Source organism: Dipodomys merriami, unplaced genomic scaffold (genome assembly GCF_024711535.1).
Source record: "Dipodomys merriami isolate MVZ:Mamm:240054 unplaced genomic scaffold, mDipMer1.0.p SCAF_1, whole genome shotgun sequence".
NCBI lineage: Eukaryota > Metazoa > Chordata > Mammalia > Rodentia > Heteromyidae > Dipodomys > Dipodomys merriami.
The window spans coordinates 5,003,818-5,128,796 of record NW_027202270.1 but is presented as its reverse complement, the minus strand read 5'-3'; the positions used below and the strand labels follow the sequence as shown (position 1 = coordinate 5,128,796).

Below are 124,979 nucleotides of genomic sequence, written 5' to 3'. Positions count from 1 at the left end.
TATGCGGTCTATAAAGAATAGGTTAACAGTAACAAATTGGGTCTAGGTCTAGATAAGCTTGATGACTGAAGTGAAGTTTGATGGTAAGTGCGGGAGATGGTGACCCCCTCCGGCAAACTCTGTCACCAGTGTCACCCCTAAGCCAGCGATGGCTGGAGGCAGCCGTGAGAAAGATTACCTGTGAGTTCTGCCATTCCTTCCTAGGGTCAGCGCTGGTTTCTTCCCAGGACTACTGCTAAATTGAATAGAGGGTCCTCTGTGATGTTCACGTGTACACCTTAATGCAGTTTCCTAGTTGTGTGACCATTCCTGCTACCACACTTCAAGAGAAACTCAGGCGTGACTCTGCAGAACGTTGAAGTAGATGTAAGTTAAAAGGCGGTAGAAGGCAGGTCTCAAAAATGCCCCTGGGACGCCTTCCTTGCCCTTGTGTTCTGTGTCCTCGCTTCCTTCTCCTGGGCTGGGCCTAGTGATTTACGTCTGGTGCTTAGCTGACACAAGAGGGCCACCCTGTCTGGCTGGAACACTGTTGCCTTGCCAGCTGTTTGTGTTGCTAGGCAAATGGCCACATTGGAGAAGCCTGCACAGATGTGGTGGCCATGTTGGAGAGGGCCACAGGATAGAAACCTCAGGCCACAGCTGATGAGGGACTGAATTCTCTTCCCAACAACCCTAAAAGAGCCAAATCCCACTGACAATACTGTCTTTATAACGTGTGTGTTCTTCTCCTCACTCACGTGGTGCTCCCGCTCCCAGGCCCCCTTCCTGTCTCTCACTGCGTCTTTCCGTGGTCCACACTCCATCCCCTCTGATGCAATCTACTTAGGTTCTCTCAAGAAATATCTGTTAACACATCACGACTGTGAAGGGTGAGGATGGCCGGGAGCAGCCAGCAACAAAAGCAAGGACTCTGCAGTCGACAAACTGGCTGAAAATGTGCTCCCCGCCGACCAGCAGCCACCACCACCTGTCTGTTTCCCTCACCTCTGAAACTCTCCCCACCCCAGAGTGGGGGAATTGAGGAGCAGCAGATGGGCACTGGGCATGAATAACATACGTGTTAAGGCATTATTATTTCTGCTACACTAGTGTGTAGCTTTGTTCCATGAGGGCCCTAGCGGTTGAGTCGATAAAACACAAAGTTGTCCTAGTAGGGGAGGGGGGTGGGGAAGAGAGAGAACTTGTGTGTTCTTTGTTCTTTATTTTTCCCGTGACTACATCTTTCCTTCCTTCCTCCCTCCTTCCCCCTCCCCCTTTCTTTCTTTCTTTCTTTCTTTCTTTCTTTCTTTCTTTCTTTCTTTCTTTCTTTCTTTCTTTCTTGCTTGCTTGCTTGCTTGCTTGCTTGCTTGCTTGCTTGCTTGCTTGCTTGCTTGCTTGCTTTGTCGTGGGGCTTAAACTCTGGGGCTGGGCGCTGCCCCTCAGTTCTTTAGCTTGAGGCAAGCCCTCTACCACTAGAGTCACAGCACCACTTCCGGTTTTCTGGTAGTTTATGGAGATAAGAGCCTCATGGACTTTCCTGCCCGGGTTGGCTTTGAACCATGATTCTCAGATCTCAGCTTCCTGAGTAGCTAGGATTACAGGCGTGAGCCACCGACGCCCAGATTTCATTTTTCTTTGGATACTTTAGTTGCTATTCTTAGGAAAGTCCTAACACTCATGTAGCAGAAATAATAATGTCCTAACACGTATGTTATTCATGCCCAGTGCCCATCTGCTGCTCCTCAATTCCCCCACTCTGGGGTGGGGAGAGTTTCAGAGGTGAGGGAGACAGACAGGTGGCGGTGGCTGCTGGTTGGTGGGGAGCACATTTTCAGCCAGTTTGTTGACTCCAGAGTCCTTGCTTTTGTTGCTGGCTGCTCCCGGCCATCCTCACCCTTCACAGTCGGGATGTGTTAACAGATATTTCTGGGTGTGCTTGCTTGGAGTCCTCTTCACCTTGTGCCTTTCATGTGAAGGAAGAATTCATCTCCCATTTCTCCATGAGCTTTTCAACCTCCAGCCTGTGGATGGCGCTAGCGCCTTCCTGACTCCCTCCCCAGCCCCACTCATGACCACCACTATCCTTTGGAAGCAGAGTGACATAACTGAGTGAAGCTCTTGAGTCGTGTGGAGTCGTCCTTGTCAAATGCCATCATTCAGCTTTTGGGGCCCTTGAACCCTTTCACGGGTGGGGTCCAATTTGGGGAGGTCACGTCAGTGGGTGAGTCCACCCAAGGCAGTGCCACTTCCTTGTCTCCTAATTCTACTGCTATTCACATTCCCATGACTCGGATGGGGCTAAAGACAAAGCAAGAAGGGGGACAGAGACTGGCAGCCTGTGCTTCTAAGTGTACTCCAATCTTTCCAGATGGCCAGAATGTCAGGGTCTCGTTTTACAAGAAAGCCAGATGCCACAAAGTCTGATTTCATGGAAAGAAACCACCTCCACCAGGCAATTTTGGGTGAAGTTGTCAAGGTTTGAGAATGATACAACTTGGTTATGTCCTGTTGTTTTGTTCCACCGTGTTACAGTTTTGGATTGTTTCTGGGTTCTGTTTTCCAAGTTCTGTGTGCAGCTCTAACTGCTAATTCGCAAGGTGGTCATGAGGAAGACCATCAGGTTGTTTTCTGAAGCACTATCCTGGCAAACCACTTGTCGTCAACTTGTTTTTCTTAGGTAAGGGGTAGCTCCCTTCTCCACGTCAGGATCTTACAGCTGTCAACATCTCTCTGGGGCTGTCAGGACAGTTAGCACCAGAGCAAATGTGCAGGATAGAGCCAGGGTTGGGACCAGATGTTTCTGACTGCTTCCTTCTTCAGAAGGAACATTCTAGAACCAGGGGTACATCACCTGATGAAGGTAACACTGCTCCTGTTGTGTGTGTGTGTGTGTGTGTGTGTGTGTGTGTGTGTGTGTGTGTGTGTGTGTGTGTGTGTGTGTGTGTGTGAATCCCTAAGCCCCCTGAAACACGGTGGTCTTGGAAGACCTATTCTCCCTGGCTGTTGAATGAGGCCCTGAGAAGCCATGCAGTTTTGATGTCCAGCCTCTACTCTCTCGGTCAGGCTCGTGACTCTTCTGGGGTAGGAGTTGGATGGCCCAGAGGATGCTCAGAGGGGAAAAGAGTCCACATCAGGAAAGGTTTTCAGGAATAGTTATGGGGAAGAGATCCACTTTTCTTCAGTACTTAGCTGTGTCCCGGTTGGCCATCTTTTTCTTTTTCTCCATGTTGTCATTTAGAGCTGACAGCTTCGTCCTTTCAGTTCATTCACCCACCCCATAAACTCCGTCTCCTTCCTGCTCTGTTATCACTGTAATGGTTATAATTTTTCCCTGAACTCTGCTGCCTTTTGTTCCCAAGATGCAAATACCACACTCCTCTCTAGAGCAAACGGGTCGGTCACAACCTTTTTCTTCCCTTTGGCTCTGCTTGCACTTCATGGGTCCCGGGAGCAAAGATCTGCTGGTCTCCTTCGCTCTCTCACCTCCTTCTGGTAGAGAGGAACACTCCTACAGTCACTTTGTGTCTTCAGCCTACCCAGTCTCAAGGTACTTTTCTGGGTTAGTAAAAAAAGTTGCTTTCCAGATGACATACAGTAGGTTTAATTGGAGAAAATACAAAATGTAAAGGAGTAAAAATTAGCTGGTGCTAGTGGCCTTGTGCTTGTAATCCTAGCTTCTCAGGAAGCTGGGATCTGAGGCTCATGGTTTGAAGTCAGCACAGGCAGACACATCTGTGAAACTCTTATCTCCAATTAACCAGAAAAAAAACAGAAGTGGAGGTGTGGCTCAAGTGATACAGCACCAGCCTTGAGCAATAAAACCAAGTCAGAGTGTAAAGCCTTTGGTTCTAGCTTCAGTACTGGCATGCACACGTATACACATGTACACACACACACACACACACACACACACACACACACACACTCCACAGCACTCACAATCCCACTCCCCACAGAGCAATCATGGTCAACATGATGATGTGTCTGCCCTGTGTGTCTCGAGTTATTGCTGTCATGTGTTTGCACTCACTCCAGTGACAGATGACAGATTGTTCATGTGACTGGGATTGTGCTACCAACCGTGGCTGTGCCACCTGCATCGGGAAGCTGAGTCAGGAATCTCACAGTCAAGACTACAGGGTTCATAGGAGACCCCAAGCTCTAAAGTCAGGGCTCTGCCTTTCCCACATCATTATAACCTACCTGCTTCGTGACTCCCTCGCTTCTTCCCTTCCTGTTGATGGAGACCTACAGCACTCCCAGCTTTCCCTCTGATCAGTAATTCAACAGTGAACAGCTTCTAAGTGTCACTTTTCATGTTTCTAACTCCTTAATTTAGATTCTCCAAAGCCAATTTCTCCACTCAGTAACTTGTCTGCTTGCTCCTTCCTCCCTCCCTTCCTCCCTGCCTCCTTCCCTCCCTCCCTTCCTTCCTTCCTTCCTTTCTTCCTTCCTTCCTTCCTTCCTTCCTTCTTCCCTCCCTCCCTCCCTCCCTCCCTCCCTCCCTCCCTCCCTCCCTCCCTCCGTCCCTTCCTTCCCTCCTTCCTTCCTTCCTTCCTTCCTTCCTTCCTTCCTTCCTTCCTTCCTTCCTTCCTTCCTTCCTTCCTTCCTTCCTTTTCTTCCTTCCTTCTTTCTCCTTCATCATGGGGCTCAAACTCAGGGCCTGGGTGATGTCCCTGAGCTTTTTTACTCAAGGCTAGTGCTCTATCACTTTGAGTTGGAGATAAGAGTCTCACAGACTTTCCTGCCCAGGCTGGCTTCAAACCAGGATCTTCAGATCAGCCTCCTGTAGCTAGGATTATTCACGTGAGTCACTAGAGCCTAGCTTGCTTGCTACTTGGTTGCCAAACGGTTTTGCATAACTAAAGAATTGTTGCCCCCATCCCACAACTTCCTTGGATGTGCCGCCAGCCTCTTCCAGATGTCCAGTTCTCTCACTGGAATCCTCTCTTTTGGTCATTCCCTGTGGAACTCTTGCCATTTTGATTACAAGTGAGGTTAGTGCTTTTAATGTTCAGATTTGCACTTCTCTGTCTGCTGGGTTTGGATTCTAAGCCAAGAACTCTTCCATTTTCCACGAGGGTTAGGGACCACACACTGGGAGGCATGCTGCTTTTCTTTCCATGACACTGAGCGTGTGCTCTGACTGTTTCTCCTTTTTCTAGCCAGGGTTTTCCGTTCCCCTCTCCCTTGAGGGTACCCGCCCTTTCCCGAGGCTTCCCTCAGGATCTTCTCTTCTCACTCTGCAGTGAGAATATTTTCCCTTGGGTCTTCGATTTCTTCTTCCAAAAGTCCGGCTTCTTTTTTACACCAGAATCTTGAATGTTGAAAGAATGTGTCTAGAGCATCCTAAACCCAGCTGGGTGCTGGTAGCTCACACGTATAGTCCTAGCTACTCAGGAGGCTGAGATGTGAGGATTGAGGGTGGAAGCCAGCCTGAGCAGAAAAGTTTGTGAGACTCTTAGCTCCATGTAGCTAGCAAAAAGAAGCTGGAAGAGGAGGCCTGGCCCATGTGGTAGAGTGCCATGAGTGAAAAAGCTCTAAGGGAGAGCGTGCTGGCCCTGAGCTTAAGCCCCAGCGCGCGCGCGCACACACGCACGCACGCACACACACACACACACACACACACACACACACACACACCTGTCTGCCTGCAGTAATTGTCATAGAAGGTGTCTAAACGAATGCTAGGGCTCTGGAAAAGCAGCTGGCCTCAGAGAATGGATTAGAAACTAAAACCTTCCTTTAGGAAGCCTTGAAATGTCGGCACAGGGCTTCTGTCCACGTATCTTCCATGGCTTTTCCATCCCTCATTTGGTGGAAATGTGATTCCAAAGCAAAAGTACACTTTTTTCCTTTGCAAGGCAACAGGCAGAGTTCAGTAGAGGCGATGAAATCACTCTCTGGCCGCCGGGGCTCTACTTAGAAGCAATTTGCTGTATGGCAGTCATGGTGAATACCGTGCAAGATTGATCTGTGGTTTTACCATAATGTATGTAAAGTACCAATTAATACTCCAGGCATCTCTTTGAAATACCCTGGGAGAGAAGTAAAAGAAGCACGCATGGCTTTAAACAGTTTGGGCCGCTCCTTCTGGGCAGCTTCTAACTAGATGTCCAGACGCCGTGGCTCAGGGGCGTTTGGAGCCGGCCCAGGGAGCTTGGTCTGGATGGAGGGCTGGGGTGTGGGCTGAGAGCTCAGCAGCAGAGCCCAGCGGGGCCTGAGTGGCCCTGGGATTGAGTTCTGCATCAGAAGCCACAGGAAGCAATGTGGAAATGGTTTCCAAATGGAAGGAGAGTTTGTGGTGGGGGATGGGAGTGGGGGTGTTGAGTCCCACAAATGACTTACCCAGTAGATGTGCCTATGGATTTCATACTGTTCCAGGTCCTCTCTGCCCAGCAGAGAGCAAGACAGACACAGGCGTGCACGCAGCACGCTCCCAGAGGCCAGGCAGCTCATTAAACAAGGGCTGACAGGAACAGCATGGTACAGGGTAGAAGCCTGGGCATGGTGACCTGTCTCCCTGAAGAAAGACTGTGGGAGGTGACAGATGAAGAGGGGTCTGGGGAACAGAGCTCCACACGGAGCTGGGGGGGTTTGGGGTTGGTCTGGGATGGTTCTCTGGTTGGGCTACCTATGGGAAATGTGGATGAGGTGATGGAGGAGGAGGGGGAGGTGAGTCTGAGGCCGAGGAAAGGCCTGGATGGAAATTGTGGGCAGTTGCAGAGTCTCTGAGTCTGGGAGACAGGAGGGGAAGGGAGCATGGAGGAGTGAGGGGGCGACGATGGGCAGGGACATCTCCATCTCTTTGGCCCCTGGCAGGCGGCTCTGCTCACAGCTCCCTGACCCGCACACCCGCTGTAGAGTTGCCATCATTCAAGGCTGCTTTGCCCCTTGGCTCGATTGGGTCAGAGCTAAGCTTCCTCTCCCTCTCCTGCCAGGATTTCCGGTCAATACGGGACACTAGCTCTTCCCAGCTCGTGGGCTCAGCCAACGGGACCCCCCGGCAGGAGGCACAGTCTGTGTCGTGGAGTTCTCAGTTATCCTCTGGTGCTGTGAACTGGGCCGTGGGGGGGTGGCCGCATCCAGCTGGGAGGGTCCAGGAAAGAGAAGCTGAACACCGAAGTGAAGGATTGACTCCCACCCTGTTTTCCCAGGTGCATACAGATACCAGGCAAGCCACCAAAGAGGAGTGCAGACTGCCCGACTCCAGCAGGGCGATCTCTCTTAGTGGCTGTAAACATTCCATCTTGGGCCCAACTGAAAAGCCCCCCCCTCCATTTCCCTTGACATAGTGGCTTTTTCATTAGCCTCTGCCTCCTCGCTCAGACCTCCTATAGACCCAGCTCCTGTCCCAGCTCTACACACAGTCTCCAAGCCCATGGGAAGGCTCTATCTCAATAAACAGTCATCGTCTGTGGAAGATCGAGTCCGGCCTGTCTCCTTCCTTTCTCCTCCATTTTCTTAACACAAAGTACCGTGAGTTCCTGTGGCAGAAGAGACCCAGAGGCGGGGGTGCGGTCACCCCGGAGGATGCTGTGCGTGGCAGGGAGGAGAGGTTGGGGAGGGGCGTGGGGCTGAGCATTGAGGGGCGCCCCTTTGCTGGTTCTAACACACAGTTCCTTTCTCAGACAAGATGTCTTTCGAGGGAGCCAGGCTCAGCATGAGGAGCCGGAGGAACGGCGCATTGGGCAGCACACGGACTCTCTACTCCAGCGTATCTCGGAGCACAGACGTGTCCTACAATGACAGTGTAAGTTGAGCGTGTCTGCCACTGGACACAGACACTTTGCAGTTAGGATCATTTTTTCTGGCCCATCTGCCTTCTTTGAAAAGCTAATGCCTCCTTATTCTGCGTAGCATTTTGTTTTGTGGCTTTTGTTTTTGTCCAACAAAGAATCCTTCCATTTCCATGTTGTTTCCAAGCATTTCTATGGCAGGCAATTCATTTCTGTTTCTTTTCTTTTCTTTTTCTTTTTTTGTTGGTTGTGGGGCCTGCACTCTGGGCCTGGGCGCTGTCCCTCAGCTCTTCATCTCAAGACTAGTGCTCTACCACTTGAGCCACAGTGCCGTTTCCGGCTTTTTCTGCTTATGTGGTGCTGAGAAATCGAACTCAGGGCCTCATGCATGCGAGGCAAGCACTCTACCAGTGAGCCGCCTTCCCAGCCCCTCATTTCTGTTTCTTAATAAGTCCTTATCTCGTTCCTTTGCTGATAAACGTTTCAGAGAATTGAATCACTAGTCATGGAATCAAGACAATGCTTCAGAGTGACATCTGGGTCTCTCTGACTATAGGGTTAAAAGTCAGGAAAGATGCTAAACACTGGTGGCTCATGTCTGTAATCCTAGCTACTCAGGAGGCTGAGACCTGAGGATCATGGTTCAAAGCCAGCCTGGGCAGGAAAGTCCATGAGGCTCCTACCTCCAATAAACTAGTAAAAAAAAATTGCCTGAAGTGGAACTGTGGCTCAAGTGGTAGAGCACTAGCCTTGTGTACAAAGGAGCTCAGGGACAGCTCTGAGTTCAAGCCTCAGAAATGGTGCACACACACGCACGCGCACACACGCACACACACACAGAGTCAGGAAAACAGCTAGCTTTGCAAAGAATGGGAAGGCTGGGGAAGGAACTGGAATGCAGCGTGCAGAGATTGGTGCTGACCATGTCAGAATTTTGATCTGATTGGTGGGTTACTTTGTGCTGTACCACTGAACTGTAAGAAGCTCACATGCATGTGTGCGTGCACGCGCGCGCACACACACACACACACACACACACACACACAAATTATCAGGTAAAAACGGCTCCCCAGAGAACAGCAGAATTCTCTTATTGTTGTACTTGGTACCATTTTAAAAATCAGCTCTCCCAATCTGGAAAGATGCCGCTGCACAGTAGCTCATTAAATGCAGCTGTGGCAGAGCAGGGGGACTGCTGGGGGCCACGGAGCAGGGGTGCACATTGTCCCACAGGCACGACAGCACTGTAGGCTGTCTAGAATACCAGAGGAGACAATTAAGCAGCCATTATCCGAGGCTTGATTCTACTTTTCTAGCAGAGGCTCAAAGGCTGGCACTGTACAGCTTTGTAAAGAAATGGCCTTTCTTAGGATTTCACATAGTTAATGGCACGGTTCTTCATAAATAAGCTAAAATCCACGTTTTTAAAAGCCAAGGAAGCGGGCTGGGAAGGTGGATCAATGGTAGAGTGCTTGTCTTGCATGCATGAGGCCCTGGGTTCGATTCCTCAGTACCTCAGCAGAAAAAGCCAGAAGTGGCCCTGTGGCTCAAGTGGTAGAGCGCTAGCCTTGAGCTGAAGAGCTGAGGGACAGTGCCCAGGCCCAGAGTTCAGGCCCCACAACCGACAAAAACAAACAAACAAACAAACAAACAAAAAACCAAGGATGCAAAAGCAAACAAACCAAACAAAGCCCCAGCCACTGGATTTACAGAATGGAAGCACAATACAGCCTAGGTCAGGCCTTGGACAGCCTGCGTGTGTGGATGGCAGGGGCTCTGGGGACATCTCCTTATTTAAGGGAAGTTTGTGGTTTAGAAAGGCTTCGATCATCAAAGTAAGTTCCTAGAGGTGCCCAACTACTTTGCTGTTGATGAGATAAATGCAACTATGAAAAGTGTCTTTGTAATGTCTTATAATTATAAAAATATACAAATAGTGTGTTATATTCTCTGACATCTATCTTCTCCCTGTTGGATTTAGAGTCAGAAAAATGCATGTGTGTAATGCCATTGATGAACAAGATAACTCTATGTAGCTCTTGCATAAACTCGCACTTAGTTATACAATTTAAATGTACACCTATTTTAAAAAGTCATGTACACTAAAGGTATAAAGAGGAACAGGATGTTATGAGCACCACTAAATAACGTCAACCTTTGCAGCAGGGTTAGGATATACTTGCTGTTTCCTGAAATCAACAGGAGATGAGAATAAGCGAGTAATGTGTTACCATGCTCTCTCCCCAAAGGACTTGGTCAATTTCATTCAAGCAAATTTTAAGAAACGGGAATGTGTCTTCTTCACCAAAGATTCCAAGGCCACGTAAGCTACCGTTTTGGCTTTTGCGTTTAAACGTAAGTCATCATTGTGACACATAGACATGCTCATTATAAAAGCTGTTGTCATCTTTCCCAGAAATGGTATGTCGTCCAGACAGACTCGGCAAATGGCTGGTCATTGTTCCCTGGCTATGTCATTTCCTGTATACTTTTAGCTCTGGCAATATGGCAGAGTTGGTTCAGCCATCAGTCCATCAGTCTGGGCGCTGGCTTGATGACTTTAGTAATGAATGAAGCTTTCTAGTAGTAGCTAGGCAATGCCAAGCATGTGGCACATAAGCAAATCACTGGCTCTTCTGGGCCTCTTCTTCCTCACTGGGTCTTTGGGCCTTCTCTTTTAATTGGCCATTCATTGGCTGTGTGTCTTGTGTGGGAACATGGAGGTTGGGTTACACATCTGACACACAGGAGATACTCAACGAATGTGACTGGGTGAGTGAGTGGATCCTGCTGGCTGTTCTTGTAGAAGACGGACCTGGATGGAGTCAAAATAATCCTGACTCCTGGTCTTCTTACAATCCTCTGTCTTATCTCTTTATTCCGTGTGGGTGATGAAGAAAAGAGTGTCTCTAGGAAGGGACTGGAAGTTGCTGCGGTAGTGTTTAAAGGGTTGAGCTTCTGTTGCATCCAGGGAGTGAAGAGAGCAGGGATTGCAGAATGGAAAGGAGCTTTAGAACCAGCTCTGATTCCAGCCATGCTGGGGCTGTCTCCTTGCTGAATGACCTTGAACCAGTTATTCCTTTTCCTGAATTGAATTTTCTTGTCCTAAAAACGTAGCAAAAATATTCCTTCTGGGTTAAGGATGGGCTAATGAAGCAGCACATAAAATACCTATGCAATTCTCCAGAGCTTCCAAGGTTCTCAACAGATGTTTCTTAACTCAGTGTGAGCTAGACAATGAGCATTAGAAAAAGTCACAGCTCTCCATCTGTCACTGGGCCATGCTGACAGGGCATGAACTGTGTGAGTCAGCTCCTTCATCCCTGAACATTTCACGGAAATATTTTTCTGTTCATCTATCCATTTGACTCACAAAAACACAATTTATTGGTTTATCCAGCTCATATTTTCTGAGCATGTGCTATATAGTAGGACTTTATACACTTGATTTCTAATACTATAAATATTCTTTGTTGAGTGGCTTTTTTTTTTTTTTGGTCGGTCATGGCATTTGAACTCTGGGCCTGGGCTCTGTCCCTGAGCTCTTTAGCTCAAGGCTAGTGCTTTTATCACTTGAGCCCCTGAGCCACTTCTGGTTTTTTGGTGGTTAATTAGAGATAAGAGTCTCATGGATTTTCCAGCCTGGGCTGGTTTTGAAGCATGATCCTCAGATCTCAGCCTCCTGAGTAGTTAGGATTACAGGAGAGCCACCGACACCCAGCTTCAGAGGATATTTTCTTTCTTTTTTTTTTTTTTTTTTGGGCCCGGTCGTGGGGCCTGAACTCTGGGCCTGGGCACTGTCCCTCAGCTCTTCAGCTCAAGGTTAGCACTCTACCATCTGAGCCACAGCGCCACTTCTGACTTTTTTTCTTTTTGCTTATGTGGTGCTGAGGAATTGAACCCAGGGCCTCAGGCATGCAAGGCAAGCACTCTACCACTGAGCCACCTTCCCAGCCCCCAGAGGATATTTTTTGAATATCCTTATATGCCAGAGACAGTGGGACAGGGGATGTAGAGAGTTTAGCCAGATGAACACTTAAGATTTCTTCAGCATCTACATCTTTATTTGGCTCCGCATGTAGAGAGACTTTAGGGCCATCAATGTAATGTCTAAGGGTGTGCAGCATAAGCAGGCGGCAGTGGGGCGGGGGTGTGAACTGGGCTGAGCTCTGTGGTTTGTTGCAGGCAGAGACCCATCTTTTGTTGTTGTTGTTGCTATTGCTCATATCTAGAGAACCAGCTGGTTCTGGAACAAATGATCCTGGAATGACTTTGTAGATTATTATTTGTTGTTGTTATTGTTATTATCGTTATTTATTGCACATTTGCTTCTTTTTGGTTTGATGTTCACGTACCACCATCAGCTGAAGGTCACCATGCACCAGGTCCCCTGGACACTACACCATTTCCTATCCTCACAGCCAGCCTGAGAGGACAGGGATCATGTCAGACAAATAAAGGTGTCTTGTCTGTTCCTCAGTGCTCTTTGCCAGGTTTACACTTCCCTGTTCCCAGGAGAGGTGGAGAAACTTGAGAGCAGGAGTCATATCTGGCTTGTCTCGGGCTGTTGTAGAGCTCATGCTAGGTGTCAGAGTGGATTTTCCATCAATATTTGTTGAATGACTATAGTGTGTTGTGGAAGGGAGAGAGGAAGAGGATTTATTTACCATTTACCACATAGTTTTTTTTTTTAATGTCCTTCCAATTTCCCTTCATTCCTGTGTGTCATCTAATGGGCAATTACATTCAGTTCTATTGTGTTTTTAATGGGAAGAACTAGTGGTGAATTATTGTAACACTTTGTCCTTGTATAGTTCAGATCATTGAAAGTCTCCCAAATAGCTAATGTCCAGTAGAGAAAAGGATGGTCTCTTGAAATTCTGTAACACTCTAGACTTCTGCCCAAGGGTCTGTGTCTCTCCTGTGAGTAGAGCTCACAGGAAATTTGCTCATCAATCTTTGGAAGGGCCTCACTACCTGGGAAACAGAAGGAATGGGACTGGGGTCAGTCATAGGGACCCTGTGTGTTAGGGCCTATGTGAGAAGCTAGCTACATGGTTCCCAGATTTCTGAATTCCAGTCCCAGAACAGACTATGGACTTTTGAACGGAGAGGGTTTTCCTTTCTTCCTCTGCCTGCCCCCAGCACACCACCAGCTTATGGATGTGCAGATTCAGGAATAAAACACCACAGTAGTTTCTAGACAACCTAGTGAGATGAGGAAGATAAATATGAAAACAAGACATGGAAGTAGAATTTAATGTGTTTATGTAAGTTATCATATTCCAAGAAATGTGATAAACTATTTAATCAATTTGAGTGAAATCTGTTCCTTCCTGTCACTATTGTCTGGCTCAGGGAGAACGTGTGCAAATGTGGCTATACCCAAAGCCAACACGTGGAAGGCACCCAGATTAACGACAATGATAAATGGAATTACAAGAAACACACCAAGGAGTTTCCAACAGATGCCTTTGGCGATATTCAGTTTGAGACGCTGGGAAAGAAAGGAAAGGTAAATAAATGATGTTTTTTTTTTTTTTTTTTTTACTTGGGTCCTTTATTTGTTAAAACACAACTTGGACTCCTTTGAGTTACCTTTATGTTGTCTATTAGGGTGGGGGTGGGAGAGATGGGAGGCAGCTACTAGAAATGGTTGCAGATGAAGAGAAATCTTGTCCAAGTGGGAAGTTAGTGACTAGGTTGTGCCGTTCAACTGGAAAAACCCAATAGGTAAGGGCAGGATTACCCCTGGGGTCCCTGTAGTATCCATGTTGAAGCTCACTACTACAAGAGGCCCGGTGGACTCTTCCGTTCTGTGGTGTGTGGTGTTCCTGATAACACACACAGCCCCGAACAAGGTACCCTTGCAAGCTGTGTGGGAGGCGTGCGATGATCAGAACCTGAGCCTTCCCAAGCCTTCTGATGCTCTGTCTCAGGGACAGCTCGTACCCCGGCTGGGCCGGTGGGAAGCAGGGCCCGGCTCATCCCCGGGCCACGTCCTGGTCATCTCTGGGCCTCCAGGTCATCCCCGGGCCGCGTCCTGGTCATCTCCGGGCCTCCAGGTCATCCCCAGGCCTCCCGGTCATCCCCGGGCCGCCCCTCTGCAGGCCTCTGCCCTGCGATGGGGGCAGCGCCATCTCTTGCCTCCTGCCTTGGCCCAGCTCTGCTGCGGGGGGAGGCAGGCACCTGAAAGTAAAGCCATGTCCTTCCAGGACACCCCCGATCCCCCGGGGCAGCAGGGGCCCCCCCAGCCCCCTGGCCCGGGTCATCCCGCCCGGTGCTGCCGTCCTCCCCAGCCCCCTGGCCCCGGTCATCCCGCCCGGTGCTGCCGTCCTCCCCAGCCCCCTGGCCCGGGTCATCCGGCCCGGTGCTGCCGTCCTCCCCAGCCCCTGGCCCGGGTCATCCCGACCGGTGCTGCCGTCCTCCCCAGCCCCCTGGCCCGGGTCATCCGGCCCGGTGCTCCGCCCTCCTCCGCAGGGCCCTGCCCTGCTCCCATGGGTCTCCCAACAGGGTCCTAACGTTGTCCCCATCCCCCCCACAGTATATCCGTTTGTCCTGCGACACAGACGCAGAAACCCTCTACGAGCTGCTGACCCAGCACTGGCACCTCAAAACACCCAACTTGGTCATTTCCGTGACCGGAGGCGCCAAGAACTTCGCCCTGAAGCCGCGCATGCGCAAGATCTTCAGCCGGCTGATCTACATTGCCCAGTCCAAAGGTGTGCGCCTGCGCAGTACAACTCGGTTGCTGTGGAGCTGGAGGCAGAATTCCCACAAATTTCCCAACTGCGGGTCAGGGTCCTTCTAGAACCGTGTGACATTGTCCATTCTTTTATAGTCTCAAATAGCCTTAAACGCTTGGACAGTCAAAGCAGTCTGGAAAGATGGTTTTTCAAAGTAGCTCTTCATGTCAGCATTCAGGGGCTGCTTTAGGTCATTTTATTTTCACTTTTAAGCAAGTTGCTAAGGTTTATGATGTTCATTTATTTACACACATAAAGTGTTACTCAGAAGCATTCTGCTGAGTCGAAATGGAAAATTTTATTGGACTGTTACTTTTTAATATCACTGACATATATACATACATAGATATATATTCAAGACAGAGCATAGGAACCATTTGAGTGACTGAGATAAAAGCCTTTATTGATGATTTGAAATAGGCAGCTTAGTTTTTTTATTCTTAACATTTTTATTTTGAAATTTTTCAAGTGTACTGAAGGGGTAGGGGTAGGAATAATATATAATGTGTGTTTCTCCCAGACTTAATATTTGTCTTTCTTGTTTCATAAATATCTAAGGATTATAGGTTTTGAGAATAAGTCATAGGTATCCTGTCACCCAGGTTTGTCAGTGTGCTTCTCCTAAAAGCAGATTATTTTTATACTTCCTAGCAAAAGTTTCCAGCCTGAGGCACTTAACCCAATTTTCTTTAGAGCAAATTCATTTTTCTGCATTTGGATTCCAAACCCATTTGCCGTGTGTGTGTGTGTGTGTGTGTGTGTGTGTGTGTGTGTGTGTGTGTGTGTGTGTGTGTGTGTGTGTGTGTGTGTGTGTGTGTGTGTGTGTGTGTGTGTGTTCCCCTCAGCACAGGATCTTAGCCTTTTCTTGCCTCCATCACTGCATAAAGAGCAACTGTCAGCAGCTTGGTAGATTGTCCTTCAATTTAGGCTTGACTAGTGTTTTCTCATAATTAGATTCCATTCATCTGAGTTGTGGAAACTTCCTTTTACAAAGATGAGTTGACTGACAGAAGAAAGGAAACATCTTGTTTACGATGTAGAAGACACTGAACCTTCCCCTCCTGTACTATTTTCAGCTTCAACCGGAGGAAGGGTTACTGTGGGTAGTTATTTTAAGAAATGGCATAATTTTGTTCCTCACTGCTAAATTCTGAACACCTGATAGTCATTCATTCAACAGTGCCTATTTTGTGCACAGAATCGTTTTCCATGCTAGCAGAAGGAAACAACAAAGTCACTGGCCAGGAAGAATGCTCTCTTCTTCTACTTATATCAGTGAGGAAGATTTCATTTAGATTGCCCAGAAGTGTGTGTCCATGGTGCACATACATGTGTGTGCATATTGTTAATACTGAGGCTTAAACTCAGGGCCTTGGACCAGATCAGGAAGGTACTTGTCTCCTAGTTTTTGGTGTTAATCATTTCTGGTTCCCTCATTTTAAAGGGGGAGGGATGGGAGAGATGTAGACCTTGTGAAAACTGGCTGGAGGAAGTGGGCATGAAATCTCCAAGGGTCTTTTTTGCAGTTCATCTTAATTACTGGAAGATCTTTGATGAAGGAGCTCCCTAAGCTTCTCCTTCATGTCTGAAGACAATTGTGATAGTTCTTGCATGGGCAATATATCACAGTAGAGTCTATGCTAAATAATATGATTACAGATATTATAATACTTTGATTTTGTGCAAATGGCCCAAAGCCTAAAATCCTTTCTTTTTTGCACTGAGAATATTGCCAAATATAAATCCTTAAAAAGCCCAAACATTTAATGCAATAATAAAGCAAAACAAAATTACTGGCAGCAGGGCCATTTGAGGATCATTCACTCTTCCCTGACTGACGTGGAGTCAGTGGACCACTGTTGGAGCTGCACTGACCGGCTCTCGTGGTCAGGTGTTCACCGTCCTTACAACAACTCCCTTAGACACTGAGTACCGGAACAGATTTGCTGGTCTCACCCCCTCAAGAAGCTGAGGTCTAGACTGGGGTCTGGGACCGGTGTTTTCTGTCATGCTCATTGTTGGACACTGGAGGACCTTCCTTGCCTTGCAGTGGTGGCGAGGCTATCCCACAGCATGGCAGCCCATGCAGTGTGCCCTGAGTCTCACAGACAGCAGGGCTTCTCTAGGGAATCTGTAAGCACAGGATGGAAATATGACTCATCACCCATTGGCATTCTCTGTTCACCCAAGGTGCCTGGATCCTCACTGGAGGTACTCACTATGGCCTGATGAAGTACATCGGGGAGGTAGTGAGAGACAACACCATCAGCAGGAATTCTGAAGAGAATATCACAGCCATCGGCATCGCAGCTTGGGGCATGGTCTCCAACCGTGACACGCTCATCAGGAATTGCGATGATGAGGTACGGGAGACAGGGGAAGGAGACCTGCCAGGGCTTGTGGGAGAAAGACCAAGGCAGGGGGTGGGCTCTGTGATGTAGCCAGCTCCTGGTGAAGCCTGCCATTCAACAACAGCTTTTGGAGCTCAGGCACTGACAACTAGGTACTCAAAACTCTTAAGGAAGGGACTAGTGATAGATGCGTTTTCTGCATTAACATCTGTTTCCAGCAATCTCATGTTACATCCAGGTTCTTCATTCTTTGTAATCATAACCTGAATGTATCCTGGAAGAACTGAAATGCTGGGCTCATCCTTTATTGCTGTACCTCGCTCATCGCAATTCAGATTGATGGCCACTTATTGTTTGTTGTTTGGGATTAGGAAGGCTGTGAGGTCTACCCCACTGAACATTTCCTGTGAACGTATATAGCAATGAATGTGTATTTCATGTTTAAAATACAAGGTAGAAGGGGAGGCATGGCTCAAGTGGTAGAGCAACCAGCTGTGAGTAAAAAAGCTAACTAAGAGAGCAAGGCCCTTGAGTTCAAGTGCCAGTACTGGCTCTAAATAAATGAATAAAAAATAAAATTACAAGGTAGAAAACAACAAGTGTTCTCTGCTCAGAAGACTTGGCTCAGGAAATCTGGATGTTGAGAAATCCAAATGGAACCTACACTTCCTTCTGTCTGGGCTCCATAAATGTCTAGACAGTAAATTTTAAGGAGTGTGAGGTTTGTTATGGCGGCTTTAAATTTTACTTTCTTGTCTATGGTACCGTGTTTGAGACTTCTAAGGGGAAGCAGAGAGCAGAAGGCATTTCTTGATGGCTTCAAAGAGGCAGGATGATGAGGAGAGAGGAGACTGGCCTTCCGGAGCCACACGGGGGCTTCCTCATGAGTCTGTTCATTTCTCTGAGTTAAAAAATAACTTTGCATTAGGATGGGATAGTTTTATCTAATTGTGCTTTTATTACTATTATCAAGTGCTTGATAAAGAATGGCAAAGTGGTCGCATATCAAATGCTAACTTCAAAGGTGAGTGACCTGAATCAGGATGTGGAGGGCAGTGGCAGGCTGGGCAGGGCAGAACACCACCCAGCATTGCTTTCACTATTGGCCTTGTTTGTTACAAATATGGAGTCAGGAAGTGGCACTGTGGCTCAAGTGGTAGAGTGCTAGCCTTGAGCTGAAGAGCTGAGGGACAACACCCAGGCCCAGAGTTCAAGCCCCAGGACCGACCAAAAAAATAAAAACAAAAACAAAAAACAAATATGGAGTCAGCTTAGAGTTCATTCCATTATGGCAGATACACCACAAAACCATAAAACCACCCATAAAGTAAAACTTTCTTGAAGCTGGGCTCCAGAGGCTCATACCTGTAACCCTAGCTGAGATCTCAAGAGGCTGAGAGCTGAGAATCACAGTGTAAAGTCAGCCCAGGCAGGAAAGTCTGTGACACTCTTATCTCCAGTTAACCAGCGAAGAGACAGAAGTGGAACTTTGGTCAATAGGTAGAGAACCAGACTTGAGCAAATAAAAGCTCAAGGACCTGAGTTCAAGCCCTAGTACTAGCACGTACCATACACACACACACACACACACACACACACACACACACACACACACACACACACACACACACACGTACACAGTAGAACCTTGAATTGTAGCAATATTTTCCTGAGTACTTATTCTGTGTAAGTAAAATTCAGAATAAATATGTAAAATATTTATGTAAAAAATATGTAAAATAACAGAAAGCGCTAACCCCCTGGAAATTAAGAAAGGACCAACTAACCATGTGGCAAATAAATGTTAGGTCAATAGTGCAATTTCAAGAATATGATGTTGCTTAGAAAGCACTTAGAAAGCATTGTTAATGAAAACAGAGTTATCAGTTTTCCAGTGTGGACAAAGCTACACTCAGGAATGAAATTCGTGCCCTATAATCTTCATTAGTAAAAAATAAATAGTTCAGTAATCATCATTATAGGAGCTGAAGCTTATTTGACAACACTACACAACAGGCTGTATTTAAAGTGTTTTACACATACTGATTCATTTCATCTTCACAGCAGCCCATCAGGTAGGTACTGCAATTATATTCTCATTAGAGTTGAGGAAACTGAGGTATGGAGAATTAAGAAAATCCCTGAACTCACAATGTAGTCAGTGGCAGAGTCATGTCTCATGGTCCTTTGGACACTGTAATTTCCAAATAAATTAATTTAGAAAGTAATGCCACTGGCACAACTCAAGGAAAGCAGGAAAAAATGTTTAACCAGAAAAGACTAGAAATTACCTTTTTGTTCTTTGAAATAGCTTTAACAATTAAGGAATACATAGACCTGAGAAATTAAATGTAATCTTGAAAAGATACTCTGAGGATGTGACACATCATGACATACCAAGAATTCTGAAACTCTCATGAAAAGTAAAATTTTTCTATAAAGCTAAACTTCTCCAAAGTTGATTCAAGAACTAGAAAATATGAGTAGAGAAATTGTCAATGATGGTTCTCTAAGGAAACTAAAATTTAATCTCTAAATTGCTCCTGAGTTAGATGATTTCACCTCGCCAGTAAAACATAAAAGTGGCCTAGTCATTTTTTATTTTATAGCTTTCCATTACACACAAAAGTATGGGATCATTGCAGATTCCTGAAGAAAAAGCAAATTTTTGTTTTCTTTCTAAAAAAATATCTAAAAATACATATGAAGAGCATAAAATTATTCTTCTAGCAGTCACTAGGGAATTTAATGTTTGGGCAAAGCTATTCATTCAAGTACTTAGCATTCTTACAAGACCTAAATATCTAGTAATGCCTACTATAGATATTTATTAATAGGTATTTGTCATCTAGTAACACTTATTAAGGATACCTTCAGGAATATTATATTGCAATATAAAGGAAAATTACAGAGTTATCAAGATCTTTCCAAAGATGTTTCAATAGTATGGGAAATATTTTTAATTTTAAGTATAAAATCATGTGACACATGTAGAAAAGAACTGTTCTTAAAATCTTGATGCTATCACTGAGTCATAGCATTAAGCATAATGTTAATGCTCCTCTTTCTGCACATTTCATTTCTATAGTAAACATGTATTGTTTTTCAGTTCCTCAATTATAGTGCTGGTTTCTATTCCTTTTATATGTCTGCTAATGACCATCTCCAGTGACAATTCAGTTTCATGGCAAACTCATATCATTTTGTGGTTGGCTTCCTGGCTTCTTTACTGTGTCTTTGAATGACAGTGTTTGGTCTTTTGTGGAGACCAACGGTTCGTAATAATTTTGTTGGGCCTCTCTTTTTGCGTGGTTTTTACTCAAGGCTTCTTAGCAAACCCCACCATGGGCAGATGAAGCTGGAAGGCTGTAACATCACCAAGACTGAAATAATGCCATGTTTACACCACTGAAATTTACCCTGCTTTTAGGAATGCTTTCAGAATTTTCTCTCATTTCCCATCATATTTTTTTCCCCTAGTGTCAGTACTGTAATTTTTAAATGATTGTGGTATTAGGTATGCATTTAAAAAAGTAGCCTGGGCCTCTACTCATTATTCTTGTTTTGCAAACTTTTCTAGGCTATTTGTTGTTGAGAGATTAGAGAGAGCCTGTTCTCCCTGGAGCACTTGAGGAGGAGGTTTAAGTGTTGTTAAAGCACTGTGAAATCGTTAAACCACTGTTAATGTTCATGATCAGCCTTTATTAAAAACACTTCTTTTTAGTTTTACTTTTATTTTAAATAAACTAAGACGGGCTAGAGTGATTTGACTCTGTAATTGCACGTTGGACACCCTCTCAGGTACCCTAGCTAGTTGAATAAAGTTGACATGCAGCCAGCCCTCCTGCCCTCATGCTGGGCTAGCTTCTTAGAAGACTCCATAGAAAACTCAAGGAAACTACATTGTAATCCCAGCTGCTTTCTGCCAAGCAGAAGCCAGCTTCAGGAGGACTGTCCCGGCCAGACCGCTCCTAATCGCTTGTGCTGGACTGAAGAGCCTCTCATCCTCTACCCTCAACCCCTTTCTGGGTGGAGCCAAGGATCCTACACAGCCAGCTGATTTGTAATGTTATCACGGTTTTTCCACTCAGACTTCAGAATACCATTTTAAGATACAATCACAGGGACAAAGCATTAACAAAAATGTGAAGTCATTGAGAATCATATTACATCTTCAATGGGTCCTGGAAATAAAGTCACTGTTGTAACATCTTAGTTTGTTATTCTGTCCTGATTAAGGATGTGGAGTCAGTCAGAGCTATGTTCTGGAAGAGTGTGGATGAGGTGGGATTTTTTTTTTGTCCCACAGACATTTGTGGAATACCCCCTCCCACGCCTCGATGCAGACATCTTGCCAATATTAGGTCATCTGTTGTACTCAGAATTCCCTTGGTGACAGCCTCTTATCTTGCCAAGAACACTTAGCGAATACAACTGTATTGTTTAAAAATTAAACTTTCTTTATACCTTTGTTCCGTTTATTTATGCCATTAGCAGAATCAACAACTTTTCTCTCCCTGTTGATTCCAACTCACATTCGATTCTGAGTTGTGGAAGTGTCTTGTTTTGTTTGTTGATTTCTTGGTAGTAGTGGATTTTAAACTCAAGTCCTCATGCTTTCTAAACAGGCATTCTGCCACTTGAGCCAGGCCTCTGACTCTTGTAGTTTTGCCTGGGCCAGCCTGGCCAACACCTATAACTTCTCGAGTAGCTGGGATTATAGATAAATACTGTCATGACTGGTTTATTCATTGAGATGAAGTCTCACTAACTTTTTTTTCTTCTTCATTTCTTTTTGGCTTACAAACTGCAATTCTCCCAATCTCTACCTCCCAAGTAGCTGGAACTAGAATCATGAGCCACTCTCCCCCAAATAACTTTTAATGCAAAAAATAAAGAATCTCTGATCTATTAAAAACTAAACAGCTTTGAAGTGTAAGAGGCAGGAGCCCTTGTGGTAGGAACTCCTTCCTTGAGGCTCCTGCAGTGGGCTTTTCTTCCCTGGTGTGTTTGGGACCATATAACCATTTAATTGCTTGTATTTGTGGTACTATTACTATGCACTTCTCCTGTGCAGAGGTCTATTTTCTAGTGCTCAGGTTCTGACATGTGACAGATAGATTCTGTATGTGTATAAGCTAATACCTATGTTTATACACACACACACACACACACACACACACACACTATGTACACACACACACACACACATCTACTTTTTTCTTTCTTTTTTCTGGCTTGAACTCTGGGCCTGGGCACTGTCCCTCAGCTCTTCAGCTCACCTTGAGCCACAGTGCCACTTCTGGTTTTTTGATGGTTAATTGGAAATAAGAGTCTCATGGACTTTCCTGTCCAGGCTGGTTTTCAACTGTGATTCTCAGATCTCAGCCTCCTGAGTAGCTAGGATTACAGCTGTGAGCCACCAGCACCTGGCTCATCTAGTTTCTTGAATGCCATCTGTTTCAGTGGCTTTATATGCAAGTGCTAGGTGGTGGTAGGGGAGATCAAAACCTTACACTGTCCCTCGGCCATAAGATATGCATGGCCAAGTGATCCCAACTCTGTGACACTTCATTGCGTTATATTTAGCAGGAAGCCTCTGAGTCCTTGGGGGGCCTTCAGAATTCAGAAAGTCTGGAGGAAGCAGCAAGGTAGTTAAAATCCCCTAAGAGCTGCCTTCATGAGGTCACAAAAATGTCCTAAGACAAATCTTCCTGTGCTTCTCAGGGCTACTTTTCAGCTCAGTATATCATGGATGACTTCAAGAGAGACCCTCTGTATATCCTGGATAACAACCATACCCATTTGCTGCTTGTGGACAACGGCTGCCACGGGCACCCCACGATCGAGGCAAAGCTCCGCAACCAGCTGGAGAAGTACATCTCGGAGCGCACTAGCCAAGGTCAGTATTTAGGGAAAGGAGCAAGAGACGCTCTGTAAACGCAGCACCGCCCACATCTGCCTGCGGCCAAGGATGTGCAATGAGGTGTCTTCCCTGCCAGAGAAGAGCTGTCTGTCCTTCCCGAGGAGCTGTCCTGCTTGGGCTGTCATTCTTCTTTCTTCAGCTTCCTTAGAGTGCTTCTGCCAGGGTCCCTGGGACACATGCCCTTCAGCACGGGCAAGAGAATGACAGACGCTTCCTTCTCATCTGTAATATGGGAAGTCTGTGGTGTGTCTGTCCCCTTAGCATGTAAGAACAAATGAAATCCATGGTGGCAAGTAGGAATTGTAAAAAGCAGTGCCAATAACTAAGATCGAATAATGACTAAAACCCAATCCACCAGTGTAACGACTGGAAGGCCACTGAACATTTTGGATCTTAGCTGCTTCTTTGGAATAGAACTGCCTAAAATATTGTTTCCAGGGGAGACTGCAGCAGGTGAGTGAAGGCTTCATGTGGCTGTAGGTGACATGCACTTTGCCTTCCTGAGGCCAAGCTGTGTCCTGCTGCCCTTGGGACTTAGTGATTGACCTGATCACAGGGACTTGCTGGAGGTGTTCTCCATGGCCTTTCTTCCCCAGTAGAACATACAGGAAGAAATACATTTACAAATGTGCTGAACTCCATTGGGAGAACACCTAGGTATGCAAATTTCCAACCCTTCAAAAAGGCCTAGGATTGTGTTAATGCATAAGAGAATAATTATTGTAAGGATAAACTTGTGCCTGGTTTCAGCCTATTGGCAGAAGTAAATCAAACTGAGAACTTAGCCTTTTAAATATTTGTGACACCACAGTGTGACCCCTGTCAGATGGGCACTAGGTTGGTTCCCAGATCTATTCACTGTGATCGCTGTGTAGAGAGCATCAAAGTCAAGCCCAGGAGCTATGCAGCTGTCCAGCGGGGGCTCACGGGACAGAAGGTCCGGGCATACCTGTTATACAAGGTGGGTGGCTATTTCCACAGGATCCTTTTTGTTTTACAGATTCCAACTATGGTGGCAAGATCCCCATTGTGTGTTTTGCCCAGGGAGGAGGAAGAGAGACTTTGAAAGTGAGTCCTGGTTTACTTTTTGAGGAGACTGTCTAACAGAAGATGATATCCGCAGGGTTTTGGAGTTTGTCTAATCTACAGTGACCCATTTCTTTACTGCAGGCTGGGCTTCAGCTCAGAATTTGGGGAGGAGGATTTAGGCCCACAGAAATAGCCTGTGTGTTTAGTGTCAGCCTTGACAATGAGCCTGTCAAAGACGGGAGCTGTCCTCCACCTGTGCATCTCATGGGCTACAAAATGGCGTCCACTTCATCTGAGTGTAGATGTAGCACACGATCCATCCTAAGTTAGATGTTCCCAGACCACTGCAGGCCCACCTGGCGTCTCCTGCAGACATGGGACTCCACATGAAGGAAGCCAGAATCCTAAGGGACTCAGAGCACAGAATAGCCCTTGGATGATTCTGGGCAAGAACTGGATCCCCTACCTCTATGTGGACTCTGATGTTGCTGAGCTCACCTGTCTACAGCCAGGCATGTCTCAAACTTTTAAACAAAAAACATGAGTGTGACTACATTTTGGTCTCTGTTTGGAGACACCATTTTCAAGAGCTCATTTTCTAAGAATGTTTGGGAATAGGACCTAATATGAAAGTGATATCAGCCAGGTTACCAGTGGCTCACACCTGTCATCCTCGTTACTGAAGAGACTGAGATGTGAGAATCACAGTTTGAAGCCAGCTCAGACAGACTTCCACTTGATCAGCTAAAAGCTGGAAGTGGAGATGTAGCTCAAGTGGTAGAACGCAGCCTTGAGCGAGAAAGCTAAGAGGCAGAGTCCAGAATCCCATTTTAAGCCCTAGTACTGGCATAAACCAACAACAGAACAATTTTTTTTTAAAAAAGAAACCTAGCCAACACAAAAGTAAGGTCTAACTCCTCTTTTACATTAATTTTCATGTCCCTTTCCTATCCTATTTATTCTCCAAAACTGAGATTAAAGATCTGTGTGGCCCTTGGCTCTCTCCCCAGCATTGGCCAGGGTACATCCTGAACTGAGCAGCACTTGCTGGCAAAGCTACTGGAGTTATAGTCAAGCATCCGTATGCTCCTTCTTTCTGTGGGACAATGATCTTTCCATTTACTCATTCATTAATTTATTCATTCATGCAACCCATATTTACTCCACACTCACTGGGAGACCATGGGTAAATAAAAATCATCCAGAGACTTTAAAAAAATGAATGATTTTCAATAAAAGACTTTACAGGGAATAATTAAAATAGGTATTTTTTTTCAATACAAAAAGTGTGCGTAACTTCCTTCTGATAAGCTGTCAGTGATCATGTTGAAGTGTACCTTCGAAACTGTTGTTAGAGTGTCAGTATATGGAATGATAGATGCTTGTGCAGGGGGACAGTTACTCTATGCAAGTTGTCATGGGACTCTGCTTTGCTGGTATGCCAATAAGCCTGGCTTGCTTTGCTTATTCATTAGGCGGTTGCAGAAAGTTGAGTTGTTTCTGGTTTGAAACGGATGCCCTAGAGCAGAAGTGCAAGGAGAATGTCTGTGTATTTTACTCAAAGCCTTATTCCCTATGGGTCCTGTCCATCACCAAGAGCCCTCCCATCCATCTATCTCTGTCTCCTCTCCCAGGCCATCAACACCTCCATCAAGAGTAAAATCCCATGTGTGGTGGTGGAAGGCTCAGGGCAGATCGCCGACGTGATCGCCAGCCTGGTGGATGTGGAAGATGCCTTGACCTCGTCCATGGTCAAGGAGAAGCTGGTACGCTTTTTACCACGCACAGTGTCCCGGCTTCCGGAGGAGGAGATCGAGAGCTGGATCAAGTGGGTGAGTTTGGGGGGAAAACGTTGTGGGGGGGCTGAGTGCATGGGAATGGAGGTGACCCCAGTAGGAGCTGCAGGTATTGGACTAGTCCTCGTGACTTTCAGTCTGAATTCTGGCCTAGCCCAGGCATCTTGTGAGAAACCGAAATTTTGTGCCATAAAGGCTTAAATTCAGGCCTGGTTGCAAAGCCTCTCATCTTCCTTGAGACCACGATGCCAACAAACACACTTCTGTGATTTGCACTTACCAGTGATGGGGAAGAAAGAAATCCCCAGGAATGACAATTTAAAGATGCAAACTCTTAACGGAATCTATAGTTACTGGCAGAAACACCATTATACAGTACGTTGCTTGTGACATTGCTTGGTCTGCAGTGTGGCTTTGATGATCTCGTGTTTCTTGGTTGAAGATGTAAGAAAGGCTGCGTCACAGGAACAATTATGCTTCTTGTTGCCATGTTTGTGGGAGTATTTTAACACGAGAACAATGTGCTTTCATCTCTCTCATGTCAAGGGAAGCCAACACATTAACCACCGGCCAGTAAGATCCTAATTGTCAAATATAATGGCTATCTTCATCTGCATCCTTGTACCTTCCGGCCCCACTGAGACCCTGTGGTACCCCACACTTTGGAACTAGGGACTCTCTCATTAGAAACTTTTCCTGGATGTTTAGTTTCTTTATTAAAACTGCCTACTTCAGTTTTTAAAAATTCACCCTAGACTTGTGCTATTTTCTGGATAAGAATCAAATATCAGTTGCATAGACCCAGTCAATACTTCTCTCATTATAAAGTTTTAAAGTTAGATACCACACAAAAATCCCAATTCCTATTATAGGGAGTTAAGGTACTTTATATGCATGTGTGGAAGTACCACAAAAATCCCTTTTCATACAATTAAGATACACTAATTAATGAAGGAAGAAAGTCACATCTGTTCAGTCACCAAGAACTCTTGGTTCTTGTTTGTATTTGAGCTTTTCATTTCTATTGTGTCAGACTTTATGACAATGCTTAGATATTGTTTTCTTCTGGTACCTGCTCTTCATTTATTTACTCATTTGATAATTGAGAACCAGAGATCTACCAGGCTCTATTACACAGACACATGCATACACATTCACATGCTCATACACATGCATGCACACACACAGGCATAATCATATATACTTTTAGTTGTACACTTACCCTTACAGGTGCTAAGCATTTTGATATGGGATTTTTGATAAGTGTATTCTTGTACCCTCAATATTTGACTTCCATTATATCAAGGATGCATTATTATAATTAAAAATTAGAAGCTCTGGGTACAGGCATTATTGTTGCAGGAAGGAGATCTGGAATTTAAAAAGATGGAATTAACAATCTCTCACCAACAGAGATAAGTTGATGTTCTTTGTGCTTAAAACCTGTCAGCTGACAGCTTTATTCTTTAATGTTACCAGCTCAAAGAAATTCTTGAAAGTTCTCACCTATTAACAGTTATTAAAATGGAAGAAGCTGGGGATGAGATCGTGAGTAATGCTATCTCCTACGCTCTGTATAAAGGTGAGTGGGGAGAATGTCCTAAGAACTTCCACCTTGTGCTTCTTTCTGTCTGTGGGTTTGGTGACTTACAGTTCTTTGTAAAAATTGCTTTATTGGTGGGTGCCAGTGGCTTATGCCTATAATCCTAGCTACTTGGGAAGCTGAGATTTGAAAATCATAGTTCAAAGCTAACCTGCACAGATAAAAGCCAGAAGTGGAGGTGTGTCTCAAGTAGTAGAGTGCTAGCCTTGAGTGAAAAAGTTGAGAATAAGCATAAGGCCCTGAGTTCAAGCCCCAGTACTGGCACACACTCAAACACACATACACACATTGTGTAAAATTGAAATTTTGTGCCATACAGGCTTAAATTCAGGCCTGATTGCTTATTAAGCAGGTTGAACTTTCATACTCTGAAAATCTGAAATACAAAATTCTCTAAACTTTTTGTGTGCTGATAAGATACTACAAGTGGAAAATTCCATACCATGAAACTGTTTTTTTATTTAAAATATTGTATTGAACTAACTTCCGACTGTGTATAATAGATGTATGTGTGTACATTTCATGCTTAATCATGGGCCCTAGGATATCTTATTCTTTGTGAATTAAAAATTAAAATCTAAAGTACTTCTGGTCCTAATCATTTTAGAAAGGGAACGTGTAACTTGTATCATCTTGTATTTAATTTAGGGTATAAAAGAGTGAAAGACAAAATATCTACACTCTGGGGAGACAAATTTCCTCAGATACATGTACATAATAACAATGTTTATATCATTATACATACTTATCAAAATGCTGTCCCAAAGCTGCTTCTAGAAGTGTTTTAGAATATTTTCCTAGGTCTCTTCTTACATTCCTTGAAAATGTTATTAAAAAATGTTATTCAAAAGACTAAATGTTATTTAGTCTTAAAGCTTTACATATAAGTAACACACAGGCACACACAGAGAGATCACACACACCAAAATCAAACAAACAACTTTGCATTGATTTCTGGAGTTAACAAATCTCCTGAACTTACGAACTATTCTCAGACTAGACCATTCTTTGTGGTCTTTGCTGTCCACCAAAGTGGACATCAGATGAAGTAAATATAAATAGGTCCTTGGCAAAGCCAAGCCTTTTGGAGTTGTACTATCTGATTTGAAAAATGCAAAACAAGCCAGGCACTGGTGGCTCACACCTGTAGCTGTTCAGGAGGTTGAGATCTGAGGATCCAGGTTCAAAGCCAGCCTGGACAGGAAAGTCTATGAGACTCTTATCTCTAATAACCTCCAACAAATAAAAAAATAGAAACAAGCTGGAAGCAGAGCTATGGCTCAGTGGTAGAGTGCTGGCTCTGAATAAAGAGAAGCTCAGGGACTGTGCCCACGCACATAGCAAGTGCAAGTTGATTGCTTATTACACACATTCTGGTTTCTCTTGCCAGAAATTTGGTTGTAACAGTGTTCAAAGGGAGAGCAGAAAACATGGCTTAAGTACTTGCCTAACAAGTGTATGGCCCTGAGTTCAAACCCTACTACTGACAAACCCCCTCCACCTATAAAACAACTCTAGTACTCTAGTGTTCATTTAGACGGGGTTCTGGTGTATATAATATATACGATTATATATTAATAAAACATAATATAAATTATATAATCATATATAATTATATAGAATATATAATATAATAACATATAATTATGATATAATATATAGTTATAATTATATATGATATACCAGATATAAAATATATGATAATATATAATATATAATGTATAATAATTATATAATTGTATAAAATAATGTGGTATATATTATATATAATATAATATATACTTTAATATAATATATACTTATATAATATAAGATAGTATATAATACAAGATAGTCTAGTTATGGAAAATACTAGCCCTGGAATAGACAAGAAGTACATTAATATGACATGACAAATTACTTTTTATAGCTTTAAATATAGTGTAAATCAGGTATTATTTTTGCGGTATAATGCCCATAGAATCTGGATCTATGAGACAATGCCAATATACTACTTAATGTTGTTCAAGAAGATATTACTATAGCCTGGCCGATCTTCATTATGTATCATGGCCTGCAGCATGTGGTTGAGAATGAATGACAGTGAGTACTCTCACGGTTCTGAGTGTCCACTTCTGACAGAACCCTCTTCAATCACTGTGATAACTGGCCACAGAGACTGGCCACAGAGACTGGTCTGACTCTTTTCTCTTCTTTGGGCCCCTTTGTTCTGTGGCTGCTCCTCCTGCTTGCCGTCAGCCTTCAGCACCAATGAACAAGACAAGGATAACTGGAATGGACAGCTGAAGCTTCTTTTGGAGTGGAACCAGCTGGAGCTCGCCAGTGACGAGATCTTCACCAATGACCGCCGATGGGAGGTAAAGGAGCAGCCCTCAGGGGTTACCCTAGCTTCAGTGACTCCTGGGCCATTTCCAAGGTCATCCATTTGGAATCTTGTAGGACGATTCTTTTCTGGTTTGTCAATGTTGCCCAGCCTCACTTTTCTTGACTGCAGGCTGAGATAAGTAACCTGCACTTTAGGTGTGTTGTCAAGGGATAATAGAAGTAAAGGAATGTCTGTAAGGTCACAGTGCATCACCAAAGGCATCCAGGATTTCTACCCTTAAGCCAGTCGAGAGGAGAGGTGATGTTATATCTGACACAGAGTTGCCTCTCTTCTCTTGGGAGTAGATGGGATGCAGGGATATTGGAAGATTTGTCATCAGTGAGCTGTATATGGGAAAAATAGTGCAATGTGTTTGAAGGTACTCCATGCATTTCTTCAAGCTAGGTAGTTGAATATCCCTGAGTTGCACACCACCTTTACTATGAATGTGGCATACCCACTAAAAACAGTATTCTTCTCCCAAACCTTCCTGGGTCACTATACAATTGGTTAGTGTTTTTAGAGCCACATTTTCTATTAGTTTTCTCTTGTATACAACTAAATTTCAATCAGCTTCAAAAGCTGTGTTCAATAACAAACCATCAAAGATGGATTGGTGAGGCAAGTTTTGTCTTTTCTGTGCCTCAGAATTAACTGAAGTCATCCGTGGTCAATGAGCATATGTTTAATTTTTTTTAATGTACGTAAAATTTGAAGGTGGAGATATTTCTTCACTTTCACCCTTGGTAGCCAGATTCAGAAAACACATTCAGTTGTACCATTGTACAACCAAGGCTGAGAATGGATTTCCATGAGCATACAATCCATTTTAATGATGCAAATAAAGGCTCATGAATCTTTAAGTTATTTATTCCTTTAGCAAACATGATCCTGTATTGAGTCTTTGTGTTATAATGAATCCTATTACACATGGAAAAGCTTTAATGAGTAGAGGAGAAGTTGGACTGTATGTGGATTAATTCATGGATTCCCCAATGAATATCTGAGTGTGAAATGTTCCATTAACAGAAGGTCAGATGGTAGAGATAAACATGAACTTAAGCACCCATTGGAATTAAACACTTAGCTTTATGAACTCAGCTGAAGATTGTCAAGGTGAAGGGCACAAAGGAGAAAGGGCTGTGGAGACACTCACCTGCCTTCCCTCCAGCAAGGTCCTCTACCTGATCTCAGCTACCTCTAACAGTGGCTTGTGGATACCGGATCTTACAAAAGCTGGCTATTACATTTTTAGACATATCACATGTCAGGTGTGGAAAAGTAGTCATTAAAAATTGAATTGCACAAACCCAGAGTTAAATATGTGTTATGAAAACCAAAGGTAAGAAGCAATCAAAATGACCTTCTTCTAATTAGGTTTCCTGTATTTGCTATTGCCTGTGGTCTGGAGGGGATCTCTGTCTAGTGGAAATACCATTCCCAGTTCTGCATCCAACGATGTCAAGTTAGTAGCTGAAAGCTGGCCGTGGGGGGAGTCTGTGCAACACATCACAGATCAGGGCCTATATGTTCTATCAGGGAGCTGGTGGTTAAGCACCAGCACACCACTGCTTATATGAAAATCGAGGTGGCCCTACTGTCTCCATGTGTGTTACCAGGATGAAGTCAGAAAACACTTATAGTTTAGAATAGTGACACTAAATATTATCCAACTGTTTACAGATCACTAAAAAATCTATGCCAGATGCTAGTGCCTTATGTCTAATCCTAGCTAATTTGGAGGCTGAGATCTGAGAGGATCTTGGTTTGACCAGGTGAGGCCAGAAAGTCTTTAAGACTCTTACCTCGAATTAATAACTACAAAGTTGGAAGTAGAGCTGTAGCTCAGGTGGTAGAGTGCCAGCCTTGAGTGAAGAGGCTAAGGTTAGTGCTCAGGCCCTGAGTTCAATCTCCAAGTGTGTATGTGTGTGTGTGTGTGTGTGTGTGTGTGTGTGCACATGACTTTGACAACACACGGAACAAATTTCTTGTGCTAGTTGATTTGCTGGTGTCAATCCAAAGCAGAGAAGATACCATTTTGCAGCTTCGTATGCCGGAACTCCAAGGATGTTTTAGAAAGGAGAGTTAATGACAGCTCTTGGGAAGGCCTGCACTGAACCTGTGGATTGGAAAGAGCATGGCCTGTGGATCATTTCATAGCCACAGCCCTCTGTTTCAGACAGGGGCAAACTGAGGCACAGAGACCTAATCTTGTTCTAGCTTGAAGATTTTGAAGATGGAGACAAAGGTGTGTCAAACTGCAGAAACTTCTCCCTTTCTCAAGTGCAGTACACCCCACTGTGTGGGCCATGGATTGATGATAGCATAGCCTGGGAACTGGTTAGAAGTGTAAACTTCTGGGCTCCATCCTGGGCTTGCTGAACCAGAAATTGATTGGTTGTCTCCCAGGAATCTGTGCTGTAACAAGTCTGGATGACCTAACGGGAGGCAGATGAGCTAAAATGGAATGTGGAGTGCTGTGCATGGTAAACACTTCCTTGAGGACAGAGAAAGTGTCCCTGCAGCCTTCCCCAGGGAGCCTTTTTCCTGATGAGCCTAGAAGGATTCATAATGTAGGCACTTAAAGGACCGTTGACAATTTTTTCCCTAGGCTATATGTGAGTGCCAGAAGGCCAATATTAGATGGAGACAAACCTGGTGATGCTGCTGTTGGCATGGGATGGCTACGGAGAAAGCACCTCCAGGCAATGCTGGAGGGCCGGGGGGCCTTGAGAACCAAGGCTCCTGGGAAGCCGCTGCTGCCTGACTCCAGCCAATGAGTGTCAGAGCTTCGGTTTTCTGACCTGCAATTCCGTGATGGAAATGTGGATATTAGTGACTCTTTCAGTTTTAGAGAGGAAAGGAGCTAGATAAGGTCTTTCTATGTAGTTCAGGGTGGCCTTGAATTTGAGATCTTCCTGACTCAGGCTTCCCCTTGAATGCTGGGATTGCAGGCATGAAGCACCATGCCTGATTCAGAATTTTGAATAGTTGGCACTGGAGCCAGTGCCTGGAGTCCATGGAGGATGCCTAGAACATGGCTGAGGGTTGATGTAACCTGCAGCCACTTGTCTGTGGCTGAAGAAACACTGCTTGTCTTCAGATTTGTAGGACACTTCAAAGGATAAGTTTTAGCAGGAGCTCAGAAAGTGGGAATAAAGGTAACCAATGAGGGTAATGGCTGATGGGGTAAACTCCCTGCCTAGTAAGCTCAAGGACCTGAGTTCAATAACCAATAACCAGGTATGACTCAAGTGTTCCAGGTATGTAACCAGACCAGTATTTGCTTCATGGCCTATGGTTTGTGTGTGGCTGGCTAGATTCCGTTTTGCCAACTGTGCTTAGGGTCTTAGTCATAGGGCAGGTCTGCAGGACTGGCAGCTACCTCAGTCAGGGTCTTCTGTAGACTCCAGAGAAAGGCAGGGGTCTCCCTGTTATTCTGGCTTCTACTGTGCCAGAGACAGAAGTGACCTCTCATGGGGCGACCTTCTTAGAGCATCATCTTTTCGTGGGTGCGTTTATCTCTGCAGAAGAGAGCCCAGGTCAGTCCCAAGGCCCCATGTGGCTGATTTCCGGGACTCCCACCATACTGCTTCCCCATCCAGATGTATGAACAGTAACCAGATATTGTACGGAAATGGAAAAGAGAAATCTTAATCTCAAAACAGAACTGGAGGAAAAAAAATAGAGGATATTGTTACTCTGTTTGAAAAGTAAATCACCTTGTTGTTTTCTGCATTGGATTTACAGTGTGATTCTCTTTACTCTTTTTTTCCCCCCTCCTTAGTCTGCTGACCTGCAAGAAGTCATGTTCACAGCCCTCATAAAGGACAGGCCCAAGTTTGTCCGCCTCTTTCTGGAGAATGGCTTGAACCTGCAGAAGTTCCTCACTAACGAGGTTCTCACCGAGCTCTTCTCCAGCCACTTCAGCAGCCTGGTGTACCAGAACCTGCAGATTGCCAAGAATTCCTACAACGACGCCCTTCTCACGTTTGTCTGGAAGCTAGTTGCAAACTTCCGGAGAAGCTTCTGGAAGGAAGACAGAAATAGCAGGGATGAAGTAGACGTGGAGCTCCATGTGAGTAATGGCGGTGGTGCTGTCCAAGGGGCTAGTTTTAAGTTTTCCTGAGAAAAATGTCTCTGTCTTCCTACCTCATTACCACAAAGTAGCCAAAGTGCTGCCATGATGTTTTCTCTACCGTCTTTCCTTAAAAGTGAAGTTGGTGGTGAGTTTTCCAATGTCTTGCTCTCTGCTCTGTGTTGTTTTTCAAGCCAGTTGCAGTTTTTCTTGGTTGCAAAGTATGGTGTGGCATATTTCTGAAGGCATTTGACAAGGAGCAGGAACAATCAAAGGTCATTTTGGCCTACGGAACATGATCTGTATTGTGTGTGTGTGTGTGCACGCACGCGCGGGTGTGCACAAACGCACTGGTTCTGGGGTTTGAACTCAGGGCCTGGCACTGTTCTGAGCTTTTTAGCTCAAGGCCTGTGCTTTGATTCACAGCTCCACTTCTAGGTTTTTAGTGATTAATTGGAGATCAGAGTCTCATGGACTTACTTTCCAGGACTATCTTTGAACTGTGATCCTCAGATCTCAGTCTCCTGAGTAGGGGCAACCAGTACCTGGCTATGATCTTCTTTTTAAAGTAATAGCTCCTTTCTTTTTTTTTTGTCGGTCATGGGGCTTGAACTCTGGGCTTGGGCATTATTCCTGCGCTCTTCACCCAAGGCGAGCACTCTATCGCTTGAGCCACAGTGCCACTTCCGTAATAGCTCCTTTCTGTCCATGTAAAGGACTGAAGAACTCCCAAATGCCCTTCTCTGCATGAAAGGGAAGGTGGAATCCTGGTATCCATCTGAGGAGATACTGTGGATGTACCCTTCCACACCCCCATTGCTTTGGGCCTTCCATTTTACATAAAGGCAGGTCTACTTTACAACAGCTGGCATCAGCAATTATTTACTAATGCTCTTTCTGATCAGAGGCTGGTGTACAAGCACCTCAGTCTTTCTTGAGGTAGTAGAGATAACTGAATATGTATTCTCCACTAGCTCCCAGAGTTGCCTAGTGAACTTGACTTCCTGTTACCCACTGTGGCATCTTATTTGATAGCACACCTTTTATTGATTTTTTTTCTTTTCTGATCTCATTTTTCACTATTTTATTGGTTTTTTCCTGGGATCAATTTCTGAATAAACTAGTTACCTCATATTTTCATTTTAATGTTGCTTCTGTGAAACCCAGATTAGGTCATTGTTTTTTGTAATTTCAAGTTTTTAGTGTGTGTATGTTTGTGCTTGTGCATATCAAAAATCTAAGTGATTTACATATTTGCAGGCAGTGTTTAGTTTCTAGTTGACACTATGTAAGGTAAAATGTACTGAAAAGCCTACAAAAAAGTAGAGAAAGAATATATACATTTCATCATTTTCTATTTGAAAGTATTTCATTGACAGATACAGAATCATGAATAAGAGTTGGGACTCAAATTGATATATCCAATTCAAATGTTTGAATGATAGTCCTAAGAAAATAAGCACATTCTGATCATCAAGCTTACACCACAGGAAACCTAGACACTTAATTTGAATGATTTTTTTTTTGAGAACAGATTTATATGATGAGCTAGAATTCTTTTTTCTTTGGCCTGTCAGAGCCATTCCATTTAAAAATTGCTCTCAGCACATTTTCCCCACCCTTTATGCTTTCTTGTCTAGTTACACTTTGTCTTTTATGATAGATGAAAGATTGTGTGCTCAATTTTACCATCTGGTGGGTTGCAGAGATGAAAATCACATCCTGGTGGTTTTGGACTCATATACAAAGCTACAGAGCCCTCCACATATGGGGCATTCTCCTTGGCCTTCTTGACCCTATTTCATTGTTAGAATAAGGAACCTAAATCGCTTTTCGTTTACACATGGTGATCCTATCCTCTGACCTCTTCCAGGATGTGTCTTTTACTACTCGACACCCCCTGCAAGCTCTCTTTATCTGGGCCATTCTTCAGAACAAAAAGGAGCTCTCCAAAGTCATATGGGAACAGGTATATGTCCAGATGATGGCTGGATTTCTAAGCAATACATGCTTGTTTTTTGGAACAGGTTTGAATCTCTCAAAACTTTCATGCCTAATCTAAGGCATCAGCAATGAAATGGTTCATCTGGTGGGGATGGGTATGGCTGTGCCTCTGTTTGCATGTCATCCAGATGTGTCTGCAAGGAGCTGTCCTGAGGAAGGAGCCATCCCTGGGAGTCGTTGGTACCAGGCTCCAACTCTCAGGGGTGTGTGAGGGTATGATTGCTTCCCAAGTGCGTGAGGAATTCAAATTTCATTTAAAAATTCATTTCTAAGAGTTTGCTAAGCCTGCACAAGGCCCTAGTTCCAACCTCCAGTGCTACAAAACAAAAAAATTGTAAAAATAGTATCTACCTTTATTACAATACAAATAAGGAAACAACCTATAAAATTTTTGCTTTGGCTTTTTTTTAAGTTCTCTCCTCTTAATATTTTGGATATTAGGCCATTGTCTAATGTGTAGTTGGCAAAAATCTCCCATTCTGTAGGCTGTCTTTTTAGCTTGTTGCCTATGTCCTTTACCATGCAGAAACTTTTTAGTTTGATGCAGTTCCATTTATAAAGTCTTTCTTTGATTTGCTGTGCTTCTGGATCTTTATTCAGAAAGTTTCTGCTTGTGAGAAGAGGTTTTTAATATTTCTCCTACTCTTTACTGTAATGGTTTCATGGTTTCAGGTCTTTAATCCATTCTGAAGTGATGTTGGTACAAAGTGATAGGTAAGAGTCCAGTTTCAGTTTTCTGCATGTGGATATCCAGTTTGGGCAGCAGCATTTGTTGAAGAGTCTGTCTTTCTTCCAGCCTATGTTTGTGGCTCCCTCACAGAATGTTAAATAGCAGTAGGTCTGGGGGTCTATTTCTGGGTCTTCTGTTCTCTTCCTTTGGTATTCAGGCCTGTTTTTATGCCAGTTCCAATTGTTTTCATGGCTATGGCTTTGTCATAGAGTTTGAAGTTTGGTATTGTTGTTCTTCAAGCACTATTCTACCTGCTAGGATCACTTTTGCTGTTTGGGATCTTTCGGATATTGTTGAACTGAGACACAAATCCCTGCTATGTTCTTATCCAGCTTCTCCCAGGGAAGATATGGGAAGCCATACTTCCCACTGTCACAGTCATGATGCCAGTTTCCCATGCTGTTTGTTAAGGTGTGTGTGTGTGTGTGTGTGTGTGTGTGTGTGTGTGTGTGTGTGTGTGTTGGTACTGGGGCTCCAACTTAGGGCCTTGTGCTCTCACTTGGTTTTTTTGCTGAGGTTTGGTGCTCTATGATTTGAGCCACCTCCTCTACTTCTGGCTTTTTTGTTGGTTAATTGGATATAAGAATCTCAAAGAGTTTTCTGCACTGACTTTGAACTGTGATCCTCAGATCTCAGCCTCCTGAATAGTTAAGATTATAGGCATAAGCCACTGGTGCCTGGAGATATATTTTCTTTTTCTGTGTTAATCCTATGCTCCAGACCACAAGCATATATATTCAGGTTTGAAGCTATTGTTGTGCTAATGTCAAATTTTACTTTGAATCATTAGCAGTAGTTGGGATGGTACCATTTCCTGCTTGTGCTGCCAGTTTATCCTTTCCAATGCTCATGTCTGCCCAGCCACTTAAAGAAATTTTGAATTAACCTAAAATTCTCTACCCCAACCCCCATGAAAAGACCCGGGGCTGTACTCTGGCAGCTCTAGGAGCCAGCAAGCTTCTGAAGACCCTGGCCAAAGTAAAGAATGACATCAATGCTGCTGGGGAGTCTGAGGAGCTGGCCAATGAGTACGAGACCCGTGCAGTAGGTAAGTCTCCAGGGACTGGGGTGTCGTGGTGTGTGGGGGTCTGTTGTGTGGGAGGTTCTTGCTGGTGACAATCGTAGGCCAGGTGGCTGAGGTGAATGTGTGTGTGAGCTCTTCTTCTGTCCCAATGGAAGACACTGTGGATCTCTCAGCCAAGCGTATATACACTGTGCCCGGGCATTTTGCTTCTGGTGCTGACTGACTTTCCCAAGAATGAATGTGAGCATCCTGGGCTGTGTCTTCTCCACGTAGGGCCATTTAGGGCCACACTCAGGTTTAGGTCTAAGGAACTCAGCACCTCGGGGAGTTTGGGATGGGTTTCAGGATGTTATTAAGACCTGTGACAGCTTAGATCTTACTTGATTTGTAAGCTCACAAGTAAGCCAGCTATTACCAGCCCCCCCCACCATAACCCCTCCCCCCACAACTTCTGATGCATCATCTGGAACAGAGTTGGCTTATCGCTGATGGGAGGGGCAGCAGCTGGGTTCCCATGTTTTCATACCCCATTGGCAATACTGGAACTAGTCGGTATTGCTTCCCTGGAGCTCCCTGAAGTTAGGGATCTCGGATCTTCCATCAGAGCTGCAGGTCAGGTCACTCACTACCTGAATGGAAGAAGAGAGAGGCTTGGTGAAGCCTCACTCTCCTGAGAAGTCTCTGGAGGGACACATGGGGTGGCTGGTATTGCTGTTCCATCCTTGGTTGAAGCTGATCAGTGCCATTTTATGCAGAAAACCAGGTCATTAGGGCATGCTTTCAACTTGTTTGGGGTTTTCCCTTTGAACGTGACAGGTTTAAGTTGGTAGTGTGGTAATTGTTATGTGTTTGACTATTGTGTTACCTGATAGAAAACATACCCACACTTTTAGTTTCACAGTAAAATAGAAGCATGCAATTATTTCTTTAAATCTTTTAAAGTTTCAAAAGATATAATCTTTCTTTCTTTTTTTCTTTCTTTCTTTCTTTCTTTCTTTCTTTCTTTCTTTCTTTCTTTCTCTCTTTCTTTCTTTTTTGTCAGTCATGGGGCTTGAACTTTGGATCTGGGTACTGTCCCTCAGCTCTTTAGCTCAAGGCGAGCACTCTACCACTTGAGCCACAGCACCACTTCTGGGTTCCTGGTGGTTTATTGGCTTTGAACATTGATCCTCAGATCTCAGTCTCCTTAGTAGCTATGATTACCAGTGACTAGCTATAATGTTTATTTCTGAATGACTTCAGTTAAGCAATGGTTTTGAATATCTTGACTTTTGAAAATTTCCTCTCAGAGCCAGGTGCTGGTGGCTCATGCCTGTTATCCTAGATACCTAGGAGACAGACTGAGGACTGTAGTTCAAAGCCAGCTTGGGCAGAAAAGTACTTGAAACTCTTATTTCCAATTAACCAGCAAAAAGCCAGAAGTAGAGTTGTGGATCAAGTGGTAGAGGGCCAGCCTTGATCCAGAAAGCTAAGTGAAAGCATGAGGTCCTGAGTTCAAGCCCCAGAGCTGGCACTAAAAAAAATAATTCCTTCAAGCAACTGCACTTCAATGTCTTTTTCATTAGGTCTTGGAATACAAGAACTCCCTAGTGCAATAGGTTCCTAAGTCTTCTACTATTATTTATTTATTTATTTTTATTGTGAGAATACCATACAGAGGAGTTACAATTACATGGGCAAGAAAATGAGTACATTTCTTTCTTTCTTTCCTTCTTTCTTTCTCTCTTTCTTTCTTTTTGGGTCCCGTCGTGGGCCCTGAACTCTGAGCCTGGGCACTGTCCCTCAACTCTTCAGCTCAAGGCTAGAGCTCTACCACTTGAGCCACAGCGCCACTTCCGGCTTTTTTCTTTTTGCTTATGTGGTGCTGAGGAATAGAACCCACGGCCTCAGGCATGCAAGGCAAGCGCTCTACCACTGAGCCACCTTCCCAACCCCATGAGTACATTTCTTATCAAGCATTGTTGCCTCCCCTTTGTTTCCCCTTCCCATCCTTTCCCATACTCCCCCCTTACCCCCACCCGATCCTCCTTTCTCCCCCATCAAAGTTGTAAAGTTTGTTTTTCGACATAACGACTTGTACATTTCATTGTTGTAATGGGTCCACCTGTATCCCTAGTTAATCGATTTGTTTTTCCAAACCCCTCCACAAATTATAGCAACATCAAATACAGTGAAAGCATGGGTTATATCGTGGGGGAGGGACATACAAAGTAACATAGAAATCATCTTGTAAATATGTTAGAAACAATTGCATGAAACGAAAATAAAAACCATTTGAATACTTATCTTGGGGTTCATTCCCCTAACATCAACTTATCTGACCTTTTCTGCTTGACTCAGACATATACTAGTTATTGCAAATAAGGGAAACCATGGGACCTATGTTTCTTTGGGCCTGACTTACTTCACTTAATATAATTTTTTCCAAGTCTTTCCATTTCCTAACAAATGGGGCAATGTCATTCTTTCTGATGGAGGCATAGAATTCCATTGTGTATATATACCACATTTTCTTGATCCATTCATCTACTGAGGGGCATCTGGGTTGGTTCCATATCTTAGCTATGGTAAATAATGCTGCAATAAACATAGTTGTGCTGGTAGCTTTAGTATGGTCTTGTTTGTGATCATTTGGGTAAATGCCCAAAAGTGGGATTGCTGGGTCATAGGGGAGCTCTATGTGGAGTCTTTTGAGGAACCTTCATACTGCTTTCCAAAGTGGTTGAACAAGTTTACACTCCTACCAACAATGCAGTAAGGTTCCCTTCTGTCCACATCCCCTCCAGCATCTGTTGTTATTAGAGTTCTTGATTATAGCCATTCTAACTGGAGTGAGGTGATATCTCAACGTTGTTTTGGTTTGCATTTCTTTTATGGCTAGAGAGATTGAGCATTTCTTCATGTGTCTATTGGCCATCCTTCTTTCCTCTTCAGAGAAGCTTCTCTTTAAGTCTTTAGCCCACTTATTTATTAGGCAGTTGTTTCTTTGAAGATTTTTTTGAGGGATTTAATTTTTTAAGTTCCAGATATATTTTAGATATGAGACCCTTGGCTGTTGTATTCTACTATTTATTGTTGTTGTTTGACTGGATATTTTCAGGCTGTGATTTATCTAGAAAGGACTATCACCCAGAATTCACATAAGGCAAATGAGCTGGAGGAAAGGCTTCCTTGATGAAGGGGAAGCAGCTGGTCTGGGGTCCTTGCTAGGGGTCAAGGCTCATCTGCCTACATCCTACAAAGCGGCGACTCCCTGTACTCATGGCAGCTCAGTCTACCAGCGTGTGTTGACATGTTCTGATAACCACAGTACCCTGAAAGAAACTGTCAGCCAGGGTCAGGTTGTGATGCCTTCCTCTGTGCCTTTAAGTGTCCAAGTTCTCACACCCAAGCTCTTGGTGATTCGGGGGGTTGGCAGGCAGGAGCTGGCCTGTTTGCTCTATTTGCCAGCTCTGACTACAGGCCCCTCTCTGATGATGATGCAGAGCTGTTCACGGAGTGCTACAGCAGCGACGAAGATCTGGCTGAGCAACTGCTGGTGTACTCCTGTGAGGCCTGGGGCGGGAGCAACTGCTTAGAGCTGGCAGTGGAGGCCACAGACCAGCATTTTATCGCCCAGCCTGGGGTCCAGGTAAGCAGCATCCAGTCCTCGAACAACATACCCAGAAAGGGGCCTTGACATCAGCTGCAGAAATAAACAAAAAGGTCCCATAACATTAAAAATAAACCTTCTTACTAGGCTCTGATGACTCACACCTTAATCCTAGTTACTCAAGAGGCTATGATCTGAGGATTGTGATTTGAAGCCAGCCCAGGCAGGAAAGTCCTTGAGAATCTTACCTCCAATTAATCCCCAAAAAGCTTGAAAAGTTGTGGCTCAAGTGGTAGAATACTAGCTCACAGACAGTGCCCAGGCCCTGAGTTCAAGTACCAGGACTGGCGCACACACACACACACACACATACACACACACACACACACACACACACACACACACACACACACACACACACACACTAAATAAGCCTTCTCCTCCAGTATAAAAGCCATTGCAGTGGAACGGGGCCAATGATGGTATGAGAGACAGCAGCCATAAGCATTGGTAGATATCCTTACTTTAAGAGATGATATAGGGGGCTAGGAAGGTGGCTCAGTGGTAGAGTGCTTGCCTCGCATGCATGAGGCCCTGGGTTCGATTCCTCAGCACCACATAAGTAGAAAAGGCCGGAAGTGGCACTGTGGCTCAAGTGGTAGAGCACTAGCCTTGAGCTGAAGAGCTGAGGGACAATACCCAGGCCCAGAGTTCAGGCCCCACAACTGACCAAAAAAAAAAAAGAGAGATGATACAGGAATGGGACAGTTGGCCATTTTAATGTAACATAATACAGAGACAATCAACTTAAAAAGAGAAATGGTTTATTTGGGCTCACAGTTTTGGAGGTTTCAGCCCATGCTTGCTTGTCCTCATTGCTTTTGGACCTCTGTGAGGTGACACTATGTGGTGGGAGTGTGTAGTGGAAGAAGATGCTCAGCCAGGAAGCTAAGAGTGAGGATGAGGAAGGGCTGAGGGCCCAGGTACCCTTCCAGGACATGACCCCAGCTACTGAGACCTCCCACCAGGCACCATCTCTTAAAAAGTTTTACCATGTCAGGGCTAAGGACAGGGGGCTTTTGGAGGACATTTAAGATGTGAACCATTGTAAGGGGGAATGAAGTAATCATGAGCTGGGTCTCTGGACCCCCCCCCCCGGGTCCTAGTCCACAATATCCTAACTAGGTTCGGGGTTTTGAGTCTTAGTGTCTCACCTGTGAAATGGGGATGGTAACAGCTACAGGGAAAGGCTGCTAGGAGGCATCAGCAAGGTACTATGTGGATGGGGCTGGTCTTTACTTGAGCCATTACAGTTACAATTATTGCTTATAGTAAGACAGAAACTTATGAAATGGGTGAAGTCAGTGTTCATGTTCAGCTGGAGGGGTGTGGTTCTTAGATGCAGGGTGAGGAACTGGCCATACCCATTATATGTTTCTTCTTCACAGCATACATGGAGGTGGGGAGCATTATCATCAGGGAGGTTCTAGAACATTCCCTCTGCTTGCGCTGCTCAGAGGTGGCAGGGCTATATGTAGGTAGTCTGTGACTTCACAGATTGTCCTGATACCCTGTGCCAATCTGTTGAACTGATAGTTATATACTCTGTCCTGTACCATGAGACAAGGAGAATACAATTAGATGGAGTGGGGAGAGGCAGACATTGTACTAAAACTCTGTAACCTGCACTGTTACTCCAGCCTGGGAGATTTACCCTACTCCCTTCCCAACCCCATCTCCCTCCACCCAGCAGGTACAACATGGCTGGTGCAGCCTGCCCTTCTTGATCCCCAGGGCAGAGCCCAGGGCAAGTCTTCCTTCCCTTCTTCCAACCATTCTAAGGCAGGTGCCAAGGCTGTGGGCTCAGCATGCCAGTCCCAGCTTTTGTGAATGGCACTGAGTGGACCTTGACATTCCTGTTCTGGCCCCAGACACTGCAGCTTCTCAGGCTCTTCGTGGAGAGCCATGATTTCTTTTTGCCCACCCTGCAGCTCTCAGAGTCAAAGTGAGTTTTCTGATTTTTTACCTTCCTGGAAGCCCTCCTGGCCCACCCTCAGGGGCCGGTACAGATGGAGAAATCTTTTTGATGCATTTCAGCTTAAATTGATTTTGGTCTCTTCCCTTTCTGACTTCCTTTTCATTTCTCAACAAGGGTGTCTCATTTGCCACCAGAAAGGAGTCCCTAGAGGCTGCACTGAGCTTGCTTGAATTTTGTCTCATTAAAGAGAAAGGAGTTAGGAAGATACTTGTTTAAACCCACATAATAAGAATTTGAGTTGGTTAAAAATTCATAGGTTTATTGAATTTGTACGCACGCAACTATCTCTTTTAAAGCTCATATAACTGAGCTTACAAAAAGACATCATCAAACAGCATTTTAAATTGTTTACTTGTGGTGCCTTAGGATCTTGGTAACTTGTATGAAAGAGAGGACTGGAGTGGTTATTGATCTTGGAGGGTGTGAGGCTGAGAAGAAAGTTTGTAAACATCCCCTGTACAATTGCATTGATGAGGACCTGTGTTCTTGATCTGTTTCTCTATAGAATTTTCTTTCCAAGCAGTGGTATGGAGAGATTTCTCGAGACACCAAGAACTGGAAGATTATTCTGTGTCTGTTTATCATCCCCTTGGTGGGCTGTGGCCTTGTATCATTTAGGTATGAAGCTTGGCACATGGTTGTTATTTGTGAGTGTTTGTGTGCACCCGCATCCCTGGGTGTGCTTGACCATCTGTGTAACACTCTGAATGCAGAACCTTCACCATGGCGCTCCGCACTTGGTCTGGTACCGCCTCTGCTTTTCCTGCGTTTGATTTCACACAGGTAGAGATAAGGTTGTGTCTTCAGTTTCCTAGGTGGGAATCTGGCCTTGCTAATCATGAAACTCCAGGACTCCATCTTGATTGGATCCATCTTAGGCCTCGCCAGTTCCCCTAGCTGAGGAGGAGGGCTGTTGCTCACGTGTGTACGTGTGCACGCATGCACGGATGTTGCGCATGCATGGGCCGCCCTTTTGGACGCTGCACATGCGCGGGCTGCCTTCTTGGACGCTGCGCATGTGCCGGCAGCCCTCGTGGATGCTGCACATGTCCAGGCTGCCCTCGCGGATGCTGCGCCTGCGCGGGCCACCCTTGTGGAAGCTGCGCATGCTTGGGCTGCCTTTGTGGGCGCTGCGCATGTGCAAGCTACCCTCGTGGATGCCGCGCATGCGTGGCTTGCTCTCTTGGACGCTGCGCGTGCGCGGGCCGCGCTCGCACGTCCAGGACACCCTCGCGCCTCTCCCTCTGCAGGAAGAAGCCCATCGACAAGCACAAGAAGTTGCTTTGGTACTACGTAGCCTTCTTCACCTCGCCCTTCGTGGTCTTCTCCTGGAACGTGGTCTTCTACATCGCCTTCCTCCTGCTCTTCGCCTACGTGCTGCTCATGGACTTCCACTCGGTGCCGCACACGCCCGAGCTGATCCTCTACGCGCTGGTCTTCGTCCTGTTCTGTGATGAAGTGAGGCAGGTAGGCCGCGCCGCCCCCCCGACCCCGCGCATGCGCGCGCTCGCTGGGTGGCGCAGGGACCGGAGGCGCCCTGCCCGATTCCTGGCGTCCAACACCGGTCCCTCACACCCGCAGGCGGGATGTGGGGGGCCCCGTGGGGGGCCTGGGTTCCCACCCCTGCTGTCCAACAGCCCGCGCCTGCTGGGCTCCTGACATGGCCCAGGCCCGCGGGCGGCACCCCAGCGGCCTTGGCTCTTCCAGGGCCGGAAGGAGGCCGTCCTGGGCAGTCCCTTAGCTTCTGGAAGCGTTCTGCTGGTCTTTGCCTCTCTGGCGCTTGTTGGTGCAGTGCACGGCCCTCGGGACCCATGCCCGTAGAGTGCCCTTCCGTGTGTGATTCTGTGTCCCGAATTCTCCATGTCCTGTCCTGTCCTTCCTTTGGTCCTTTCTGGACATCTGTCATATTGAGTCAGGGCCAGTCAACTTCAGGGTGACTTCCTCTTAACCCACTCAGCGGTGACTACAGTGACCCAGTTTCCAAAGGAGGTCGCAGTCCAAGGTTCTCTTGTCTCTGTTTCTGTGTCTGTCTGTCTCTCAGCAGCCAGCCTTTGGTCCTTGGCTTTTCTTCCTCACCATGTCAGGTTGTGGGGAAGAGCATCAGAGGAGGGGAACTGTCCGTGGGAGAGAAGCACAAGCTGCCGGGACATTGCGCACTGGGGGGATGGGGTGCCAGACCAGGCCAGAGTGTAGCGTGTGAGGGGCTCACAGCCAGAGGGAGGGATGCCATTAGAAGAGGGAGAGAGAAAAGGAAAGGAAGAGGAAGGAAGGAAGGAAGGAAAACAGAAGAATCAAGTAGTAAAGAAGGAAGAGAAGATAGGGGAAGGAACAAAGGAAGAGGAGGGAGGTAAGGAAGGAGGGAGGAAGATAAGAGAAAAAGGAAAGATAGGGAAGGAATTGCAAAGAGGCAGTTATAGGTAGTCACTTGATGTCCTGTTGTGAAGTGATATTTGACACAGAGGGTGGGTGTGAGTGTATCTATTCAGTCTTCTTTTTCTCTTTCCTTTCTTTGTTCCTTTTTCTTTTCTTTCCTTTCTTTCCTATCTTCTTTCTTTTCTTTATCTCTTTCCCTTTTTTCCTTTTGTCTCTTTCCCTCCTCCCTCCTTCCTTCCCTCCCTCCCTCCCTCCCTCCCTCCCTCCCTCCTCCCTCCCTCCTTCCTTCCTTCCTTTCTTTCTTTCTTTCTTTGTTTCTCTTCACACCTCCCCTTCCCTCCTTCCCTCATATCCTCTCTGCCTGCCTGCCTTCCCTCCCTTTCTTCCTCCCTCCCTCCCTCCCTTCCTTTGCTTCATTGGTGTGGTGCTGAGGATTGAGCTCAGAGCCTCTCTCTGCACTGGTTTCTTTTCAGTTAGGGCCTCACTTTGCGGGCTGTGGACCTCCTACTGTGCTCCACATACCACTGGGATGACAGGCCTGGGCTCCTCCCTGTGCCCAGCCACTAGTTTGGATAGAGTCATGTGAACTACTTTTTCCCAGACTGACCTCAAAGTACAATCAATCCCCCAATCTCTACCTCCCATGTTGCTAGATTATAGGCTTGAATGGTCCCATCCCGCTTCTTTTTTTTTTCCTTTTTAAGTGCTATCTTCAAATGATCCTGTTTCAATTCAGCGATCTTGAGTTGAAAGAGCCCTGTGCTAAGTACAGCAGTGTGCGCTCAAGCCTGGCTCTGCCGTTTGAGGTCATTGCCAGCCTGGAAGAGCCTGTCGTTAAAGAATCTGCCACGGGGGGTCGCTGTTTCCCTCTTCTCTGGTCCTTTGCAATCCTAAAGGGAGTTGCTTCCAGAAAGAAACTCATGCTGCAGGCCGGGTGCTGTCTTAACCTGGTTGGCACTTGTTGGGAGGGGTGTGGAGGGGAGATGGGGGGAATAATCCAGAACAGGACACTGCTGATTTCAGATTGTGTTTGGGACTCAGAGCGCTGCGGTCTCTCAGGTCTCACGCTGACCCCTTGTCCCGAGGCAGATGCCACGGCGACCACTGGGGACTTTTACGTCCCTCTCAGCTCTGCCAAGCAGACCCTGCACGTTTATGCACAGTGGCAGACGTTCCTTCTGCTTTTCAGTCCTGACCCTGGTGGTATCTGCGCACGCTGAGGCACGTGGTGAACACCATCTGGGGCTTTGCCAGTCTTTCCACAGGGGAACACGGGTCATTTCCCTCTTCGTGGGTGCTGGGTTTTACAGCTATCTCCCGCTTTGTCCACGGGCGCTCCTGTGTGTGCTGATCCCAGGGAAGGAGATTCTTCTTGAGAAGTTGGCTATGTGCCTCGACGCATGTGTCATAGCTTGCAGGATCTCTGTGGAGTGTGGGATGTGATGGACAGAGGGAGGTTCAGAACCGTGAGGGCTGCCATGTATGAGGCAAGAGTCCCAGCCTCCCTCTCTCGGCCTCCCCGGCCCAGAGCAGGGCAGGAAATCTGTACACGGAGTACCAGACAGGTACAGATGGTAAACTCACACAGGGAAAGGGTGAAGTGCCAAGGGCGTTGATTTCCTGACTTGCACAGGCCACTGCGCTTTCCCTACCTGAGCTGGCTTGGTGGGAACTCCTGCCTTTCCGCCTTTCATTTTAAATGTATTTAACATAAGCTATATATCATGGAGTGAGACAGTCGAGAGTCCGCATCCTACCTAATCCATGTCTTAGGTTTCAGGACCCTGGCCCGGGGTTTAGAATCTGGTGGGATTTTGAGTTCCCCAGATTGAATTTATGTATCACTACAGCATTTTAGAAGGAAGTTCATTAACCGAGAGCTTTTCTTTATTGCATGTGCCAGGGAAGTTTTAGAGTGAGCTCCCAAATCTATGGTACCATCAGTGTAGATGACACCCCTTCCTCATAATGACACTGCACCCCATCTACCACTGGACGTGGGGGCCCCGATGTTTCACATGGAGCGCTCACTCAGTAGGTGCATCTTGGAAGACCAGGAGAACACAGGAGCCCTTTGCTGGACTTTGCCAGGAGCACAGGAATGGCAGCAGCTACCATTCATCCTCCTTTCCAGCCAGCCCCCTGCATGAGCATGAGGGCGTGCTTGGTCTCGCTTAGCCCATCACTCACTGGAGAAAGTGTGTAACCATGAAGAGGTCTGGGGGCGGCTGTGTTTCCAAGTGTCCCTCTGTCCCTTCTGTGCTGCAGTGGTACATGAACGGGGTGAACTACTTCACTGACCTCTGGAACGTCATGGATACGCTGGGGCTCTTTTATTTCATCGCGGGGATCGTGTTCCGGTACGTAGCCAGCCCGCCTCGCAGTCCCAGGCTCAGGCATTTGGGACATAAAAGTGGAGTGGAGCTCTGGACATCCGAAGCCCACGGGAAGTCCGTGGTGCCACTTCCCTGTTGGAGACCGTTGTCCAGGCCCTCATGTGTGCTCTGGGAGCCACAGTTTGCCCGGCAGCAAGTTTGTGTCTCCTCTCTTCCCCTTCCTGGTGATCTGGAACCAAAAGGAAAAAAGGGCTTCTTTGTGATTTATGATTCTTCTCTGTCCTCATCGGCATTTGGGACAGATAATCGGAAATCGCAGAGCACAGAGGGCAGTGGAGATGTTAAATATCTTCCAGTATCGGTTCTTAGATGCCCTGGACTTTGGCTTGCATGCTGGCTGTGGCCTTCCAGGTGTCAGCACACTCCCTCCAGCACAGAGCCAGAGCTTTTCACTAGATATGCAGAGACACAAGCAGGGTGACTCCACGTGATGGAGAGGCGGGGGTGAGTCCCCTCTGTGATCCCCATGCCCCCGCCCTCCGTGCCTGCCCGCCCCGCTGAGCTTCACAGCTCCCGTTCTGTAGTGCACACGTGTGGTGCCATCTTGTAGAGCAGCCACACCAGCTCTGCTGTCAGCTGTGAACACCCAGGAGCTCGCCCTCCCACCTGAAGGCAGGGTAGGGACCATCCTCAGTCTTCCTACATCAGTCCAGTTGCAACACATACGGCTTTTGATCTATACGTTAGCAGGTGGTTAGCCAACTGGTAATCTGGTGAGAAGGAGGTGAATTTATTAGGGGGACACTTCAGCATCTAGTCCCAAGGGGTTAGGGTCAGGGTTGGCATCTTGTCCAAGCGTTTCAACCCAAAGGATTGTCGAGAATGGTTGGTTATTACAGACCTCTACAAGGAAAACTATAAAGCAATGAAGAGGGAAACTGAAGAAGACACTAGATCATAGGATTTATGGGTTGTATGGATTTCATGGATGGATAGAATTAATACTACAAAAAAGGCTGTATTTATTAAAACTGTCAGCAGATTCAGTGAAATCTCCACTGAACAACAGCAATGAAAAGGAATGATTGGTTCCTACAGGACTGTCTCAGGGTGAGGGATGGAGGAGGAGCCTGTGGGGCTCAGCTTTGCTCAGTTCTGACCTGGTCCTGCTCTTCCATGGTGTCCCAGCAGGAGAGCCCCAGTGCTATTTCTGGCCCCTTTCCACACACTTTGCGCCCCCCTCCCCCTGCGTGTGGATCCCTTGAAAATGGAAATTACAAAGTGCTTTTCCAGTTATCTACAACTGATCTTTTCCTTCTTCTCATAGGCTGCACTCTTCTAATAAAAATTCTTTGTATTCTGGACGAGTCATTTTCTGCCTGGATTACATTATATTTACCTTACGGTTGATTCACATTTTCACCGTAAGCAGAAATCTAGGACCGAAGATCATAATGTTGCAGAGAATGGTAAGAGCCAGGGGAGCCCTGCGCAACATTACCGGAGCTCTGTTAGAGTTCCGTTGGTGGCTGGAGGGAGTGTGTGACCTGTGGGATGATGGTGGCATTCATGGTCGGGAGGCTTGTTCTCCATGTGTGTTCCTTGGAGCCTTTTCCAGATGACAGCTTCAGAAAACAAGGCTGGAGAGCTAATTTAGAGCCAAGCACAGGTCACTCATACGTGTAGCCTTAGCTACTTAGGAGGCCGAGATCTGAGGATCATGGTTTGAAGCCATCCTGGGCAGGAAAGTTGCAAACTAGCAAAAACCTGCAAGTGGAGGTATGGCTCAAGTGGTAGAGTGCCAGCTTTGAGCAAAAAATGAGAGAACGTCTAAGACCTTGAGTTCAAGCCCTAGTACTGGCACACATACACAATGCTATATTTCTTGTGCTGCTAGATTTTACTCATGGCTGCCATTTGAGCAAGTGGTTTGCTGAGGGTGTGGTGGGGTGGGGCTCTTGAATCACAGACATGGGTGGTGGAATCCGAGGGCTGCGGTTCCACAGTGATGCATAGAGCAAGGACCGTAAGCTAAAGCACATTGTGTGACAAATCGAGGGCAAGTGCCACCTGGAGAGATGCTGTCTCCTAGCGCAGCCTCCAAACAAGCAGACCTCTGCTGTTTCTGTCTGGAAGTCAGGTGAGTGTTGCATCAGCTCATCTCGAAGTTCCTTTCCAAAACTGAGGTTGATTTTGTGGTTTCTAACTCAAAGCATTTCGGAGGCGCCAGGCACTATGAAGTCATGCTATGTGTGCAAAATGATTTAAGAAAATTAAACCATCCATTCTTGTCCCCGAAGGACTGCTGCTACTTTCCTAAAGAAATAATTTAGGGTTTTAAGAACCTGCATCTCAGGCAGTGTGGACACAGGAAAGATTGCAGGAAGGACTTCCCAAATGGAGGTTTTTCTTTTGTTCTTGAGTTGGGCGCTCACTCTGTCAGCCACGGGTGAGCTGTTTGAAGATGAGTAAGCAAAAGTACACGCGTCGGGGTTAATTGTGGAAAATAAGATGCCCTAAGACCCAAAGGTGAAAGTGTCAATTTTTTTAAAAAGCTAATGGCTGAGCAGCTAGTTCATCCTGCTTTTCTGGGCCGTGGGGCTTCGCCCTCCCTCGAGGCCGTGTGGGCCGCCACGCTGGGCCCAGCCTGACTGCTGTCCTGTCCCCCTCCACAGCTGATCGACGTGTTCTTCTTCCTGTTCCTCTTCGCGGTGTGGATGGTGGCCTTCGGGGTGGCCCGGCAGGGTATCCTCAGGCAGAATGAGCAGCGCTGGAGGTGGATTTTCCGCTCGGTCATCTATGAGCCCTACTTGGCCATGTTTGGCCAGGTGCCCAGCGACGTGGACGGTAAGCCTGGCGTGGCTCTCGGGTGGGGGATGGAGTGCTCGGAGGAGGAAGTTGCTCTGCCGGCCTGCCACTCAGGCCGCAGCTTCAAGTATGCCCAGTCCCCCGCCCCTCCCCGGGGCCTGGCATCCTCAGTTGAAGATGAACCCCTCTAAATGTTTTCTTTGCTCCTAAAAAAGAATCTCACCTAGCACATTAACCAAAGTGTGTGTGCATGTATGTACCAGCACTGAGTCCTGAACTCAAGGCCTTGAGCTCTTACTTTGGCTTGGTTTGTTTGCTTGGCTGGTGCTCTACCACTTGAGCCACATCTCCAGGTAGCTTTTTTTGTCAGTCATGGGGCCTGAACTCTGAGCCTGAACTCTGAGCTAAGCAGTCCCTTAGCTCCCCAGCTCAAGGCCAGTGCCCTACCACTTGAGCCACAGTGCCACTTGTGGCTTTTTCTGCTTACGTGGTGTTGAGGAATCCAGCCCAGGGCCTCATGCATGCAAGGCAAGCACTCTACCACTGAGGCACCTTCCCAGCCCCTCCAGGCAGCTTTTTTGATGGTTTAACTGGAGATGGAGTCTGGAGGCTTCGCTGCTTGAACTGGCTTGGAACTTTGGTCCTCCGGATCTTAGCCTCCTGAGTAGGACTTAAGGGATGAGCCATCAGCTCCAGGCTTGGGATGCTGACGATGGCGTTGGCTGTCTGCTGGTGTCCTGCTGCCGCGATCAATCCTGGCAGCTTCCCAGAGCCGGGCTGGCACGTGCCACCAACAAGTGGCATGCCCTTGAGAAGTGCTGCCAGCTTTTTATCTCTCTGGGGGTCAGCCTTCCTGCCTTTCTAAGGGCACCCTGCTGCCCTGGGCTCTGAGGATCATCCCCGGCCATGAGCAGCTCTAAGGCCAGGGGTTTGTATCTCCCCCTTCCCCCTCCCTCCCTCCTGCTCTCCCTCCCTTCCTCCCTCCCTCTCTCCCTTCTTTCTCTCTTTTTCCACCTTTATTTCTTTTTCTTTTTCCCAAACCCATTACTGATTTCTCTTTTGGCTGGTCCTGGGACTTGAACTCAGGGCCTGGACACTGTCGCTAAGCTCTTCTGCTTGGTGCTCTACCACTTGAGCCCCAGCTCCACCTCCAGCTTTTTTAGTGGTTAATTGGAGATGTAACTCTCATGGACTTTCCTGCTTGGGGTTGGCTTCTAACCACAATCCTCAAATCTCAGCCTCCTGAGTGGCTAGGATTACAGGCATGAGCTGATGGCCGCAGCTCTCCTGCCTGTTTGGAGCTGAGCCTGCTCAGACACAGCTGAGCATGTCCAGGGCAAGGTCCCGTCTCCTATCTAGGCTCAAGGTTCCTCCAAGGACCCCAAGCTGGGCAGCTTCTTTAGGGGCACAGCTGTGCGTGCAGGCCAGAGCCCACTGCGTCCTTCATTCCACTCCCACATTCCAGCCTCAGCTACTTGAGTGGATTTTTGTCTCCACAGTGTCCTTGAGTCAGACTGCTTGGTTTCACCTGCTCCGTATCCAAGCTGTCCTCATTCCTGTCTGCCAGGAGCTTAATCACAAGCCCCACATGTCCTTCTTGGCTTTCGCATGGTCTCCGCTGCTGCCAGAGGCCCTCCCATGAGACACAGCTGATAAACCCAGACTGATGGCTTCCCATTGCTTTTAGTATATAACTCAGAAGCGTGGTGTGTCTGGTCACTTCTTTCATGTGAGAGGTCAGTGTTTCCAATCGCCACCACAGGGCCTTGACACACGCTGGCCTGGGTAGGAATGCTCTGGGCCCCTCCTTCTCCCTGCTCATTCCTGTAGCTGGCTCCCACCTTCTCCTCATGGCATGTTCTTTTGGAACCCGTCCCTGGTGCCCTGCCCACTCAGGTGGGTACAAGGAAACGTGCCCACTCAAGGCCATGAAGCCTGACCCTGTTGCCCTTCCTTTGACTTTGGCTTCAGTGAAGTCCCTGGCTTACTTGGTGAGTACTGACTGATAAACGGGCAGCCACCCAAGGCCTTCCATGACAGAGATCCTGTGTCCTCCGGGCCGCCTGCCCCTCACCCTTCTAGAAGGGCCTCACTGGCCCTCCACATGTGTGCCCTCAGGGACCACCTACGACTTCTCCCACTGCACCTTCTCCGGGAACGAGTCGAAGCCGCTGTGCGTGGAGCTGGATGAGCACAACCTGCCCCGCTTCCCCGAGTGGATCACCATCCCCCTGGTGTGCATCTACATGCTGTCCACCAACATCCTGCTGGTCAACCTGCTGGTCGCCATGTTTGGGTAGGCGCTCGGACTCACGCCTACCCCAGGCCGGCCCCGGGCCGGCGGCCATAGCAACACAGCACCCGTAATGATGGGTTTAGAGGCAGGGTCGTAGGGGAGCAGTGTGGGACCATATCACAAACAGCACGTCCGGACAAGCAGTGCTTTACGTGGTCAGCTTGTGTTGGTGGGCGAAGGGTTTGAACTCAGAGCCTAGTATTTCCAGGCAGGCGCTATCCAGCTGAGCCACGCCTCCAGCCTCCATGGCCTCTGTCCACTTGACAGCAGGGACAAGCACCCGCAGCCACCGTCAGTGAGTACAGACTGCGTGCAGCACCCTGGCCACCGCGCCCCAGGGTGCTGCGGCCACCACAGTGCTGGTGGCTCAGCCCCAGGGACTCAGTGACTCTCACACTTCAAGGGCTTTAGTTAGCCACCATTTTAACACATTTCATGTAGATAAAAGTATAAAGGCGAAGCCTGCCCTTTGGGCTTATGTAGAATGAGGCTGAAGTGAAAACCTGGTATGTGAAAGGTACTGGCTTTGGTCATTCTCCTTCGTATGCTTAGACTACGGCTGTTTTCTTTCTTCCTTAAAGGTCCTTCAAAGAGCGCAAGGTGGCCATTTTAGCCCAAGAACTTCTTCATAATGTTGAAGGTACACAGTCACTGTAGATACATGAATTCTAGCACTGACAGAGCCTTTATAAGCAACCATCTAATTTTAAGGATTTATTGATTAAGCCTTGATGTGAAAGAGATATTTGTTTCAAAACCAGAAGCTATACATGACAAAATAAGCATACTTGGTTTCAAAAAACACTTTTTTGTTTTAAAGATGAAAGAGACCAGGCCAGCCATCAGTGTGTCACACCTGTAGTCCAAGCAATTCAGGAGGCTGAGATCTGGAGAATTCAGTTTAAGGCCTTCCTGCTCAGAAAAGTCTGCCAGACTCCACTTCCAATTTATCACTAAAAAGGAAGGCTAGAGGCATGGTCTAGGTGGTACAGTGCCAACATACTGGCAAAATCCTCTTTGAAGACACTCTCTCTCCCTCCCCCCCCCACCAAGAAGAGACATCTCCCATGAAGTGATGCATGATAGATGAGGGACATTTTTGCCACAGGTATGAGGAATAAAGGCTTTTATTCCTAGCCAAACATGACTGGAAGCTTATCAGAAGAACATACGTTGCAGCAAAACTGCCAGAGACAATGGCCAAGTACTCAGAAAGGGAAAATCCACACGGTGGTCAATAGCATAGGAAAAAAGGAGTTGACTTCAAGGACCGGACATTGGTGTGAGGTGCTGGGTGTGAACCCACACAGTGAGCAGAAGTTCAAGGGAGGCTGTGTGGTTGAGGAGGAACCTAAGAAGGATGGTTGCTGAAACTCTTTAGAAACCCAATTTCCTTGCATCTGGGACTCTATCCTAACTATGTGCATAGACACGTGTTTGTGTACACACACATCTACACATGTACATAAATGTCTGTAAAGACGTGTATATGCAGAATGAAGTATAAATATATGTGTATGTACATATGTACATATGTACACTTCACTCTGTGCCTGCAGGGATGGTTCTTGAACATCTCTCCTCAAAAATCTCGGCAATTTTGTTGAGAGATCTCAGAAAGGTTTCATTATTCCCCGTAGCATTCTGGGTAAATTGCAAGCTTCCTTCCTTCCCCAGTGAGGCTATCTATGGCCAGGCCCAGCTCCAGCGTATTTCCAGGCCCAGTCATGCAGTCCCTGCCAGGGCATGTGTTTGTCAGGGCATGTGTTTGTCCCCAAAATAGGGTGATCTATTACTGACCTATTACACACACACACACACACACACACACACACACACACACACACACACACACACACACACACACACACACACACACACACACACACACACACACACACACACACACACACACACACACACACACACGCTTTTGCACATACTCCTCCCTCCAGATTACCAGCGCCGTCCTCTTCTCCTCTTGCCGGTGCCTGCTCTCCTCTATGGTGAAGGCCCCTGACACCCTTGTATCTGGCCCCAACTCTCCCTCCTCTTAAACAGTAGCAAATTGTCTTTCCAATCCAGTCAGCTCCGAGAATGGAGCCTGCCTGTACTCTCCTCACCCAACACTTCGTGGGTTTGTTTGTGGATGAAAGGGACAGGGCTCTGCTAGCTCATCCTTCAGTTAATGCTTACAACCTTAGCTTCCTGGGACATTCTTTACGGAGAAGCATGTAGGTGAATCAGAGACCAGGAGAGACCCAGAACAGGTGTGCGGCATCTGCCTTGTGCCAGGTACCTGAGCCATGAAGATCATGAAGCCATTAGAGGCCTTCATGAGGCAGTGAGCCGCTCTCTCCATGCCCACCCAAAGCTGCTGGCCAGGGGAGGTCTCAGGAGCTGGACTGCTTCTCATACATAGGCGGCCACTGTCAGAGAGTCCAGCTGGGAGAGGGCCTCGGGTGCACACTCAGTCCCCGAGAAGCAGGCCTTCTCCAGAAATTAGATCCAAAGGCCAGCAGCTCCCAAGGCCATGGCCACTGTGACAAGTCCACTTAGTGAACCTCAGACTCAGTGGTCCATGAGCTGATCACAAAAGTCATGCACGAGGACTGTGTCCCCTGTGCGTCCACTGCCTGAGTTGAGGGGTTCAGGGGCTGCTCTGTGAGGAGACAGTCCCAGGCCGTGCCCACAGTCTGCCACCACATCACAAAACTCATTTAAAAGTGTAGCAACCTTATTTACTGTGCCCCTTGGGGCACCAGGGGCATTGCTGTGCTCTCTGCATGGTACTCAAAGAGGAGAAACACACAAGCACCTGTGATTATTCTACAGCAAGATAACCAATTCCAGACTCTGAACAGCTTCCCCTTGGCCAGAAGTGAGCTGAAAGTCAGTGGGTGACTCTAGGCCACCTGCCCTGACGATGAACCCACCCAGCACACCTCCGATGAGGACTCGCCAATATAGAATCATTTCTAGACTCAACCAACGATCTAGAATCATTTCTAGAACCAGCCAATAATCTAGAATCGTTTCTGAGAATACACTTCTTAACTCTTAGGAATAATAACAGTAGGTTTATTATAAATAGAAAAGTAGAAGGAAAAAAATCACCAGATACAAACTACAAAGTTTGTGTTATTTAGCTCTCTTAAGGGACATTACAGAAATGGAGGACCAAAAGAAGGTGACATCTAATTGAAATAATAGTAGTTAATGCAATTGAAGCTTTCCCATGCTAAACACAGGGCCAAATGCTGGATGTGTGCTCCCTGATGTAATTGTTAACTATTGTGTCAGTATAGTCTTATAATGGCTCCCAGTGAGGAGTCAGACACAGAGGATATATCCTAGTGCTGAAGTAAGAGACAACGTGGAAACGTTCAGTAGAATGCAGTGTCATGCAATATAATGTAATATAATATGATACATGTGATATAATCAGCATGACAAATCCACTTATAGAGAAAGACGTTCTTCCATGGCCGCACTGTGTCTGTCAGCAGCAGCCGGTGCATAGGGGTAGCTTCTCTCTCAGGACTGGGTACTTGTTGCCCACAGTGTCGGTGGGGATGAAGGAGAAGGGAAAGAAGGCAGACACAGATTTTTGCAGAGTCTTCTAGGCACACTAAAGTACATAGACTTTTCCTGAAGGGCCAGGGGAGTTCGTGGGCCTTCACACAGAGGTATGGCTCATGTTGGCTATGGTACTCGGGTAGCAGCTCTGTATGCCAAGTTGGATTATTGTTCAAAACCAGTGGCATGAAATTGCTGGTTGTCTCTTCTTGTTGCTGGCAGTTGACTTTCTGTTTCCTCCTCTCCACTCCTTCCTGTTAAGTTTATCAATGGCATATTCTAGGATCTTGTTGAACTCATTTCAGGCTCATCCACCTTCTTCCTATTTTCTGCTGTAAAACCGCTTCTATTTTAGAACAGTGAACGTAGATAATCTACCTCATGTGCAGATTGCCTTTGGAGTTTAAGGATGGATATCTTCTTGCTTTGTTTCAGTTGATGGTGAGCTATTTATTCCTATGCAGGTGTCTGCTGATACGGGCTGCACCACCGAGGCTGTTGGCACCTCCACTCCCCCGGCACTGGTCCTTTCTTGGTGCTGTTTCTTTCTTTGGAGTCCTTTCTTCAAGTGACTTCCACATCATCATGTTGCAGAATGAGAGGGGAGCTCTGTGTGCTGCATGCTGCCACTCACACACCAGGCAGTCTGAAGGTACCAAAGTCAGAGTCACCCCCTATCCCAAGGCCCGGGCAGCACTGTGGTTGGCTATTGCTGGTAGGCCAGGGAGGAGTGAGTGACCATCAGACATTGGTGAAAAGCTGGGAGAATTCAAGCTTACCAGATAGAAATGGAATTTGCATTTCTTCTGAAATTCTAATTTCATTGTCAAGGAGATGCACAGAGAGGTTACAGTTACATTAGGTAGTGATTACATGTCTTGTCTAACTTGTTACCCCTTCCCTCATTTTTCTCCCTCTTTCGCTCCCCCCCAAGTTGTTCAGATCCTTTCCAACATACTGTCTTGTGAGTATTGCTGCTGCATAGGTTCCCCCTTTGTCCTTTGTCTCACCATTTTGTTGTTCTCCTTCCCTTCCCTAGTTCAGATAAACATATATACAGTCAGTACCAGGGTACCAAAATCAAACACAGTGACAACAGGGGATAAACCATAGGGGAAGACACAAAAGAAAAAAGAAATCATGTAGTACATTGAGAACAAGAACAACAAAGAACGAAAACCTCTTGTGTCCATCTCTTGGAGTTCATTTCGCTTATCATCATCTTATATGGTCCTGGGTATATAGGTATTGAGCTATTCTGCTCATCTGCTACTACCATTATTTTGACATTTACTTTTGCCTTTGTGATTTTTTATTTTTATTTTTACAGAATTTCGCATTCTGGTTTGATCAGCCTTTCTATTTTTTTGTGTTTACTACCAAATGGCTTTCATTACTGAGTCACTACTATTAATGTTTTTTTATCATCTTCACATCTGTTACCCAAGTTCTTCCTTGTTTTTCACATCCAAAGCTTTCCAGGTTTTCCTTGTAGTTTTAATTATTAGAAGCAGCCCAAGGCTCATCTTGTAAAACTTTCCTTCTCTCTCTTTCCAAGAAAAAATACCTTGTGAATTTTATTGTGATGATCTTTGTAGAATTATTAAGGAGAAATTAGCTACTAACTATTCAGAGAAAATGGTATTATCTCCATTTCTTCAAATATCTGTGTTTTGGTATAGTTTTGTGGTTTCTTTCATATGGCTCTGGCAGATTTATTATTTTAGCCACTTACAGTTGTGAATGAGATTATTTTTGTTTGTGTCACTGTCTGCTTTTTTATATGTAATAAAAGGGCTATTAGAGTTTTGCTTATTTATTTTGGAACAACTTTTCTTGAGTTTTCTCTTTTTTTTTTGTTTCCTTTCACCATATAATGGGAGGTTCCTTTTCTTCCTTATTTATTAAGCTTCCTCCTCCTTCTCCTCTTCCTCATTCTTCCTCTTCCTCCTCCTCTTTTTCTTCTCTCTCTCTTCCTCACCTTCTCTCTGTCTCTCTCTTCCCCTCTTCTCTCTATCTTCTCTGTCCCTCCCTCCTAATCAGAAAAGGATGCTGAACATTGCCTAAAGACTTTCTTGCAGCTTGAAGTCATATTTTCCTTTTGATCTGGTATTATGATGTATTGTACAAATGATGAATTATACAAAGGTTTTAATATTTAGTCATCCTTCTGTTCCATGGTCACAGCCTCTTACTCCTTTCACAGAAGCTTCTGGATTTCATTTATGCGTGAGGCTATCTGAATCCTAAACGTCTGTTAGGCGTTAGGAACATTTCCAATCTCAGTGAATTTCCAAGATTTTGTCTCTCTTGGGGGGGATTCTGCTTCCCCCTCCTGTCCTGCTCAGCTGTGCTTGCTCATCTGATCCCAGGAAATGACCTCACCTCTCCCACGCATCTCCATTGCCCGGGACGAGACTCCAGAGACGCAGGATACCATGTGAGATGCCACACTGAAGGCAAACAGCAGACTCCTTTTGTGGAAGATGCCAAGGGCTGGGGGTGGACAGGAGAAGCTGAGAGCCCTGAATTGGGGCTGGTGAGACCTTTGGCCAAAAGAAAGTGTCTAAGCCACTCTGATGCTTGTGTTGCTGTGAGGTGTAAATGTGTGTGCGTGTGCATGCGTGTGTGCATGCATGTCAGCAGCACAAGGCCTTCTCTGTAGTGTTCAGCTCTACAGACATGAAAAACAATGGCTAAAGAATAAAAAGTCACTTTGGGAAAAGGCAGTTTGAAATAAGTGCTTTGTTATCAGCCACCTCTTGGAGATCCCATGTCTATTTGGCTGAGTCTGGAACTGATTTGCCAGAGAGAAACAACATTGTTGGAAGCACAGCTGGCTTACCTGGGCCCTGGGGGAGTGGGTACCTAGATTGTCCATTTCTCTGGGGAAGGATTCTGCTTGTGAGCTCTTTCTCTGTCCCCTGAGGTGCTGAGGAGGTTGCTAATCCAACAGGATGGTCCTAGGTGTCACTTGGTTTGGGCTGCAGAGCAGAAGAAGCAATTCCATGCAAGGCAGAGCTCTTTAAAATAGAGCAGGATGCAGTCTCAGAGCTGGGTTTCATAGGCCCTGGCCTACATCCTCCCCACGCCAGGGCCAATTGGGGCCGGCGCCTGCAGGCCTGCTCTGCACGGGCCAGCTGGGCCCTTTGCTTTGGCCAGATGCACTGCTAGATGCCATGCCAGTGACCTTGTGTCCATCTGGACTGGCCTGCTTTCCCAGCTCATTGTCCACGGAGGGCTGTCCAGAAGCAGGTGAGGGGCTAGATCTGGACACAGGCTGCAGTTTGCCTATCTCCATTCTAGATAATCTAGAAGGGCAGGTGTTTTCCACTGACCACGCGTGGTCAGGTGAGCTGAGGGGCCCATACGTCTTCCTCCTTGACCTTTTTCCCACCCTCTACAAGGCTAGGAGGGATGTCCATGTGCCAAAGAAAATATCTTCCTCACTCTGTGCATTGCAGATGTCCTCTCTTTGTTAGGACTGTTGAACTGCTTTTGGATTCAGACCTCTGAAAACAACAGTTCCATGCATTAAAGTAGATGCAGCTGCGTGTGTGTGTGTGTGTGTGTGTGTGTGTGTGTGTGTGTGTGTGTGTGTGTGTGTGTGTGTTTGCTGTGAACAGTCAGTATAATCCTTTTGGACTAGATCCATAGCAATTTAAAGATGTGTTGGAGGACAATAATTTGAATAATGATCCTTGTTTTGGCACAAAGCAGCAAACTGTGATTTTCTGGCAAGTTCTCAGGCTGAGCATCATTAGTCTGTGGTGCATCGGTTGGTGTGCTGGATGCTGGAGGTGCAGGCAGAAGGTGGGTGATGATGCTGGCAACCTCCAAGCAACCTGACCTACATTCGGAAGAAACGTGGTTAGATTCCATCTTCTGTGCTGTAATCTGCACCGTCCTGTGTGTCTTTCACCTAAAAAAGTCTGCTCCATGGAGCCGACAAGGTTAGCCACGTAACCATTTTACCCAGACCCTGTGAAGATGCTCAGTCAGCCTGAATGTCTCCCGTAAACAAGCTCACCCTGGTCAGCAGACCCTGTGCGCATTACAGAGTGCTTTGTAGACATAAAAAAAGCCAAGTCACCCAGTGAGATGTTTTTGAAATAGAGTATCACTCAAGCCATGTTTTGAACAAGTGTAGCTGAAACATGATATGTTTTCTCTACTGCAGGAAGATAGTGTCCAAGAGGGCAGGATTGCTGGGCCCAAATTCTGTGTTTGACCCTGACTAGTTGAGAGACTCAAGGAATTGACTTACCTTTGTAGTGTCACAATTTCCCCAGTCTGTTCATTGTGGAGGATAATAGAATCTATAGAGTTATTTGCAGATTAAATCAGCTAATATAGAATGCTGGGAATAGTGTCTGGTTGATAAGAAGTGCTACCTGTCTTGTGCTTTAGCTTGATTTGCACATAGAAAGTCAGTGTATAATTAGTTTGGAGTCAGAACATTAAATAGACATGTAATTTTTTTTTTTTTTGCTGGTCATGGGGCTTGAACTCTGGGCCTGAACGCCGTCCCTCAGCTCTTCAGCTCAAGGCTAGTGCTCTACCACTTGAGCAACAGTGCAACTTCCTAGACACATAATTTTTATTAGTGTAAATTAGTTGCACAAATAGGTTTTACTGTGATGTTCCGAACATGCATGTGCTGTCCCTTGATTAAATCAAATCCACCTGATCTGTATTACTTTTTCTTTTTTTGTTGGTCATGGGGCTTGAACTCTGGACCTGGGCACTTCCCCTTTAGCTCAAGGCTAGCACTCTACCACTTGAGCCACAACACCACTTCTGATTTTCTGGTGGTTAATTGGAGATAAGATCCTCATGGACTTAGCTGCCTGGGCTGGCTTTGAACTGTGATCCTCAGATCTCAGCCTCCTGAGTAGCTGGGATTACAGGCGTGAGCCACCGGTGCCTGGCTTGTATTACTTTTTCTTACTCTCCCCCTTACCCTTTAACAGTTTTTGGTGAATTTCATTATGTAGTTCCCCCCCCCCCCCACTCACACACACACACATACACATACACACACACATGGACATATGCATACACACATACACACACTCCATATCATTCATCCACTGGCATTGTCTCCTTTACTCCTCTACCCACTGTTCTTCACCCCCTACACATTACTGGGGGTACAATCATGGTGTATTACTGTGGGGAGGTTAGGTCTAGATTCTGCATATGTGCAAAAACATGTAATAGGTATCTTCCTGAACCTGACTTAGCTCCCTTCACATGAAGCTCTCCAGTTCCATCCATTTTCCTGCAAATGACATAATTTCATTTCATGGCTGAATAATGCTCCATTCTATATATGTACCACCTTTTCTCTATCCAGTTATTGGTTATTGACATCTAGATTGGTTCAATATCTTGATGATTATAAATAGTGCTGCCAGAAACATGAGGGTTCAGGTATCCCCTATATTAATTTATATTCATTTGGATACACGCTCGAGTGATGTGGCAGGATTATATGGTACTTCTACTTTTAGCTTCCTGAGGAATCTCATTACTGAATTCCATAGAAGCTGCACTGATTTACATCTGCAAAACAGCATGAAGAGGTTCCTAAAATGGACATTATTTTTTCTGATCCTGGAGCTTGAACTCAGGGCCTGGGTGCTATCTCCAAGCCTCTTTGTACTCAAAGCTAGTACTCTACCACTTGAGCCACACCACCATTTCCACCTTTTTCTTTATTGGAAATAAGAGTCTCACTGACTTTTCTGCCCAGGCTGGATTTGAACCATGATCCTCAGATCTCAGTAGCTAGGATTTTAGGTATGAGCTACCTGTACCTGGCTAAAATGGACATTTTTAATAGTTAAATAAATAATTTATACTCCTCCTCGGGTGCTTGGCTACTAGAGGGAAAAGTGACAAAAGGGCCCCATGATGCACTGGTACAGACAGCCACGGTCAGTGGCCAAGGGCCATTGCCCCTTGTGAGTTTGGAGTTGCACAGTGAGATTATCTTGTGAGTACAAACCAGTCTGAGCCTGGTGATTTTCATGGAACCTGTAAACATTTTCCCAAAGCATGAAGTTATTCATCAACACAATCTAATGGCTGTATAATGAAACTGTTGATGTACTACATCTGGTGAAATATTTTCTTATATTAAACATTTAGGTTGTTCTTTCTTCCTAGGAACGGAGGTGAGGGTATCTATTAACTCTAGTGATATGGTCATCAGGGAGATATGTATATATTTATACATATATATATATATAGGGAATATGTGCATTATATAGTATATATATAATATATATGCATATATGTATACATTTGTAATATATATATGCATAGAGCATACATCTATGCATATGCTATATATGCACATATTATATACAGATAAACATATTTACATATTTTTCTTAAAATTTCCCTATTCTTGGGTTAAACACCCAGAAGTGAGGACATTGGACCACAAGGATGAACCCTTTCATGAGTCCTGACGATTGCATACACATTGTTTCTGCGGGCTATTTTCAGTTCAGCATGCACAAGGGGCAGCTGACCATTCCTAAGAAAGCTGACATTCGTGGCTTCTTTGTCACAGCAGTTGATAAAAGAGAATCCTTGAAACAGCTTAAGGAAAATAATTCTATTAAAGTTCACCGAACATGTTTTTGTGATTATTAGAAACAAACCACGTAAGTCAGGCATACAGAGGGGCAGTGTGAACTGCTTTCGTGTCAGGACGGCAGATAATACAGGAACGGCTGGGTGTCTGCATCCTACTATTGGGTGGCGAGGGGGTGGTGCTCTAAGACGTGGCTTCCCTCTCTCCCTCCAGCTACACGGTGGGCATAGTGCAGGAGAACAATGACCAGGTCTGGAAGTTCCAGAGGTATTTCCTGGTGCAGGAGTACTGCAGCCGCCTCAACATCCCCTTCCCCTTCGTGGTCTTCGCTTACTTCTACATGGTGGTGAAGAAGTGTTTCAAATGCTGCTGCAAGGAGAGGAACATGGAGTCTTCTGCCTGCTGTGAGTGGTGGGTTCTGAAGCAGGGGTCCATTTCAAGGTGTGTGTGGGACGAAGCATCCGCTGTGGCTCACTTCTCACGCCGGCACCTCTCCAAAGATCAGGCAGCCGGCCGGCCCTCGGATGACTCGAGAGAAGGCATTTAGATCTGGGGATCCCCTACTTTGAGGGGAGAAACTTTCAGATGCATGTAACAATAATGTAGACAGTATATTGATTGAGCAGAATTCATCAGTTACCAAGAAATCATGACTTTGGTGTTTTTTTTTTTTTTTCCTTTGCTTCAGTGAAATGTATTCTCTGGGAAGTGTGAACTTCCACTTCGGCAGGGTAATGTGCTTTTTCTGATTGCTTCTCTTAGTCATTTTCCCATCACTCTTACAAAATACCCAACACAATTAACTTATAAGGAAAAAGTTTGTTTCACTCAGTTCTGGAGACTCATTCCAAGACGAAATAGTCCCATTGCTTTAGGCCTGGTGAAATCGGGAAGGCAGTGACAGAATAAATAAATCACTTACATTATCAGCCAGGACGGAGGGAGCAATTCAGAGACTGGGGGCTCATAATCCCCTTGAAGGGTATGCCTCCAGTGATCCAGCGCCCACTCCCAAAGGAAACACCACCTGTCGACAGTGCCAGCTGAGGGGACCGGGCCTTTCACTTGTGGACCTTTGCAGAAAATGCATCCACTGTGGCCCCCAAAGATTCCTGTCTATCTGACAATACAAAACATGTTTACCCCATCCAGGAGTCCACAGAGTCTCTTCCAAGACTCATGCAAAACTCTGCAGTGAGCCTCTGTAGACATAAAAGAACGTCACATGCTTCCAAGACACAAGGACAGGGCAGGTGTGCGAAAGAATCCAAATTAGAAAGGAAAATCACAGTGTATGTCTGTTCCCAAATCCCCAAGGCAAGAGTCTACCAGCATCATTTCCCACAGCCCTCTGGGCATGCTGGTTCAGCACAAGCTGGTCAGGTGACCCCCGTGTGCCAGCCAGGCTCTCTGGCCACAATATGAAGTTGGATCCAAGTGGTGCCCACTCCCAGGCCCACTAGGAGCTGAAAGAAGAAAACAAAAAGCCTTAATTGAAAAGTGGGATTTGCTGATTTTAGAGAATATACGGAGTGTGGAGAAAGCAGCAGAGGTGATGCCAAACCCTAGACCAGAGCAGGCAGAGAAAGCTCTCTCCAGGAAGGGTCACTTAAGCCTCGTTCATGCGTTCTCGGGTGTGTGTCTTCCTAGATACACGGGACATTCTGATATGCCACCAGTGGACTCCCATTCCACGCTGGGCTGAACTTTCTTATCCCTTTAGTGGACCACCAAATATGCTGAAACATAGTAACCTAGACATAACTAGTAATTAGGGAAGCTTTAGGACTGGCGATGTAGCGCATGGGTAGTGCTCTTGCCTGCACGTCCTGGGTTCAGTGCCCAGTATATCCTTCCATCCTGAAAAATGAACACGCTGAGAGCCATCATTCTTGGGGGGTGGCTTTTCCATAGAAGCAAAATTCGCATACAAGTCTCACCTTAAATACTGGTGGTAATGGATGTGTGCTATCTGTATGGATCTAATTCTTCCTTACAGATTGGCTTACATAATATAAATGCTCAACTCACATCACCCTATAGAGAATTCTCATAGTTAACTCTTTAATAACATTATTTCAAGACATTAAATATTACCTTGGGGATGCAATTAACTATTACCTATGTAATTGTCATTCTTTACTCAAGTATTCTGACAACTTGATTGCATTCTTTTTGTCTTTTTCTCGTAACATTTTGCTTTGGAAGCAAAGTGAATTATTTTGAAGTCAAAGAATATTAACAATGGGAACTGGAAGTTCAGATAGGAAATTTGAGAATATTCAAAGACCACATCCAACTATCAGAAGCTTTTTATGACCTTCCCCAGGGCAGTCTGTGGTTCTGTCCTGAAATCACGTCACAGATGATCATTTTTCTGTCCCTGGGAGAAAACATTCTGGGAACCATCAGTATCTTAGAAAGGCTCACAGATTTCAGAGATATTGAATGGGCCAGAGGAAAACAAGCAATAGAAATAAGCTATAGCAATGAAGACTTTGACTCAGTATATTTTAACTTATTTTTTCCTTTTTGTGGTATTGGGGTTTGAACTCCGGGCCTTCCATTTGCTAGGCAGACACTCTACCACTTGAGCCATCCTCCCAGCATAGACACAACTATGCCTAATAATTAGTGCTGACTAGCAGAGGAGTCAGTGCCTGTGAGGTAGTGAATTGCCCATCGGGTAGACGGAGGGCTTTGGTGAGATAATCATTCCATTCTCCAGAGATCTGTTGCTGGCAGTCCATGCTCTGGGGAATTTGGCAGCTCGATGTGTAAATAGGAAAAACCAGCTTTCTGGATTCAGGATGAGGTCGACAGGGCAACTGTGTTACATTCCTCCCATACCTACTTAATGATTAAGCACGATATGGACATAACATGGAGATGTGTCCCAAACTGACCTGCAGATGAAACAGAGCTTTAAGCTCCAGCGACCAAACAGATGGTCAGAGGTTCATGATGCTGCTCTGGGTCCCTGGCCAGCTCTTCTGAGCGTGAGGAACTCACAGCCATTGGAGAAACAGTGTGATCGGGGTGTTCTCTCTCTTGAAACAGTTACTATTCTTTGGGAGAAACAGTGAGAGGGAATGGGGAGGGTCCCAGGACAGGGGACCCTCTTCCCCAGGGACTGGGCAGTGATGGGGGAAGAGCGGGTCAGAGACCTTTGCCCACTAGAAACGCCCCAGCTTGCCAAGCCTCTGCCTGCTCATTTGCTTCCGTTACCAAATCCAGGCACCACAGCTTGCTGCCAAGCCTCCGGCTGGTAGTTCACTTCTTAAGTGCACTGTGCATTTACCTCCAAAGGAAGGGAAGTGATGTCTTCCATTTCCAGATTTCTCCTTTCTTGGAAAAAATGCATGATTTTTTTTCCCAAATAACTAGCAACCAAACTTTCACTTTTGATATTTGTTTGGCAATGCCTTTAAATAATAAAAAAAGTATGCTGCCCAGTAATTGCATTTTCATAAAACATATACTTTTATTGTGATCCAGGAAACAATGTGCCTGTCATAGGATATTTGAAAAATACGGAAAAGCATAGATAAAGATCAAGGTTATATATAGCCCACTGTCCATTCTCAACAACCGGGTATTTATTCTTATTTGGATGTATAGTATTTGGATTGCCCCGTGCATATTAACTCATGACCTAATTAGTTTATTTAGTTAATAGTACATTATGAATGGTTTCAATGTAAGTAAGAATCTATATTACAATAATTGGTACGTGTGTGCCAGGCCCGAGGCTTGCACTCTGAACTGGTGCTGTCCCTCAGCTTTTTTGCTCAAGGCTAGCACTTTACCACTTGAGCCACAGCTCCATTTTTAAATTGTCTTTGATGCTTAATTGGAACTAAGAGTCTCATGGACTTTCCTGCCCAGGCTGTCCTTGAACTGCTATCCTCAGATCTCAGTCTCCTGAGTAGTTACGATTACAAGTGTAAGCCACCAACACTTGGCATAGTAATTTTTAACTGTAGAGTATTTCAGCTTATGGATGCACCCTAATCAACTTATCCCCTCTTGTTAAACATGAAGACTGTTTTAAATCTTTTTTTTTTAGCATATGCCATGATGGTAGAATTTTTTGTGTTCATTTTTGAGCATATCAGTCATTTTTCCTTTGAGTTATTTTTAGAAGAGAAATTTGGAGAGAAAGAGTGTGTGTACTTTTAAGACATTCTGCATTATCTCCACTGTCTCCTGCTCTGTCCTTTCTCATCCCTCATTTCCCCTCAGGCTGTAGCAAGTGACCCACTTCTTCCACTAATGGGTGACCGGCTTTTTCACATCCTTCCCAACACAGGGAATGGCCATTCTTTTTTAGACCCTAATGATTTCCCAGGATGAGCAGTGAAAGCACTAAGTCATCACTTCAGCTAGTGCTTTCTTGACAATAACAGAGACTGGCCCTTTTTCTTTGTGGTTTGTCTTTCTTATTCTCTGACCGTTTGTGCACAGACACGTCAGCCCTTTCTGGGTTGACTTTTAAATATCCCCTTGAGATTCTACATATCCTCTTGTGTGAAAGGGGGAAAAGATACTTGAGAGGACTCTGTTCAAACAAATGCAACTAGGAAGCAATTTGGTCATCAATTATTTTGCAACGTAAGTAACCATCATTTGAAAGTAAATACATGTCTGCTATATGGGATTTGCAGAGATCTAGTCATTTACATCTTGATTGTCCTTGGTAGAATCCCCAGATGAACTCTTTGTAAATCCAGGAAGATGCTGCAGTTCCTAAATGCAAATGGATGCATTTAAGTGGTTAGTGAAAGGTCAAGCTAACGTACATCTATTCCAAGAGGCCACCTGCATGAGCACATGTTTCTCTTGACCCCTGAATTCATGAGGTTTGATGCCTGTTACCTTACTGTCTGAAATGTAGGTAATGTGGTGACCTGGGCTTTTGTGATTTGTGCCTTGCCATCTGAAATTAATGAACTGAAAATCACACCTGAACATATTCCTTCTCAATTTTATAGCCAGCTCTGGATGACAGGGAAAGTCTAGAGCTAAGAATATTCTTGGAGATCTACACCCAGACTACCCAGATCTATACCCAGAATACAAAGGTCATGAGCTTAGTTATCTTACCTTCTCCAGAGTTCTTGCCTTGGTTTTAAGTGGAGAGTTGGTAATCTATGATTTTTCTAGTCATTACCTTTATGAAAGAGGATCTCATGACAAACATAAACAAATTCATGAATGTAATGAGTTTGCTAAGTCACAGAACCACACATACATGAGATTTGAATCCATCTCTGACTGGAATAAAGATCACATTCTTACTTCACACAAGCAGCTCCAAGTCCTCATTGTTGCCAAGAAATCCATTAGGATTCTCTCGTTCAGCTGCTATAGTACTAATAAGTAACATCAGTCAGATCAGCCTGCACAGGACAAATCTAATCCTTCTGCCTCCAGAGTCTTTCATAATGCCCTGCAGATGTTGATTTAGAAAGCAAGAGGCAGAGACAACAGTCTGATTGATTTTCTTTTTTCCTTATTCAAGGTTTCAAAAATGAGGACAATGAGACGTTGGCATGGGAGGGTGTCATGAAGGAAAATTACCTGGTCAAGATCAACACGAAAGGCAACGACAATGCAGAGGAGTATGCTTGTCTTTCCCATCTCTATCCTTGAAGTCAGCAGAGGAGAGCTGGCTTATCTGAGCATGCTTTCTTTCCAGTGAGCATATTCAGCAGAGAATGATATTGTCCCAAAGATATCATCCAGATCACTGAAGATATTGAAGACAGCACTTACATACATGTGTAGTAGTCTTTCAAGAAGGGAAAAGATACTGTCCTTCCATACCCCCCCCCCCGCCCATGCATGCACACACACCTCACCTGCCATCCTGCTTCTCCTTCAGGGTCCTGGGGGAGAAAGAGGTAGGTAGAGACTGTGCTGGAGGCCTGAGAGCCGTGTCTGTGGAGGGGCGTTCCAGGAAGGTGCATACAGAGCACACACGTGTATTTGTCTCTGTGATGCAGATGGACAGAGATGAGACTATTACCAGCTGTTCTGGAAATTCCTGCACATCATTTCTGAATCACACAGAGCTGTAAATGTTCCTGTTCTTCCTAAATGCAGTCATTAAACATCTTCTAATAGAGAAGTCAGGGCTAAGTCTGCAGGGAGGCCTCCAGGGGTGGGTAACAAAGTGTATGCGCGCTTACTCTGCCCTTTTGTGGAAGTTAATCTTCTTCACTGACAGCTGTCACTCTTCTGGGCACTCAGAACACACTGCAAAGTGTGCTTACATGGTCTAAATGGATACAGGGAGAACAGATCCCTGAGTGGAGTCCAGCAGAGTGATTGAGAGAGGCCTGGATGCTCTTTGCTTAAACAACGAGGTGGATGTCCTGGGTTCTTAGGCTCAGGTCTGGGGTGCAGAGGGAGGGGAAGACCTTTCTCCACCCCATCAGCAGAAGGAGCATTTATTTGCTAACCTTTGGCTTGGAGCAAGAAAAGAATTGGCTTGGTTTGGGTTTTAGGGAGGGAAATCAGAAAGGTCAATCAGTGCAGCTGACCCTTGATTGAGCTGACGATCAAAACAGTCTGAAACTCTGCCCTTTAAAAGACTCGAATGGAGCCAAAGAGCCCTAGCTCCATCTGTCTCTCTTTCTTTCTCTCACTTTCTTGTTTAATTTCTTGGCAGAATGAGGCATCGGTTTAGACAACTGGATACAAAGGTATGGTTCTTTATATATTGGTTAGGAAGTGGATTAAAAAACAAAACAAAACCATGTACGTTTAGTATCTTTGAACTTTTGTGTAGAAGTGGATGCTTATGATCAGACAGCAAGAAGAGTTAACTGTTTTAAGAAAACAGATGTGATTCTGTTCCACATTCATTATTGTCTTCATTTGCCATGATGCTCAGGGCTGGGCTGGGATTGCTGCTCATGCTCACAGACCACACGGGTACAGAGATGCCACCACCATGATCTTTAAGATATTTTCCATCACGTCCAGTCCAAGGCTTGCTTTTCCTCCCCACTGTGAAGTACGTGGAGATGGTGGCAATGGGGAAACACAAGGGAAACGTAGAAGGGCTCTTGAGCAATTTGTGAGCACGACCAAATCTAGATTGTTCCTTACTTAATTGGGAGACCACTGTGTGTGTGTGTGTGTGTGTGTGAGAGAGAGAGAGAGAGAGACAGACAGAGACAGAGACAGACAGACAGAAAGAGACAGAGAGGGGGGGGGGAGAGAGAGAGAGAGAGAGAGAGAGAGAGAGAGAGAGAGAGAGAGAGAGAGAGAGAGAGAGAGAGAGAGAGGACACAGAGTCAGTACAAAGTGACGAGGAAGTTTAGCAGCAAGTATGGTGGATCCTAAATGCTAGATCCCTAGTAGGCTATGGAGAAAAGATGTGTTTCCTATTTTACTGTGTTTTGAGGATGAGAAGGGACTCGCGGCCTTGTGCACCCCCCCCCAGGGTTGTGCTGTTTGACCAGGCAGCATCCCCAGTCACCCAGCATCTAGTGTGCAGTAGGATCTCAATCAATAATTTGTTGAATGGACTATGAACACAAGCTGCCCCTTGTAGAACTCTTAACATGAGGATTTCTCTGTTCACCTATTTCTCATTGACTTTTCCCTACATTCCTTGGCTACGTTAAGCAGTGGAGTCTGTGTCTTGGTGGGCCTCGTCTTCTGCCTCCCCTGTAGCATGTTGACCAAAAGGGTGGTCAGTATCAGGCTCTTCCCTTACTTCAGATCCTTCTCTTCTTCCCTGCCCCTGGACCTCTGACCTCTGTGTCAGACGCAACTCTTCAGAATGACAATGTATTGTGTGTTGACAAGTGAATGTATCTGTCACAGTTTGGTTATTGCTGCTGCTGCGTAATGAACATCCCCCAGTGTGTTTTATCTTGCGCATGATGCTATGGGTCAGGAATTCAGGAAAGGCTCAGGTGGGCAGGTCAGTTTCTTCCTACAGCCTCATGGGTCAGCTGGTGGCACACATAATGTTTTCTTAGGACCTCTCTGTGTGGCTGGGCCTGCCCCCATGTGGGGGTCCAGGGGCAGACACCCTTCGCAGTAGAGACTGACTTCTGATGGTAAGGCAGCCGAGAGTACAGCACTGTTGAACCAAGGTTGGGAACGGCTGGCCTGTGTCACCTCTAACAGAGCCTTTTGTTTTCAGAAGTCCAGGCCAGCCCAGACTCAACCAGGAAATTTGGTTCCTTTCTCCTGTTGATGTGCAAGCAGCCTGTGGGGGCAGCCATTTCACAGATGTGCAATCTTAAGACATGTCTGGTTCTTAGGTTCCTGTGACTGGTTTACACGGAGGGTCTGGGAAGAACCCTGTGTCATTAGGGCTGAGTGTCTGTTCATTAGTGACTATTCTAGAATGTGTGTAGATTAGGGTAGATTTGCATATTAAGAGAATATGTTAAAAAACACTAGGGGACAGAATTCTAAGGTTGCATCCTATATAATAGTATAGTATGTCGTGGTTCATATAGTGGTCCGGATTCATGCTTTTGCATGTAGATACCCATTTTCCCAACTCGGTCGATGAGGTTATTCTTTCTCTCTTGTTGATTCTTGGAACTCTTGCCAAAGATTATTTGACCATAAACGCATAGGTTTATTTCTGGGTTTTCTCCTCTGTCCTATTGGTTCTCAAGCCAGCGAGTGACATGCTAGTCTGATTACTATAGTTTTATAATATATTTTGAAATCAGGTAGTTTGTTGTTTCTAGCTTCATTCTTCTTGCTAAAGATTGAGAATTAGGAACACCTTAACAATCTTGCAACCTATAAACATTTGTATCCACAATAAATGTAGCCATTTATTGTGTCTTTTTAAATTTTCTTCATCAATGTCTATAAAATTCTATGCACATCTCTTATTTCTTTGTTTAAGTTCCTTCCTAAGGTTTATTTCTTTGCTTGCTGATCCTAATGGAACTGTTTCTTAAGTTTTCTTTGGGACAGCTCATTGTTGATGATCAGAAATACCAGTTTTTCTTGTATATTGGTTTTTTTCTCTTACAACTTTACTGGATTCCTTTATTATTTCCATCAGGGTCATGCTTTTTTAACAAGATATACAAAATCATCTGTGAACAGATTCAAGTGTCATGTATCTATTTATTTTTCTTGTCTGGTTGCTCTGGCAAGTATTTCTAGTATGATTTTGAATAGCAATATCAAGAATGGGCAATCTTGTCTTTTTTCAGATCTTAGAAGAAAAGCATTAGATTTCTCCCATTAAATACAGTGCTAAGGTATGTTGTTTTTTCCATACCTGGCTTTCATTGTGTCAGAGTAAATTCTTTCTATCCCAACAAAGAATGCTGAATTATGCCAGCTGCTTTCACTGCATTTATTGAGCAGATCATGTGTTATTTTAGTTCTTCCATTGCATTGACTTATCTTTGAATGTTGAATCCTCTTTACAGCTCAGAGATAAATGCCACTTGGTTGTGTCTGTGGTCCTTTTGAAGTGCTCTTTAATTCAGTTTGGTCTATACTTCATAGTGAAGATTTTTTTCATTCATATTCACCAGTGTTCACCAGAGATTGGCCTGTAGTTTTCTTTTGTTGTCTTTGTCTTGCCTTGGTACAAGAGTGATTCTCAACTCAACAGTGAGTGTGGAAGTGTTACCTCTTTTATTTTATTTTGTTGCTGTTGTATGTTTTTGTTTTGTTTTCTTGGTATGTGTACCATCAGTTTCTGAGCTTCTCTTCCTTAGAGAGCTTTAGGTATAAAGTTAAGCTTCTGATTTGTTGTTGTTTGGTTCAGGCTTTGTAGCACTTCTTGATTCATTGTTGGCAAGGCTATGTTGATTTAAAAGCTAACTTGAGGTTCTACTACCAGAGTGATGAGAACCCTTCCCTTCTGGGAACTCCTGGGAGCTGAAAGTGGGTGTCTGCCCTGTGCCCTGCACAGGACATTTATGTTACCTGGTGAGTGGACTAACGAGTAGTCTGACCTGTCGCCAACAGGTCCCTCTCTCAGGAAGGTGGTTTGTACTGGTAGGTCCCCTCCGTGGGAAGCTCTTGGGTACTGGTAGGTCCCCTTGTGGCTCTTGTCAGGCCTGTGTCCAGTTTATACCAGCCTGGCTGTTGCTCTGCTGCTGGAAGCCTAACTGTGTTTTTCACAGCCTCTGGGGAAAACCCCGCCCGAGGCAGCCCCCACTTCCTCACTGGAAGGTGAAAACCCAGTACACCACTGCAGTAGGAAGTAGCCTGTCTTTTTTTTTTGTCATCTAGCTAATGACTCATTAAAAAAAATTCTACTCCTAATTTTGCTGAATTTTAAAAATTTTAGGTGTATTTTTCATTTCATTCTACTTTAAACAGCTTGTTAAAAATCATTTTAGTTTTAACAAAGCCTTTGGTTATGGGGTACATTTTTTTATCTCATTATTCTAGTAAATAACATTATTCATAACTGACCTTGCACCTGTAAGTAAGGATCTATGCCAAAAGCCCTTTTGATTTCTTTTTGTCCAAGTTAAAGGAAGAGATTATTGTTGAAAATAAAGAACCCAAATACATTTTCTCCCCTTGACAAGTGCATAAAATCAACTATACAGAAATTGTATATTTCTTTATGAACTTTTTCGAGTATGCCAATGTGGCACATTATTTAAAATGAGCTATTGACTCTTGTATGATAAAGTTGTGAAAAATTCAAGCATTGAGAATAATTTTATTATGCCTTTTACTTAAAGTATGTTTTATTGTTTATACTGTTTGTGGTGTTGTATGTGTGTTGGGGAGAACTCTCACATCGTCTTAGTATCCTATTATTTTTGTCAGTACTATACCTTTACAAAGCAAAGCTTTTTAAATGTCTTTTAATTTTATTAGTATAGTTTTACATTTAAACTTATTTTTCAGTAATACTCCTTTGTACCATTGCAATCTGCGGAAATCACTGGGTTCACTGATTTATTTCACATTGGAATTGGGCCTTGAACTCTAGTTCCAGGTTCGTGTGAGTTAACTGGAAATACAAGTCTATGGATTTGTGTACTCAGGCTCACTTCAAACTGAGATCCTCATATCTCAGCCTCCTGAGTGGCTAGGATTATGGGAATAAGCTACTGGCACCCAGCACTAATTAGTTTATTAATTGCTACTGATTTGATTTCAGAAAGTAATGAATATGGTCTGAGATACCAGATGCCTCTCCCCACACCCCTCTCTCCCTGTTTGCCCCTCTCCCAGGTATATTGTGTTTGCTGTTTTAATAAACATGTCTATTACGTGGAAAAACTATATGTAGCAATTATTTGAAATTGAATGATGGAAGATTCATGTTAAGACTGACTCTTTTTTTCTTCTTTCCAAGCTTAATGATCTTAAAGGTCTTCTGAAAGAGATTGTGAATAAAATCAAATAAAATGGCCTGAACTTTGGTGGAGAAAGATCTAATTGTAGCAAGGTGTGTTGTTGGTTCTTTCCTTTGACCTGAAAATTTTACACACTTGAAGATTGTTTTAAAGTCATGGCCTTCTCACTTGTTTGATCTTCATAGTGATGGTATTAGAGTAGAAAAGAATGTGTTGAACAAGAAAGTCAACTAACTCAGGGGTGCCCAGGTGGAGGTCTGGGGCCCCGCCCACACTTCCTTCCTCCCTGGCATCTGGAGGTCTCCAGTAAGGCACACAGCCTCAGAAATTCTCAAAAGATTCTCAGCATGATGGAAGCATGCATGACCACACTGTCTTCAGACTTGCTGTTTTTTTTTTTCCTTAACATGGTATCTGAATATTGAATGGGTCCATGCTGAAATCTGTACCTTATTCTCATAATCAATTATTTTCATCATTGCTATGGGATTTTCAAATGCGGGTTGATTTTTTTTAACTATCCAGAAGCATTTCAGTGAGGTATTTGAGTTTTAGCAGCAGTAGCTAGCTACACCATGTGGCTCAAATTTAACTCTAGGCTTGGTTCCAGGATCTCTCTTACTGAAAGTTTTAATTACGTTCTCCCATTACCTGTCCACATCCTGAACAAATGTTAAAGATATTTTCAGGGACAGAGGGAGTTAAGGAAAAAAATAGTGACGGACATTGTATTGGACTAGAGATGTTCTAGACCGTAAATTGCAAAGAATGGAAACACAAGGAAGAACTCCTTTGCTCCCTCCCTCTCCCTTTCTTCCTCCCAGCATCCTTCCCTCCCATTAGCATTTACTGAGTTCTGCGGGGTTTGGCTGGCCCTGGCTCTGACCTCTGGCACTGCCAGTGCTGGCAGCAATTACTTAAGCTGCAGAATTTCCCCCGATGGAGTGGTTACATTGCAGGGAAGTCATGGGGCACCACGTCCCTTTCAGTCTTTCTGGCTACTCAGCTCCTTTGCTTGAGTTCTGATGGTTACAGATCCTATTTAAAGCTCTTTATTATGGAGGGCTATCAGAGCAAGATGGATGTACATCTGATAGCATGTGAAAGACTGTCGGGCTTCCTGACACACCTGAGGAGTAGGCATTGTACAGTCAGATCTTTCACAGTGGTGTTTACAAAAAACAGTGGTGAAGTTGTAAGTGTGGCTCAGATCGTTTATCTCCAGCTGAGCAAGCAGGCCAGGCAAATGAAGGCCCTGAGTGCAAACCTCAGTACTGCCCCAAACAAGCGAACAGAAAACAAAAAATGAACCTTATGGTAAATTTTAATCTGGATTTTGGAAAGCTTAGTGTTTTGCTAACTGTATGAGCTGAGCGGGAAAACAACCAGGAACAGACAAAGCAGTTAAAATGATAAACATTTAAAGGCGATTACAGAGTTTTAGTAATCTGGGAAGACTCAAACTCAGACCTTCACATTTACCCCTGAAAGCTCTTATCTCACGTTCTTTTGCAAGAATGTATGTACCAGTGGGCAAGCAGAATGTCTTCCTTTCTGTCTACCCGCCCTTTGCTTACCTTTACCCTTATTAATATATAGTAAGAGCTAATTGGCAACCAGAAATGGCTTAGGAGAACGACAGTACCTCACTTCAGTGTGCCAATGCATCGAAGACAAAAGATGTTAAGAAATGGAACATCTAAGAAAACAAGTTCTCACGAATTCCTCCTCACTACTTCTTTAGAAACTCTGATTTTCAAAGTCCCAAGTTTTGATGTGTAGGTTTTGCTTCTAGATATAGGATATTTTTTATATTTTTGTAGTGCTAGGGTTTGAAACCACACCCTCAGCCAGAGATCACCTTTTTGCATTGGATGGCCTGTTCTTAAGTATTTCACTGAAAATTCCATTTGATAGGCAGCAGCCAGCTCCCTGCCATTCAGACGTCATTCTTCCAGTGTCTCCTCATGCCTTTTTCCCTAGCGGGGTGAGGTACTCATCCTTCCCTGGGACTGTATCAGGGAAGAGCATGTCAAAGACCCCTGCCGGGGTGGGGCTAAGAGTCAACCCGGGAAAGAGCTGTTCACCAGTTCTCCCCGCCCCCTTCCGAATCAGCCTTTGAGCCACTCACCTGGGGAGAAATAAACAGATTGTCTCCATTTTTACTTCTACACTAGTTGAAAAGAAGCAAAGATCCAAGGCGAGAGTAGGCCACATGGTTCCCACTACCTTTACGTGGGAGTGGAGCTTGCCAAGGACAGCAGAAGGAAGGTTCTTGGAGACCATTGGCTTCCACAGTGACAGTGTGCTGACCCTTGAACTTGTCTCGTGATCTGAAAGCAACAGTCTGAAAGGTTCCCTAGAAAGGCCCCCTAACACTACACTTTGATAAATTATCATTAACTCATTAAAAATATGCAGAAGCCACTGAGCAAATAAAGCCTTCAGAAACCTTTGAGGTCTTAACCCAGATGGAATAAGCTGAACCTTGCTCATTGAACCGTCTGCCTGCAGGTCACTGACAAACTGGCCAGACTCCAACACCTCATGGAGACAAATGTTCTTTGAACTGCTTCAGTACCAAAAGGAAGTCTCTTGACTTTATATCAGATTTATTTTCAGTATATTCCCAGTGTATTTTGAAGCACCTCAGATCCTGCCTAAGAATGGAAATGCAGGCTATTCTTTTCTCTCTTAAAAGTTTTTGTTAGCATAAATTAATTCTAAAAGGGGTTTCCTTATGACATTTATGACATGCACATAATGTTCTTTGATCAAACTCACCGCACCCCCTTCTATTTCTTCCTAACCAGAATCTGTTAACAGAATTGGGTATTCTTCCTTTGTTTCCGCAGGTGAAAACAGCCGTTCCAATCAAAAGGGTCAAGGAATGCCGACGAACAGTCCTGTCATTGATTACTCAAGGAGAAAATTTCTGTGCCTGGGGACCAAGCCAGTGGTTCTCAGTCACCCTGGGGGAGCTAAGTCTGAGAGCAAAGGTTGGAATTCATTTTTCATATGAAGATGGATATGTGGGAAGAAGATTCCTTAGAATGCACTTCTACCAGAGCGTGCCTGCTCTTGCTACATCTCAGAACCCCCCACTGATGGTCCAGTGTTAAGTCTGTTCTTTCTCCTTCTTTTCCCTTGACCTCTCTTATTGATGACCCAGGAGCTCAGTAGAAGACTGTGAGGCAGTGCTTGATCTGGCTTTTGTTCCTGTGTTTTTGTGTATTTCCAGTAGATTTTCTGTTTTCTTTTTTCTGTATGACATGACTAGATCAACACAATATTGTTATAAATCTCCCAAAAGCCAGACTCTGCTCTTTCCCACAGGGCCTTTGTTCATTTCCCAGAATGCTTGTCACTTGTCATTTGTCCAGATGGGAAGGGGGCTCAAGTGGCGACTTCTTCCTGTCTTAGACTCATAGGACTCTGGCTGAAGGGACCTTACATTCCTACCGATGTGAAAAGTCACCCAAACAGACCCTCAAGAGGCACGTCTGGTTTTCCCCTCTGTGGGTGCTCCTCTTCTTCCTATCTCCCCCTGAAGAACAACACATGGATATTGTAGGAAATGCAGACTCCATACACAGGCACAAGGAGTAGAAGCAGCCCCCTGCCACCCAAACGCAGCCACTGGTCATCTCTTGGCTGCTTCTGTCAGTCTGGTGTTTTCTACGCATGTGGGATATCCCTTTAAGTTTTTTCCATGATGTCATCATACCGCCTAAACAATTTTGTATAAACGTTTTTTTCACTTAACATTTTAAGTGAAAGCCATTTTCTTCATATTCACAGTATTCCTAAATGTTACATCGGTAATCATGCAATATTGACTCATCAGTGAATCCCATAATATAGGCCATTGACAAGCATTGCCAACTGGCTATTAGGATGGATGGGATGGATATCTTTGAGTGAGAATCTTTTTCTGCATTTGGGAAATTTTCCCAGGGCTACATTCATTGGAGTATCTTTTGATTATCAAATCATTTACAAGACCTTTTAATGAATAAATAATAAATAGGAATTATTGCCTTGAGCATAGTGTATCAGATTCATGAATGTATATCTATTAAAATATAGCATTATATTTAATCCTTAGATTAGGAAGAAGCTAACATCCTTATTCAAACATTATGGACAGTAAAGACATTGTGTGTAAGCTTGAAGAGATGGCCTTTCTGAACTCCCTTCTCTGGCAATTCCAAAAGGTAGTGCTGAAATCTTACAAGTCAATTCAAATGCTTTTACTTAGTTTTTCAGCTTCAAATAGACTATATTCACAGTGGCTGAAGAAAGGATCTTGGAAGGAAAGCTATTACATAAACATTACCAAAAAAAACCCTACAAGATTGTTAACCACCCCCAAAGAGTTTATTTTCTTTTTTGGGGGGGAGAGGAGTAGTAGTACTGCATAAGGCTCTTCGCAGTCCACATGACAATTGCAAGAAATGAACACAAATGGAAGGTGCTTTTTAAATTTAAACTTAATCGTGGCTCCAGAGAGAATCTTCCTTGAGAGATTCACCACTTCATGGTTTCAGACAGAGAAAACCGAGGGGACAAAACCATCAATGAATAGAGAGTCTAAAAATTCTCTTTTCCTGAGAGCATTTCACTTCTGTTTCACCATAGCAACCCAAACAGCTGCTATTTCTGAAGCCACGGGGTAGAAAGTCATGCCCCCTCCACGCTGGCTGGAAAGAATAGATTCTCTGGCACTGGGTATGATAGTGTCCAGAGAAAACAAGCCCAGCCTCTTCTTACCATTGGTTCAAGTGGAGAACATGAATCAAAGTAGTGGATGAAATGTGAAACTCCCAAGAAAACAAAAATGAGTGTAATCTATTTTCTGATCCCTCCCAAGTGAATTTGCCTCCATATTCATATTTCTACTCTCTGTGTTTTTATTGGATTAAGACATGGACTGGGGTGTACAGCAAGGTCAGCAGTGAAAAGTCACTCATGGTCAAGAGCAGACCTGGGCTGACCTTAGAATTCACTTGTATTCAGAGAGATCCTAAGACTCTGGCTCACCTCCTCTGCTGGATGTGTCTGAGCGCCTCCACGCTAAACTTCTGCATCTGTAGTTGCTTTCCGATGGACTTTGTGAGAAGAGAACACACACTGAATATTCCTCTAACCAAAGGTGCTACATCCCGGTGTCTGGTACTGAATGTGTCTGTGCACTGGTACACAGCCTGCTGCTGGGTTTCTGTGCATGTGACAGTGAGTTAAACCCTGGAGTCATCTCATGCTGCATTGGTCTTTCAATTGTGTGTGAGAGAAAAAAATAATAAAATTCCCTAGTAGAGTCAAAATCATTTCTGAAGAGAATGGGTTCCTGGCGTTAACGAACTGACACTGCTAAGCAAGCATTCTGGAATACTCTGAATGCCATCAGAAACAAAGCTCCCTGTCAGTAGATACGGCTGTGGAGGCTGTGGTCCCGTGTGGGTTTTCTTGTTTAGGCACGCACCTGTAACCTAAGTGTCCCCAGCTTCACAGACCTAGGCCCCTTCTCGGTGCATTGCCAGTCATTCCCGAGGCTCTAGGGGTTTCTGGAGGCTCATCCATGGGCCGTCATAGATGCCTGTTTTCTACAAACCCAGTCCACAGTGGCGCTTGCTCTGCCCCACGTGGGACAGGGTTCTGTTGCTGGAATCGTTGTTTCCTTTGTGTTCCATGGTCCTTCTGCTCCAAATCCACCTGTTCCAGAAGGAACAGGGAAGTATGTCCTCTTCCACCTGCTTCCTTGTAGTGCCCAGGGAGACTCCCTTTCAGTGACTGAGGTTGTCATGGAGCTAGGTTCTGTGTATAGCCCAGGTCTTAAAAACAAAATGCTTAGAGGGCAGGCCCTGGGTCTGAGCTGAAGATGGACACTAGAGAGAGCCAACCTTCTTTCACTCACAGGGAGAATGGAGCTTTATCCTCCTGAAGACAGAACTTTTTGTGCAAAAGGCCACCTTGCATGGCCTGCTCCATTCACTCACCAGAACTGAGCAGCTGTTTCTGAACCACAGTTTGGGATGCAGCTGGGGCCTGCGAGGTGAGGGGGGAGGGGATAGCACAGACTCGGACAGCTTCAGATTCATTGGTCAGTTTCTTCCCCACTCCAGAAGCCTTATTTCCTCACTCTCCTGTGTTCATGGGCTGTCATGAAATGTCTCCTGCAAGGACATTCTTGTTCGGATGGTTTAAGTGAAAGAATTGACACTCTGCTTCTCAGCAGTTCACAGTCTGTGTGAGCAGACCAGGTAAGTTAAACAGAATGAATACTAGAGTGTAGAATCCTGGCAATGGGGCAGACACAGTGGATGAGGAGGTTAATGGGTACGGAGTGGGGAAGGGTGAGGCACTCACCCTTACTTGAGACATGAGTTGGAGAAGATTGTCTTCTCTCGAGTTTTTCTCAAGGAGACCATCTGGAAATGGAGGAAGAAATGCCCCAAGGATCATTTTGAAGTAGGGAGCAAGACCCAGGAGGCTGACGATGGTCACTAACTGCTGGGCACCAGGCAAGCTGAGACATTCAGGGTTTAGTAAGACAGGCCAGCTGTGGAGAAGGCACAGGGTTTGAGCTTAGGAAGCCACCCCTCTGTGATGGAACAAATACGCAGATAAACCTGGGCTGTGAGCACTGGTGGAGCCTGCACGAGGCCCTAGCTTTCTTTAATTCTCAGCACACATTCGTGCACGCACACACACATGCACACACATGCGCGTGCACACACAAAAATCAGGAAGTGGGTCACAGAATCTTCTGGAACCTGGACCACGTGAAGCCTGTGTGCCCCTATTGCATGTTGGATCACAGCTCATGCACCCAGTGGTCTTCTCTCCTCTTCCATGGGTCCTTCAGCACTGCCTGACTCAGATTTGGGGCTTCTCATGAGCTTTAGTAGCTTCCTGTGATTGAGTTCTATCTCAGATCCCTACCACAGGGCATCTGAGCCTTTGCAGCCTCGCCTGTACTCACCTTTGCAGGCACACCAAGGGACCCTCTGTCCAGTCCTCAAACTACGAACAGATGCCATGCCGACTAGCCCCATCACGCCAGCACACGTGTCCTGAGCTGTGGGCTGTGTCTCCCCACAGGTGCTTACCACTGGTGCCCAGCACCCCACATCCTGGAAACACCGAACTGCTTCCCGGATCCCCTTCCTGTCTTTTGTTCTGTGCCTCCGTGGATTTTCTTGTAAGAGGGAGAATATATGGGGCAAGTGGATGTCACTGCCTTTGGTCCCCGTGACTTTGAAAAGGCCATCCAAACTCTGGGTGCCTTGACTTGCTCATCTGTCAGGGCCCATTTCCTCAAGTTATGGGGAATATGGTCACTCGGGAGATTCTTAGGTCTCAGTCCAGTATTTTGCCATTGCTCAATGAATGAATGTTCTCTTTTTATTATCGCCATTATCATCTGTTTCCTCTGTCCAGACTCTTTTCCAGTTCCTTCTGGCAAACTCATTGTGCTGTTAGAACCCAACCTCCTCCACCTTGAGCAAGCGCCAGCCCCAGAGCAGCCTCTGGCGCTGAGCCCTGTGAGGTCTTCCACTCGCGGCTGTAGGTCACCTCATGCCAGACAGGTGCTTCGCTTGTCCAGTGGCTCCACCTCCCTGCTTGATGAGTGATAACCCCTGCCTGGTCCGAGGGCTGCAAAACTGCTGTTATCTCCCAGTCATGGCCGGTGGATGCTGGCCTCTTCTTCATTGGACTGTGGAGTTCTTAGGGAAAGAGCCCTTGTGTCTGGCTCATTGTTGCATCCATTCTGCCAGGACCCTCTCACCCTGTCACGGGAGCTCTGTGAGACTCTAGTGCTGGACTCACCCTGCTCTCCACCAGACATCAATGCACCTTATGGTTTCTTCATTCTTGGGGTTCCCTCTCCCTGCTTGCCTGGTGGATCCATGGCTCATCTGCATGAGACGCCACCCCATCCTTTTCTGTACCCCAGGCAGGGGTCACGAGGCCTCTTCATAGAGGGCGGAACTTGATGATGCAGACCTTTCAGCCTATCACTGAGGATGAAGGTTCGCGGTGAGTCTCACAGTGGGTTCCTTAGAGAGAACAGAGTTCTGGAGAACAGGTTCTCTGGAGAGGCGGGACAGAATGGCAGCTGTACTACACAGGATGGGGTTTATTAGGAGAGGGGGAGATCACGTGACCTGTTATCTGTGGTGGCTGTGCACAATTCCAACCTGAGCCCTAAGCCCTAGGAACTAGAACAATGTCGGTGTTAATCTGAGACCAGCGTCATGAAGGGACTCCTGCCTCTGCTCAGGCAGTCAGCGAGAGTTCAGCTTTCCTCGGCCTCTCTGTTCTACTCAGGCCCTCAGAGGGTTGGATGATGTCCACTTACGCTTGGGAGGGAAATACCTCATCCTCTAGCTGGAGTCTAGCTGAACTCATCCCCAAACGCCCCCCCTAAGTCACACTCAGAACTAATGCTGCCACTCCAGTTGACCCAGGAGCTGTCCCAGGTCTGCATCTGCAGAGGCCTAGGAGCCTGTTTAGGACAGAGACTGGGGCGCATCAGTGCCTTCCTGTGCTTAGCTAGCCCCCAGCCTGGCCTCCAGCGTGTCACGGCCCACAAGGACCAGTCGTGGGCTACCAGTGGGCTTTGGTAAAAGGACACAGGGGAGCAAGGGGCAGGACTCCGCCAGCTCTGGGGAAGAGGGCAGGCGTCATAAGAGATACATACAACAAACACCAAGTCCTTCCTTAAGCCCACAAATGAACTAGGGGCGGTGTAAAAAGGCTACATGTCCAGTCTTCTCCCTTTTGTATTTATGTCATTTTCCCTTGAGCCATCGTCTTTTCCAGTCACTTCACAGCCATCCTGGAGCCCAAGAAGGAGTACACAGGCGTCTAGGACTCCTGAGAGGTGGTGATGGCTTTTGTTGTCGCAAGGTCCCCTAGGCCAATCCTGAGACCGTGCACTGCTGGAGCAGTGTGCTGATGCCCGCTCTGGCCGGCCCTGACAGCCGCTGAGGACTCGGGGCTGCTGTGACTGACGTGCTTTCTCACCCTTTGCCCCCAGTCCTCCCTATTTGACACAAGGCGGAGGTATTTCGAAGACATTTGAAGATGGACACGAGTGCTATTTTCCCATGGCACGCTTGTTCTGTGCTACGGCTCCCTTCTCAGCCCTCAACCATGTCACTATATTTGGTGCATTGGGATGAGTGGCTTGAGCCTGCTAGATGGAACTCCTCAAGTTTGGGATCTGGGGCCTAAAACTTGATTTCAGAAGAACCCAGACCCAGAGACCGCATTTATCAGCGAAAGGGTGGCAGTGGACAACACAGGTGGGCTGCTAGTTGAAAGCCCAAATTGCATGGCTTCTCTGGGTGCAAATGCTGACCCTGAGAAGCTTAAACCTGGGCATAGAGTCAACCACATACATGCCATGCTAGTCCTTGAAGGTACAGGGCGCAGGGACCGTGTTTAGTCTGTATTCTGAGCAAAAGTTCCCGCTGCAGTGTCAGGGATGCACCCACTGGGGACACTGAGAACAGAATGTCTTCTTCGGTGAGCTGTGCCTGTGGTACTTGAGGCGATGCAGTACCTGGGTGACGGTGGGCGTGTGGTGCCCAGAACCGGGCACGGGCCTTCATCCTCCCTCAGCCCAAAGTCCATTCTTCACACCGCCGGCTTTCCCATGCACGAAGCTTGCCACCGCCTCACCTGCCGTGCAGGGGAGCGACTGGTAATCTTCCATGCGAGGGCAAATGCCTTGTCTGCAACTAGACTAACCTGATTTCTATGCTTTCATTTTCAGACCAAGCAATAGGACTGCAGCTCCCCAGGTTGACTTTCATTAACACTCTCCTCTTTATGAAGAGGAGGAGGAAGCGGAGGAGTTTTCCTTTGTCCATGCTCATTTTGCCTTCTTGCTTTCCAGGAAGTAGGAAAGATAACCCCTGTGCATCCTGGCTCTCCCCTGCCTACGCCAGCGCCTGCCGGGTGCTCGCTCCTAAGTGCTGAGTCTTTCTGTCCTTATTAACCTCCATCCTCTGCCTCCCCCAGCGTCCTTCTTCTGGCTCACTGTTTCCTGCTGGCCGCCCAGTGCTGGACAGCCACTGTGTTTCTTTTTCTGAGATGAATGAGGAGTAAAAGAGGAAGAGCCCTTCTCCGGGTGGATGACGGGACGTCTGCCTTTCATTTCACCTCTCTTTCCTGGCCTCTCTCTGGATGAGTTTCCCCACTGAGGCAGAATCACTGCCAAGTGAACCCTTTACCTCCTCTCCCCTCCCCAGCCTTCCCTGCTCTGCCCTGAAGCTCTGCCATGCAACCTGTCAGGTTCTGTGGGACCCACGGCGTGATGGATGGGTTGTTTTTCTGGGAGCCACGAGGTCGTGGCTGGAGCTTCCGAGTCCCCTGTGGGCTTCTGCACAGCCCACCCCTCAGGAAAGCGGCTGCGCACAGGGCACCCAGCCCAGCCTCGGCCCCCTCCAGAGCCAGGGCTCCCTCCCGCACTGTCTCTTGGAGTCTCAGGAAAGCTGAAAACTCTTCACTCCAACGGAGGCCATTTTCCGGTCAGAAAACAATTCTTCCACTCTGGAGAGCACTCTGCCTCCAGCTCTGGGCTCCTGGATCCCGGGACCCTGTTTTATGAGGCTTCATCTTTTGATCCTGCTATGATGAAGTGGCACGGCGTCGCTGTCTCTTCAAAGCCGGGAGGCTTTCGTTCCCCGAGCTGGAGTGCACTTGATTTGAACAGGGCACCCTACACGAGCTCTTCTTCACCCAGCTCTGGCCTCCACCTCCCTCAGGCACAGATCGATTCCCCAGGACTTCAGGGTCCCAGCATGAATTCCCACTGAGGAGGACGGCTCCCGGGCTTTAGCTTTCTTCTTAGAAGGAGAAGTTAAACCAAGTTACTATCCCTGTTGACGTCTCCTTTCTGGAACCCTGGCATCAGGTCGTCTTCTGAGTGAAGGGTCAGGCCTTTGGTCAGAAACAGATCCTCTCTTCTTACGCATTGGTGCTGCCTGAGAGGTGGACAGACATTCCTGCTTGGTCCTCAGGCCACCCGGCATTGGGAGGAAGCGGCTGATGGGACCGTGGAGGAGTCAGAAGTTGCCAGGCAGGCAGTGGAGAGGTGAAGGAGGCCTGGTGGTCTGGACCTAGAGACAGTGTACGGAATGAGAGGAGGGGGAGGAGGAAGGGAACTGCGCTGGGCCGGGCACTGTGTGCTGTGTGCGCACACAGGGCTTTGTGAAGCCTTGGCTTTCTCTGTTCCACTGGCTCCCCCAACTTCCGCTTTCCACACTTCCAGTTTCTCTTGCCCCTTCTGTGGGAGCACTCTCACCCCCTGGACTCCAAATGACAGGCAGCTTTCTGGTCCTCACCCACCACAAAGCCTGCCCTTCGTCTTCACCAAGGCCACTTCCTTCCTGCTGCCTTCTGTGCTTTGGGCTTTACCTTCCTCCCTCCCTCCCTCCCTCCCTCCCTCCCTCCCTCCCTCCCTCCTTCCCTCCCTCCCTCCCTTCTTTTCTTCTTTCCTTCCTCCTTCCTTCCTTCCTTCCTTCCTTCCTTCCTTCCTTCCTTCCTTCCTTCCTTCCTTCCTTCCTTCCTTCCTCCCTTCCTTCCTTCCCTCCTGTACTGGGATTTGAATTCAGGGCTTCCTACTTGTTAGGCAGTCTCTCTGACAAGAAAAACCCACCATGATCAGAATTAGTGCAACCTGGTAAGGAAAAGCCTGCTAGTATCAGAACCAGCTTGGCCAGTACTAGCTTGACCTTTTTGCTTAGAAACTGTAACCATTGAGTAAACCAAAGCTCAAAACTCCTGTGTTCTACTCATAATGAAAACCCCCAACCCAAGTGCTATGGAAGGATTATACCCCTGTCAGCCGAGGCTTTGGAGTAGGAAAACCTAAGTTCTCCAGTTCTTCGAATGCCCCCTGCTTCTTTCCAGCGTAAGTGAGTGACTCTTTTTCTTCTTTCACCCTTAAAAAGAAAATTGATTCAGGGTTTACGGAAGTATAGTAGAAAGATCCCAAATCAGAAGCTGTAGCGGTGTCCCTGGGGAAGGTTGAATGGTCGCAGGGCCATGACAAGGCCCTCGGGAGGCAGGGCAGGGAGACGGCTCGGGGCCTGGCCTCTGCCTCCATCCTGGATCCTGGACACAGATCCCCATCTGCCAAAAGGCATCACGTCAGGTCTTCTCCCCAGGATGGCTGTGAGCACAGAGTTTAGCACCGTGTGTGGTCTGTGGAAACCAACAAGTGACATGAGGGGATTCTTTTCAAAATGACTCCTGTGCTTTCTTTTCTTGCCACTTGGAGTACCTGTCCTGTCCTGGTGTCCTTGGTGGGCCCAGCGTCTTATTGGCCCCATAACTTCCAGTTTCTAATATTCAGAATAGGATTAGGCTGGCATGAAGTTAGCTTTGAAATGCAAGATAGATGCTTCAGAGAGTATAAGCAAGCAACTCTAAGAATTGAGAAGGTGGCTCAGTGGTAGAGCACTTGCCTTGCATGCATGAGGCCCTGGGTTTGATTCCTCAGCACCATATAAGCAGAAAAAGCCACAGGTGGCGCTGTGGCTCAAGTGGTAGAGCACTAGCCTTGAGCTGAAGAGCTGAGGGACAGCGCCCAGGCCCAGAGTTCAAGCCCCATGACTTTGTTTCCAAAACTCTGAAGTGGTTACCTTGGCTCTTAGGACAGGGTGGACAGAGGCTTCTGCTTTTTATTTTTAAAAACATTAAGCTTTTCGGGCTGGGAAGGTGGCTCAGTGGTAGAGCACTTGCCTTGCATGCTTGAGGCCCTGGGTTCAATTCTTCAGCACCACATAAGCAAAAAGAAAAAAGCCAGAAGTGGCGCTGTGGCTCAAGTGGTAGAGCGCTAGCCTTGAGCTGAAGAGCTGAGGGACAGTGCCCAGGCCCAGAGTTCAGGCCCCATGACTGGACCAAAACAAAAACAAAAAAAAACATTAAGCTTTTCAAGACAGGGAGGAAATCCCTCCAATGTTCATAGGGACCATCCCTTAACTGAGCAGATACCACATGACCTCCTTCTTTGGAGGAGGAGGAAAGAATGTTCCAGATGTGTTGTTGGCTCCTCTGGTTGGTCTCCATCCCCTCACGTGTGCACAAGAGAAGCAAGCCCATTTTCTCAACAGGCAGACACAGTCCTCACGGGCAAAGGGAGCCCCTGTGCCTGATGCCTCTGCTTGAAGAATCGGCCATAGACTTTTGCACTTCTAGGAAACGAGGCCTAACGGTAGGTCACACTGACCAGAGCAAGGAAGGGCTTAGGAGTGCATGAGAATGGAACCCGGTGGAGTCCTCCAACTTGGAGTTCACACACACACACACACACACACACACACACACACACACACACACACACACACCTAGAGAAAATGGGTGTGTATGGGGAGTGGAGTTTTCTGTCTTCCGTTGTCGTAGCTGTGGGGAATGCTGTGGTAACCTGGCCTGGGTTGGGGGGGGAGGGAAGGAGAACCCCACATCTCTTCCACATCCTGGGCTCCTGGGACACACAGGCAGAGCGGAAGCCCGGTGACCGGCCCTACGGTGTTTTCCAGTCCTGCTTACTATTCAAGAACTGATGGATCCTGGGCTGTGTGTGGGGAGGGGGCACTAGTACTGAGGCTTGAATTCAGAGCCTCTTGCTTTTGCTCTTGGCTTTTTGGCTCTTGGCTGGAGCTCTACCACTTGAATCACATCTCCACTTCTGGTGTTTTGCTAGTTCATTGGAAATAATAGACTTTTCTGCCCAGGCTGGCTTTGAATCATGGTTCTCAGAGAGTAGCTAGGATTAAAGGTATGAGCTACCAGGGCCCAATTGGTTCCCAGGCTTTAAAAAAAAATCATGTCATGTTCCTTATGATTCACTGGGATATATGCAGGATGAGGGCTCCTCAGACCTCATCTGAGGACCCCTGAACCTCTGGACCATGGAAGTGTGGCCCTGTTTGTAACACATTGACATTCTGCCCAACCCATCTCTGAGGAGCACCACGAGGAGGTCAGCCTCTGAATTTTACTCAGGAGATGACTGGAGGTCACCAGGCAAATTAATAGGAATCAGGATTCGAACTCAGGACTGCCACACAAAAGCTTGCTCCTTCCTTCACACTAGTCTTCCCGGCTTGTGCACTGTGGACCTTCTGGAAGGGAAATTCTGTGCTGGGGCTGACCTGTGCCCAGTGAGGGGCGTCCAGTGGTACCTCCGGCTTGCCCACCCCATGCCAGGAGCACTGTGTTCTGTAGTTATGAGACACTCGTACCCAAGGGCAAAGTTAGCTGATTGAGGATCATAGCTTGTGATGAACACTTCTCAAACCTGGCTACGAATCAGAGTCACATGGGAGGCTGCAGAACACAATCCCTGCATCTTCTCTCTGGGGTTTTGGTGCAGAGGTTCTGGGTGGGGCTGGAGAACTTGCATTGTGGTGAGTTCCAGGTTCAGGTGGACACGGGTGGTGTTGGGGTGGCACTAGCTCACCGATGGCCGGCTTGTCCTCCGAGAAAGACATAGGCTGGCACTAGTGACATTTGCAGAACAGAGAAATACCTGGGAGGTAAATCTTGGCAGCTGGAGTTTGGGAGTTTAGACATCACACTGTTGGGGTAGGGCTGATGGTAGGACACTTGCCTAGCATGTGCAAAACCCTGGGTTTGACAGTACAAATTGAAAGGCAGCTACCAAATTGGTGGTTTATGGACAGATAAAAAAATCTAGTAACTTTTCCCCTTCAACTAATGCTACTGACTAAAAGGAGAAGAAACAATCGAAGGAAAAGTGGCCAAGACAACTGCCATGAATCTTTTATTTTATGATTTTATTTTAATTAAGTGGTTGTACCACAATCAACCTTATTTTTCCAACACAGCCTCCCACCTGGTTTTATTGAACCTGTTCCGAGTGGCTCTTCTTTTAAGTTTTCTGCGATGAATTTCACATAAATTTCCCGGGGCTATGGGAAAAAGCACTTTGCTTAGTTCCACATAATATGTAATACCTTCTCTAAATAATTGGTGTTGGCACAGCAGAAAATGGCTGGAGTAGACGTGACACCTTTTTTTTTTTTTTTTCCCTGCGAACTGGAATGATAAAAGGAAGCACCGCAGCCTGAGCTTCAGTAGACAGCCTACATTTAATCTTCTAGATTTACTAGACGCATTTTGAAGTCATTGTGTTTTAATACTCATCGGAGCCTGTCCAGCATGCCTTGTGCCAGCCCTTCACTGCAGACAAGAGAATCTGAGACTACACAGATCCCTCCCCAACCCAGCCAGCCCTGAACAAAATCAATAGCTCTCTGCTGGGAACAGTATTTTTTTTTATTGTTGTCTCCCTAATTTCCTCTACTCTTTTGCAATTTCTTTCATTACTGCTGCTCATTTAATGAGACCTTAGAGTTTGGAGCCAGATGGTGACTTTTTCTTTGTTTTAATCTGGAAGGCTCCACTGGGCTGGAGTTCAGAGCAGGTTAAAAGCATAACAGAATTCCAGATGTTAGTGGTCAGCCCCACACAGCATATACCCCTGGGTGCTGGCATCATACCAATTATTCCAGCCGTTCTCAAACGGGAAGACTAGGAGCAAAGCCCATTGGATCACTCATTCAACATATCCTCCATCAGTGGTGTTCCAGGGGCTTCTAGATGGTAGAAATGAGACGATCCTGGCTCGGAGACACGGAACCTGACGTGTACCAGAGGAAGCTCATGCAACCAGCAAGCATCATCACCACGTAGGCGTGGTCCATGCTGGGGAGGAGGACCGCAGAGGCTCAGGATGGAGGTCGATCGGAGAATCTCTCCGGGACACCACTTGAGCTGCCACCTGGGTGAGGGGAAACAGCTGACCTTGGGCTGACCTTGGGGGGAGTGAGGAAAGCGTCCTTCTTGCTTTGTCGGAGGCCTAGCACATGGGCAGGCAGGGGATGGAGGTCACTGGGTGTCTGAGTAAGTCAGCGTCTCCTCACTGGCCTCCAACACCAGCTACCAGCAGGTGAGAAGCAGGAAAGCTTCACTTGGACTCTCAGCTTTGAGGTGTCAGTTCATTGGCCTTGTTGCTTTAGGCCTGTGGTGGGGCATGAAAGGAAGAAAAGAGAGGAGACTGGGATGGATGTTTGAGTCTCCTTCAGGGCCCCATGGAACCTCCCCTTCCTGGGTCTGACCACCTTCCAACAGCACCCAGCCGAGAACCAAGCCTTTCCTACCCCACCTGGGCCTTTGGAAGAACTGAAGACCCAGACTGTAACAGGGGCTCCAAGATCCCTGGAGGCTGAACTTGAGTGAGGGAGGGGTGGCCCAGAGGAGGGAGGAGGCCGGGGAGCCGGCTGGGCTGTGGGCCAGACTCAGTGTAGGCCTTTTACACTGAGGTTACCCTGGCATTCTATGTGCTGGTGAATGACGGTCAGGAGGAGGGAAAGGCGCTTTGGGACAGGGCAGAGAGTCTACGCGTGGATCCTCATGACCCCACCCCGTGGCATCCTAAGAAGCCCGGCTTTTCTTCATACCCAGGCAGGGCTTTGCCTCTGCCCCTTATATTGGGAGTCTTTCCCCGGGGTCATCTTGAGGTCCAGGATCAATAGCAGCTTTATTGATCAAGGGGCAACACTACCTTTAAGGCATAGCAGCGCAGAGCCTTGTAGGACACGGGAGGCCTCGCCTGGGGACAGTTACCGGCAATGCTCAGGCGGCCTGCGGGAGCAGGAGGACTTGCATGAGAGGCCGGAGTGCTCCCTCCAGGGATGACAAACACCACACTGTCTCTGATCCCCTGCGTAGAGCTGAACTGCAGCATTGGCCAATCCAGGCCACACTTTGCCTGAAACCTTTTTTTTTTTTTGTCAGTCTTGAACTCTGGTCCTGGGCGCCGTCCCTGAGGTTTTTGCTCAAGGCTAGTTCTCTACCACTGGAGCCACAGCACCACTTCTAGTTTTCTAGTGGTTAATTGGAGATAAAGAGTCTCACGGATTTCCCTGTCTGGGCTGGCTTTGAACTGCGATTCTCAGATCTCAGCCTCCTGCGTAGCTAGGATGACAGGCGGGAGCCACCGGTGCCCAGCTTGCCTGAAACATTGACACGTCTTGCTCCTACCCCAATTCTTCCTCTCTTTAAACCTAAAGCTCACATGCCTGTGGGGAAGACAGGCTGTACCCAGGTATGTGGGCACACCTGGGCCACAAAAGAACTCTCTTTTCTCTCCTCCTTGCCACCACTGATCTTCTGTGTTTGGCAGGTTGCGGTGGCCAGGCCTGACAGCGGAAGCTGCAGCCCCGGCCTAGAGCTCTGGTGGTGTGTGTAACCAACAAGGGCAAGGTCTTGAGGACCAGGGGAGGGAACTAAATAGGTGATGACTTAAAACTCACCATGGTGCTGAACATACCATTTGATCCCTTCCCCCAATGCACGAAAGAAAACTGAGACAATGAACAGCCCACACAGAGTCCTGGAGAGTGACTCTCCATGTCTCCTGTCGTGGGGACTAAAGTCCCTTGGTGAGGTCTAAACTTCAAAAGTGGCCTCAAGCTGGAAACTTTCCATAGGAAAAAAAATGGGCAGTAAATATTAACCCTAGGATCAATGGTTCTGTTTAAGTTCCAGACTTTGAGTCCCAATCGGCGAGGTCACACTCAGCGAGACGTGGCTCTCAGGAGGCTCTGGTTGCCCTGAGGTTCCCTACATAGACCACCTCCCCGCCCCGAGTTCAAGCCCTGCTTCCCACGATGGAGAAGTGGGCACTGAAGATACTGGTGGTGTTTTCCGTCGTACTGGACAGCCGGTTTTGCTCAGGTAAGGCACTCCGTGTCGGGGCTACCTCCTTGTAGTGATGGGCAGCCGTCCATCTTGTCCTGCCTTGCCCTGTGTCACCCCGGCCGCGTTCTGCGTGCAGGTTTCCCGGTGTATGATTACGACCCCTCCTTGCTGCGGGAAGCCCTCCGTGCCTCTGTGGCAGAGGTGAACTCGCAGGCCCTGAGTCCCTACCTGTTCCGGGCATTCCGAAATTCGTTAAAAAGAGTAAGTTCGTGGGAAGCTCTGCCTGTTCCTCACACGTTCCTTTGTCCATGGGTTAAACAGACTTTAAAAAAAAAATTTCTGGTTGGAAAACGTAATAGCCAGTTGTCTCACCTTAGACTTGGGCAGAGACCTGATCATGACTGTAATCTAGACGTTCTCAGAGCTCCTTTGGATTCTTCTACCTTGTTCCATCCTCTGACCTTGTCCTGTCCTGTTCTGTTCCTCTGCGCTCTGCTTTTGGACCTAAAAGCCCTCAGTGCCACTGCAGCCCAGCTGTGTTCCATTAAGAACTGTTCTTGCACGGAAGTGAGCCTCCTTTCAAATTCACTAATTCTGTTCCCAATACTTAGAGGACCTAAATATAGGCTTTGGAGCCAAAGAAACCCTCCTTCCTTTGTCAAATGGATGCTATTCTGTCTCCTGATAGCCTGGGGACCTGGGAAAGGGACATGTCCTTGCGTTTCAATGACTAAGTCTATCAGAGGAGAGGGGGAAAATGTAGAAATGTCCTTTCCAGGCAAAGAGAGCCACCGAGACATTCTTTTTCTCCATGCTGTGCCCCAGGTAATTTCTCTGCCTAGTTATCATCTTAATGGGTCTCTCAGGGAGGAGGGAACAGCAAGGCCTCCAAGCCAATTCAGGTGAAGGGGGGGGGGTTCTGAAAAGGTGCCAGGCTCAGGGGGACAGAATGGAGCCTGGCCAGGCGCCCTGGCAGCCGCTCCCTGCCTGCTCTCTCTTCCAGCCTCCTCTGCAGCTCAGCTCAGCTCAGCTTGCTTCCAGCTACTCTGTAGAGCACGCAGGCATGGGTGCCCAGCCCCGGGCTCCGCATAGGCCTTGGTTATCTTTATTTTTTTCCCCCAAATTAAAATTCATTCTATAACCCTACTTAACAATTTGTTCCTTATAATACATTATTTCCATATCAACAAATCCATATAGCATTGTGGAGGGTACATAGTGTTTCCTTTCAGTGATCCAAGTCAGAAAAAAATCTGCCCCCTCTCCCCCGCCGAATATATGTGGAAACCCTGATTTATCGGACAATGTACCAAAGATGTTACAGGAAATTTAGGGCAGCTTGCATCTGGCAAGGGAGAATTCAAGCCAGACTCAAATATAAAGATGATAGGGACTTTATTTTTCAGAAGAGAACTGTGGCAGAGAAAGAGAGCATGTAGCACGGACGTGCTTCAGGAAGACAGGGCTTCCGCCATCCGGCCATCTTGTACTGTCTTTGGTTACAGAGCTTGGCCCCGAGCTAAACAGGGAGGAGTGGAGGGATTGAAGAATTGCTTTCTGATTGGTGGCTTTCTGTTTCCTATAGGTCATGGCCCCAAAGGCAGAGTGCCCTTCCTTGTTTTCTCCTTTTTGTCCTTACTTCCCACGGGTCTTTACATCCTCATTCTTTTGTAGCCTCTTGCCCTGATTTCTGTTGTCCAGCTTGTTTGGGTTTGTTAGCTTTATCAGGTTTGGTTCTGTCAGCTTTCCTATGAAATTGTAACCAAAGGGCAGCACACTTGGAAGCGAGGTGTGTGGCTTGCAGGTTGGAGGAGGCTCTCTACAGCCTGCAAGTCTGGCTCTTCTATTCAGATTCCGGGTCAAGCTGCATTCACCAGATGCAAGTCTGGCTCTTCTATTCAGATTCCGGGTCAAGCTGCATTCACCAGATGCAAGTCTGGCTCTTCTATTCAGATTCGGGGTCAAGCTGCATTCACCAGATGCAAGTCTGGCTCTTCTATTCAGATTCCGGGGTCAAGCTGCATTCACCAGACTTCTTTGGTTTCCTGTGATATTTCTTCCTCTCGGGCGTGTTTCACATGTTGCTTTGCATTCTCATATCTTCCCAAACACCCTCCAGGAACCCCAGGGTCTCTCCATCTTCGTAGACAGGGAGATAGGATGGAGGTACCCCAGGAAGCAGAGTCCCCAGGAAAGAGCAGAGTGGGAACGGTGTGATTCATAGGAGAACCGAGCAGGAGACATGGCCTCTTTAATATAAACAAAATCAGAAGCTAAATAATAAGATGGAATGGAGGAATAATAAGGTAAAAAAGTAACTCACACCTGATAAGTCATAACACCTTTGTGTCTTCAGCCTTCCCCAACTTGTCAGGAAGTCTGGAACATTCCACTGGGGTCTCACGCTTGGGTCATGTAAATTTAGCCACAGGTCTGATCTGCTCACACAAGGGCTTAGATGTTCTCTATAAAACCACATGCACAGTTGGGGCTGGTGGTTCACATCTGTAATCCTAGCTACTCAGGAGGCTGAGATCTGAGGATCACAGTTCAAAGCCAGCCTACACAGGGAAATCTGTGAGTCTTTTTTTTTTTTGTCCTCAGCTCTTCAGCTCAAGGCTAGTGCTCTACCACTTGCCACAGCGCCACTTCCGACTTTTTTTTTCTGCTTATGTGGTGCTGAGGAATCGAACGCAGGGCCTCATGCCTGCAAGGCAAGCGCTCTACCACTGAGCCACCTTCCCAGCCCATGTGAGTCTTTTATCTCCAATTAACCACTAGAAAACCAGAAGTGTCACTGTGGCTCAAAGTGGTAGATGCTAGCTTTGAGCAAAAGAGCTCAGAGACAGTGCCCAAGCCCCAAATACAAGTGCCATTACCATCACCACCAACAGCAACAACAAAGAAAAACACATGTGCATTTCACTTGATTACTTCGTTCAGGAATTATTAAATGATGGAGGGTTTGTGTAGGAAAACGGTACTTAGAAATTCATACAGTTGATTCCTGCTACTCGTGGTAGTGCCGTTGTATAAAATCTCCATCAGTACTGAGTTTGCCAATACTGGAACATGGCTTCTAGTGGAAATGTAGATTAGGTTTCTATGAGCCTTGCCTTGCAACCCTTTTGGGAGCCCATCAGTACATAACCTCGTCTGTATGGGCTCCTGATGTCATGTATAGTTCATGTTCATTAACAAGAGCCCACTGCCCTGGGCCCTGGAATGCCTCCCTAAACCATGCCTACGCACACCGGTGTTTCCTCCCTAAGACATACCAGTCTCTTGCTCTTAAAAATACTGGGTGGGGGGCTGGAAAAGTGGCTCAGTGGTTAAGTTCTTGCCTTGCATGCATGAGGCCCTGGATTCGATTCCTCAACACCACATAAACAGAAAAAGTTGGAAGTGGTGCTGTGGCTCAAGTGATAGAGTGCTAGCTGAGCATGCAAACTGACCACGCCAGAGGCTCTGAGTTCCAATCCTAAAACATGTGCCTTGGTTGTTAATTTTGGAGTTACAAATAGAGTTTAGGGAGTGAGCAAATTCACAAGTGTGAAACCCATGGATACTGAGGATGAGTTCTCAAAGAATTTAGGAGCCATCCTGGCTTTACTTATACACTCTTGCACCTGCCTCCGCCTTCCCATCCTCTTTCCTCTTCTTCCTCCCTTTCTTCTTTCCTTCTTCCTCCCTCCTCCTATTTATCCCTTTCCTTCCTTCTTCCTTCCTTCCCTCCTTCCCTCCTTCCCTCCTTCCCTCCTTCCTTCCTTCCTTCCTTCCTTCCTTCCTTCCTTCCTGCCTTCCTTCCTTCCTGCCTTCCTTCCTTCTTTCCTTCCTGCCTTCCTTCCTCCCTCCCTCCCTCCCTCCCTCCTTCCCTCCTTCCCTCCTTCCTGCCTTCCTGCCTTTCTGCCTCCCTCCCTCCCTCCCTCCCTCCCTCCCTCCCTCCCTCCCTCCCTCCCTCCCTCCCTCCCTCCCTCTTATTTTCCTATCTTCCTTCCCCCTTCCTTTCTTGTTTTGAAGCAGGATGTTGTTATATAGCCCAGGCTGGCCTTGAACTCATCATTTCCCTCCCTCCCCAGCCCCTTTCCCACCCCCAAGTACAGGATTGCAGGTGTGTACCTTCATACTTGGCTTCCTCGATTTCAGTTTTGTCAATAATGAACAAATTTAGTAAATCATGTTTTCTCCCTGGTCTTTAGAATGAGCACACACTACCAGATGATGGCCTAGGTAAGCGCCAGCATTCCCAGTGGGTGATTCCATAGATGGTTTTTCCCTGGGCAGAGAGAATCCTGTCTAGCCTATGGACTTCAGATCATACATATATACATACTGTTGTGGACTGATGCTTTGTTTTGGAGCAGGTCAATATCCTGGATGAGGACAGCTTGATTATGAATTTAGAGTTCAGTGTTCGAGAAACAACGTGCCTGAGAGACAGTGGAGAAGACCCCTCTGCCTGTGCCTTCCAGAGGGGCTACTACCTGGTAAGGGTGATGGAAGACTTCCCCACTCCAGAAAGTTCCTTGAGGAAGGGCCACCTTTTCCCCTGGCCAAGAGTGGGTCTGAGCTCTAAGAAGCCTGGCTGTTGGGGGTTGGGGTTCAGCCACATGCGGTGTGGTCACTTCGGTCTGCGGTGGGGGAGAGGGGAGGGTTTGTGGGGGTGGGACTCCATGGGAGTTGAGGACTTCGGTTCTTGAGCTGTGGAATCTGTGGTCCTAAATGATCTAGAAAATTCCCCCATCTCTGTGTTTCCTGATCTTTAACATGGGGCTGAGTTTGCATTGAGGAAAGTGAAGACAAAGAGACCTCTAGCAAAGAAAATTCCAGACACACTTCAGCTTTTGTTATGAGTGGATGTGACTGTGACCGGTGGTCCCCTCATGTCACGTGATCTTGCCGCTGAGTCTCTCCGGTAGTTGGTCCTCCACGGGTTCCTCAGCATGGGATGAGAGCAGGGTGTGTCATTTGGTGGCCCTGTGGGCAGGAATCCCTTCCCATCGGGCAACCCCACCAAGCTGACTTTGCCTTCCACCATCTTGGCATTCAGATGTTCAACTTCTGAAGGTCTCCTTTCCCTTGAGAGGATCATCTTGTCATTTGTTTCATGGAACTTTTCACCATGGATCTGTCCTACCAAGGACCGAAGCGTCACCGACATTGGCTTTTAAAATCCCAGGCCCAGGTCCCACGGGCTTGGCACCACTTCGGGGAAGCTCGCGGGGCTCCTAAGAGATATGCACATGCCTCATGGTTCTGCTTAGTTCCTGAGGAAAAGTTGTTTGGGGAGCGTCGAGATGTCGTTGTGAGCTTGTGTTTCCTTTCCGCATCACTTTGTCAGGGGTCCTGCCCAATTAGCTGCAGAGGCTACAAACGCTCCTGTAAGTGCAGACTCAACCCATTGTGTCGTCCTTTCTAGCCAACAGCCTGGTGCAGGAGCACCGTGCAGCTGTCTGCACAGCAGGTGCGGGACGCGTGGGCTCACTGCCGCTGGGCCTCCACATCCGAGTCCAACAGCAGCGAGGAGGTAGGACCCGGGGCTCGGCCCCTTACTGCAGCCTTTCTAAGGCTCAAAGCCCAGGGATGTGACGGGGCAGTCACAGCATCACCTGGGGACGGGCTCAGCACTGCTGCATTCACAGCTGGATTCTCACAGGGAGACCCATGACGTCATTTCTCCCATCTCCTCCTTTCCCAGCCGGTTGGTCTATTCTATTCAGTCTCTTCCCCATCCCCTTCCCCACTCCTTCTCCTCCCTCCCCTCCTCCTAACACTCTCTTCCTCCTCCTCCTTTTCCTCCTCCTCCTCCTCATTCTTTTCTTCTTCTTCTTCTCCTTCTCCTTCTCTTCTTGCTGCTCCTGCTCCTGCTCCTGCTCCTCCTCCTCCTTCACCTCCTTTTACTTTTTCTTCTTCTTTTCTGGTCATGGGGCTTGAACTCTGGGCCTGGGTGCTGTCCGTCAGCTCTTCAGCTCAAGGCTAGCGCTCTACCACTTGAGCCACAGCGCCACTTCCAGTGTTCTGGTGGTTTATTGGAGATAAGAGTCTCATAGGCTTTCCTGCCTCAGCTGGCTTTGAACCGCGATCCTCAGATCTCAGCCTCCTGAATAGCTAGGATGACAGGCATGAGCCACCTCTTGTCTTCTTTCTTTTCTGATTTCTCCTTCTTCCTTCCCTGCAACTTGGGACATGATTTTAAAGCAACAATTAGCAAATCCACAGAGTTTTAAATCTAAATATGCTGTTTAGTGGAGAGAAGGGGAATGTTTTCTTGTTCAAAACTATTTGTTCAAAATTATTCATTAGCTCTGCAGCCTAAGTTGAAGTACTTGTTCTTCACATCAAGATCTGAAGCTTCTCCATCTATTAGAGGTAATAAAAAAGTCGCCTCTTGGTCACTGGGAACACTGAGCGTATTGATGGACACACACCGCCGCTCCTGTGTCTGGAATGTAATAGATGCTCAGTTAATGGCCAAATCCTTTTTCTCTCTGCTTGCACTGGCAATGATTTGCCTTGGCACACTGAATTAATCATATAAATTTCTGGCTTGAAATCGTATTACAGAATTATCTCACCCCTTTTCTTGCTAGACTGTTTATCTCCTGAAAGTATGTTTTTATTGGTCTAGGACAAGTTTTTGACTACTATGAGGAGTTGCATGGTTTTCTGGATACTATATGGACCTCTTTGTATTAGAGAAGCTAATGGAAATTTCCTAGAGAGAAGCCCCTAAAATTCATCTAAACTTAGTTCACGTGCAAGTTTATAAACTGTTTCTGCTTCTGGTCTACAACATTTGGAAATATATTCTGAGTCACTGAAAGCTTTAGCTTCTGTGTCCTTCCTTCTTTCCTGCCTGCCTGCCTTCCTTCCTTCCTTCCTTCCTTCCTTCCTTCCTTCCTTCCTTCCTTCCTTCCTTCCTGCCTTCCTGCCTTCCTGCCTTCCTTCCTTCCTTCCTTCCTGCCTTCCTTCCTTCTTGCCTTCCTTCCTGCCTTCCTGCCTTCCTGCCTTCCTGCCTTCCTCCCTCCCTCCCTCCTTCCTTTCATTCTTCCTTCCTCCCTCCCTCCCTCTCCACTCTTTCCTTCCTCCCTCCTCCCTTGTTCTTTCCTTTCCTCCCTCCCTTCAATCTGTCCCTTCCTCCTTCTCTCCTTCCCTCCCTCTCTTCTTTCTTTCATTTTTGTTTTGCGACAGTCTTTCTGTATAACCCAAGCTGCCTCAAGCCCACAATCCTCCTTTCACAGTTTTGAGAATGCTGGCATTACAGGTCTGTGCCACCCTGACAGTCTTACACACACATGTTGGATACCATACATAGTTATTTACTATAACACATAATCCTAACTTCACTAAATCACAGTGTTATCAGAGTCCTCCAGATGGCGTTATCAGGTTCTCCTTCTTGTCTTCCATGTCTCCTGAGTGCTGCTCTCTATATTTCTTTAGATGATTTTTGGGGATATGGCCAGATCCTACAGATGGAGGAATTATCTCCTGGGTAAGTCGAAATTTCTTCTCTATTTTCTTTTCTTTGTCTTGAATAACATCATATATTTATTTGGTAGTGATTTGTCTATTCACTTGTTTATTTATTTAGCAGTTCTGGGATTTGAACTCAGGGCCTTGTGCTTTCTAGACACAGCACTCTACCACTGAGCCCTGCTCCCAGGCCTGTTAAGGAGTCATTCAAACTTAGAAATACCTAAATATAGCCTTTCCATTATTACAGCCAAATGACACAGAGTAACCATTTTGTTTTGCTTTTGTCCCTTTCTTATCACTACGTATTAATGCTGCAACTATTCATGTATTCATGTCCACAGAGCTTTCAGGCTCATGATTCAGTTTGATGATGAGTAGGCCAGGCCTTGGGCAAGTGTGTGTGCTCCTGGTGGTTCTCTAAGTCACAGGCTCCGGCAATGCATAGCTGGGAGACTCAGGGCACCACCTTATCTGTGTGGTTGGGCTGAACTCTGCAGGGCCCAGCCACGCAGGGAGAGCCAAACGCCTCTCTAGGTATCTGTGTTGTGGGATTAAGACATCTACTTTGGGCTGGGAAGGTGGCTCAGTGGTAGAGTGCTTGCCTCGCTTGCATGAGGCCCTGGGTTTGATTCCTCAGCACCACATAAACAGAAAAACCTGGAAATGGTGCTGTGGCTCAAGTGGTAGAGCGCTAGCCTTGAGCTGAAGAGCTGAGGGACAGTGCCCAGGCCCAGAGTTCAGCCCCCATGACCACCACCACCACCACCACCACCACCACCACCACCACCAAAAATCTACTTTTCCACCTCTTTATATGATCTCTGATTTGAAATGGGACGGGGTTAACTTTCTTTGTCTTAGGAGCTATTTTTTTCACATGTTTGTGGTGACTTTTCCTATTAGTGCTGATGATAGCAAAACCTATTTCCTGGTCTCCTGCTGTTTCTTTGCTTAAGAAGCATATTTGTGGCACTGATGACACAATCACAGAACATTCTGGAAGTAAAGAGGGGGTTTTACTCTGAAGGCTGTTACTGTGTTACAGATCGCATTCCTGACGAGCCCCGAAGTGAGCAGTCCTACCACCGGTCTCTTGGTGAGTGGTCTGTTTTCATCCCTAGGTGACCATCAGGCCTATCAGCCACTGCACAATGGTCAAGCCCTGAAGGATGAGATAGTTCTAGTGAGAGGAAAAAAGCACGGCAAGGTGTGAACTTGCCTTGCAAATGGTTGAAAAGGTGACTGACTCTTAGACCCCCATTCCCTCAGAAGGTACCAGCAACCCAAATACCAAGTCCAGCACAGGAGGTCAGCATTGACCTTGTCCCCAGGCCCCACTCTGAGCATCTCCCGAGTGACCCACATTGAGCCTTGCGGCCAGACTGGCCCTCACTGCTAGGTAAGTGGTGAAGCTAGCCCTTCAGACCCTGCCTGGCTAAGACCCTTCCCCTCATCCCGTCTGCACCCCGGCTCCATAAACCAGGTGTGTCCTTTGCTTATCTATGCAAAGGGATGAAGAGCAGGTCAGGGCGCTCTGGGGCGTGTGTCAGGTGCTTGCCCGGTGTAACGCTTAGCTCGAAGGCCCCACAGCCTTCCCAGAGCCGGGGCCAGCGCTCTGTTCTCACCCGCTCTGCAGGCCTGGTGAGCCTCTGCACTTTGCTCAAGGCCTCGTTACTGGGAGGGGACTTTGCTGCAGGCTGACAGTGGCCAAGGCAGGACCTTAAACAGATCTGTCACATCTACAGATGTGCATTTTCTAGGCAGCTCCCCAGAGCATTGTAGCATTCACTCTGGGCTCTGAGCTCCCGATTCCCATGAATCACCCAGATGTGAACACCTCAGGGAGCCCAGAGTCTGGTTTTCTCCCTTGGGCCTAATTTATTTGAAGTCCTAGAGATATACCTGAAACTGAATTGTTAAAAGGACCCAAGTTCATTCTTCTAGATTGTCACTTTAGGGGACTATACAGTTGATCACGGTGACACCATTCTTTGCTCATTTCTTTGGGGATTGTTTTCAGAATCTACGGCCTATTCTTTTGTATGTCTGCTGTGGTAGGACGTAGTGACCCTTGGATTGGAGTCTGAAAATAGCCAACAGTTGTTTGGAATTAAATGCCATTAATAAGATGAATAACCACAATGGTGAAGCAGCTATCTATTGTTGTATGTCAACAAATCCCCAAACACAGAGACTGAAAACAGCAAGCACATATTATCTCACTGCTGCTGGGGGTCAAGGGCCCAAGAACAACTTAATGGGATGGTTCTGGCTGCAGAGGAGCTGTTGTCCGTGGGAGCTGGCTGGGGTCCCAGAAAGCATGGTCTTCATATGGAGAAGTTTCCTCATGGACGGTTGGGCTGAGGGGTCAGGGTTTTGTCATGGGGGCATTTTGATAAGGTTGTGTGAATCTCCTTAAAAAGTCACAACTGGGTTCCCCAGTGACAATGGAGACAGGGAGAGATACATGGAGAAGCCAAGAGAGACAGAGACAGAGACAGAGGGGACATTGCCCAAGTGTGAAGTCACAGCCTTTCAGAACTTAACATTAATTGGATCCTGAAGGTGACAAATTATCTCACAGCTCACACAGACCGCCTGGTCATGTAGGAGGGGACAACCGAGGACTGTGACACCAGGGGGCCACCTTGGAGGCCTTTGCACTGGACAGATTTCACCTGAGATGAAAAATACTGCACAGAGAGAAATGAGCACGGCCAACCCTTTGATATGGCTCGGAAAAGATTTCTAAGCCGCTTTCTAACCACCTTTGGGGTCTTGAGAGCATCTTGAGTGCAGCTGCCTTGGGGAAGGCTTTGAATGTGACAATTTAATTTACTTCAACAAATGTGTGTGACAAGCATGGGGCAGATCCCCTGAACTGAAAGAGAAATGTGACAGTCCCTGCCCTCGAGGGACGGCAGCGTGGCTGGGACGAGGCGCGGGGGTGACGCGGGTGGGGAGCAATCCGCTGCGGGCTCTGTGGTGGGTGGCGGCTCCGCTGAGGACAGGAAGTGTGTGAGAAGGCGGAGGCCGGTGACACGGGCCTTCTCTAGATTGTGCTGGCCGCAGCCCTTCTCACTCAACTTATTTATACTCGGCCCACGTTGTCTCAAATCATTGTGTGACTGACAGAGCCTCTGCCCCCTCTGCCACCTTTAGAGATCATGAGAAGGGGTTCTCTTCCTGGAAATCGAAGGGACCTGAACCGCAGGCACAGAGCAAGAATGAACGCTGGCTTTGAGTGACGGCCTGGAGGTAAGGGAATAAATGCACAGACTATGTGAACCTGGGGGTAGAAGGTAGTCCATGCAACTGGAATCTTGAAGACACTGTAAGATGCAACCAAAGACCCACTATCTTTCTATTCCCACCTGTCTCCCTCGGTTCCCGGACCCCAGTTGTACCTTCAGTCTCAAGAACTCCCAGGTCTTTCCCCCCACACCTCTATTGCTGCCGCTGATATGGTTGGGTTTCTCCACCCCAGGAGCAAAACAGCCAATGACAAACAGACCAACCCCTTCCTAGGACCCAGCCTCATTCACCCCAGCACCTGCCCTTGCTCCATTCTTCCTTCCAGGCCCAGCTCTGGGACTGTTCTGTGTCCTCCCATCTGGCTGCTGCTTCTGCCGTTTTCATTCAAGTACTGGTGGCCATCGGTACCGTCGCCTCCTGAGCCCCGTGCTTCCCCGTTCTCTACATTTCTGTGTCATCTCTCTCTTGGTGGTCACCCTCACTGATGTGTGGTCGTCAGACACCTCCAGCTCTCTCCCAAGGTCCCCACGTCGGCTTCCCGGCAGTGGGACAGCTGCATCCACAGGCCCCTGATGTCCAGCTAGCTTCCTGCCAAGTTCCCTTTTTGCTTCATTTGTGACACTTCCATCCACTGAACTTTCTCAACCTACAAAATCTTGGGGGGGGTCTCCCTGACTTTCCTTCAGTCTTCCTCTTCCCCTGGTACCCACAGGCAGCTGAGCTGGTTTGTGTAAGTCTGCTTTTTTCCCTGGCATCTCCCACCATTTCCATACATCACTGTTGGATCATGCATGGCATGCTCGTCTCGGATCCTGAGTCTACTGTCTGTGTTGCGTGCTGTTCTCAGTATACCTTAGAACACAGGGGAACCTTCCTCACCTAAGCCTCTGCGCTGGCTTCACTCTGCTCTGGCTTCAGGCACTGGGCCACACAAGAATGGCTTTCCTGTTTCCCCACAGAGCTGGGGAGCTGGGAGCTGAGCCCTGGCGATCACTCACACGCAGGGCCATGAAGTCCCACCCAGTACAGAAACCCCCATTTCCTAGGCACTGGAGCATTCTTGAGGACAATCAAGCAGCACAGGAACATGATGATGACACAGTTGACAGGAATCTTAGGGTGCAAGGCCTTAGGTCGACTCAGTTCACAGCCGCGCTCACACACACACACGCACACACTCACGAGGGACTGAGGGAGCTTGAGCGTGCACACGCTTGACAGTATATTTAGTGTGACATCCTGTCGGCATAAAGCGGGGACATGTGAAACATTCCAGCGAGGATCTCGCTTGTCTTGCTGATCCAGCACTGCCCAGGTCTCTGATCCCATCTTCCCAGGGCTCCCTGGCCTCCCGAGGTCAGCATGACTGACCGTCAGCCCGGTGCCCACGACCTCTGCCAGTTCATCCTTCCCAGTTCTGCCTCCTCCTCACTCAGAGCCCAGCTCTACCATCACTTCCCCTGGCCATCGCAGACACGCTGGTGTCCCTCTGGGGCCTCCTGGAGCCATCAGCCCAGTGTGAGCAGGGGTGTGCCTCTGTGCCCCGCAGACTCTTCCACATTCCCCACGGCAGGCTCAGGGTGCTCCCACGGCCTGTGCCCCGCCCAGAGTTCCACGCGTGCCCCAGGCCACGCCGTCCATCTGCCTGTGATAAATATCTTTGGAGGAGATGATGCCATCTTTCACTTTGGGCTCTTGAGAGGCTTTTACCCCAAAAAAGAAAGCCGAGCATCACATAATTAATTTTTAGCCACTTAGAATTTGGAAGAAGTCAACTGTCATTTTACTGAAATAGAAGAAAACCTCACCCGTGCGGCTGTCTTGCATGAAAGATGCAAATGGTAGATTTTTTTCTTTTTAATCTATGGTGCACTCTAAAAATAAAATATATAATATATATAAAAAAACTCAGCTTCATCCTGGGACCAAGAAACTACTCATTATGAAGAGACACTCATCATATTCCTTTTATATACATGTAAACTAATCTCTCTCTCTTTTTGCCATCTAGCAGCATCTGGGGAGAAAGCTAGAGGGGTGGTAGAAGTCTCTTCTTTTTACATATTTGTTTATTTTTATTAAGAAGTTGTACCAAGAGGCTTTCTACTCCAGAGGTCAGGGTATGTGAACCATGACCGTTGATCAATGCTAATCCTTTCTTTGTTCTTCATCTTTCCCCTCCCAGCCCTGCCCTCACGCTCTGTAGTTTAGGTTGTACATAATATACCTTGAATATAATGACTGCCTTTTCTCCCCCTCCCTCCCTCCATTCCTTCCCCCTTGTTCCCCTCAACATATTTCAGCTTCCTGGTATTCGTTTAGATAAACCGTTCCTTGGTTATTCAGAAGTCACACCTCTGGACTCCTCCCCTAAGTATAACATCCTTTAGCCAATTTGTGTTCGTATGTATAGAACTCTGTATATATTATCATGTATGACTGTATTTTAGATTTAACTTCCACATAGGAGAGAAAAACACATGCTTGTCTCTCTGAGCCTGGCCTAGTTTACTAAAGCATGATTTGTTTTAGATTCCACCCATTTCCCTGCATATGACATAATTATTATTCGTTTTGATAGATGAGTAAAATTCCACTGTGTATATGTACCATATTTTTCTTGATCCATTCATCCTCTGTAGGACTCTGGTCTGTTTCCATAACTTGGCAATCATGAATAGTGCAGGAATGAACATTGATGTGCAAGTGTTTTTTCTTTTTAAACAGATTCTGACTTGTAATAATATTCTGGGTAGATGCCCAAGGGTGGTCTGGCTGGACCATAGGGTAGCTCTATCTTTAGTTTTTTGAGGAATCTTCAAACCACCAGGAAGGGCAGAATTCTTAATGCATTGACTGTGTTTTGTATAATGAATAATTACCTTGAGCGTGCTTATCTACATGCATGGCTATATAAACGCATCACATGACTGTTTAATAATTATCTTGAAGTGGAAGTACAAAGGAGCTGCCGTTTAACAAAGCAGTTTATGAATGCAGTCTGTCTTGATCAGTGTTGATTTTTTAAGCTTTTTAATTTTATAATTTTAAAAACTATCTTTAGCTAGCTGTACAAAGCGGTTTCATTTCCCACATATCAGTTTATGAGTACAGTGCATCGAATGTTACCCTTTCCGTCATTCTCGCCATCACGTGATTTCTACAAAGAAACCGATTACCTAAAATAGGTGCCTTTAAAAGCAGCACAGACTGAAGACTGGCCCCGCAGTGCCGGTCTAGTGTTGGCTTTGACGGTCCTCCTAGTTATGTCTCTGGCCTATAGCACCCTGGGCTTCCAGTTCCCGGAAGCAGTGGACTGAGGCTGGCAGGACCAGCACCAGAGGGCTGGGTGAGGAGGCAGGTCCGGTGGGGACTGGACTCGGCAGGCCTTGTTCTGAGCTTGCTCGGTCTCCTACAACAGCAATCTAGCCCTGTGGCCTCTCGGGGCTGCTTATTATGTTTTGCTTATTTTGGTTTCCGCTAGGCCATGAGCTCCTTGTATTTGCCTTACCATATTATCATTTTAGTTTAATAATGAGTATTTTATTAATATGTCTCTATTAAACGATGGACAACAGCATTCTTATAAATTTCATATCATTAAGGACAGCCTAATGTACTCATTCAGTATATGAAGGAGAGAATCAGTGCCTGACCAAAAGCCAGATTACTATTCTCAAATTGTGAGTAACATTTTTCTTGAGGGGAGGCTCTTTGAGGGCTGTTACTGGGCTTCATTTGTCATGGAATTCCAGAGGGGGCATTGGCCACATCTGTAGGGTTTGAGTAAGACTTGCTCTAATGTAACAGGCATTATTCTCTGTTGCTAGAAAGTGGTTTAACATATGAGGGGATAGTGAAATGTCATATATTTAATAAAAATCTTTTTATCACTTACCTCTAAAATAGGAAATATAAAAATTGGGATCCAACTGTTTGACAGTCCTACATATCCTTTGGGGGGGGTCCAGTCATGGGGCCTGAACACTGGGGCTGGGCGCTGTCCCTGAGCTCTTCAGCTCAAGGCTAGCACTCTACCACTTGAGCCACAGCGCCACTTCTGGCTTTTTTCTTTTTGCTTATGTGGTGCTGAGGAATCAAACCCAGGGTCTCAGGCATGCAAGGCAAGCGCTCTACCACTGAGCCACCTTCCCAGCCCCTAGTCCTACATTTTCTTGATGTACCACTGAGCCACCTTCCCAGCCCCTAGTCCTACATTTTCTTGATGTACCACTGAGCCACCTTCCCAGACCCTGGTCCTACATTTTCTTGATGTTTGTGGCTGAAACATTAGAAGATCAGTTTTATATGGCCAGGAGACCTTCATTACCTGAAACATTACAATGTTTCCTCCTAATGCTACAATGTTGAGTCGGGTGGAATTCTCCTCCTCCTTCCTGCGACCTCCTCCTTTCCCCCTTCTCTTTCTTCTCCTCCTTTACCCTCCTTCCTCCTCTTTCTAGGGTCCTACACACTTGTGAGGTAGGTACTTTACCACTTGAGCCACATCCCCATCCCCTTTTTTACTTAGTTATTTTTCAGATAAAGGTTTACATTTCTGTCTTGGACTAGCCTTGGACCCTAAAATCCTCCTACCTACTGCCTGCCTGCGGTACAGCTGCGGTTCCAGCTCTGAGCTATCATTCCCAGCCCCCAGTTCCTGCGGGATTCTTACACTCTGTCCAAATGCAGCAAAGGGAGAGATTCTGATTGAGGCCTTGGGTGGAAAGTCAGTCCTGTGATTTCTCGACTGATTTAATGAGTGCTCATCAGATGTTGGCTCTCATAACCCTCCAGTGTGCCTGGGCCCTGTGTATGCCTTTCACACGCATTGTCTCATGCCAGTCATGGGGCAATCCGCACGCAGGCTCTCTTTTACCTCTGTTTCACAGATGAGCTGGGGAGGTTCTTTGAGGTCCCTGCTCATCAGGAATGTTGGGATTAAGCGTTAGCTCCCATGCCTTCTGCCAAAGCCCCTCTTTACCTTTTCCTCCATCCTCACATTACCATGTTTACAAAATAGCACAAGAGGGCCAAGCACTCAAGGATGATTTATGTAGGAAACATTTGTAGGTGGGGTAGAGCGAGCTCTATGCTTGCCAACTAGAGACAGAGAGGAGGAGGAAATGCAGCCTCAGCCCCCTGGGAGGGCTGGTCCCCGACACCTGGGCCACCTCTGTGGGTTCCCTCAGTAATTTTAGTGTCCGGGATGAGCTCATGAGTGAAAACTTCATGTTGTACTCTCCCCTGACCACCCACCCATTCAAGGGAGCCAAACCTCCCAAGAAGATCTGAAAGACCAAAGCTCTGCCGCAGAAACCTGACCACGGGCTGCTGTTGATGCATGCTGCGCTCTGACACCCAGTCATTCCGCACTCATGTCGATTAGCTCACCAAGTACAGTTGCTTCTCATGATTTGCATTAATTATGGTCTATAAATGTTCCAGACACAGGCTCGGTAAATACTGAACCCATTGTTCCTACGGGGAAGGTAAGTGCGGTGCCTTTGAGCTTCTGGTCACAACAGTTCCTGCAACGGCCTCCTTTTCTGCGCGTCTCTTTATGAGAGGCTTAACAAACACATTTGTTCATTCATTGCTGCTGAACACAGGCCAACAGTTTAACTCATGCCGCCACGAAGGTTATCTAACACGGGCGTTTTCTCCACCTGCACCAGCCCTCTTACACTTAGAAACACGCGACAGTGTTGTATTCGAGAGTCATTTTAGACAACAACGAAACCATGGGCAAAAGGCACAAAAATGCAAAAAGCACGGCACTATATAGACCTGGGTAAGGATGATTGTTTGTAGCATGGGAAGTGAAACAAGGATTCAGAATGTTGCCTGGTGTGTTTTCTGTGTGGGGTGTGTGCACAGGACAGCTGAGGTTCCCCCTCAGTCTGTGCATATTCTAGAATAAGCATGGGCAGTGATTTGGAGATATGGATAAGTATCTGTGAGCAGGCGCATTCCCAAGTACAGAGCCCATGAGCAATGAGCGCTTGTACCTAGTGTATCCCTCGCTTGTTCATGTCTCTTGTTCCTGACTCCTCATCCATCCTCTCCCTGTGCACTGATCCCTGACTGCTTGGTAACCACCCTTGCTGCCTGCCCACCGCTGCCATCCACCCCTTTCCATGCTGAACCTCGTGGCCATGTTGCATGCTGGTAATTAACCCTTTCCTGAGCTCTCCTTGCCATTCAGATTTTGTCTTCCTTCACTGGCTCTCCTCTCTGGCCAAGCTGTCTTCCTGTTCTTCCCAACCCTCTTCCTACTGCTCTTCGCTCTGCAGTCTGAACCCTGGTTCCCATCAGCTCAATCCCCGCCCTCCGCTCCCAGTGACCCCGGCACCCCCAGGCCTTTGAGAACTCTTGTCTGGGTGGATTCTTCTGTCTGCTGACGTGAACAGGCTTGAGTCAAACAACATGACTGACACCTGCATCGGAACATGCCACTCCAAACTCCAAATGGAATTCTTCCCTTGGAGGCTCGCCTCCTACAGTCTACTCGTTTTTCTGGTTGCCAGGCGTGAGACAGATGTGTCTCAGCCCTCCTCCCCTCCCCCACACAGCATCGGGCTGTGCAGCGCCTTTCCTCTGAAATGGGCCATGGCTCTGCCCTCCTTCCACGCTGTCTGCCCAGCCCTGGCCTCGTTGTCTCTACCTTGGTGTGTTCTATACCTTCTTCCCCGTTTCATCTTGCTTCCCTCCAAAGCACCATTCCTAGAGCTGCCAACACAAAACCTGGCTAGCTCCAGGATCCTGCTCCTGGAAGGTGGAGTCTCCACTCCCAGATAATTTGGTCCATGAGCAATCGGTTGCCACCCCCGGGGTGTGCTTCCTGCCCGCACCCCAGCTTCAGGGCCTGCTTCTTCTTGCCTCCTGACTCAGGTGATAGCCTTCCCTGGTGGACTGTCCTCCCCAGGGAAGAGTGGATCCCACCTTTACCACCAGGCTTCACTGTTGGAGCTCCATATCCATGGTTCCCCCCCCCCCCACCACACACATACACATACAAGTGCTGCTCACCCTCCTCGCCAGGAGTAAATTTCCCCAGGACTTCCTGACACTGGAATATCTGGTACCATATTTGCTATGCTGTACTCCAGCTATGTCTGCCTTCTCCATGAGTTTGTGGGTGATTCTCCTCTCCTCTCCTCTCCTCTCCTCCTCTCCTTTCCTCTCTTCCCTTCTCCTTTCCTCTCCCCCTCCCCCTCTCTCCTCCCATTTCCTCTTCCTCTCCTTCTGTCTCCCTTTCCCTTTTCTCTCTTTCTCTCCATTCCTTCCTTCCTTCCTTCCTTCCTTCCTTCCTTCCTTCCTTCCTTCCTTCCTTCCTTCCTTCTTTCTTTCCTACCTTCTTTCTTTTCTTCTTTATTTCTTCCTTTCTTCTTTCTTCCTGTCAAGATTATATCTTTTTGATCTTTGTAATCCCCAGCAAAATGCTTCATATACTCTGATTTTTTTGAACAGATTGATTAGTGAGCAATTGAACATTCCCAGCCCCACACTCTTGGATGACCACAACAACAGCCAGCCTACTGGCTTGGTTGCTTCCTTCTTCCTTCTACCTGCATACCACAAGCACTTCCTTCAGCCAGCCTGAGTCCCAGCGCCTGGCCAGAGCTTCTCCTTGGGACTCTGGTGGTTTCCTTATTGAGTGTTGACTTTCCCTTCTAGTGCTTGTCTCTGTGTTCCCCTGACTCTATCATTGCTTCTTCCTGTAGGCGTCTCTCATTTTCTTATTCCAGGAGCTAGGTGCTTGAGTAGTTGCCAGGGTCTCTGGTGCCATCTTGGGTCTGTTTTTGAACATTGTCCAGGGATCTTGGGCCCTGGGCAGGAATGTGGATGTATGTATCATATTATAATCTGTCTTTCCTTCTCTCTTTTAGCAGCAAATGGCATGGAGGGAAGAGAAGGTCCAATGGAGAAAGATGCTTTATGGAGTGTGTAATTTTTTCTCTTGATCATCCCCAGCCTATAATAAAACTCTTCCTTTTCTCCAAGACTCTTTCATTGACCAATTTTATAGAGAATAAACTTACCTATCTGATTTTTTAGGTGACAGACTAATGGCATGAAAAGACTAGGTATTAGCTAAGGATTTGGGGAGTTAAGTTAAAGTGACTGTGTTGAGAGAGTTTTAGGTTAATTGACAATGGTTACAAAATCCTTGTTATTAAAAAGAGAAACCAACCAGGCTCTGGTGGCTTATACCTGTAATCCTAGCTACTCAGGAGGCTGAGATCTGAGGATTGCATTTCAAAGCCAGCCCAGGCAGGGAAGTCTATGAGACTCTTATCTCCAATATTTTTACTCTTTTCCATTTTTCAAACTATCAATTCTCTCTTTCTCCTTTTTTCTTTGATGAACATATTCCCATCAGGCATAAGTAGCAGGAAAATGGTAAGCATCTTTGTCTTGTTCCATACTTTTAACCACATACTAGGAAACATTGTAGTATCATAGTATTCAGTACAATGCTGACTTCTGGTTTTCTGTAAGGAGCATCTGTCTTTGTAAGCATAAGATTTCATCTATTCTATTATAAAAAGTTTATATCAGGGGCTGGGAAGGTGGCTCAGTGGTAGAGCGCTTGCCTTGCATGCTCAAGGCCCTGGGTTCGATTCCTCAGCACCACATAAGCAAAAAGAAAAAAGCCGGAAGTGGCGCTGTGGCTCAAGTGGTAGAGCACTAGCCTTGAGCTGAAGAGCTGAGGGACAGTGCCCAGGCCCAGAGTTCAGACCCCACGACTGGACCCAAAAAAAAAAAAGTTTATATCATACCCATTTATTAAGCTTTGTCAAATGTATCAAGATAACAAAGTATGGTGAATAAATCCTACTAACAGATGATCACATTGGTATTGAACCATCTTTGCATTTTTGGAAGAACCACACTTGGTCATGATTCATATTTAAAAAAAAAATTGGTGGTGGTACAGGGTATTGAACTCAGGGCCTCATGCTCTTGCTTAGCTTTTCCTGCTCAAGACTGGTTCCCTGCCACTTGATCCACACCTCCAGTCCTGGTTTACAGCTATTTAAACATGCTTCTGTTTCATCTAGAATGCTTATATCCACATTTACAAGTGAAATTTATTTTTGTGTGATTTATCTGTGTGCTTTTGCTGGGTTTTGGAATCAATGTTATTAATCTACTGCTACCTTTGCAGTCTCTATGTGATAACTCCCCATGCTGTATCAACCTCCAACATCCTGCTCTAATCAAATAATCTTATCTTTAATATCTATGGAAGGCAGGTGAGTATTTTTTGTGGTCATGATATGATAATAATTACATATAAATTAAGTTACATATTAGTTAAACATTCTATACTTTGCAATCATTGAAATTACGTCTTTCTCAAATAATTGTACCAATAGGAACAATGACATTCAAGGCATGAGTTATCTGATCCTTCCTCAGCAGTGGACATTGGCCCATAAGAATGCCACAGACTGTGTGGTGGCAGGATTGTTTGACTTGTTCTGTAAACATATGTGTTGGGATGGTGTAAACTAATGCGACCACTGAGCACAGATTGATGCTCAGCAGCCCAGCCCTGATCGATGCAAAACTGGTTCTCTGTAGGCACCTGCCAACCTGCCAGGGTACAAACACAGTTGGTGGAGAAAGTAGGTTCCTTAGCTGTTGTCAGCAAAAACACATCCACATAGCTTGAGTGACCCATACATACTCCATACCTGCAACTGAGGCTTTGCTAAGAACAAGCAAGATCTAACTCCTTCGGGCCAGAATTTAGGCGAGGAGTTTTCTGTTAAACAAAGTGGCCAGATGCCTTTTTGTAGTTGCTGTTAGTGGACATAGCACACCTGTTTTCCCTCAAAGGGAGATGTTGTCACAATGCTGATCTTCCCTCCCAATGCTGACCTCTTCAGCAACCATGATATGAATCAAACAGTGGCAAACCTCTCCATTAAAATATCATTGTGAAAAAAAATTATCTTTGTGATACCGTGGGACTTGGAGTAGAAAAAAATCTCAGCTTTCTCCAGAGGTAGGTTTGACTGTACTCACCTGTCACAAGTGACTTTTTAACTACAAAACCAGTGGCATTAAGCCTGATGGTAGAGCATCAGGAAAGTACACATGGCTTTTACATCGTGTTTACTCTCCTGTCCTTTCACAGCTGGGGATTAAAATTTTTTCAGACCCCAAATATTTACTGTTCACCTCCCACACCCATCCCTGGAATGTCTCAGTGTGTCCTGACTTATTGCCAACATGTCATACACCATACTGTCTCTCCTTTGTCCAGGCTACCCTGTGGGGAAAAGTCACACTGTCCGTTCCCACCTCCTCCACGCTTCCTCAGCCCATATCAGTCAGTGCCCTTTTTTAAGTTGGGGAGAGAGCTTCTTAGGGCTTTCTGTTTTGTATTATTTTCCTTCTGTGTTGTTTTCTAGTTTGCATCCAGAGGTTTAATTTTGGTCGTGAGAATGGTTTTGTACACATTTGTACGGTGTCTCTTTTCTTCAGTGTCCACAAATAATACATGTAAGAGAAATGTGAAAGAAACAAATTAGGAATTTCTCTATAGGACGTGCCGTATGGCAGATGCCAAGCTCTAAACCATGAAAATAAAGTCAGATTTGCAAGCTTTTTGTCTTTAATGACAAGATTGGTCAACTCTGAGTTTTCCAGAACTACCCCTTTCTTTCTTTATTTTCTCAACACCTCTGTTACATCTGACTGCTGAGAAAGAGGGAGAACTTGAGTATGTGCTTCTTCTAGATGTTTGGCAGAGTGGGTTAAACTTTTTTGTGCCATTCCTGGGCCTAAGAAGCTGTCCCTGAGCCTCTTTGCTGAAGACTAGTATTCTACCACTTGAGCCATAGCACTACTTCTGGCTTTTGAGTGGTTATTTGGAGATAAAAGTCTCCTGTTCAGATTGGCTTTGAACTGTGGTTCTCAGATCTCAGCCTCCTGAGTAGCTAGTATTACAGGTGTGAGCCACCTGCACCAGGAAGAGTGGCTTAGTTTTTGAGATCTAACAAAGCCTGCAGGCAGTGTTCAGTGGTAAAGGACCCTGGTACAGTTACTATGCTATCAACCGTGATAGGACGCTACTGCAAATAGCAGTAGGGATCTTTGGCATTTACAAAATAACACAGACGTCAAGAACCAACAGTGATGTCTTGATCTGTCTGAGTGCTGTAACAAGTTACCACCAGAAAATAGCTTAAGCAATAGAGATTTATTTCTCATGCCAAAGAACTTGATTCCAGGTGAATAGTCCAATAGTGTGGAGAGTAAGCTCTGTTTCTTTCTCTTTCTTCCTTCCTTCCTTCCTTCCTTCCTTCCTTCCTTCCTTCCTTCCTTCCTTCCTTTCTTTCTTTCTTTCTTTCTTTCTCTTTCTTTCTTTCTTTCTTTCTTTCTTTCTTTCTTTCTTTCTTTCTTTCTTTTCTTTCTTTCTTTTTTCTTTCTTTCTTTCTTTCTTTCTTTCTTTCTTTCTTTCTTTCTTTCTTTCTTTCTTTCTTTCTTTCTTACTTTCTTTCTTTCTTTCTCTCTCTCTCTCTATTTCCCCCTCCCTCCCTCCCTTCCTCCCTCCCCCCTCCTCCTCCTCCTCCTTCTTCTTCCTTCTTTTTCCTTTTCCTCCTTCTTTTGGGTGGTACTACAGATTGAACTCACAACTTCTGTCTTCTACTTGAGTCATGCCTCCAGCCCCTTACTACATTGAGTATTTTGCATTAGGATCTTGTCTTACGCCTGGACCAACCTGGGCTGCACTGCTTCTACCTGTGCTTCACGCGGAGACAACAGCAAGTGCCACTACACCAGCCATGGGCTTCCCTCCCAGCTAGGACAATAGGTGTGCACCATTACACCGGGCCATTGAGTAGCATGGGGTCTCAAGCAGCTTTCTTCAGTGTTGTCCTTGAACAATGATCCTCTTTCTATGTTCCAAGCAGTTAAAATTACAGGCTTGGGCCACTAGCTGACACCTCCTTTTATAAGGACAGTTATCCCATCCTGGGGACCCCACCCTCATGACCATGTCTCAGAGCTATTTACCACCCATAAGCCTCACTGTCAAATGCCATAATATTAGGAATGAGGGCTTTAATAGACGAGTTGGGGAGGTGAGGAGCAGATGCGTTCATTTCAAAGCAGGCATTCATGATGCACTAAATACATCAGAGAGCTATTATACTCTCTACTGGTCCCAGCATTTTTGAGAGGTAGGCTCATATATCTGATGAATACTCACATTTTCTATCCAGGACTTTCTCATCTCCAGAACAAAAGACTATTTCTGCTACATCTCTGGACTCACAGTCTCTACAGTCCTGGTTCAATGCGCCAGCTCACCATCTCTACAGTCCTGGTTCAATGCGCCAGCTCACCATCTCTACAGTCCTGGTTCAATGCGCCAGCTCACCATCTCTACAGTCCTGGTTCAATGCGCCAGCTCACCCTGCAAAGCAATGGCTTCCCAGAGGAGGAGCGAGGTGTCCTGGAGTTACTGACATCAGAACCGAAGCCACCCAAACCTGCTCATTCTTTTTGACTTTCTAACCATATTTACAGTCTAGCAGTGAGTCATCAAGAGAAACCACTGGTCTAAAATCCTCATGGCTCCCCAATTTATATGTTTGAATTACATTTTCACCCCAAATCCACACCCCCTCTTCTTTCTTTGCTGCCATTGTCATCTTCACCTTCCACCTTGGAGGGTCTTCTGTGATGCCCCCGAGTGTGCCCCAAGGCTGATAGGTCCCTTGGGCTCGTCCCTCTCCACCCTTCCATTCTCAGGCTCTTGTGACATGGATCATGGAGTGGGGTACTGATATCTGCTTTAATTTCCAGGCTTTGCTTCCTTGGTACTATCCTCCTCCAATAACCAAGTCCTGCAAAGCACTGAACATTTATTTCCTGCTTTCTCTTAAGTCAGTATTAAAATGAGCTCAAAGTTTCCCTCTACAATCCTGTTGTTTTGTTCTGCTGCTTATGCCGGTATTTTTTTACTTCAAATTATCCAGCTTCATTTCTAAAGAACTGTTTGAATGTGACTATACCACTAGTTTGTGGTCATTTTTTCAATCAATAGTTTGCTTATGAAGAGGTTCGCTTTTGCTAACTGTTGTCCAGGAAGAAATCCCTTGTATACAAGAAGAGTTTACATTTTTCTGGCCCAGAATATAAGCAGCCTAGAGGTTACCACTCCTGTCTTAATAGTAAAAAGTAAAACAAAAAACAAAAAACAAAAAACCTGACATACTGAATAGCAACAACTTTCCTTAGATCTGTCAGAAAAACGAGCCACAAGGCAAACTGATACCTCCAAAATTAGAGAGACAAGCCAGCAGAGACAGAGAAGCACAACTTACCAGGGCAGAAAATCTGTGAAATAAAACCTCCTTGGAAGCCAATCTGGGATATAGAAACCTTAAAAAACCCTCTAGAGGTTCAAGGCCAACAGGTCTAAAAATAAAAAATTCCACAGGGACCTACTCATAAACATGGATGTGCCCCCCACTTCCAACCTACGCCAGGTCCGAAGAGCGAACGTCATATCTGCCTTTCCACAAAAAAATTACAAAGCATGCCGAAGGGACACACACACACACACACACACACACACACACACACACACACACACACACACACACACACACACACACACACACACACACACACACACACACACACACACACACACACACACACACACACCAGAACAAGTCAGATATGGCAGGGATGTTGAAGGTCAATTCTTGTCTTAGAGTTTTAGTCAGTTTTCTGTGCTGTAACAGAATCCCAAAGACTGGATAAGAGATAAATACTAGAAATGAATTTGGCTCATGGCTCTGGAGGCTGCAAAGCCCAAGACTGAAGGCCTGTGCTGATGAGGGCCTTCTTGCTGCATCACAGATGATCAAAGATATGACATGGCAAGAGTATGCAGAGAGAGGGTGAGGAGGTGGGCAGCCTCCATTCACAGCTAACTCGCTCCCATGGTAACTCACCCGATCTCAGTCTGTTCATGAAGGTGACATTCCAATGGCCCAATTACTTCCTGTAGGCCCCCTTCTCTCTGTATTTTTTTTTTTTTGGTCAGTCATGGGGCTTGAACTCGGCCTGGGCGCTGTCCCTCAGCTCTTCAGCTCAAGGTGAATGTTCTATCACTCAAGCCACAGTGCCACTTCAGGTTTTCTGAGTGGTTGATTGGAGATAAGAGTCTCATGGTCTTTCCTTCCCCGGGCTGGTTTTGAACCATGATTCGCAGATTTCAGCCTCCTGAGTAGCTTGGATTACAGGGGTGAGCCACCAGTGCCCAGCTAGGCTCCTCTCTTAATGCCATCACATTAGCTATGAAACTACAACATAAGATTTGGAGAAGCATTCACACCATCACAACTAGGAATCTGTGTGTGTGTGTGTGTGTGTGTGTGTGTGTGTGTGTGTGTGTGTGTGTGTGTATGATTAATATACTTAAGGTTATAAAGGATTAATGAAAACAAATAGCACATAAGAACAGCTGGATAACATAATCAGTAGAAATTCTAAGGAAAAACAAAAAGGAAATATTGGAGATGAAAAACACTATGATAGAAACAAAGAATGTCTTTGATGTGCTCAATAGTAGTCTGTAAACTCTGAAGAATCTCCGAGCCTGAGAATAAATTAAAAAGATACTTCTAAAATTGAAAAGCAAAGAACCAAAACAGAACAGAACAAAGTATCCCAGAACTGTGGGACAACTATTAAAGGCATGGCATATGTGTAGTGAGAATACAAAAGGAAAAGGAAGAGTAAGGGAACAAAGCAATATGTGGAGCAGGCTTAACTCCAACTTAATGAGGAACCACAGGTACATCAGCCAAGATACACACCACATACAAATACAACTAGTCAGACCACATTCAAAATTCGGAAATCAAGATTACTCAGGCTTAGATTTGGAATGTCTCCCAAAGCAGATGTGTGAAAGACTTTTCCCGGCTTGTGGAGCTTAGTGGGGGGGTCTGGTGGGAGGCCTTAGGTCATTGGGAGTGACCCCTTGATGTTGACAGAGGGACCCCAGTTCTGTCCTTTTCCCCACTTCTCTTCCTAGTCATAGATGGCTAGCTTTGCTCTGTCGTGTGTTTCTGTTATGATACAGGACCCAACACAGCAGGGCTCGCTGAGACTGAAACCTCCACAGCTCTAGCCAAAAGAAGCCTGGGCTCTTCATTTGTTGTGAACACAGGGTTTGTTTGTTGTGGTTGTTGTTTTACAGTAATGGGAAGCTGGCTCTTACAAAGATAAAGAGAAATAATCTTGAAAGACCTTAGAGGGGGGAAACATTTTATGATGAGAAATATATTTGACTTCTAAGAAACCACTCAACCAGATGAAGAGAGAAAGGGTGGGAGAACGCAGTCAAAATATTCACTGTATATATGTAGAATGGAACTGGGAAAATTGAGGGTATGGGCGGACTGGGAGAGGTGGGGGAGGACGATAAAGGGTGACGATGATCAAGATTTACTGTGCTCCTAAACTTACATGTGGAATTGAAATCCCTCTTACACCTCTAAAAGATAATAAGACACTAAAGTTAAATGGCAGACCCATGGGTCACACAGCAACTCCACAGCATAGCAGAGAACTTTCCAGATCTTCCCTAAAGTGGCTACAAGAAAATATAGTTGGTGCCCAGTGCACGTAGGTGAAAAGTAAAACTCTTTTTCTGTTCCCTAAGACAGACTGAAAAAAGAGGAAAGAAACTACACAGGCAAGAAAAGAACAAAATGAAATACGTGAAATGTAAGGAGAAAAACATGAATCTCAAGTTCTAAATTCTGTATCCCATGAAACTATCTTCCAAAAGTCAAAGAGAAATAGATTTCCTTTGACAAAAATCGGTAAAATTTGTGGTTAGTTGTCCTGTCTTGTTAGAAGTGTTTCTTTTTTTTTTTTTTTTATAAAAGAGAAAGAAACGCTTTAGGTAAAAAATATAAGAATACTTAATGCAATGAGGAGCATTGGAAGAGAAATGATAAAACTAAAGTAAAAACCTATATTTTCTCATTTTAATTGATCTACAAGATAATAGTTTAGTCAAAATAATAGTAGAAGTATATTCTAATGTATGATGTATGTTTACATATAAGTGAAATGAATTCCAATAATAACAAGGAACAAGAATGAGAATTTAGGAATATTTTGCTATTACTAGTTGTTTGTTTTTTTTCTCTATGCAGTGATAAAAAATGCTGTTAGAACATTTGGCTTCATTGTAAATTTACACTAAAAGCTCCAGGGCAATGACTAAAAATGTATGACAGAAACTATGGTATGCTCAGGAAGGAGGGAAAATAGCTTTATATAAAATGTTCAAGCAAAACTGCTAAAGGAAGAGAAAGTATAGAATCCCAAAACAGAAACAAAGAACAAATATGGTAGGTATTATTCCAACTACATCAATAACCACTTTAAGCAACAAGTGTCTTAATACACCAGTTGAAATCGAGATTGTTAGAGATTGTCAGAGATGGTCAGAGTCTATATTGTTTATAAAAGTCCTAATTTAATATGTAATGTCACTTATAGATTAAAAAGTAAAGACAGAGAAAAATACATACCTAAGATGTAAAGATATAACTCTAAGCAAGAGAAAGCAGCAGTAGCTATTTTATTTTCAGGCAGAGCAGACTTCAGAGTGAGGAGATGTATCAGGGATGAAGTGAGAAGCTTACATAATGAGAGAGTCAAGACTTGGAAAGACATAACCTCAATCACCAAACAACAGGGCATCAGAACATAGAAGGCAAAATCCATCATTTTTCTTTATCCCACCAGTGAATGAGTTCAATGTGCAATTAACAACCCCTTACCATGTACATTAAATTCCCTCTATCCCAAATCAAATACTTAGATATAAGTCTAGAAAACAGCTACAAGAATATTCACAAGAGGAAAACTACAAAGCCTTCCCAAAGGACATCATAGAATAGCTAGAAGCTGGGCCTGGTCTACAAGAATACCTGTAAGAGGGAAACTGCAAAAATTGTTAGCATCCTTTGTAGCTCCTCAGAATGCATTTGGAGATGGGGTAAAAGAGGCAATTAGGGTAAAATAAGGTTCTAGGGGTGAACGTTCTTTAATATGATCGGTGTCCGGATGAAGAAGAGAAGATACAGACACAGGCATGCAGGGAGGAAGAAATTTGTGAAGACACAGGGAGAAAACGTCCACCTATAAGTGACAGAGAACGATGAAAGACCTGTCATCTGCTGACACCCTGATCTTAGACTTCCGGTCTCCAGAACCGTAAGGAAACAGAAGCCTGCCATTTGGGGTGCTCCGTTTGCAGTGGTGTGTTGTGACAACCCTGGAGAGTAATGCAGGAGTATGCTTGTGATTTGGAAATGAGGAAATGAACACGGGAGGGATGTCCACGGAGGATGGTGAGGGGGCGTGTCCAAGGATCGTGGATGCCCAGGGAGGGCATTATTCCAACGACCACACCCACCTCAGTCAAGTCTTTCAGACTGTTATTTATGGGTCGGCATAAGCCATATATAGGCACTTCACATGTGCCAAGCCATCTAATCCTTCACACAGCCCCGTTGGGTAGTCCACGTTACCAAGGAGGGTAGGCGAGCGAAGGCTTGGGCTTTGCTAATGACAGGCAGAATCAGGGCTGACATCTCAGCTGTCTGAATGCTGTCCTCTCCTCTGAAATAAAAGAAATAAAGAGGGGGAACATTCAGCTGAGAATATTTTCTGAAGCAGGGGGCCTGAGTGCCCCGCCGGTGCACGGCAGATGTTTCAAGCATCTGCTTCTTCAAAACAACTGCACAGCCACCTGCAGCTCCGGCCTCCCCCTGGTCAGTGTGAATTAAGGGCAGCCTTGGTCTCAATGTGCTACGGGGGAGCAGGGTGGTGTGGAAAATATTCTGCCCTGCGGAAGCCTGTCCAGACATCGCATGCTTGTCTGTCCACTTGCTTTCTCTCCAAAGGGAAGGCCTAGAGACTTTTTCTTTTTCGCTTACAACATCTGGCAAAGAGTTGGGGGACTTCCAAATTCACCTTTGCCCGTGACCCTGGCATTCTTTCTTTTGATATCCAAATAGACACTCCCTTGGCTCTCACTCAACAGAAAGCTGGCATCCCTAAAAGCCAAATAAAACCTGCCTGGGAAGGAAAACAAATGGAAGGAACAGATTGGAAATCTGAGCCATGTTTTGCTCTGAACTGGGTGTTGGGCTGTAATGGCTTGGTGAGCAGCCTAGAGAAGGGAGCCGAACTGCAAAGCTGATGTTTAGGGAATTGGCTTGGGGGCTGCCACGGGGTCTGCTAAGCCGGAGATCAGTAGGCGGCAGACCTTGCTAAGCATAGATCCTGGCTCTTAAGGCTCTGGGCTTGTGGCACAGAGGACAGGGCTTTGTAAGTTTGACTCAGTCGCTTTGGAGAACATTCTGTGGGCTGCTATGCACGTGCGCTGGCTGCTTCTTCCGAAGCAGACACTGCCGGCCTCAGGGCAGTGTGTGGCTACACACTGTTCTCCTCCTGGGTCTCCTGGGACTGGGCCCCCAAGGGATGTCACCCGCTGTGACATCACAGGATCTTAGGACAGAGGGCGGTTACCGCTTCCCTCTCCAGACCAGGCATCTGGTGAGGAGATGCCAGTCCATTCTCAACCCTTGCTGGGATTCTCCTGTGGCAGTGAACACTCAGCTGTTCCAGAAAATGCATTGTCAAAACAAAACAAAAAAATTAATAAAAGCTGGGAGCCGGTGGCTCACGCCTGTCATCCCAGCTACTCAGGAGGCTGAGATCTGAGGATCCAGGTTCAAAGCCAGTCCGGGCTGGAAAGTCCATGAGACTCTTATCTCCAATGAACCACTCAGAAAACCCGAAGTGGTGATGTGGCTCAAGTGGTAGAGCGCTCGCCTTGAGCTGAAGAGCTGAGAGACAGCACCCAGGCCCAGAGTTCAAGGCCCATCACTGACAAAATAATAATAATAATAATAATAATAATAATAATAATAATAATAATAATAATAATAATAATGAGAATCCACCAAGAATTCACTACATAGATTGTGTTCTTTCCCATCTCATGCAGAACTCTTCCTCTGACCACCAGTGAGACTCCTGGATCCCCACAGTTATTCTGCATAATAACGAGCACTATGGTTCATTTCAGCCCCGGGATACACTGAGGTCTTTGGCTAGGGCAATGTCACATGGTGCATACTCACACAAGCCTGAGAGCGGGCTGTGATCTCCTCCACCACACCCTGCAAGCCAAGGGGCCGCCCAGACACGTGTGCGGGAACTTGGTACCTTTGTGTCCTGATTGTGGCATATGGCCAAACCGATTCTTCATGCGGACCTTGCACAAATGCCCAGAGCTGCTTCTCCCACAACCCTTTCTCGAGGCTCTGTGGCGGCTGAAGCCCTTGCTCGGACCTGAGCCTTCCTCTGGCTCACCCCGCCCTCCTTCCTGAGCCTTGTGCCCCGTGCTGTGGTCTGACAGGATCACTCAGCATGGAGTTGCTGTTGTCCTGGCCTTCCCGCTGTCTCCCCAGCTGAGCAGTATCTCCCCAATCTTGTCCCCAAAGAACCTCAGAGTGTGCTTTTTCTTGGAATAGGGGATTTGCAGATATAATTGGCTAAGATGAAGTCATCCTGGATTAGGCTGGGCTCCACTCCAATGCCTGGTGTCCTTATGAGAAAGAAAGCAGAGATGCAGAGATGGGGAGGCAAAGGCTGGGATGATGGAGACAGAGGTGCAGATACAGGTCCCAAAGCCAAGGAATGCCAAGGATGGCAGAGCCAGCAGGAGCCAGGAGCAACTCCCAGAGGCTCCAGCGTGCAGCAGCCCTTCCTCTCAGAGAACTTGGGAAGAATAGCCACTGACTGTTTTAAGGCTCAGTGTGTGGTGCTCCACCTTGGCCGCCCTAGGGAAGAAACACATTAAGCTTTCTCCCTCTTAGCTCACATCTGGTTCCAGGAAATACCAGGTGTCCCTTTGTCCCCACAAAGAGAGGACAGGAGGCCCTTTCTCGAGTGACCTTCTCCTGACAGCCTCCGGAGCCCTGGCCCAGGCTTTTGCTTGTCCTCTCAATCTCTAACTGGTGGCAGTTAGACTCCAGATCAGCTGCAAGGAGTATTACTAACTTCACACCGGTCCCTTGCGCCTCCCTCTGAAGCACCAGGAGCTGCTTCCTGCCGTCCCCAGAGAGGGTTTGCATGCCAGCTCTCGCCAGCAGCCTGGCTTCACCAGAGCCTTCCCTCCCCTGCTCCCCTGCTCTCTCACTGGTCCTCCTCCCCTTTTGCAGATGTGCGATGGTGCGGGCTCATTGTTAGATGCTTGACTTAAAGTTGACTCTCACTCAAGCGTAGGTGTCCTTATAAGATGGGCAGGGACGGACAGAAAAGAAGGCCGTGCGGCCACAAAGCAGAGATGGAGGTCAGGCACCGCCAGTCAAGAAGAGCAGCAGTGCCTGGGGAAGGCAGGGAGGAGGCCTCCGCTGGGGAGCTTGCCGAGGCAGCAGGGCCCTGTCCACACCTGTGTTTGGGCTCCAGAGGATGCTGGAACATGTTCCTACTGTTTTAAGTCACCCTATTCGTGGCAATTCGCTATGCCAGTCACAGGAAACGAATACCTTCATCATATCACAAACATTTCCCCCTACTGTGTATGTTCTGTGTTGTATGAGGAAACATCCATCCTCTCTTGTCAATCATGTAATACTTAACTGAGGTACAATAAGTACTAAGGAATTAAGCACACTCCGTTATGCACTGTGCGTATATCTGATCATTTCCTGAGGAGGATTTTCTAGACTGGAACTGTGGGGACAGAGGACACACCCATCATCTTGGCACCATGCTGGAAACCTGGCACTCAGAGGCTGTAATTTCTGTAAATATTATTTTATGCTAGTTGGTACAAGACATAATGACCCTGTGATTCATGCGCAGAACAGTGATTACACAAACGCCTTCCTTGTGAGCGTGAAAACAACCTGGTGGTAACCGGGCACGACCCAGCACTTCGGCTGTCTGGGCCACCCGTCCGCTGTGCTTCAGTCGCAGTGAGCTCGCGTCCCTCGGTCACAGCACCATATATACCTGGACCAGTCAGTTATATGGCACCCCTACCTTTATCCACCCCCCCTCCACCCTTGATGGGGGTAGGGGAGTATTTTCAGTTCATGTGGTCAAGTGATGGCTGTCACCCTGCCTCATGATTGGCTTACTTGTCCTAAATGGAATTCTAAGGTTGACAGGGTCCCCTGGCTTGGATCATGCAAGTGGGAGGGGTCCAGGAGACCATGTGCTCCATCACAGCTCGTGCAAGACCCAAGTGTCAAGGTCCCTGAACCCACAGGACCGGATAGGGCCTTCTGCACCGTGGCCTAGTGACCTGTCACGATGACATTCATCCCTAACTACCTAGGCAGGGCAGCAAACACGCCCTCGTGTCTGTCTACCTGTCAGGGGATCTGGGATTTAAACATGCACTTTGCTACCATCGACTTAGGTTTCCCTTGGGAATGTTTGTGAGTGTCACTTCAACTTGGTGACATAGTCTGGTAATGGGGAGAGTGGCTAAGCAGTCTAAGATTACTGAGATCCTTTCCTCCTGTTGATGTTCAAATGGCCCATGTATGCTCGCTTTCAAGTGCTGAGGAAGATGGGTCTGCGTCCCATTACCTGGAAAAGCCCTTCTAAGGAGTTTGCTTCAAGGTGGTATCTCAAAGCAAGACCTTGTCAAAGCCGTCACAGCCACAATCACGTCTGCATTTAACAGCTGCGATTACGATTATATCTAGATTCTTTCTATTTTACACAATACACCGGCTGCTTCATATACAAGGCTATAATTAGGAACAATAAAGAAAACCCTGGAAGGATTAGACCCAAGCCCTTGCACAGTGGCTCCTGTCTGCATTGTGAGTCTTTAAGAGTTCCATAGCCACTGGGACATAACCTTATAATACGTTTTTGTGTGGAGTTTGATGTGGAGTCTGAAAATGATGTCACAATTTTAGTTCTAGAAAGAAATTAATTGGCACAGTCCAATGAGAGATACCTTGTTATTTTAGCCAATATGAAAGAATACGCCTGGAGTGTACAAAGATAATAGAAACACACAAGCACAATGCATGGGTATACACGTATGTACACAGGC

The 124,979-nt window shown here is 46.4% G+C and overlaps 2 protein-coding genes across 4 annotated transcripts; both read left to right on the top strand.

The window, feature by feature from the left end:
• Positions 1 to 7,615: 7,615 nt before the first annotated feature.
• Positions 7,616 to 77,257, top strand: Trpm8 (transient receptor potential cation channel subfamily M member 8). The gene is made up of 25 exons (XM_070021119.1): positions 7,616 to 7,732; positions 9,968 to 10,041; positions 13,077 to 13,233; positions 14,263 to 14,440; positions 16,655 to 16,827; positions 22,543 to 22,717; positions 23,742 to 23,809; positions 25,405 to 25,602; positions 27,046 to 27,148; positions 29,408 to 29,526; positions 33,322 to 33,612; positions 35,486 to 35,581; positions 37,265 to 37,394; positions 40,856 to 41,001; positions 43,506 to 43,618; positions 44,251 to 44,467; positions 47,642 to 47,733; positions 49,037 to 49,178; positions 50,385 to 50,556; positions 52,636 to 52,813; positions 63,216 to 63,406; positions 68,527 to 68,626; positions 69,679 to 69,712; positions 74,335 to 74,427; positions 77,191 to 77,257. The coding sequence occupies exons 1-24, from the start codon at positions 7,616 to 7,618 to the stop codon at positions 74,383 to 74,385; spliced, it is 3,315 nt and encodes a 1,104-aa protein (XP_069877220.1). The 3' UTR covers positions 74,386 to 74,427; positions 77,191 to 77,257.
• A 14,667-nt stretch (positions 77,258 to 91,924) lies between these two features.
• Spp2 (secreted phosphoprotein 2) lies at positions 91,925 to 110,818 on the top strand. 3 transcript variants are annotated; one of them, XM_070020891.1, is made up of 8 exons: positions 91,925 to 92,119; positions 92,220 to 92,344; positions 96,448 to 96,570; positions 97,503 to 97,610; positions 99,527 to 99,578; positions 100,608 to 100,658; positions 102,725 to 102,820; positions 110,713 to 110,818. In XM_070020891.1, the coding sequence occupies exons 1-7, from the start codon at positions 92,053 to 92,055 to the stop codon at positions 102,808 to 102,810; spliced, it is 612 nt and encodes a 203-aa protein (XP_069876992.1). In that variant the 5' UTR covers positions 91,925 to 92,052; the 3' UTR covers positions 102,811 to 102,820; positions 110,713 to 110,818. The 3 variants fall into 3 exon arrangements, with proteins under 3 accessions (XP_069876992.1, XP_069876905.1, XP_069877082.1); XM_070020804.1 differs by having other exon boundaries at positions 110,710 to 110,818; XM_070020981.1 differs by lacking the exon at positions 97,503 to 97,610 and having other exon boundaries at positions 110,710 to 110,818.
• Positions 110,819 to 124,979: the final 14,161 nt, after the last annotated feature.

Excerpts from the sequence above, each read along its gene's own strand:
- Trpm8 (XM_070021119.1), top strand. The coding sequence starts at position 7,616 with ATGTCTTTCGAGGGAGCCAGGCTCAGCATGAGGAGCCGGAGGAACGGC. Across the intron at positions 35,582-37,264 it reads CCAAAGTCATATGGGAACAG|ACCCGGGGCTGTACTCTGGC; the intron begins GTATATGTCCAG and ends CCCCATGAAAAG. Across the intron at positions 44,468-47,641 it reads TCTGTGATGAAGTGAGGCAG|TGGTACATGAACGGGGTGAA; the intron begins GTAGGCCGCGCC and ends TCTGTGCTGCAG.
- Spp2 (XM_070020891.1), top strand. The coding sequence starts at position 92,053 with ATGGAGAAGTGGGCACTGAAGATACTGGTGGTGTTTTCCGTCGTACTG. Across the intron at positions 97,611-99,526 it reads AGTCCAACAGCAGCGAGGAG|ATGATTTTTGGGGATATGGC; the intron begins GTAGGACCCGGG and ends ATATTTCTTTAG. Across the intron at positions 99,579-100,607 it reads ATGGAGGAATTATCTCCTGG|ATCGCATTCCTGACGAGCCC; the intron begins GTAAGTCGAAAT and ends ACTGTGTTACAG.